Source organism: Helianthus annuus, chromosome 10, assembly GCF_002127325.2.
Source record: "Helianthus annuus cultivar XRQ/B chromosome 10, HanXRQr2.0-SUNRISE, whole genome shotgun sequence".
Lineage (NCBI taxonomy): Eukaryota > Viridiplantae > Streptophyta > Magnoliopsida > Asterales > Asteraceae > Helianthus > Helianthus annuus.
The window spans coordinates 143,369,437-143,513,615 of record NC_035442.2 but is presented as its reverse complement, the minus strand read 5'-3'; the positions used below and the strand labels follow the sequence as shown (position 1 = coordinate 143,513,615).

At 36.5% G+C, this 144,179-nt stretch overlaps 3 protein-coding genes, 3 long non-coding RNA genes and 1 other non-coding gene across 11 annotated transcripts; 3 read left to right on the top strand and 4 right to left on the bottom strand.

Moving 5' to 3' along the window:
- Positions 1-32,042: 32,042 nt before the first annotated feature.
- LOC118483110 lies at positions 32,043-33,199 on the bottom strand. The gene is made up of 2 exons (XR_004869595.1): positions 32,608-33,199; positions 32,043-32,279 (listed from the first exon to the last, which is right to left on the bottom strand). It is a non-coding gene; the product is annotated as an uncharacterized LOC118483110 (long non-coding RNA).
- Positions 33,200-35,300: 2,101 nt separating this feature from the next.
- On the bottom strand, positions 35,301-37,623 carry LOC110885855. The gene is made up of 4 exons (XR_002562469.2): positions 36,937-37,623; positions 36,716-36,849; positions 36,524-36,636; positions 35,301-35,646 (listed from the first exon to the last, which is right to left on the bottom strand). It is a non-coding gene; the product is annotated as an uncharacterized LOC110885855 (long non-coding RNA).
- A 19,668-nt stretch (positions 37,624-57,291) lies between these two features.
- Positions 57,292-62,965, top strand: LOC110882745. Its single transcript, XM_022130689.1, has 8 exons — positions 57,292-57,355; positions 57,765-58,016; positions 58,113-58,349; positions 58,467-58,890; positions 58,985-59,928; positions 59,998-61,218; positions 61,305-62,206; positions 62,309-62,965. Exons 1-8 carry the CDS (start codon positions 57,292-57,294, stop codon positions 62,963-62,965), a joined length of 4,701 nt encoding a protein of 1,566 aa, XP_021986381.1.
- A 5,688-nt stretch (positions 62,966-68,653) lies between these two features.
- LOC110885848 lies at positions 68,654-70,628 on the bottom strand. Of its 2 annotated transcripts, XR_002562466.2 has the most exons (3): positions 70,296-70,628; positions 70,073-70,207; positions 68,654-69,993 (listed from the first exon to the last, which is right to left on the bottom strand). It is a non-coding gene; the product is annotated as an uncharacterized LOC110885848 (long non-coding RNA). The 2 variants fall into 2 exon arrangements; XR_004869594.1 differs by having other exon boundaries at positions 68,654-70,207.
- Positions 70,629-82,193: 11,565 nt separating this feature from the next.
- On the bottom strand, positions 82,194-82,299 carry LOC118483439. Its single transcript, XR_004870727.1, has one exon. It is a non-coding gene; the product is annotated as a small nucleolar RNA R71 (small nucleolar RNA).
- Positions 82,300-94,844: 12,545 nt separating this feature from the next.
- On the top strand, positions 94,845-96,416 carry LOC118482712. The gene has a single exon (XM_035978339.1). The coding sequence runs from the start codon at positions 94,845-94,847 to the stop codon at positions 96,414-96,416; it is 1,572 nt and encodes a 523-aa protein (XP_035834232.1).
- A 14,550-nt stretch (positions 96,417-110,966) lies between these two features.
- LOC110882771 lies at positions 110,967-132,800 on the top strand. Of its 4 annotated transcripts, XR_002560210.2 has the most exons (4): positions 110,967-111,156; positions 111,674-111,741; positions 132,065-132,132; positions 132,706-132,800. XR_002560210.2 is itself a non-coding variant. In XM_022130709.2 (3 exons), exons 1-2 carry the CDS (start codon positions 113,447-113,449, stop codon positions 132,127-132,129), a joined length of 696 nt encoding a protein of 231 aa, XP_021986401.2. In that variant the 5' UTR covers positions 113,416-113,446; the 3' UTR covers positions 132,130-132,132; positions 132,706-132,800. The 4 variants fall into 4 exon arrangements, 1 of the variants encoding a protein (XP_021986401.2); XR_002560211.2 differs by lacking the exons at positions 132,065-132,132; positions 132,706-132,800 and adding an exon at positions 112,315-112,409 and having other exon boundaries at positions 110,971-111,156; XM_022130709.2 differs by lacking the exons at positions 110,967-111,156; positions 111,674-111,741 and adding an exon at positions 113,416-114,077.
- Positions 132,801-144,179: the final 11,379 nt, after the last annotated feature.

Here is a 144,179-nt window from a genome sequence, read left to right as displayed (position 1 = left end):
ACGAATACTCAGGATAAGGAAGTAGCAGGTATTCAGGATCCCGGAGCGGTGTATCCTGAAGAGGATCCTAAATCCTGAACAGCCCCAATCATGAGATATCTCAAGGAAGGACATATCCCCGGAGATGAAAATCCTAAGGCATTTAGGATGAAGGTATCACGATTCACTATTATAAATAACATTTTATACAAGAAATCTCTTGCAGGACCATATTTGAGATGCTTGGAGGATCCTGAAGCCAAAGAAGTACTTCAGGATATACATGAAGGGGATTGTGGTAACCATACTGGGGGCAGGTCATTATTCTCAAAAGTATTGAGGACAGGATACTATTGGCCAACAATGAGAAGAGATGCCGCAGAGTATGCTCGAAGATGTGATGCGTGTCAAAGACATAGTAACATACTGCATCAACCTGCTGAACCATTATATCTTGTTGTTTCCCCTTGGCCATTTATGAAGTGGGGTATGGATATAGTGGGAAAGCTGCCAAAAGCCCCGGGAGGAAAAGTCTTTATGCTGGCAATGACGGATTATTTCTCTAAGTGGGTTGAAGCTGAAGCGTTTGTCCAAGTTAGAGACCAAGAAGTGGTATCCTTCATAAAAAGGAATATCCTGACCAGGTTTGGGGTACCAGCTGAAATCATCTGTGATAATGGGTCCCAGTTTATAAGCAAGAGGACCACTGATTTCTGCAAGAGTTGGGGGATCAAAATGATAACATCTACTCCAGTACACCCTCAAGCGAATGGGCAAGCAGAATCCTCAAACAAGATAATTGTCAACAATTTGAAAAAGAGACTTGGGGCTAAGAAAGGAAGATGGGCGGAAGAATTACCATTTGTCCTATGGGCTGACAGGACAACTGTGAAGAATGCTACTGGACAAACTCCATTTTCCTTAGTATTTGGAGCAGAGGCAGTAATCCCGACAGAGATGGCGATACCTACAGCAAGATCCAACCTCAGGGATCCTGAGAAGAATCCTGAAGCCCTATGTCAAGAATTAGATACTATTGATGAGGCAAGGGATGCGGCAAAGATGAGAATGGCAGCATACCAGCAAAGAATATCCAGAGCATATAATAAGAATATCAGGACCAAAAGATTTAGGGTTGGAGATTGGGTGTTAAGAAAGGCTTTTCAGAATACTACGAATCCTGCTGATGGAAAGTTGGCCCCAAAATGGGAAGGACCATACGAAGTTGAATCAGAAGCGGGAAAAGGAGCATACAGACTCAAGAATATGGAGGGGGATATGCTACCGAGGTCTTGGAATGCTATACACCTCAAGCTCTATTTCAAGTGAGTTTCGAATTTAATTTCTAACTCAGGATGGTATGAATTCTACCTTTTTTAAATATGTTTGGTTTAATTTATTCTTTGTAACCCAATACTGACTTAAGCATCGGAGGGGTCTAAGCCAAGCTAACACCCACCTTAGTTTACAATTGTTTTGCAAGATATGTTTCAGGATGTAGCTCTAGGATATGTACTCAGGATAACTCTGAAGATTAGAGGATTGGCCCCCTCTCTCACGTTTAAGGGATACTGATCCCTTCACAGGTTTAAAGGTATTCACCTTTCTTCCGAATTGGGTTTAAACACCCCGCCTGTAGCGCAAGTTATTCAGGGATAGTTCAAGGTGGCGGGACCAGTCCATCTAAAAGTGGCTGACAATTTCGTTACTGTTGGCTATATCCTGAATCCTAAAGGTATATGAGGATTGATCACCCTCTCTCACGAAAGGGTATTTTCATACTCTCTAAGGTTTAAAGGTTTTCACCTTTCTAAGTCTTGGAGTTTATACACTCCCGCCTGTAGCGCATGAAAATTTGGGATTTTCCCCAGGATACAAGGGATTTATCTCCAGTACATCCTTGGGTTTTACCTTTGGGACGTAAAAATTGCCTATGCAATGGAAACTCACATTCAGAAGATATCTAAAGCATTTGAAGGCATTGTGCACAGGGGACATTCCCACTAAGGTGGTGCTACAAAGCTGAAAGGATGGGACTAATGCACTAAGTACCTGCTACAGGGGACATCTTTATGGGAAGAATTGCAAGGAGACTGAAGTCTGGTAATAGGTTTATACCCTATTTCTGGTATGATCTTTCCTTTGTAAACATCGTTTAAGTTTTTTGCAATATTATAAAAGGACAAGTATCCTGATATATTCTCAAAGTCCTTTTCAGAATATCTGATTAGGATGTTTGACACTAGTGATGGTTTGGAACTTTGATCATTTAAATACTATTGAAAACTAGTTGTTTATCAAAAACTTTCTGCAAAGTTGAAGGGATGTTTGGAAGTTCTATCTAATAAAAAGTTTTTACAGTATATCGCTGGGCATACTGATCAGGATATTTTATAAGATAACAGTATAAAATATTTTGCAAAAGCTAAGAGTTACACTAAGTAATGCAAGGTAACAGACAATAAGTCAAAAGATAGTTATATTATTAACAGGTTAAAAGTTGTGCTTTTGGTTTCACCTCAAACCGAGGCCCATCCGCCAAAAGCACGATTAGTTTTTACCATACTAGTGTAACGGTTGCAGGGTATATCTCCAAACAAAACCTGTCCACCTACAACCGTTATCACATTCAAAACCAGTTATACTAATTGATGACCAAGGGCTTCGTCCTAAAACCTAGGACGCATCCACCTTTGGTCATCACATTGTTCTAGTGCAGGAAATGTAAATTGTTCGAAGACAGGAAAAGTAAATTGTTTATTGATGTGTGTAAAATGCAACATATAAAACACATCAATTAAGGCATAAAACTAACCCTTTTTAAGTACTAATGTTGGGAAAAGAGTGTTTTTGTCTTCCTTTTGTATTTTCAGGATGAAATGAGCTCAAAATCACAAAAGAAGCAAAAAGACCACTAATTCTACCATAAATACAAGAAAAGGAACAAAAGTGGACTGCCCGGACCCTCAACGGCACCTCCCAAGACAAAGAGAAGAAAACAGAGTCTGAACACGCCCCGTGTCCAGCGAACACGGGGGCGTGCCCAGGAAGCAGCAGATAAGACAAACCAGTAGAAGCTTCTATTGCTGGGCACGGGGCCGTGTCCAGCGAGCACGGGGGCGTGTTGAAAGTACAGCAGGCGCATTAATTGTAATTCGCAATTACAATTAATGAAGAGAGAGAGTGTCAGACGGGCACGGGGCCGTGTCCAGCGGACACGGGGCCGTGTCCAGCGTTCTGTCCAGCCTATAAATAGAGGAGCTTGGTTTCATTCTCTCTCATCCCTTGGCACACCACCTCTCTCACACTTCATCCACCACCCACCACCACCATAACACCATCATCCACCACCATCATCCATTGTCCATCGTAGAGTGTGTGAGTCGTCTCGGGATCCAAGATTGATCGTAAGAGTTCTTGACAATCAAGGCCATGTTTGCCTAAGGCTCTTACATCACTTGGTGAAGACAAGTGTTTAGTATAATACTTTTTATTTTTAATCTTTTGCACTTTTTATTTGGTTTTGTATTAATGACTTTAATAACTAGTTACTTATGTTGAAGGTGATCTTTCCTTATCGTTTGTCCGTGGTGTCTTGGCATTATTTTACTGTCTATATAAAATAAAAGATTTTCACCATTCATATCTCCACGGTCTATATGGAGGTATGTTGGCTACCTGATCGGGGGTTAAGGGAACGGTTTGGTAAGGGTCTTGCCCTTGTTCAGCGTTTAGAGGTCCTGCTTGGGACCTGGGTCAAATTTAGTAGGATCTCCTTCGATGCCCATAGGTATTGGATGGCGGGGATCCAAACTCTTTGACCCCCTCATAAGCTAACTACTATTAATACTATAACCCGGCTATTTAGGACTGTATCCTTGCTGACTTAGACTACTTAGCCGAGGGTAACGTCACCGCCAAAAGCGGGGCCTACCATAATTTGCATTAATAACTTAATTCATTATCTTTCAATAATCCGACCCTTTAGGATTGTATCCTTGCTAACTCAAACTACTGGGTTGAGGGTAACGTCGCCTTCAAAAGAGGGGCCTACTACAATAACTAAGATAATCTCTTAAACAAGTGCAAAAGTGCGAAAATAATCAAAGGTTATACTAATACACGTGTCGGATCCAAGTGATTCATCTTGTCTATCTGTTTTTATTTTTATTTTATTTTTCAGCATTTAGTTAGTTTTTATTTTTCTTAGTTTAAAACATTTTTCTAACTTTTTGATTTGGTTAGACGTTGAGGATAAACCGGTATTAAAAGCTCTTGTGTCCTTGGACGACCTCGGTATCTTACCAACACTATACTACGTCCACGATGGGTGCACTTGCCCATATGTGTGTTTAGTGTTACTGAATATCGTGTTTTATAAATTTAAAACTTGGTTAAAAGTGTAAAAAGGGCTTAATTATTTATTAAAAACATATACACACTGACACGCATCAAGTTTTTGGCGCCGTTGCCGGGGACACAAGGATTTTAAGAAAGTTAGGAATCAACGGCCTAATCATCTTTTTATTTTTCTTTAATTTTTAGGATTTTTTTTTAGATTTTTCAGCTTCTGCAGAGCTCAGCACGGGGCCGTGCCTGGTCGGACACGGGCCGTGCTCAGCAACGTTACTGGCAGTTTTTGTTTTTCAAGTTACAGAAGGCTGACCACGGGGCCGTGTCGGTGCAACACGGGGCCGTGTCCAACTTCCAGTAACTGGGATCTGAAAAACAACCACTGTAACTCCGACCACGGGGCCGTGTTCGCTAGACACGGGGCCGTGGTGAACCTTCTGACCAACATTCTTTTCTGTTTTTATTGCAGGACTTGGAACCCGACACCAACTTCACGTAGTGTATGAGCTCCAGTTCCAATAAAGACATAAAGGAACCATTAGAAGAACCCGAACGCTTTCTCAGAAAAAGGTTAAAAGCCAAAAACCAAGAGAAGGTTTCGGTTGATCCACCCCCAATGGCGGACCAACGTACCCTCATGGATTACTTACGGCCCACCGTAGGTAATCTCGGCGCCGCTATCAATGCCCCGAATGTCGAAGCCAATAACTTCGAACTTCGACCACACTTGATACAAATGCTCCAAAACTCCGCGACCTTTCACGGGCTCGCGGACGAGGATCCTCATCTACATATAACTAATTTCTTAGAAATATGTGATACCTTTCGGATCAATGGAGCATCAAACGACGCCATCCGCCTTCGTATGTTTCCATTCTCACTAAAAGACCGAGCGAAAGCTTGGCTCAACACCCTCCCAGCTGGATCGGTAAACACCTGGGATGAACTAGCCCAAAAATTTCTATATAAGTATTTCCCTCCTTCTAAAACTGCTAAATTAATGGCTGAAATTAACACATACTCACAAGAAGACGGGGAATCCTTATATGAAACTTGGGAAAGGTTCAAGGAGCTATTACGCAAGTGTCCCCATCACGGCCTCGCAATATGGCAACAAGTATCCACTTTCTACAATGGGTTGTTGCCACATACTAGGCAGACACTTGATTCTAGCTCCGGGGGACTTTTAGGTAATCGTCGCCCACACGAAATATATAATCAGATTGAGGAAATTGCTCAAACCAATTTTCAGTGGCACACTCCCCGGGGAAATAAATCTATCGCCCCGGGCGCCCATAAGGTAGACGAAAGCACCTCTTTACAAGCCCAAATCGAGGCCCTTTCTTCAAAAATAAAAAAATTAGAAATGACCAAAACAGTCTCGGTCATGGCTTGTGAAGGGTGTGGTGGGTCACATGAAAATTGGAGTTGCATAAAAGAAACGGACGATCAACAAGAAATGGTAAACTACATTGATAATAGACCTAGGCCGTCGGGTCCTCCAACGGGGACCTACAACCAAGGATGGCGAAACCACCCAAACCTTGGTTGGAGGGAGCCCGGCAATAGTAGTAACCAACAACCGCAACGAACAAACTTTCAGCAATCAAGAAATGAGTCGCAAAATTTCACTCAACAAAGTGGAAGAGAGAGGCTCGAAGATACCATATCTCGCCTTGTCTCCGACACTGATAAGAAAAATTCGGAAAGATTCCTACAATTAGAATCAAATTTTAGGAACCAACAAGCTAGCATTCAAAACATAGAAAAACAAATAAATCAACTAGCTCAAAATTTTTCCGAAAGACCACAAGGCGCATTACCTAGCAATACCGAAACCAACCCAAAGGCGCAAGTTCACCTCATCACACTACGAAACCGCACCGTAGGGCCTGCAGAAGTACCTCCAGCAACGGAAGAATCAACGTCAACACATCTGCAGGAGAAGGACACTCCCCCATCAACAGAGCCTACCAAGGCCCCTCGAGTTCCGTACCCCGGTAGGTTAATTCGTCAGAAAACCAATGAGCAATTCGCAAAATTCGAAAGTTTGCTAAAACAATTGCATGTCAATATTCCTTTTATCGAAGTCCTAACCCAAATGCCCAAATACTCTAAATTTATGAGGGACTTCCTTACAGATAAAAAGAAAATTGAAAATTTGCAATTAGTTAACTTAGGCGAAGAATGCTCTACCCTCGTACTCAATAAACTACCCCAAAAGAAGATCGATCCCGGAAGTTTCACGATTCCATGCTCAATAGGGGAATCTCCCGTCCGCAATGCCTTGGCCGACTTAGGGGCTAGCATTAACCTCATGCCCTCTTCAATGTTCAAAAGGCTTGGCTTGGGAACCACAAGCCCCACAAAAATAAGCATACAACTCGCTGATCGATCGGTCAAGTTCCCGCAAGGTGTCATCGAGAATGTCTTGGTAAGGGTAAGCAGATTCGTTTATCCTGTTGACTTTGTCATACTCGACATGGAGGAAGACACCGAGGTCCCCCTTATTCTAGGGAGGCCTTTCCTTGCCACCGCACAAGCAGTAGTGGACATGAATGACGGGACACTAACTTTGAGATATGGGGACGATGAGGTAAAGTTTGGAGTTGGGAAGAGAATAGAGGATGACGACCCGGTCCACTACATGAAGGTTATTGATTCAAGCTTGGATGCCGCTCTCCGACGGTGTAACTTGGGAGGCAAGGCACTCCAATCAAAAGACGTGTGACCGGGAATCGGGTCTAGCCAAGGACCCTTATAAACGTGGCGCACCACGGAGGCATTCCGCGGACCTATCCTTAGTTTAGTCTAATCTTTTAGTTTTTGCAGAATAAATCACACTCATGGTGGTAATGGATGAAAAAGGGAACGAGAAAGATGGAACCATGCAGAAGAACAGAACAAACCGACAAAAATCTCCATAACAGAAGGCTCCACACGGGCCGTGCCCAACCAACACGGCCCCGTGCTGAGCCCCCTGCAGGAAATCACCCAGTTCAGGTAACTGGACACGGGCCGTGTTCAGCGGACACGCCCCCGTGTCCAGGCTTCTGTTTCAATTCTATATTTTTTGTTACTGGCACTTGACCACGGGGCCGTGCCCGGTCAACACGGGGCCGTGTCCAGAGCGCCAGTAACACAAAACTTTGTTTTTAAACACACTTTTACATATTCTAATCAACCAAAAACTTTATTTTTGGACACATTGAGGACAATGTGTAATTTAAGTGTGGGGGGGAATGCTAAAACCTTGAAATTTTGCAAAATCCTAAAACAAGCCTTACACAAAACTCTATTGGAACCGCTAAACACCCCAAATTTTTTCAAAAACTTTTTCATTTTTTTTATTTACTTGTCTTAGTTTAAGTTGGGAATAACAAGTTATAAAAGGGTTATATTTTTTTTTAATTTTACAACCGATAGCGTCGTGATAAAAAGAACTAACATAAGAAAATTATGAAACGGTATAACAAGTCTAGTTAAAAATTCGATTATATATGCTTGGTCACATTAAAAACCCATTCCCACAAAAGTGAGTTTTGAGCCTTTATTGAGCATAAAAATATACATATTTAGATTAAATGCTCATTTTTCGTTTCTTGTGTGAATAGCCGCTCGGTCTTTACAAATCTAGAACTTGCCACGACGATACATTCCCAGTCCTTACCAACTTAAACCCAAGTAAGTAAATGATGGAGGCATTAGGACTAACTATTTTTCTTTCAAAACCATTATTTTTCATTTTTTTTACCTACCCAAAATCCCCCTAGAAAAACCCCTTTGAGCCTAAACCTTTCATTTCATTACCCCCAAAACAATTTTTTTTACCCACCAAAAACCTTTTTCATTTTTTTCACCCTTATTTTAGTAACAAGCTCGGTTTTTCATAAACATACCCTTTACGTGACGAAAAAAAAATATGAATAATGAAGTCAAAAACAAACAAAAGCTACAAAAGCTTGTTTGGAGAAATACTTCAAAAATAAATGTCACTAAAAATAAGGTATTTTATGAAAACCGACACTTGTTACGATTTTCGCCCTTTTTACTAACCACTAACCAACTACCCACCTTTAAACCCAAGCCTTCACCCCAAAAGTCCTCTTGATATCTACAAAGGTAAAAAGTTAAAAAGGAGGAGGATTGATCGCTTGGCAAGCCTATGGAAAACGTAAGTCCGTGCCGCTCTCGAGCGATTCACTTAAATATACACCTTCGGCCGAGTGATTGAGTGATCTCCCGTGAGGTATGTGAACTTGTATATAAATGGAATTTTGATAAGGCATGTTATGCCCAAATAAGTAGTTTATCTTATGAAAAGTTCAAAATAAATCATGACGAATAGGATTGTAAATAAAATAAAAATAAAACCTATACAAACCTTGGATTCCCGACACTCTAGGACAAGCTAAAAAAAAAAAACTTCTCTTCTACCTATTCCATTTGGGAGTGTAAGCCACATTAAAAGAGTTTTGCTTGAGGACAAGCAAAAGTTCAAGTGTGGGGGTATTTGATGTGTGTAAAATGCAACATATAAAACACATCAATTAAGGCATAAAACTAACCCTTTTTAAGTACTAATGTTGGGAAAGAGTGTTTTTGTCTTCCTTTTGTATTTTCAGGATGAAATGAGCTCATAATCACAAAAGAAGCAAAAAGACCACTAATTCTACCATAAATACAAGAAAAGGAACAAAAGTGGACTGCCCGGACCCTCAACGGCACCTCCCAAGACAAAGAGAAGAAAACAGAGTCTGAACACGCCCCGTGTCCTACGAACACGGGGGCGTGCCCAGGAAGCAGCAGATAAGACAAACCAGTAGAAGCTTCTATTGCTGGGCACGGGGCCGTGTCCAGCGAGCACGGGGGCGTGTTGAAAGTACAGCAGGCGCATTAATTGTAATTCGCAATTACAATTAATGAAGAGAGAGAGTGTCAGACGGGCACGGGGCCGTGTCCAGCGGACACGGGGCCGTGTCCAGCGTTCTGTCCAGCCTATAAATAGAGGAGCTTGGTTTCATTCTCTCTCATCCCTTGGCACACCACCTCTCTCACACTTCATCCACCACCCACCACCACCATAACACCATCATCCACCACCATCATCCATTGTCCATCGTAGAGTGTGTGAGTCGTCTCGGGATCCAAGATTGATCGTAAGAGTTCTTGACAATCAAGGCCATGTTTGCCTAAGGCTCTTACATCACTTGGTGAAGACAAGTGTTTAGTATAATACTTTTTATTTTTAATCTTTTGCACTTTTTATTTGGTTTTGTATTAATGACTTTAATAACTAGTTACTTATGTTGAAGGTGATCTTTCCTTATCGTTTGTCCGTGGTGTCTTGGCATTATTTTACTGTCTATATAAAATAAAAGATTTTCACCATTCATATCTCCACGGTCTATATGGAGGTATGTTGGCTACCTGGTCGGGGGTTAAGGGAACGGTTTGGTAAGGGTCTTGCCCTTGTTCAGCGTTTAGAGGTCCTGCTTGGGACCTGGGTCAAATTTAGTAGGATCTCCTTCGATGCCCATAGGTATTGGATGGCGGGGATCCAAACTCTTTGACCCCCTCATAAGCTAACTACTATTAATACTATAACCCGGCTATTTAGGACTGTATCCTTGCTGACTCAGACTACTTAGCCGAGGGTAACGTCACCGCCAAAAGCGGGGCCTACCATAATTTGCATTAATAACTTAATTCATTATCTTTCAATAATCCGACCCTTTAGGATTGTATCCTTGCTGACTCAAACTACTGGGTTGAGGGTAACGTCGCCTTCAAAAGAGGGGCCTACTACAATAACTAAGATAATCTCTTAAACAAGTGCAAAAGTGCGAAAATAATCAAAGGTTATACTAATACACGTGTCGGATCCAAGTGATTCATCTTGTCTATCTGTTTTTATTTTTATTTTATTTTTCAGCATTTAGTTAGTTTTTATTTTTCTTAGTTTAAAACATTTTTCTAACTTTTTGATTTGGTTAGACGTTGAGGATAAACCGGTATTAAAAGCTCTTGTGTCCTTGGACGACCTCGGTATCTTACCAACACTATACTACGTCCACGATGGGTGCACTTGCCCATATGTGTGTTTAGTGTTAGTGAATATCGTGTTTTATAAATTTAAAACTTGGTTAAAAGTGTAAAAAGGGCTTAATTATTTATTAAAAACATATACACACTGACACGCATCATTTATGCAACCACAACCATGAAATTAAAAAGTGGGCTCCGGCCTCGGCACATACATCCATCATCGCCCACATTGCTGCGCTTAGGGGGCAGCTCCCTCTTCCATCGTATCCTCTCCAGCAGCATCCTCTCCAGCATTCATCCCAGCCTCATCAGCAGCATCTTCACCAGCATCCTTTATAGCACCAGCATCATCTACCTTCTCGGTCACCTTGGCGGGTTCCTTTGCAGCAGGTTTGGAGGGGGGCTCCACAGGATTGCCACCAAGATCCTTCAGTTTCATCTCCCAGGCTTTGATATTCCATGAAGGGCATTCAAAGCCCAAAGCCCTGGCCTCATATGCCATTTTTAGCCTGGCCTGGAGGAGGGAGATGACAACTGAATTCTTAAGGCTCTCCCGGTACGAAGCCATATCTTGCTCGTGTTGAACCTGGGCCGTGTCGGACTTAGCTTGAGCCTCTTGGGTGATCTTCTGGATGGTAGACTGGTGGTCTTGAGTCATGGCCTTGTACTTGGCTTCATAATGTTCCGATTTGGAGGTGGCGATTGCTGCTTGATCAGCGATGGTAGCCTCAGCCTTCTTCAGCATGCTCTCTAACATGACATTCGAGCCACATGCGTCCTCGTAGAGGAATACCAGGCGTTCAAGGCCCTGTAAGGTAGGTAAACAGGTATCAGCCTAAACTAACATTTGTAATTAGCATATGGTGCAGGATATAGGCCGGAATACTAACCTGGTTAAGGAAACCTGTCATGAATTTGCTGGAGTCCATGAACCCGTGATTCTCAAATGGGAATACATGGGGAGTACTAGGATGATCTGCTTCCTTCCTCTTCTGGGAGCTGGAGGCCCGGGTCCTGGACGCTGGCTTTGGATTAATTTCTTGTTTGATGGGTGCAAGGCTGGAATAACTATCCAACTCATCAAGTTGGAAGCCTTCGAGGTTGATGACCGGCACTGTGTCAAGGGAGAAGTGTTTAATTTATGTCATTTATATCCTATAGTCAATTTGCTCACCTATACTTACCAGACATTTCTGAACTAGATTTCTGACTTGAATTTGTGAGAGACAGGGAGAAAGTTCTTTCGGCAGCAGGAAGTCGGTAAATCTCTCTGATCCTGGGTTGTGATTCTGCACTTGGGGGTGCTAGATCTCTGAAATTCGCTGCAAGAAAATTAGGATATCGGTCAGAATACAGTTAAGAATATACTTGGGGATGCTCCTAAAACCCTAGATCCTACCCTTGGTTAGCCATCTAACTGGCAGGTCGAGACCCCTGTCAATGGAGTCCCTCTTTATGAAAAAGAACTTTCGTTGCCACTGATCTTCGTTCTTGGTGGCTTTAAGGATTAGGGGATTTTTGGAAGTGGAAAACAAGAGAAAACGGCTATTTCCATGAGATCTCAATCGATATGCTATGGGAAGGTCTTCAATACACAAGTCAGGGCAATGACGAGATTTGATTTGGTCGAGCACCATTAAAACCCGCCAGACCATGGGCATGGTTTGAGCATAACTAAGGCCGGTAAGCTCGAAGAAACGAGAGATGAAGGGTGGAAATGGGTACCGGAGTCCTAAAGAAAAGGGGTAGGCAAAGAAGCAAACCCACTCATCTGATGACGCGTCTGATCGGACCTCCCGATCAAAAGGGCGAATGACTATTCCGATGGGAAAAGCGCCGGAATCCTTCAGAGCGGCGATATCGGCATTGTTAAAAGAGCAGATCTCTTTTTCTGGTTCTCGTATGAGGTTTTGGCTCACGAGGGTTGGGATCGGTTCGTTCGAATGAGATCTTGTTCGTGATGCCATGGAAAATATCGAGCAAATTACAAGAAATTCAAAGAAAGAGGACGAGAGAGAGGACGAGTACCTGAAAATTGCTTGGAGAGAAGTGATGATAATGTGAGATATCTCAGTCAATTATAGGCTGGGTATAGGGGGTGAAGAGTAAAAGAAGCGTGGGAAGTTGCACAAAGTCATCTCAAACGTCATTTCATCTTAATTGCCTCGGTTTGCGAGATAAGGTCTTTGAAATATATCCGTTGGATTGGTACACCAACAGATATATTTGGGGACAATTGTTATGGGTCAATTTTGAAGCATACATATCCTGACCAATATCCTGCCTTTGTTTGTTCGCTTGTGACCAGGATGCTGGAAGAGGATATTGCTGACATCTTGGGTAATATCCTGAGATTTATTAATTAACCACGTGCAGGTTGAAGGTCAAGATTTACTAACGGTCGAAAGGACTTCTTCTCCTCAAGACTCGGACGAATTTGTTGAAGAAGAGACGTTGAGCCCGAAAGACCAGGTCTACAACGTTCAATGAAGGAATATTCGGTGGATCCCGCAAGTTTAGGATAGTTAGTTAATTTATCTTTACTATAAATAGATGTGGCGGATCAGTTTAAGGCACACACTCTTTCACCAACACTTTCGTACACTCTTGCTCTCTAGATCACTGTTGTCACCACACTTGTATCCAACTCACGTTGTAACACTTAGTCGATCCGCACCACATCCTGCACTGTATCCTGATATTTGAAGCAATAGAAGAACAAGGCAGCTGCGATTGTCAGCTCCCAAGGTTTTATGCCGGCGATCTAGATTGATCAAGGGCTTTCCTCGTACATCTCGTGTCATTTACTTTACTTTCTGTTTATTGTTTGATCATTGATACAGCTCAATATCCTGAGTCGTATCCTGAATACTGATTTTATAAACAACTTAACAAGCACATTTCCAATAACACTTTCTAGCACAGTACCTCACTTAACTAATTTGATCACTAAATTGCTTAGGTAATTTTTGACCAAAACAACATATATATATATATATATACATATATATATATATATATATATATATATATATATATATGTGTGTGTGTGTTTGTGTGTGTGTGTGTGTGTGTGTGACAACCAGCAAAATTTCATGATAATTTCGTACAACGTAATCACTGTTTATACAATTTAATTGCATTCTTTTGACTTAATTTATGAATGTTTGAGTCGTACTTTTTAATTAATTTTATGATTAAGGTTTTTAAATCACTTTTTAATCCAATAAATCCTTACTTAATTACACCTTAATCATAATTCATTTTTAGAAAATTTTGCCATAGTTTCCCTTAAACTATGGACTTTCCCATGTTTAGTAAACACGTTTATAATCATTTTTCAACTCAAACAACATTCAAATATCAATGACTAATCTTTTAAATCATTAATATTTAACAAGAATGTTATGAACTTATAGTAATTTTAAACCTTCCAAAAATGGAAACTTTATTGATACTTTTTCAACAAAATTTTTAGCTCATGTGTTTTATATAAAAATCTATACTTTACACAATACATAAAATCATTTTTAATTGTGAAAAACATGTTCATAACATTTTTGTTAATGAATCTTGCTAGATCTAAACATGCATGTGTTTAGATCATACTTTTTAAACATTAAGATGCAAGATCAAGTTTACCGCATAATCACAACTTTAAAAATTATCAAGGATCGTCAAATATAACATGTAATCATATTACTTTGTTTAGTTTTTGTTAATGATTCATGTGATTTTTAAATAAACTTCAAAATGATTACTTTTACATTTGTGTTTAAACATAAAATGAGAAATGTAAATACAAGATTTGAAGCTTACTACTAGCTACAGTGCCGGCTGATGGGCCATTTAACTCAAGCAGTCGCTTAGGGCCTCAAGTTTTAAGGGCCTCTTACCATGAACTTTTTATATACTACACATTTGGGCTGGGTTGTTAACTTTGATTCTAGAATCTAACTTTAATTCTAGAATCTAGGGTCAAAAGTCTAGGTAATTTGTTTAAATTTCCAAAGCTTAAGCAGCATTTCTTGAACAATGAAACGACATCATCACCAATAATATATGTCATAGCTTCGAATGTTTAGTTTGTAGTGATGAAATTCGAAAGCATAGGTAATCGCTTTGATTATTCGTTATTATTTACTATTTAGTTGCTTACTATTTTTTATTATTGATTAGACTAGAAGGTATGGGGGTCGGCTGAAGTCCGGCTAGGACCGGTGCCGCTCCCCCACACCGCCCCCCTGGGGCTCGGCTCGGCACAACCGGCACCCCACAGCCGGGGTAGCCGGTCCTCCCTTCTCCTTCCTTCTCTCACATATACCTATACATACATACATATATATACATAAAGGGGTTCATCCCCCACCCCACTAGGTCCATCCCCTCCAAACCGAGCCTACGTGGCGCTGACGTGGCGGCCCATCCCCTTGGGGATGAGGCTCTCCATACCCACTAGTCTTATTGTTCTTAATTAATGATGATTATTTTTGTTAGATCATTAAGTTGAGCATTTTTTTTGATTGGTTTATTATTTTCTGGTAGAGATAGACTGTTAGGACTTAGCTTTTACCACAACGGTTGAACACTAGTTTGCTTAATCATTGAGACTATTGATTTTGCGTGATTATTTATGCCCCGAATTTGCTAATCTTTTATACCACAATGGTTGAACACTTGGTTGTTGTTTTTTTTGTTGAGCAATGATCCGAAAAAGGACCCCAAAATTTTATTTTACTTTAGGCCACTAAAAACATTGAGCCGGCCCTGACTAGCTAGAATATGAACAAGATGAAGATGATGAAAAGATGAAGAAAAAGATGAAGATCCAAAGCTACAAGTCTTGAGAAAATGCTTCAAGTGTGCTTCCAAGTCTTGCAAATGCCTTGAATCATCTTTGAACCTCCATGTATGATTGAATTTCTAGTGTTTGGGTTTTAAAAAGATGAAGATGGTGTACGACATGGGTCACAATTTTATTATAAAAATTATATAAATAAATATAAAATATTGTAAAGATACTCTCTTTACATAATTTTGGGAAATTGTAGCACATGAACCGTGTACAAATTCAAACGAAAATAAATATGAACTACAACATATTTAATAAAACAATCGATTCAAACCAATATCTTCAAAAGATAAAGTCTTCAACTTGATCTTTAACCGCGTATATTTGTATGGTTTGTTGTGTTTTCAGTCCGTTGTGTAGGCTTCAACGAGGTCTTGAACCACGTCTTCTTGTACAATAATTTCCTACAAAAAGAACAAACAAATGTTGACGGTTGTGGCTGAGGCACGTGTTCAACATGCTTCTCTTAAAATAGATTTCGCGCCTCTACTAAAGACGACGCGTTTGTCTCCCAGGGTACAACACCCGAAGCTGTTTGTACTGCCGGAGAAGGCCACGCGCCCGAGGTTACACTAGGTAAAAACATAGTGTTAGACCTTTTGGAAATTCAGAATAGAATTGTAGTTGAATCATCTAGAGAAACTTATCTCTATATGTTCCCAACATATGGGTCATCAAGTACTTCTTCTTCAAGGACTCTTCATGCATAACTTTATGTCACCTTCTTGTATTCTTACTCTTGTAGTTTTATATATGAAAACCCATCAAGTTAGGCACATAACCTACTTTTAATACAAAAGACATGGGGTAGAGAAAAGTCTAAGAGATTTATTAGAGACATAAAGTCTAATAAAAAACTAATAAATTGACAAAAAAAACTCTACTTAAGAGTTTATGTTCCATGTGAAGAGTCTAGTACTTAATTATAGATTTATTAGAGACATAAACTCTCATAAAAACTAATACATTGACATAAACTCTTAAGTAGAGTTTTTATGTGAATTTATTAGTTTTTATTAGAGCTTATGTAGGTTTCCTTCACACACCCTTTTTCCATGGGCTTTAGTCGCGTTCCACAACTTGATCTCTAAAAAACCCTTATATTGTTGGATCCATAACATTATCTTTGTCTTTGACAAGTCACTAAAGATAACTTTGCAATTGAGATCAATTGTCATGACGTGTTTGTAACTCGAAAGTTAACATTGCCTATTGTCAACTTCTAAGACTACAACCTCAGTGGCAACCTGAATCTGGTTATAGTATTTGTCTTAGAATGATACATTTATCATTTATGGCAAACACATCTCCATTATGCACTACGACATTTGTGTCCTCCACTTAGTCGTCTATTTGCAATGTTAGATTGGATTACAAAATCCTTATTGCCAAAAACAAATGCAAGACACCCCCACATTGAAGTGTTATTGGATAATATCTAGATGGGTTAATGAGAACCATTTCTACATACCCTTATAGGGTGTTTCTTAAATGGATCCTCCCCCACATTTCTTGCCATTTGATCAACATTTCCGTAACACCACTTATGGCAACATTTATACACATATGATTGAACAAGATCAACCTCATTGTATCAGTGAATTCAACTCATATTGCATTAGCTTACATAAGCTTCTGAGCTGACCAAAGCAACACATGCCATTGTCATAAGTTTGTCATCAACTTAGAATAATTCTAATTTAACATCTAGAATAAGCTTAGACAATGAGTTCTCCTCATTAGCTTTTCGAACAAACTCTTAGTTACATGTCTTTTCCTTATAGTGAATGAAAATTCTCCCTCAACTTTGTCTATACACAAATTCTTTTTGTGTTCATACACATTTGAATTTTTAAAGTTAATTAGTCTTCGTCAAGACCCATAATTAACCAAGTACTAGTCTAGCATGCTTTAGACTACAATACTTTAGCATGTGAACGAAAGATGCATTATTCTGATTCTTCACAGCCCTAAGGATATCATAATATCACTTTGCAACATTCATCCCTTGTTAAGACAAAATATATCACTTTGCAACATTCATCCCTTGTTAAGACAAAATAATGAGACTTATTCATAATCCTAAAACATCAATATTTAGGAAGGTCTCACAAATTATTGTATATAGCACATAGCTAAATTTTATCATTCATTTAAGGAACATAACTTGTTTACCTTTGATCTCCAACACTTTACCATTGACTCATAAGGACTTAAACATAAGTCTTAATCCAAGTCACTTGGTGAACACATTCATCACCAACAAGATGAATGTTCCTCGTCTACAATCACTATTATGTGTGACATGGAGTCAACTAGATTGACACTCAACAACATGGCATTCATAAATTTGCCATAAGTGATTTGCACACAATTATTGTTATTCATTAAGAGATATGTATATTTAGGATGCTCTCCCAAACGAAGGTAAAATCTCCATATATTTCTAACAATAATCAAGTGGTAGACGCATCTACGTGTAGATCAGTTGGAACAAATCTCGCAAGATTTACTATTCACACTTGTGAATTTTCCAATGACTTCTAACGAAGTATGTCGACATGAATCTCGTTTGTGTATTTCATCTCAATACACTCAGCACGTTCTTTAATTATTCTCTCATGATGTGGTTACACATTTGATGTCTCGTCTTTGACATTTAGTCAATGCAACAACTTTTAAGTTGTTTATGTCCAAGAATTTTCATGTACTATCCGTTTAAAACCATATTCTGTTAAACAATGTATAATTGGCGTTATAATTATTTTCACAAAAATAATTTATACGTCACAAACATTAGTGATTTATTTCTTTGTAAAAAATTGCATGTGTTATCCGAAGATATTGAATACAAAACAATAAAATACATTGGAAATTAAATCATAAGTGCTGAACACTTTTGAAATTTAAACGGAAGTATAGACGATATGTAGACATCAAATATCAAAGTTCTTTGATCTTCAACACTTTATAATCTGACCAAAAACTTCTCAACGATATCGTCCTATGGCATATCTTTAGGTACTCCCTCAATAAGATTCCACGCACTTTTAAGTACAAGTTCCCTATTTCATCTTGAAACTTTAATCTTGGACAATTATGCTCAAAAGAACACCAAGTTGTTACAAAGACTACATTTAAGTAGTAAACTTGAATAATTAAATTTGTTCATAATAACACCAAGTTGTTTTTTTTCACCAAATAAATGACTAATTAAGTGTCATCAAGAAGCTCTACTCAAGAGTTTCTCTTTTATTCACCACATGCTACTTCTAGTAAGAGTAGCGAACAATTGAATTATCAATGTTATGCAAAACTTTGTTTTAAAAATTATTCAAAACAATTTTGCAATATACAATATTAATAATATCAATTAGAGTTATGAAAACATAGATCAAAACCCAAAATATCAAATGGTTTTATATTGTTTAGTCTTGCTACACATGTACTAAACATTTTCTAACACACATGTTAGAAAAAAAATGTTATAACGAGCACATTATAGAATCGAACGTTTACATAAAACGTTTTCCAAAGATATAGTTTATAAAATAAACCATTTCTCATCATTTTTAATGCACACATAGGCAATTAAATGTTTACATAAAACATTTTTGTTCATTATGAACAATCTCTAACCTTGTATTCGTGATACACATTTTCTGACACACGTGTTAGAAAATTTAAGTCATTTTATGTATACAAAACATGACCAAATTAAAGAATTAAATGTCATCATTAAAACTCATCAAATGTCATCAATAAAACTCTACTCAAGAGTTTCACCATATGAAGAGTTAAGAGTCTCAATAATAATAGACTTAAACTCTAATAAAACTCATCAAATGTCATCAATAAAACTCTACTCAAGAGTTTCACCATATGAAGAGTTTAATTAGTAATTATAATTTCACTTAAATAGATTTAGAAATCACAAATTAAAGTTGGTGATAAATCCCACACAACTATACCATCATTTTATGGTGATTTAATTTCTAAAGCCAGTCGGCTTCAATGTATGACCTTTTATTTCTAAATCATACAAAGTATTAAAAACAATGCTACAACAAATTACTTATATAAAATGTTTACATAAAACATTTCAAAGCATTTGTATTTTAACCATTTTTAACAATCATGTTAAAATGAAAGAAATTCTAACCCGCACGTTAGAAATATTAACATTTCCACAAAATGTTAATTCGAATTGCTAAAAACACATATATGGTTCAAATAAATAAGTCATTTCTAATACACACGTTAGAAACTATACAATTAAAAAAATTGCTTCCAAACTAACGATTTTCATGAACGTTTCTTACACACATGTTAGAAGACAAATGATTACAAAAATCATTATAAGACTTATTTGTTCATATCAATCCATGGGTGGATGAAAAGTCTACTTTAAATAGAGACTTAATTAAAGACATAAAACTCTAATCAAGTAACATAAAACTCTAATTTAAAGACATAAAAAACTCTACTAAAGAGAATTTAACGTTTACAAAAAATGTATTGTTTACATCAATAATTCTGGTCAAACACATATGTTAGAGAATTTAACGTTTACAAAAAACGTATGGTTTACACTGATAAACCCGGTCTAATACAAAAGTTAGAAAAATTAACGATTCCCAAAATCGTTTCAAAACCAAACGTTTGAACCAAAACTATTCATTTTGTACCACGGTATAGAATTTAAGATTGTATCTTAATCTCAAGAAATCCAAACACAACAAGTTGTGCTACATACATATTTCCCAAAAAAAAATTTATAAGATCATAATCTCTAAAAATATTTTTTTTATTATAAACTTTTCGTGAACCCAAAATCCTTATAAATAAGGTTTTAAGATTGTAGCAACAATCTCACGAAATCTGTTTTAAGTTTGTAGGACGTGGGTCACAATTTTATTATAAAAATTATATAAATAAATATAAAATATTGTAAAGATACTCTCTTTACATAATTTTGGGAAATTGTAGTACATGAACCGTGTACAAATTCAAAAGAAAATAAATATGAACTACAACATATTTAATAAAACAATCGATTCAAACCAATATCTTCAAAAGATAAAGTATTCAAATTGATCTTTAAGCGCGTCCACTTGTATGGTTAGTTGTGTTTTCAGTCCGTTGTGTCGGCTTCAACGAGGTCTTGAACCACGTCTTCTTGTACAATAATTTCCTACAAAAAGAACAAACAAATGTTAACGGTTGTGGCTGAGGCACGTGTTCAACATACTTCCCTTAAAACAGATTTCGCGCTTCTACTAAAGACGACGCGTCTGTCTCCCACGGTACAACAGCCGAAGTAGTTTGTACTGCTAGAGAAGGACACGCGCCCGAGGTTACACCGGATAAATTATAGTGTTAGACCTTTTGGAAATTAAGAATAGAATTGTAGTTGAATCATGTAGAGAAACTTATCTCTATATGTTTCCAACATATGGGTCATCAAGTACTTCTTCTTCAATAACTCTTCATGCATAACTTTATGTCACCTTCTTGTATTCTTACTCTTGTAGTTTTATATATGAAAACCCATCATTATATATGAAAACCCATCAAGTTAGGCACATAGCCTACTTTTAATACAAAAGACATGAGGTAGAGAAATGTCTCACATAAATAGAGATTTATTAGAGACATAAACTCTAATAAAAAACTAATAAATTGACATAAAAACTCTACATAAGCCTTTATGTTCCATATGAAGAGTCTAATACTTAATTAGAGATTTATTAGAGACATAAACTCTAATAAAAACTAATAAATTGACATAAAAACTCTACTTAAGAGTTTATGTTTCATATGAATAGTCTAGTAAATAATTATAATTTCAATAAATTATAATATCACTAAATTAATATCCATTCATAATATCTAAATTTCCAACAGATGATAATGGTTGTTCTTGGCCGATTCCAAGAGGAGAGAAGAGAGAGATGAAGTTTGTTGGTGATTCTTGAAAATGGAAATGGTAAGTGGAGATGGGGTGTTGTTATGGTAAACCTTCTTATACATCATTACAACACTAATCACCCTTTCAATCTTACAACACATCAAAGGAAGATGAGTGGGTGGGGGACCCACCAAAACCGTGGACATGGGGGGGTTTAGGTTTTATTTTTTTTTTATAAATTTGTTATATTTTTTATAACTTTTATAAATTTGGATGATTTAACTTGTTAGTTTTTATGAAAAAAAAAACAATCCAACACATTGTTGTGATGTTAAAATTTGTTTAACTAGTTCACTAGACTAGTCGTTTTGTTGTTCGGACAATGGATTCGGCTCATGTTTCGTATCGGGTCAATTACTAGAAATTTATACTACTTACCTGGAATTGTTTACATATCCATCTTTGTGATATTTTTGATGTCTAAAATTCTTTAACTAGTTCGCTAGACTAGTAAATTTGCTATTTTGGTCATAGTTTTTGTACCGGTTTTGTTATCGAGTAGTTACCGAACGAGTTGTGTAACTTTAAACAATAAAGTTTATATAAGGATTTTTGTGTTGTTTTCAATATCTTATATATGGTTTATGATAAATAATATTTATTTTTGGATTTCAGATGTTTCTGATTCGTTCTTCGGAGTGTTGTACACTTCTACAGAATTGTTGAATTTGTCTACGGACAAGACAATTAAGTGTTTATATAATTTTTCCTGAAAGTATTATTTATAAGTTATTCATAACTAATGTTTTTATGTAATATTTGTTGCGGACATAATTCCAAGTCTTGTTTTCGTCACGTCAGGCTGTACCGCGACTAGTCCTGACAGGAATAGTGTGTTCGCATTTCTACTAGTTTTGTCTAGGAAATAGTTTATATTGTTTTGCAATGCAGCGAACTCGATATCCTTTCACGGTATAATTTTGTATAATCTTAGACTTTTATAACTCAATTAAATAAAATCAAGTCAAATATGCGAAAATAAATAATGTAATACCTGTTTAAGTTGTACGTAATTACCGGTATTTTGCCGAGTGTCACAATTCGTGGCTAAGCTACTTATATTGCTTGGGTTGTAGATGAAGCTTGGTACGAAGTAAATGTTTAATTCTGGAAAAGTAACGTGTTATGTCTTTGACGAGTCTTTCTAATCTTTTTTGTTAATGAGGCTTATGATTCAATTTTGATCTTTGATCTTGTGAGTATTCTAGATAAAGTTACTGGTGTGAAGCCTATTAGTACACTCATGGTGTATGACAACCTATATACTAGTAATGGGGTCACATTTTGGTAGTGGTTGACCCATTTGTGGTAAAACAAATCTTGTGGTCAACTCTCACTTATCAAGAATTTCATAGTAGCCTGCACGGTTTATATGCTAAGCCTCAATGATAAGCCACAACTTGGTTGAGTGACTTTTCTAACACGGTCTAAATGTTAGGCTTGGCGTGGACTAAGAGTTGGTAAACTCATGTTAAAGTATCTACGTCTTTATATATATACATACACACATATTATCCTAACGCCACCACCCGTTAAATAAAGATCAATCCCCCCTAATTAATCACAAGTGTCATTAGCAACATTACACCAAGTACATACATATCCTTGATGGACCATAAGAGGGATCATGACTAGAAGGATCACAAGGTGTAGTGTTGTAGAAAAGGAAGAGTAGTTGGATGTCTTTACCCAAACTTGATGGGTGGCTTTTTAAAGAGTCTTCTTTTTGGATAAGGCATTTAATTAACTTTAACCAGATCTAATTATATTTTAACTTAAAAACATAATTTGTAAATATAATGAAAAGCCTTTAATCGGGTCTCTTTACTTAAAGTCACCACACCACATGCCAATAAACTAACTATAACTTAGCCGAATTGGAGTAAAAAACCCAAAACAATACTCTTCTAATTTTTATTACTTGCATTTATTTTCTGGTTTTAAATATAATTAAACAAACGATAATTAAAATTCATTGGTCAGTAATTAAAAGTTGAGTAATACAAACTGTGTCCTTTGGGTTTGTTAATTGGTTCTTATCAGGGCCGGCTCAAGGGGGGAGTGAAATAAAGCAAGAGCTTTAGGCCTCCACTTTCCTAGGGCCTCAAGTTCTAAGAAAATATATTATATTTTGATAATTTTGGCTTTGAAATTGTTAACATTGAGGTTTATGATCTATAATTATGCGTATACAAAGATGACATATGAATAATAGATTCATAGCAATTTTTTTCGTTTACAAAAAGGGCCCCAATTTTGCTATCCGCTTTGGGCCTAGAAAAAATTAAAAATTTTTGAGCCGGCCCTGGTTCTTATATAAGCTTTACTACAAATGATAGGTACATTTATTTATTGTGTGTGTTTTATGTAAGCCATAATCATTTCTTATAAATTTAAACCAGATAATCGTGTTTAAAAGTTATTAAGTTAACTCACCTATTCATGCTAAAGTTACTAAAGCTAACACACCTAAAATCCGCACATCAATGTTCTTGTGTTTGGATGGGGGGGGGGGGTATGGTTATCTAGATGTTACACTCCCCCCTTGTCGGACTTAGGGATAACAGGTTCGTTGCTGGCCAAGACTTGTTGAAGGAAAAATACATGAAAGTTGCTAAGTATGAGAAAGCATGTGTTAGGAATCCACACGTTTTTATTCCCTTTTCCTTTGTATATGTGAGTCCCTTGTCCCCGAAGCTCTTGGGTTCCTAAAAAGAGATCAGTGGATCATGCACTAGTAAATTATTGACGCAGAACCGTAACTTTGTTTTCAGTAGTAAACCATATAACCCCCACAAAACCCCTAATCGTCATCTATCCCATCTCTTCACTTAAAACAAACAAACCTAGCTTTATGCTAGACCATTCTGATTGGGCTTAACCTAAGCAATATAATAAACTATTAATCATTTTACGCCATGTATATTTTGCTAACAACCTAATGTGGAATATGATTACCAAAGGCCTAGTTTATGTATTTTCCTTTTGGGTCAGGAAGAAAAATTTCCCATACTTCAAAACTTTAAAGTGGGATACACAATCCAATCATCCTTTGAGATTACATATAACTTGTTATCTTCCAGAAATGATTATCTAACGAAACTTGATGGGGAAACACAAGCAATTAATGACTCAATAAGGAACTGATAACCACACATCTCAAAAGAAACCAAAAGATTCCATAAACAAAATTCACAAAAAAGAAAATAAATAAATAAATAAATCGACCTTGACAACCTTAAAGATAGATGAATAACGAATTAAAGAAAACCCCAACATAAAAATAAACTAAATAAGACACATAAAATAATTAAATAAACTGGTAGATAAATCTGTTTCTGCATCATAACTCATGACAACAAACAAAATATCAATATCGACTAGACCTACCAATTTTGCTGATGACCCCACGAATTGACTTCCTCGCAAAATGTCAATATCATTCAAGAAATACAAACTTAGCTTACAACCTTACAATAACCAACTTTGGGGATAATGTTGGGCCCATAAGAGATATCCTTCTACAGGATCTTAATTTATGGCAGTTATTTTAGTGACCCAAATAGTTAAACCCACTAACCCAAACCATTTTTATCAGCTCGGCTGTTTAGTGAACAGATTGTCATATCTAACTAGTTTGGTAAGATGAATGTGTTTGGGTTGTCCTGTTAACTAGTTTATTAAAAGAGTTGTGTTTAGGTTAACATGTTTAACCCGTTTGATTAAACAAGCAACTCGCCAAACCGTTTAAAGTTAGAACAAAATAAATAAATAAATAAATACATTGTATAAGGTTTACCCGCCAACCCATTTATACCCTTTTTAACTTTGTTACAACTGGTATATAACCTGTCACCCTGTTAAACCCCGTCAACATGTTTGGCTTGTTTAGATAAATTGTTTACATGTGTGGTATTCAAGTCAGACGATTTTAAATATGTGCAAGCTATACCTGATGTCTTTAGCACACGAATAAATATATTAATCATGTCCAGGCTCATGACTTTAACCCAAAAACCTTAATCCGCCAACCTTGACGTGATCGTCACTCCTAAATTTACTGCAGTATAAATCAATTAAACTGTTGATACGACTAAAATCAGTTGTTTCGAGGTTTTATAATATCCTAAACTGTTACAGTATAAAACCATTTGGGATGATTAGCCAGATCCTGGTGACCTAATGCAAGTTGACATTTGATTTGGGATGGTTAAAGCTTGTTAAGTCAGAACTTGCATTGGCTTGCTCTCTAGAATACCATATATTATTCCTCATATCTATTCTATATGAAATAAATAGAGATGATAAGTGTGAAAGCACCAGATCGATGACGAACATCAACATTGCACTTGATTCAAGACATAAAGGAAAATCATAAACATAAAAGATATAGAAAGATGTAGAAGATGAATCTCTTTATTAACGAATCAGTCGTCACAGATTACATACCAAAAGAGTATACATCATCTACAAGCTGGTTTAGATCACAAAGATCTAAACCAAGCTTTCTCTCACTAACACATAGTCACTCTCTCTCTAGAAATGTGCACACACTATTGAGGAATAGCTAGGGTTTGTGAGAGGTTGCACAAAGTTGATCATCACCCAGATCTATTCTCACTAAGAGGAATGTATGTCATGGATTGATTCCCAATTCTAACCTATACACCCATATATATAGGCTAGGTCAAAACCCTAAGTTCTGTCAAAAACCGACTCACAAATTCGGACCCTTTAACATATAACTGTCCGAATTTGTTAGTGTATAACAACATGTATGTCCGAACTTGTTGGATCTTGACTTTTCTTGACATTGGACTTGACCAGAACTGATAAAGCACAGTTACCCGACGAGAGCTGCACTTACAGACTCCCCCTTAACTGTTGCTATCAGTTCTGTGTTGGCATCGATAATCTTCAATCACCAGATACTGCGCATACAATAAGATGATATCATTCTTACGAATAGTGTTGTGACACAAGCGTCCCCATATAACAGGTCCACAATCACAACTGAAGGGAATTTCTTGGGAAATACTTTTCAACCAAAGTGTGATATGATATGGACTGACTTTTAGCTACAAAAGATCCTTATAAATTCATATGCTACATATGAAAAAACAGAATATATATTAGCTTTTGAGATACATGGGAATCCACCAAAAGATTAAAGTAGAATCTCAAAAAGATGCATACTGTTTTAGGTTACTTGATTCTTTCCTTGGTTGCCTTCTCATTAACATGTTTTCTTCTTATGCAAGAAACCATAGCAACCAGCGGCTTGATAGCCGTGTCAAAAGCTAGCAATCAGACGGGTATTGGTGTCATCCTTGACCAAACGTCTAGGCCTGGCAAAGAAGCCAAAATGGCAATCAAGTTAGCAATTCAAGACTTCAACATCATAACACAGCAACCTTTGGTGTTATACCTTAAAAACTCTCGAAACAAGCCTGTTATTGCGGTTCTTGCAGGTAAACAATTCACTCCTGTTGCTAACTTTTCAGCATAGAAAGCTGGCAAATTTGTAGTAAAGAACTTTAAGTTGGTCATTTAGAATCAAAAGATTTTAACCATATGTTAGTTAATAATATATAACGTCCAAATTTCCTATTCCGAAAAGGTAATATTATCATACTATTAATTAACAAAATTCGGGCATGACCCGTTCGTAATAAGAACAATTCCCTGTAAGACCAACTTGTAAGAACTTAAAGACGACACAGCGGAAAATATGAGCCCAAAATTTCGTTCTTTATTAGACATAAAACTTACATGATGGTTCAAATACAAAATTTCATACATTCATTAAAAGGATTTACCACGTTCCATTATATTAATGCTTCAAGACCTATATTCGTCAAACTATGTGACCGATCCTTCCCGTACAACCCTTGCTCTTGACTCGATCTTAATCCTTCTATCCTCCATAATGTCGTTAAGTCCATGCAACCTGCATTCACCACATACATATGCATCGGTTAGATTTAATGACATCATTTTTAAACTTAAAAGCTCGCATGATATTAATACTATGACACTTTTACATTAACCGGATATATATATATATATATATATATATATATATATATATATATATATATATATATATATATATATTACCATCATCATTACTTGTACTAACGTTACATAATAAAACATACTCTTATTTTGACCCGTTCGGTCTTCTTAGCAAACACCATCACTCAATAACCAAATCCTAAACAGACTTAGTTTACCGTACTTAAGTGACTCGCATATAACCTTCCTAAAATGGTCTAGGAAGTGATTCGGAAATCATTTCCTTAGTACTCCCTTCTTGTTACCAATGACAATAAAGCATTTCACATATTTCCTAACATTTATCATACATATAACTTCTTTAAATACTAAAGAGAGAGTCGGGGAGTTTATTTACCTCGTGCGTCCGAATTTACACTTAGCTTCCGTGTTTACCTTCTACCCGTGGCGCTTCCATATTCGTACCCCTATTGACATGACTCCTATCCATACATGTCATTATAATTGTAACACGGTTAGCTTACAAACACTCGTTCATTCGGCTTTTGAATCATGCAATATTTGACTTTCGTTAGTTTATTAGTGCATATAAGGAATATGCATCATCATACTTTATTACTACCGTACAGAATCATATCAACTAGCAAGTTCATAACGCAATAGTTTCTTGCACACGTATTTACCTTTTTAACTTCAATTCTATAAGTAATCCGCTCTCGTTTATAAACTATACCATTCACTTACATAATTATTGCATTCACATATAGTTTGCATTCCATAATACTTTTCACAAAAGATCAATTCCATAATTTCCACATACAACGCAAGACTTCCTAATTCATTCAAAATTACATAAATCAACCACTCAAGCATTTAATCGAACACTTGGTGTGCGTATACCATTGTAAGCACTATGTACAAGTATTCAACGCACAATTTCAATAGTAATCTTCATAACTTACTAAATCAACTAAATTCACATAGCTCATTCGTTCTACAACATACTAATCTATTGATATTTTTGCACATAAACATTCACCCATCCAAATCTCTTGATTTATTCAATACAAGTTCACCATGCAACTAACAAATGGGTTTTTACCTAAACTTTCAATCTAATCAGTATCATGCATAAAACATCTTCTATTTAATGATTCTAAACCATAGACAAGTTCAATTTCATACTTTTTCATAGACTAAATAAAACCCTTTTTATTAACTATCAACAAATCGCATAATTCGACTTACCCCATGTTGGAAAACCCTTAGATGAACGAGGAATTGATCACATGCATTCGATTAGCCCCTAATTTCCTTCTCAATTTGCTGATTTTAGGATGTTAGGGTTTTGGCTCTTCCTTGCCACCTGCTCTCGATCGCACGCCCCAAACACAAAATACTGACTTATTTTTTGTCAAGTGTTTTATTTAAAACACTTTTCCCTTTTAACTCCTCCATGTGCATATAAGTTTAGAATTTCCATAACTTGCAAAACTTAGAGAATGGTAAAGTAAATCTATATTTACCATGTCTTATTGTTAAAATTTTAATATTATGTTGCGACGTACGAAATTCGGGGTTTTACAAATCTACCCTCCTTATAGAAGGTTTCGTCCTCGAAACCTCGTTCATTCCTACTAGATAATACCACCTTCACCTTCCGGTTGTTATATGAAAAACCCTTCAATTTTAGAAAACCTTGCAAACCCAATGCATGGTCCACATTTATCCACGTGTCCCAGCCATCTTCATTTCTTTTTTGCTTTTGAGGGCACATTGGTCTTTTTATATTTTCACTTCTCTCCTCTTGTCAGATCACTAACTCTCTATTTGTCATTTGTAGAGCATCAAAAAGATCAAACTCTCTCTTTCTTATTTCACTTTCTTATCCATGTTTTATGTATCATTTTTCTTGATGAAGAAATCCAACATTTTACCAATCAAATTTAGACCGAAATGAAGAACAAAAATCAGATCGATCAATCCCTGACGAAGAACGTGGTTTTGTGATGAAGATGTTAATATATGAAGCCAGATCCACGTGAAAACCCCTTCCAGATCTTGTTCCATTCCCGTTTAGATCTCGTTTGTCCACATGTTTCATAATGTTGTTACAGATCTGGATATTTGTGAGTTTTTTACACTTTTTTAGTTTATATAAAATATGATTTGTATATGTTGTTTCAAATCTTGATATTTGTGAGTTTTTACACTCTTTTAGTTTTATGCAACATATGTTTTCATATATGTTTGATTCTGGGTATTTCGTATGGATTTTTCTGATTTTGTGGAGTTTATGTTAGTTGATAACTTGAGCATGTAGGTATGAACTTTTGAAAGATGATTATATATTAAAAATATTCATAAAACCTGGTTGTTAATAGGTTTTTGTGTAATGGTTGTTTTAGAGATGAAACATGATTTTTTTTTTGTTAAAATGGTTCTTAAAAGGGGTAAATGTTTATGTAATTTGCAGGTTTTTATTTTTGTGTTAAAAAGTTATGCTTGGTTTGGTTGCTTGTTTGGGCTTTTGATCTGAATAGTAACTGTTTTTTGTTGGTTTGGTTGCTTTATTTGGGGCTTTTGATATGAAAAGTAACTGTTTTTGTGATGTTGTTTAGGGCTATGAATGTGTTAATATTTCTGTCTGGTTAACGACTTAACGGTTATCTTATCCTTTTGTTATTAGACAGTGATGGATACAAGGGAAATAAGATCCAATCTCGGGACCGTTGGTTTCGTTGAACGTGGATCAGATGCTCAAGGATCATGACCATGTTTATGTTACAGCACAACACAACTAACACGTGTTATAGTTTGAACTTCTCGGACATGCATGTGTTACATGTGACATGAAACCCATGTACAACGTAACACGTGTTACGTGTGACATGAAAACACATTTTTTTAACTTCCCTGGCATACGCACACCCACATGTTTACAAACCGTTTCAAGACCGACCCAAACAATAAAGCAAGGGTAGCCGCTGAAAAGCTAAGGCAACAAAGGTAGCCGCTGAAAAGCTAAGGCAGACTGTCAAAGGAAGCTCCACCATTTTCTTAGTGCTATGTATTTTCGTTTACTAGTAATATGTAATGTGAGACTCTTATTGTTTTATCTAGTACATGATGTTAAAACGGTATGGACTTAACACATTCTGGAAGTCTTAACACACGTTATTTCAGGTATACTATGTTGTTATTAAGTTACTATTGGAGTTTATGCATCCATTATGGAAGTCTTAACACACGTTATAATAGAGGCTTAACACACGTTATACATGTCAGGCGCGTAACACATGTTACAGTATGTATATACAAAATGGGTGTGCATACAAATCATTTGAGTTTATGCATCCATTCTTAGTACTATGTATTTTCGTTTACTAGTAATATGTAATGTGAGACTCTTATTGTTTTCTCTAGTACACGATGTTAAAACGGTCTAGACTTAACACATTTTCTGTTGGAGGCACCCGTATTTGTATCTCTGCTGTTACAGTTACTATTGAAGTAGGCGCTAGTCGGGCGGTGGAGTACCGACTAGCGATTAATCGGGATTAGTCGGATTGAGATATTTACATGTAATTTTTAATTATATATATGCACACCCATTTTTATACGTGGGTTTTAAAGTAGACATGCTTTAACACCTTATTAACCAATTGTTTATAAGTAATTGGCATAAATTTATAAGGTTTGGTCAAAAAATAGCCGACGTATGCCAAAATTTGGCCAGAATAGGATCGTCATTGACCGCCTAGCAATTAATCGGTCGTTAATCGGTGAACCACCGATTAGTGATTAATCGGGGACTATTCGGAGACTAGTCGGGATTTTTACAACAATGGTGCTATGTATTTTCGTTTACTAGTAATATGTAATGTGAGACTCTTATTGTTTTCTCTAGTACACGATGTTAAAACGGTCTAGACTTAACACATTTTCTGTTGGAGGCGCCCGTATTTGTACCTCTGCTGTTACAGTTACTATTGAAGTCTATGCATCCACTCTGGAAGTCTTAACACATGTTATAATAGAGTCTTAACACACGTTATATCAGGTTTACTCTGTTGTTATTAAGTTACTATTGGAGTTTATGCATCCATTATGGAAGTCTTAACACATGTTATAATAGATGCTTAACACACGTTATATATTTCAGTCGCTTAATACATGTTACAGTATGTATATACACATCATGGTGTTTTGGAAACCACTAGCTTATACATGACACCATGTTAAGTTAAACCAAGATTATAACAGAGTCTTAACACATTTTATCCAAGGTATACGGTGTTACGATATTAACTTGTATGTTCCATATTAACTTGTATGCTCCATATTAACTTGTACACGTGTTACGATCAGTATATGCACATCATAGTGTTTTGCAAACCACTTTCATATACATGAATACAAGTCGGGTTACAACAAGATTATAATGGATGCTTAACACATGTTATCATATGTATACAAGTGGGGTTACAACAATACTACGATATTAACTAAGCTCACCACTAACACATGAATACAAGTCGGGTTACCACTTTTGATATACATGAATATAAGTCGGGTTATAATGGATGCTTACATGTTATCATATGTATACAAGTGGGGTTACAACAAGATTACGATATTAACTAAGCTCACCATTAAATTCATCGCCCCCGTCGACTGTTTTCACCCTTGTCACAAGTTAATCAATTACATGTTCCGAACAGACACATTGTAACACATATTAGATCAGTATATACACATCATGGTGTTTTGTAAACCACTAGCTTATACATGAATACATGTCAGGTTACAAAAAGATTATAACAGAGGCTTAACACATGTTATACATTCCAAAATGTGCAAAGCATGTTAGAAACGAACGAAAACTTGTTACAGCATGAAAACTTCTTTATGGATCTGTTACAGCATGAACCACTAACACATGTTATAAACGAACGAAAACTTCTTTCCCAAAAGAGTTGACTTATTCAATGTCCCCGCATTAACGTCGCCTACATCCATCCAGCTTGTCAATTGAATATCTTTATGGATCTGTTTCTATAAATCAACACACGTTATATATCATTCTAACAGGTGCTTAACACATGTTATGGGTCTGTTTCTGTAAATAAAACAACCCAACAAAAAAAAACACTAACTGTTCAGATCAAAAGCCCAAACCAGCGGCCAAACCAACAAAAAAAAAAACAATTATTGTTAAGATCAAAATCCCCAAACAAGCAACCAAACCAACAAAAAATCCTGTTCAAAATCTCATCCTAAACTTTTCGATTTATTTAAAATACATGAACATTAACCATTACTAGATCTTGACTGAAGACAGAGGAGAGAGAGAGAGAGAGAGAGAGAGAGAGAGAACATTAACCATTACTAGATCTTGACTCCGACGACGTTCCGAACTCCGGCGCCACCAACCACCCACCCTCCACCACCTTCTACAACCACCCACTGTCGCCGCTATCAACCACCAACACCCCAGAATGAACCAGTCACCACCTTCCACCAACCACCAGATCTGCAACCACCATCGTCTTCTGCAACTGAATCATGCTTTGATCTGCAACCACCATCGTCTTCTGCAACTGAATCTGGATTAGTATTTCTTGAAATCTTGAAGGTAGATGTTTTAATTCTGAAATGAGACCATCTTCTTCTTGTTCTTCTTCACGTTTGTGGGGTGAGGGAGGAAAGAGATGTGATAATTGTGAGTAGAGAGTGGGAGAGAGAAAAAGGGATATGATTTTGAAATCTCTTATTTGATTTGACATTACAACATGGCAGATGAGTTTGTGATTTCCAATGCTCAAAAAGTCTTTTTTACTACCCAAAATGCCCTTTATGCATTAATTTAAATCTAATATATACACCAAAAAAGGAGAGCCATTGATCTATTAAAGTGAAACCAAATCAAGGGTGAATCTAGGGTTTCCAAGGTTTCTTAAAAAAGATGGGGTTTCTTATAGAACCCACCCCTATATATATATATATATATATATATATATATATATATATATATATATATATTAACTCTTCTGCTACATGGAACTACATACACCCTAAGGTTAAACTTCCGATTCATTTCGTTCATATACTCTCAGCTTATCCATCCATTTGGACTGAACTAACTTCGCCCATACATGAGATGAACTTCCGCTCGTGCACATACTTTTCAAAATCCACCAGTTTTACTCACCAAGAGTTCTACTGTATTATTGTATTATTGTCTTCTCTCTAGAACACCATGCATTCACTTCCCGTATTATACATATTAGTTATTATTATTATTATTATTATTATTAATAGAAAGTATTCATGAATATTAAGAGTTTCGTACGTATTCCTCCACGTAGAACCACTTTGCTTTCATTTTTTATTTAATGATTCAAAATTCAATTTTATTATTTGTCCATTTAAACATCAAGTAAACAAATAAATTTTTATATTTGCACTATTAGCTACACTTTTAAAATAACTATTTGATATGATCAATTGTTTTTAAGTAATTTACCAATCACATAAACTTTTGATTTACAAAATAAATATGTGATATTTTTTGTTGTAAACTAACCTATTTTTATAAATTTTTCTACGTACGTCTTATACAATTTGAACTTTCTATCTCTAGAATAGAAAGAATGCATCTTACCACAATATCATTTCCCTTATGGACAACTTTAAAAGTTGTTTAGTTCTACTAAACAAAGACCTGTGAGTCATTCATAATTCTAGATATTCATAATTCTAGATATATGAAATATAAGAGTTAACACATAAGCATAACTTTTCATCATCATTTGCATTTATTATTTTAATTCCTTTTATATCACCCATAAAAACTAAATAAAAAACGTGTATGTGAATCATGTGATCAACAAGGGATGAAATTCAAATAGTTGAATTCTGTTGAGTCTTGATATAAGTTGATATGATAATGAAAAGACATCGTATACATCATTAAATTGTTTTGAACAATATTTTGAAAATGAAATTGGTTGGTTGCTGACAAAAATGAACACATGAAGGACTTTTCACAAATTTTAACAAGTCCTCCTTTGATTTTGTCTAGTTTGCTAAAAATTGACGGATGCGTTTCTTGCTGATCCATTAACTTGCTAAAAATGAACACATGAAGGACTTTGATTTTGTCTAGTTTGCTAAATTGTCATGTTCCTAGGTTTAACGATTCGGATTAGCCTTCCCATTCAAATTTTCAAAAAAAAAAAAAAAAAAAAAAAAAAATAATAATAATAATAATAATAATAATAATAATAATAATAATAATAATAATAATGTTTTAGTCGCGTTAAGGATTTTTGTTCTTGTCATCTTACTTTCACCACCAGAAATTTGTCAATAAACCACTATGGATGTTTGTATTCCATGCTTGCTTAACTATTTGAGCTCATGTAACAATTTTACAAAATTTTTAAAAGTTTTAACCAAATAATCAAAAGCGCATGAGACCTGCACCCCTGCACCAGTGCATGTCTTATACATTGCGTATTAAACATAATCCATTTTAACCAACGCAAGACTCATGTGTAGCGCATGAGTCATGCGTTATCCCGTCATGCACTAAACGAACTTGGATTTTCAAATGAATTGTGGTTTTGAGATACACCATGTAACGACCGGATTTCTTGCACCTATGATAAATTTAGACTTTATTTATTCCCATAAATTTCGCATAGGTTCTTGGCCTATTCAAATGCGAATTGACCCATTAAAGTTTTCCCTCAAATCAAGCTCTTTCCTTTTCTTCAACTCTGACCGAATTGGATATTTTAAAACCACCACACAGACCCCTGTGAATCTTTAGTGCCCGTTTGGTTCATAAAATTTATTTAAAGGAATTGGAATTCATAATCTGAATTAGAATTTGATGGAATTGGAATTGATTCCAATAGAATTTTTTATTGTGTTTGGTTTATAAATTGGTAAATGAAGTTGTAATGGTTAAAAACTAAGAAGACAAATTTATCCTCATTTCTTTTATTTGAAGTAGTGAAGAATATAGAAATATGAGGATACTAGGCTAATGTCCGCGTTAAACGCGACTTCAACGAACCTATTATTTTTATTCAAATTTAAATTATATGTAAAGACATATATTGGATAAATTTCATGTGTGTTACACGGGTGATCTTACAATAAATTGTTTAAAAAAACATATTGTTTTAACTTTTAAAACCGTCATATGCCAATGAGCACGGAATAATAGGCTTCTTCCAGATAGAACTTTCAAGCATGATTTGTACAAAAGAAATGTCTTTGGCATTTCTAGATGTAGGATGCCATTCCACGGATACTTGTTCTTTTAGGTGGACAAAAGGGTTGTCTTCAACGGTTCATCTTTTAGTCGGACATTCACCTTCACCCGGCCTTTTTGGTGGTGGCTGTGAATCTGCAGTTGAATACATTTCTGATGTCAATTCTTATATAGTGCATATTAGTTTTTTTTGCTTACCAGAGAACTGCAGCTGCCTCTCGTTCCCAAATATAATGTGTATGGGGCTCGTCAAGTTAACAGGAAATATAAAAATATAGATGTGACTTCTATATAGAAAAACACATCTTTTTATGAGATCGACTTTTTTAGATGGAACCAACACTACATGGTGTCCTTTATAGTAGGGGTCGTTTATAATAATTTCATATGTGTCACGTAATGTTGCTGGCCACGCAGCCTTTGTGAAGGTTATGTACAACTGTTCTTTCCAAAAACTGGTTGAGCTTTTAAGTTCTAGTCAAAACTGGCAATTTTTTCATGAACCACTCAATTATAATTTAATAATCAAATCTAGTAAATAAGGCAAAACCTATTATTGCCACATAAAAGATTATAACTAAATAATGCAAATGTATGAAATATAAATGCTTCGACGGGATTTTTAATACAATTTTCAGAGCTTGAAGGCTAATAACATGCTTAGGTGAGCACTACAGCATTAGCTCTCCTTAGTTCACCAGCAAGCTAGCCTCCATCCTCCAGACCGACAAAAAAGAAAACTAAAAACAAAAAACAAAAGAAAAAAAACCTAGGGTCTTATAAGTTATGAATCATTTACAACAATACAAAGACTTCTATTTTGTATGTCTAGTATGAGCCCTAACAAACTACTTCTATTTGATGATGACAAAACATAAATTTAACTAAAACGGTAACACAAAGACCACAAACTCCCCTGCCAAGATCACTAACTTTGAAAACTTCATTTTTTTTCTTTTATATTAAATCAAACATAGATTTGTGAGTCTTAAAGGTAATCAGACAACATTACCAGTGTTCATATCTACCTCCTATCAGTTACACTCAATGGTTCCGGAACAGTCGCCGGAACCCTAGTCGTCATCATCGAAGTGCGCCGTTGGGGTTCGCGTTCGTCACCATGGCCTAAACCACATACAAAACATATACCAAAAATAATAATAACCCATATGCAAATTGACCAAAAGAAGATGAAATTAAATACCTTTTTTTAAGTTGGGTCGACTTTAAACTTGAAGACCGCAAGGAGACGGTGGTCGTCGACGAATCATCAAAGAAATGGCCCTCATCATCTTTGCCTTCTATGAGTAAAAGATGGCATCTTTCGCCTTTTCTTTACTGTAAATTTACGAATTTAAACACATTCAACAACAACAAAAAAAAAAATTCAAAATTGTTATTGAATTATTAAAGGATTATATTTACCTTCCCAAACAACAGATAGTGACCATCTTTAACTTGATCTAAATCAATGAGTGAAGCTTCAAAATTATGTGAATGAGCTCCAAGGTACACAACATATGGACTAAAAGAAGAGCAAAAAGTGAGAAAAAAATGCAATGAAAATTTTAAATTTCAAATAAGCATGATCAGTATTTCAAAAACAATAATGGATGCTTTCCCTTTTAGCAGCAAAGGTGGGTCTATGCAACAATGCAGAAAAAAGAAAAAAATGAAAGGAGAATCCTCTGATTCACATCCATGGTATACTTTCTAAATGGACCCCCTCTCCGCCCACGGTCATATGAATCCTCTCATTCACATCCATGGTATAGTTTTTTGTAATCATATTTAATACATGAGTTATTTATATATTTAAAAAAGGACATAACGGTGTTTACGGGTCAGCCCAATCCGTTACCCAACTTGCTGATTTTGTCATATATCTAATGATAGACAACCTTTACATGCAACAATCACTTAACCTCTTCAATACGCAGTTTTGCACGTCAACTCTTGCAACCATTGGCTGAGTAAAAGCAAAACACGTAATAATAAACAGATGTCTATTGATGATAAGAACCCATGTTATAGTTTTCTAGCAACACAAGCTTCAAAAATTGGTATTAAATATCCAATTTGTTAATTTTTTAATTTTCAATTGTTGTTATTCTTTGTTATGGCCTTTTCTATATGCAAACATTGGCTTACATACATGATGTTCACATACTTGTTGCTGCTCTTGGCATCTGACCCCCGTTGTTGTTTGCTAAATTTGTTGCTGAACAACTTTTTGAACCCAGGCAATTCTGCTTGACACTAACTAAAATCTGAAATGGGAGGCCCATTTGCAAAGATTTTTGTAGCCTATGGAATAACAGTAGGAGAGATTTCCGTAGCAGTAGTAAAAGTGTATCCGATAAAAATAACTAAGAAAAGTTAATAGAAACACGTCACCAATAATTTTTTTAAATGTCCACTTTGATTTTAGCAACAAACACTCCCTTAAACAAAAGAACTAATTTACAAATCAAAAACTAAAACACCAATTTCTAGATATTAAACCTTACTAACCCTAGAAAACACTAAAAGTTCACTAATTACATTAACATATCAACTGAATTTAGCAACAAACACTACCTTTAACAAAAGACTTAACCAAATCAAAAGTTGAAACACCAATTTTAACATATTAAGACATACAAACCCTAGAAAACATGAAAAGATCACCAATATCCGACCAACCAATGTGAGTAGGCTTCTGTTTATATGGCTGCCTTCCTTCAATCCGGCACCTACAGCATACGTTTGAGATGCACGCTCACTGCCAGCAAGATCCACAAGACTCTGCAAGAGTCCAATTAGGTTATGTTAGGATAGGAGGCTGTCATGATTGTGCTTGTTTGTAAGACTTTGACAAAACAATGGATATAAAACAATGTAAAGTGCAGCGGAAATGGATACAAACTTTGTAAACACAATCAAAGAAGAGAATAGTTTGATAAACACATGCTTTCTCATTAAGTTGAATGATTACAATGAAAATCAAAATATTACAAGCATGCTTACATAACTAAACTCCCCCTCAGCCTGATACCCCAAGGTTGGTTGCACAAGATGAAAGGATTGAATTGAGGAGAAGAACTCACTCAAAACGATCAAGTGTAACAGTACAGAGTACTGTTACATTTATAGACAAACCAAACCACTGAAGCATCTCAGCTGACGTCACCATGAAAGTGACATCTAACAACCTAACAAACACTATCTACTGATCTACACAACTACTGCTTTGCTAACTACTGATATTGCGTTCCATTTCGTGAGATGAATAAAACTGCTGCTGCATCGTTCTACTGCTGTGAACCCAGCAGTACTTGTCATGATCGGCAATGCTTGACTCAAGGCAGCAGATTGAACAGCAGGGCTTTTGGTCTTCATCAGTCCTTGAATGGAACAGCAGTTGTAGGTCAGCAGATGTTGATAGAAGCAGTACTTTGTAGTATAGCAGATGTTGGAGCCACAGTCAAGGGGAAAACTTATAGTAAACAGTTGCTTATTGTGAGTCCGCTGTTGTGATCCGGTTTTGGCTTTCATTATCTGTTCCGCTGGTAGGGTTCAATCCCAACAGGTTAAAATCAACTTACTGAAAATAATCAATAACAAAGAGAATATTAAATTACGTACCAAACTTGCCAGGAGAGATTTTACACATCCTGATTAATCATGAATACTGCTCTCAAAAGGCTGAAAAGGAAAACCCTTAAACGATGAGATGAAGTATGCACAAATAGAATGATAGATTATTCTAATGTGAAAGACATGAAACTTGTCATTTACTTCACATGAACCGTTTATACACAAAAGAAAAGCCAAAAGCTGGTAAACTGTTAAGATCACCAGTCTGATTATCTGATGTGATCGAACGAAATCATACAAAATCGAACACTAAATCATACGAAAATCCTAATTGAAACCCTAAAACTCACCTTGAACACCCTTAAACTCAAAGGATTATCCGTCAATTTCGATAGAATGATGATTGAAAGATCCTATTGAAGGTTGTTGTCGATGGTACTAAGAGAGATAGCAGAGGATTCTTGTTCGCCAGAGAGAGTTAGAGTTAGGGTTTCGGAGCAATGGTTTGAACGATTTTGAGAGAATGAGAGAGAGAGAGAATAGACCAAGTTTATGTGAGAAGCCAAAATCAATCCGCCCCTAAGAGCTATGTCACGTGTCTGATGATGTATCTGCTGATTTGGCTTAAACCAATGGGTGACATGTGTCCCCCATGGTTTCTTTTATTAGAGATATAGATTTTGGTAATAAAAAAACATTCCAATGAAAAGTTTATAATTCTTTCTCAAATAGGAATGATTTTTAAATTCCTTTGATTAATGGAATTTGGTGGAATGTTTTCCAATTCCTTTTTTTATTAGAAACAACGAAACATGATGCTTGATGAAATGTTTTTTTAATTGCAATTTCAATTCCTTTGAAATCCATGAACCAAAAGACCCCTTACACTCTCTAATTTCATTCCAAATTCCCGGATTCATCTTTGGATCAAATTGGGCTTTTCTTCTTTCTAGTATTAATCTCCACAACTAGTAAGGTCTCTTTTGTGCATTTTGTTTGTCTAGGTTATAGGGTCAAATGCCCTCTTTTAATTTCTGTTTTCATTCCTCTATTCATGCTTGATTTGAGACATGGATAAATTAGGGTTCATGGTTGTTTAATTTGGGAATAACTAATTAATTATGTATTTTCTTAATTTGAATTACCTAATACACAATTGATTTTGAAACTAAATGGTTATGTTATCTAAATAATCATTTTTATGCATGAAATAAAACTAACACATGTTTATACAACTTTGTTCGAATACTTAATTTTAGGGCATATACCATAAAAACCAACTTTTTGTTTTTTTCTCATAAAAGTCCTATTTTTTTTTTTTTTGCACTTTAAAAACCAACATACCTTTTTTTCTTTCATAAAAGTCCCTCCACTATTTTTGCATATAAAAAACCAACATACTTTTTTTTATCTTAAAAAATTCCCCTAATCACTTTTTATACATAAAAAAAATATACTTTCTGCACTTGTATCATACACGTCCTTTGAAATACTAAACTTTAACAAAAATCTCTTAATTATAACCGAATGAAATTAAGAAAACATTATTTGACAAATTATGTTATACTTTTAACGATTTTAGATTCACACATACCATTTTATATGTTTGTTATTTTATTTTATTCTATTTTGAGTTATGTCATCCACGCTCGTGAATTTTATTATATTGTTTTTCGAATATTGTTTATTGTTATCAATTTATTGAATTAAAAATGGAAAAGAAAAGACAAACATTGAGCATACTCTTGTTTGCCATATATCAAATTTAAAACATTAATTCATCTCAATTCTTTTCTAACGTGATATTAATAAGTAAAAAAATATATTCACAATTTTGTTTAAATATAACATATGGGGGGACTTTTATATACAAAATGTTACTTATGGACTTCTATGAGACAAAAAAGAAACTATGTTAATTTTTAATGTACAAAAAAAGTGGAAGGACTTTTATGAAACAAAAAAGAAAAAATATTTTGGTTTTTTAAGTGCAAAAAAAAGTGAAAAAACCTTTATTAGAGAAAATAGAAAGTATTTTGGTTTTTTATGGCATTTGCCCTAAATTTTAAAAACTCAATTAACTATTTTGGAATGATTAAAATTGAACCATTTTGGATAAATAGCATTTTTACAAAAACTATTATTTCCTTTTATGCATAAGCATACTAGGCCCAAACAGGCCTAGCATGCCGACCAAACACTTGCAACACACTTTGACTATGGGGTATGGGACGGGGGTTGGGACGTGGGTTGGGTACAAACGCCCAAGTCACCACCCCAGGTGGGTTTGGGTTTCGGCGTGGCCCCATTGGCGGGGGTTTCAGCCCGGGCGTGGGGCAGGGCTACGAGCTTGACATGGCGGTATGTCATTGGCCAACAAAACTAGCCGTTTGGGCTAGCCGTAGGGCATTAATTAAAAAAAAAACTTTTTTTTCCTATATAAACATTTTTACCATATTTAACATTTTTCTCACACAATATCAAACACATAAAACACAATGCCATGAGTTCTTCAAGTTCAAGTGAATCGACATCATCATCTGACGATGGTGCGGAAATATTTCTACAAACGATCGCGACGGTGGTGAAAGCTATCGTGGAAGACGATGAGGAAGAGACTTCGAAACCTAAACGGAGGAGGTACATCGCTCGTGAACGACACACCGCTAACAATTTGTTGGTAAATGATTATTTATCACTGAACCTAAGTATAATGAAAAATATATTTAGGCGTCGTTTTCGTATGAGTAGAAACTTATTTTTAAGTATATCTAGAGATCTTGAGGAGAAGTATGTTTATTTCCAACAAAAACCGGATGTAACCGGGCAATTAGGATTTAATACGTGGCAAAAGGTCACGGCCGCACTTAGACAGTTAGCGTACGACAATAGTTCGGACATTATGGATGACTGTTTAAAAATGTCTACACATGTAGCTAGAGAAAGTCTTCACAACTTTTGTTCGTGTATTTTAGAACTTTATAAGAAAAGATATTTGAGAAAGCCCTCGTTCAATGACATGCAACAAATATTGGACCATCACGCCGATTATCATGGGCTACCCGGGATGCTAGGTAGTTTAGATTGTATGAAAATGGCCTTGGGAACTTTGTCCAACCGCATGGCAAGGCACTCACACGCGTGGATTTCACGGGATGCCAGCTGTCATGCTTGAAGCGGTTGCGTCCCAAGATCTTTGGATATGGCATGCGTTCTTCGGTATGCCAGGTTCTCATAACGATATTATCATCATAAACCACTCGCCCCTTTTGAATGATCGGGTAAATGGTATAGGACCCAAAGGAAGTTTCTTTGTAAACGGGGTTGAGTACGTGTATGGGTACTACCTAGTTGATGGGATTTACCCGGAGTGGGGGGTTTTCGTAAAATCGTTCACAAGACACGGTACCGTAGATCCAAAGAGATTAAAGTTTAACAGGGTCCAAATGGCTGCACGTAAAGACGTCGAGCAAGCGTTTGGTGTTTTGAAGAAAAGGTGGCGAATATTGGCAATGCCTTGTCGACTATGGGACAAGGATCAGATTGGAAACGTGATGTACGCATGTATCATTCTTCACAACATGATTTTGGAGGATGAAGGTAGAGCGGTCGTTACCTACTATGATGACGATAACCCCCAACCAGATAACGTAATAGTTACAGACGAAGATAAATCGTCAAATGAATTTTTGATTAAGTCAAGGGATATACATCACAACCTTCGATCTGATTTGGTGGATCATGTTTCAACGATTCCTTGGTTCGAAACCGACGAAGACGACGAAGAATGATTGTTTTTATTTTGATACTATGTTTTTTTGTAATTATTATGTATGTTTATGTAGTTTTTAATGGTTTATATATATATATATATATATATATATATATATATATATATATATATATATATATATATTAAGAAAAATGATGTGGCTTGGCCACGCCAGCCCAGCCACGCCCACCATACCCCTATGAACTTGGGTTTGTGTATTGAGTGCCCCATAATCCACGTGTCAACCCATGCCCCAAACCCCCGCCCCAAACCCCCGCCCCACCATACCCCACGGTCTTATGTCATGTTTTGACATTTATACATGCTTTTAAAATCACGTAAAACACTACAGTACAAAATTTTATGTGCAAACATAATAGCGCATGACTCATGCGCAGGTTAAACTGCAACATTGACTCATACACTACGCATGGCACCAACATTGAGACATACGTTGCGCATGACTCATACCATAGTATACGTACAAGTTGAGTCATATGCTACGCATGTCTCATGTGCAACATAATAGCGCATGACTTGGCGAATCAATTACTTCGTGCTAAATTTTACTAATACCTGCTTAGCAACTATCACTTACTTTATTTAACTTCTTCGGAAATCCAATTGTAAAATACATTCCGACCACATGTCTACCAACTACTCATTTCTTGCACATTCCTCTCTAGTCGAGCTATAAGCCCCTGCTTAAAGGAAAACATAACTTTGTACATACCTTGTGCGAATCAAAACCCTTGACTCGTTATCCATAACTTACGATGGTTATTCCTTTCCAATTGTGACAATGCGTGCCCATTCATTACGCTTACCTATAAGCATAAAGCTTGTCAAAACAAAATATTAATTACAAGTTTTAAATGGCGATTACCATTTGACCCGCATGACTAATTCGTCCCTTTAACCATTCTTGCATACAAACATATTTGTATGTATATATATTCACATATACATATGTTTAAGACATAACTTGGATAATATCCGCTTTTTAAAGAATATTTACTTGTTTAATCTGTAATTACTTACACATTCGAACTTTTATTCTTATCATTCATTCCTTTCTATGCTTCGAATCCGTCGTGCGGTTTCTTGCATATCATTGATTCTTTCATTCCTTTAATATTTCGAATCCGTCTCGCGGATTCTAACATATCATTCATGCTTTCATTCCTTTCATGTTTCGAATCCGTCTCGCGAATTCTAACATATCCTTCATACTTTCATTCCTTTCATGTTTCGAATCCGTCTCGCGGTTTGACCACGACGTACCGTTCGTTGTGCGTCAACGATTGACGTCACTAGCGCTAGCTCCTCCACCTCGGTCTAATGAACCATTTTCGGTTTTTGAGTTGGTTTTGGATGAAGATTTGTGTTTGAAGAACATAGATGTAAAAAATATTGATGTTTGGGGTGGGTATTTATAGGTAAAAAATAGTAAAAAAAATTTAAAATTTGATCTACATGGCAGTAACCGCCATGGCCAACGCTAGCCCAAACGGCTATGGGTAACGGTCATATTTTGCTAGCCAACCCCAGCCATCCACATTATCTCCCCAACCCGCCCAACGCCAGGATTCATATCCACGTTAGAGGGGTAACTCCACTACCCAAGCTGGCCCGGTATAGCTAAAACGACGTTGGTTTGGTTCCCACACCCCAAACCCAAGCACACACCGTGAGGTCTAAGAACCAGTTAGACATTAGCCGTTTCCTTCACGTTTATTTCTTCTGCACAACCCCGTTTCGCAATTTCCAATGTTTATTTTCGCTTTTGAACACGGTCAAACTATATTTTTATGATTTTTCCTTGTATTATTGTCTTCTCTCTAGAACACCATGCATTCACTTCCCGTATTATACATATTAGTTATTATTATTATTATTATTATCTATCTACTATACTAAAGCAAAATAAAGGTTGACCATTTGACCATGATGTGGCAGCTCTCTTTGGCCAGATAATTGTGACTTTGGGCGCCATTCTTCTTTTCTTCCATATTCCTTCATTTTCTTCAATGCTAATAAATATCAGTTACCTTCACCGCTCTCTCTCTTCAATTATATTTGTTACCACCGCCTTCTCTTCAATCGATCCTTTTCAAGTTCATCTTCTTCAATCGATTCCTGATAGTTTTCTTTGATCCATATCGAAAGTTTGTAAGTGTAGATTGTTGATTTCTTAGTTTAATCCTTTTTTTTTTTGTCTGAATTTTATTTTGGTTCTGAAAAAGTGTTATTCTGTACAACAAACCCTAGATCCGGTTGTCATTATAGATTTGTTCTTTATGATTATTTGCTTTTTGTTTTTGTTATGCATTTTTGTGTTTAATCATATCACTAAATCGGTTTATCTCTTCTTTTTTTTGTTACTTTTTTTGAATAAATTTCGTATTCTTATGTGTATGAAACCCTAAGTCCGATTCTAAGTCCAGATATGTTTATAATGTTTAGTAACATTATTATGTTGTTATTAAATTTTATGTTTACTCATATTCCAGATCTGTATGTTATTGTTATTGAACTTGATGTTAGATTTGTTAAAATCCCTAAAATGTTTAGCTGATATCAAAATTTCATTGTAAAAAAATGTTTAATTTTTTATTGAAATTTGTTGTTTATTCATATTCCAGATATTAATTTTATTGTTATTGAAATTGAATCTATGTTTACTCAAATCCCTAAAATGATAAGCTGATATAACATTTTCATGGTCAAAAATTTGTTGTTTATTCATATTCCAGATCTTTATGTTATTGTTATTGAATTTGATGCTAGATTTATTCAAATCCCTAAAATGATAAGCTGATATCTCAGTTTCTTGGTAAAAAAACGTTTAATTTTGATTGATTCTGTATTGTATGCACCATAAAGTCTTTGAATATATTGTTTTTAATATAAGATCTATTTGATTTGTTGTTTTTTTGTTATTTTTTCTTTTAATTTTAGCCTGTATCTGATTTTCTATGAAGATCTGATGCTTTATGATGATTAACATTACTGTTGAAATTCAATATAAAATCTGATTTTTATTCGCATTCAAACCTGTTTTTGCAGGTTTATAGTATGCCTGTCCCTTCTTCATTAAGGTATATGCTTTTTTACTAACGTATTGTATTATAATATCCATGTGACTTATCCAGTAAGTTATATTTCGCGTTTAAACCTGTTTTGTTAAGAAGAAACTTTCTGTTGAATAAAAAATCAGTGAAAGTTTTTTGCTTGGAACATTGAGGCGTCGTTGATGTTGCCAAGGAGTCTCAGGAAATGTTAAGCTATATAATTTTCTTACACTCCTCGGCAATGTCAACGACTCCTCAAAATAGTTTCTTCGAATCTCTCTGACTGATTGCTTCGTCGACAGATTGTTTCTTTTTCTCATCACAGATTTCCTGTATATTCCTTAACCGCCCTAACTTCATTATATATGGAAACTTGCCTTTTTGAATAAATAATCTTTATTTTTTTTAGGTAATTTTGGAACCGTTTCCATTTGTACTCCATATATATACAAAATTGTTTTTAGTATAATGTTGCAATCCTTCACTTGAGAAGCGTTTTCTTTTTTTTGTTCATCATCATACCTCCAAATACAAGCATCGGTAAGTATATTGCACCTCTGTTTTAACATTTGTATAGTTTATTATATATAACCACAAATAGAGTTTTTTGTATTATTTATGTTCTATTTATCTGTGTAACTGATATTTCAAGTGGTATCGACATCCAAATACAATCATCGGTAAGTATATTATATTGCACCTCTGTTTGACATTTGTATTTTTTATTATATATAACTAAAATTATAGTTATTTGTTTTTTATGTTCTATGTAACTGTGTTATTGATATTTCAAGTGGTATCGATATCATAAACAATAATCACTATTTAGAATTTTCATTATATATAACCACAATTATAGTTATTTGGTTTTTATGTTCTATTTAACCGTGTAATTAATATTTCAAGTGGTATCGATAGCATAAAACCTAATCACCATTTAGAATTTGGCTATATACATTTGTTATACAAATACTGATTCAACTGATTGAAGCAAAAATTATATTATATATTGTTATGAGATTTATATTTTTATTAATTAACTATTTATATAATTTTTTTAATTTTCTTATTATGTTTATTTTGATGTTATACAACTCATTCTTCAACTTATTCATTAATCCTTTTTTTGTTAATTATTTTTATTGAAATATATTAGATCTGATTTTTTTTTGTATCCTGTTTTTTTGCAGGTATTTAGTATGGGTGAACGTTCATCAAGGTATTATGTGTATATTTTTTATAGTTTCTAACAATCCCCTTTTCGTGTTATATTTTCTTAACATTCTATTATGTAATTCAGTTACAGAGGACCCTGTTTCTGTAGGGTAATGAATCGAGCAGACCAACTTATTCTGGTATACGAAAAAATATTACTTTAGTTATTTGTTTTATCTGTTTTTTCATATTTTTAAAAACATATCATTATTATTATGTCGTTTAAATCAATTGAAAATATTTATAATTCATTTTCCATTTCATTATATTATTAGTCCATTCCGGATGATGCGGCCTCCAAACTATGGGGTGTTGACAAAGGCCCTACTAATGTTATGATACACATTGAAGATGGTCGTGACTTTAATGTTTTTTTAAGCGCGTCTAAAGGGAAGTTATTTTTTTTTCATGGATGGTCCAATGTTGTTGAACACTTGGGTCTAACTCAGGGATGTTTGGTAGTATTTAATCCTTTAGATCATGCTACCTTTAAGTTAACAACTTATCAGAATGGTGTTAGTCGTGGGTCTTTCTGGACATATATGCTACCTCCATCATCCAATTTTTATGTAAGACAAATGTGATTTTATTTTTCCTTAAGTATTTAATTATAATTTATAAATCTATAGATACTAACCTTTTTTTTCATCCTACAGGTCATCCCTGAATGTATTTTCCCCAAGATTTACGATTTTTCGTCAAATGATGTAACCTCTACTGTGATGATCGACAACCAAACGTTTAACGTTTCCATTGTAACTATTGACGGCAAAGTCGGTTTTTCCGCTGGTATGGATGTAATTATTAGTATGTTTCAGTTGGATGTTGGTTGTTATTTCTTATTCACCAAAGGTTTTGGACACTTTTTCTATTTGAAAGTCTTTGGAAAAAACGGTGTTGAAATCACATATCCTAACCTAGATTTTCATGAGGTAAATTAAATATATGTACTTACTTCTATGTATTATAGATATCAGGATGTAATTCATTTTTTATATATTAATTTGCAGATTGAGGTTGCACCTATAGATGTTGATAATGAAGTTGAAGAACAAATACATGGTGGTGTTACTCGGTTTGTTCGTACGGCTGGTGAAGATTATTTTGTAAGTTTTGATATCATTTTCAAAACTGATATAACACATAAGTTTTATGTTATTTTATTTTATTTAATCGAGTTTTAATATTTTTTATTAATTTTATTTAAACACAGAGAATTCCTGATCACGTTTCACGCATGGCTAAGCTTCATGAAGAGTTAAAAGATTTGACCATAAATTTTTTGCATCTGGACCCGCCAATGCAGATTACTAATGGTACCAGACGTGAAAGAAGAACCAATGGTCGTGGTTATCGATACGCTTTAACCTCTTGGAAGAAGTTCATGAAAGCCGCTCAAATTAAGGTCCGTGACGAGGTTCACTTTTCTTTTGATGAAAATGAGCAGGTCTTGACTATTGACAGGGTTGTACCTTACGTTAACCGTAGTAATTAGATATATGACAATTAGGGCATGTTTTTGGCCTTTCAAGTTTCTTTGGTTATAACATTGGTTTTTGGACTTTAATTTCAAGTTTTTATGTATCTTCAATCTATTTCTTATTTTAACCACTGTAAGAAAATACTTAAAAGTATAATATATAATTTTAGTAATTTATATTCCCACTAAAACATTTTATCATAGATAAAACCACGATATTGAAACTACTTTTATGTAAAAAATTAATCTTATATATTCAGTATAACATTGCTGATTATTGTTTACAGCTAAATATGTAAAAAAAACAATATATAAACTAATAAACTAACTTTGCATATATGAAAAAAGTATTATGAACTTAGTATTATATCTTCAGCATATTACACTAATTTGTTACATTATAAACATTTTATAAACCTTCCAGAATAGTTTTCTTTATTATATATAATAATTGCAGAAAGACAGGTACTACATAGTAGGTTGCATATTTATAAATGTTTTCATTATTTCGAAATTTACTAATCATCAAATTTCCCTCCGTTCCTTGCAATTTCAAATTAATAACTATTGAAATTGTTAATATGCCCCATGTGTTTTTTATTCAGTGTAATCGTTTACAAATCTATAATAAGCCAAAAAAATATACAAATTTAGTATACGTAGTTATGGCCATTATATGGATATGTTCTTCAATGTGTGATATGTCATAGTTCAATGCTGTGTCTAAAACTGCTAAAGTTGTAGAATGTTCCATAGTTTCAAATTCAAATAAAGGTTATGAAGGAATTTAATATTGACAATCCGTATACTAAGTTGGTTAGTTACATTTCATTTTCTAATTTTTAAGACATATACCATATTTTTGGACATTTAGATTGATTGACTATATTTTTAGAAAATACCTTCATATTACATATTTCCATTTTCATCGTATATTATAATTGATTGTGTTCGATATTTTAAATTTTTATACTTTACAATGTTTACTTAATTAACTTTGCCTACCTATTATAAATATTCTTTAAACATTTCACATTTTAAGCAGTCTTATGTATTCATCATTTTTTCTATCATTTTTCATAATCTTTGGTAAGAATACCATTGACAGTTCTATACGATATTGATTTATAATTTATTACAATGTGTTAGTATATAGTGTTTTTTTTCTAAGCTTTACTTTGAATTTTATGCAGAAATGGAAGAAGGTGCAATCACATTGTTGAATAATTTGGACCTCAATGTTGATAACTATACCATAAAAATACGCATTGTTCGTTTGTGGACAAGAGCTGATTTCAATAACGCTAGAAAAGTGTATTGTTATGATATGATAGTCATGGACAGTGAGGTAAGTGTTCATATACGTATGTTATAATTTAGGTTTATATACTGTTAATTGTCAAAGTACGTATTATTTGTCTAACATAATGTTGTTGTTTGTCAGGGAACAAAAATGCAAGCTTTTGTCTTAGCTAAAAACGCTTCTGGATATCAACATCTTTTGGAAGAAAAGCGTTGTTTGACGATTAGAAATCCTTCATTGGGTGAGAATCGTCAGAAGGTCAAGTACGCTAAAGGTGGTTTGAAGATTAACCTTAATAACAACACCTTTGTTGAGGAATGCCACGAGGCTATTGGTTCTGAATGGGGTTTTGATTTTACTCCGTTTGATTCGGTTGTGGAGGATCCAACAGTTGACAACAAGTTTTTTAAAAGTCCAATTGGTATGATATACAATTAAAACTATATAACTAAACATAACACATTTTTACTTTGTTGACACTATTTAATTTTTATCCACAGATGTAATTGGTTTTGTGGTCAAAAGTTTTCCCTTCGAGATAGACACGGAAACTAATAATGGACAAAACTAGAAGAAAGTCACCTTTATGCTTGAAGACTTGAAGTATTTATTTATTTTTTCTTCACTTTTATTCTTTAATATATTTTTTTTATATTATGTATTCTGAACAGCTACTTTGTTTGTATTGATTTCAATAATGTTCAGCAATAAGCAGATCTTTGTGACACTTTGGGACGGTTATGCGGATCAAATAATGGAGTATGTGAGCAGCAATCGAGGTGAAAAAAATGTCGTCGTAATCATTCAGTTTGGGAAATACAGATTCTGGGGAGGTATCGTATTACTTCAAATATATTGTGTTTTTTTCTTTATGGTTACATTTTGCATAATTGTTTACATTTATTAAAATAAATGTATACATCTGTTCGGGTCATTTGTCTGTTTCAAATTTGTATACTGTCACCCGAGTCTTAATTAACAGTGATATTGATGAGGTTGCTGACTTTAAACAAAGGTTCACTATCCTAATAATTTTTTTTAAATTTCCTATGCATTTCTGTGAGTCTAAATTATTAAATTTTATTTTTTTACTAGATTTATCGAGAAACTTTCTCCCGAAATGTCTTCCAGTTATTCTGGCCTAAGTTCTTCTGTTGCGAAGTCTGCCACTGAAGAGTTCCTTTCTGACCTCACCTTTTTTCCCATTGGGTCGTTAACCTCAATAGATACGGTAACACGGATAACAGATAGTTTTTATATGTTTTACACTATCAATTTTTTTAATACATTATATATATCTTAAACACAGACGAGGTTTGTTGTCATTGTTGGCACTATCAAGAGTTTTGCATCGAACAATGAGTGGTTTTACAACGCGTGCACAAACTGCAACAAAAAGGTTTCAACCGTTACTGTTGTTAAAGAAAAGCAGGATGGTACTGATGGTTCTGAAGAGGTTACTGTCTTAGAATGCAAGACTGATATTTGTAATACAAGGACCGTTACATCAATTCCACGGTAAATATATACCATTTTTTGTTTTTTTTTGTCAAAATAAGTTAATCTCATTTATATTTTTTTGCAGAATTAGGCTTTATATACGTGTCCAAGATTGCACTGGTATTGTGAGTCTAACATTGTTTGAGCGTGAGGTGACAAAGCTTTTGAAGGTTAATGCTAATCAGCTTTTAGACAACAACATTGAAGTATGTAGTAAATAATTCATTTTATCATATTTATTTTTATTTTAAAAATATTAATTATATTTTATTTTTCAACAGTTAGCAAACGAAGGAAGCTTTCCAAAGGAGCTAAATTCATTACTCAATATGAAGTTTGCCTTCAAGATTGCTGTTTCTTCTTTTAACATCAGCAAGAAGTCTGATGGATACTCAGTCTCCAAGATGACTGATAACCCGGTTGTTTTGTCCGAGCTGGATAAACATTTTGACACTATTCAGGTATATTTATTCCAATTCACCCTTATACTATTATTACACTCTTCCAACAATGTTTAACTACTAATTAATATCATATATTGTTTTAACTTAAAAAAATTTACAAAATCAGCCTATTGATGAGGAAGCCGTCGATGTCGAACCATCAGATTCAAATCGTAATGATGATTTGCCTGTTAAGGTTTAGTATCGTTTACCTTATCTATTATTCAACTTTAACTCATTATATGTTAATTGTATGATTATAACTCATACCTATTTATTTATTTTATTTAACTAGGATTCTATATCCCAAACGGGAGACAATGTAACCCCTTGCTCAAATGTGTTTAAAGTTGGCTTTACAACATCGTTGGATCAGAAGGATGCTGACTTTGATACGAGCAGCGAGCGTGACTTGAAGCGCAATTTGGAAACCGTGTATGACGTGGATGATGTATCTTCGCAGTCTTCTTCGAAGTCGCGTAAAGATGGTGGTGTGGATGCAGTTCTTCTAATTCCAAAGAAAGAAAAGTAGTCACCTATATTTCGAACATTTGATTAAATCGGCTGTTTTTTTCTTAAGTATTTGGATATTTATGTTTATTTTGACAATGGTTATAACTGTGTGGTTGATTTTTATGAACATGGTTGTTTTATTGTTTAGTTGTTTGTTATGTATATCAATTGTTATTTTGCTAATTTATTTTTCTAATCCCGTTTTTTGTTTCTTATACATATGACATCATTATTCTTTTTTGGTGTATAACATTTTAATAATATGTCGTTTGAGTATTGATATTATTATTTAAAATATAAGAGCTAATATGATTTTGTGTAACATAACTTAATTTAATAACCTATGATTTAATACTTACGTATGTATTAATTGGTATTTAGAAAAAATTACATAGTAATAAGATAACAACTTTTTACGTTATTTAAATATTAAAAAAAAATAATCCCTTCTTTAAATAATGAATCTTACTTAAAATATAGTACCCAATATGATATTTCGTTAATTTGGCAAACTTAGATATATTTTTTTATTATATAAAATTTTAATATTATTTGTTATTTTATTTAAATATAACGTAAAATTTTATTATTGGTTGATATTTGAATTAAATTTTATTATACATGTAATGTAATGTATTTAAGGAATTTATTTAATACATTATAAATTTTTTAATATACACTTACCATAAATTATTTCTAATACTTTACTTATTTGTGTTATCTTCCTTTTTCATATCTTTAAAAACATATAATTATTATTCTATTCTATTATGTAATGTAAAAGGTTGTTGTGGTAATTATAGATTAAATCAATTTTATTTTTGTCAGAAATCAAACTATAGGGGATGTATATGTAAATTTCAATATGGCGGTTCTAAATAAGGACTTTGTCCTTACCATACTCTACCATCAAATCATCCTTCATATCACTCTTATCATCCCTAGGAGAACTCAAATTGGCACCGGATTTTATCATCGGATTATCACCGGAATCATCATTCATTTAGGTTTCCGGCAACCGAAACTAGGGTTTCTAATCTTCACTTAAAGGTAACAACATTTATGTTCCTGTGATCGGTCATAAACTTTACTTTTAATCTTTTATATCTTTGATTTTATACCACTTCATTGATGTACTTCTAAGGTTAACCATTAATATTGTTGTTTTTTGTAAGATTGAGTCTTTAATTGTTTAATATATACTGTTGTAGTTTAGTTTTGTTATGCTATGTTCAAAAGTTGTTTATATATCGGATTATCGCCGGAATCATCAGACATAATGGTTTCCGGCAACCGAAACTAGGGTTTCTAATCTTCACTTAAAGGTAACAACATTTATGTTCCTGTGATCGGTCATAAACTTTACTTTAAATCTTTTCCATCTTTGATTTTATACCACTTCATTGATGTATTTCTAAAGTTAACCATTAATATTGTTGTTTTTTGTAAGATTGAGTCTTTATTTGTTTGAAATATACTGTTGTAGTTTAGTTTTCTTTATGCTATCTTCAAAAGGTGTTTATATACCCATCCAATAGTTTTCATAAACGTTTGTTCATGAAGAAGTATGTAATCATTTACTTAAATTTTGATAGATACTGGTATTAAAAATTTAAATTGCTGATGCACTAAATTTATTTATAATATTGTATCTATATTCATATAAAATTATAATTTGTTAATCATATAAATTTGAGTTTTTAATTATTTTAGTCGTCATTTTTTGTAGTCCAAGCAGTGTTATGTATATATTGTTTTTTTGTTGTATACTGTATATATTAGTGTTTGCTAAACTACGAGAATTTGAAAATAAATTATTGTTGCAGGTATCAAAATGTATACTTCATTTGTAAAGTATCTTCTAAACCCATCCTCATTGAGTATAGTAAGTAATCTTTATGTAATCTATAATTCCGCTGTTATACTAATATATTTTTTAAGTTATTTTTTAAACTTATAATACTAAATATAGTTAATATTAATATTAATATATATACAGGATGTCCCTATCAGCTTTGTTAATCAATTCTACGGAGAGGATTGGGCCGATAGGAAGATGCGTATATATCACTCAAGTGGGAAAATTTGGGTCTTAATGTTGAAACGATTAAAACGTATGCCAGTCTTAACTGACGGCTGGGGAGAAGTTGTTTCAGATCTCAAACTTCAGAAAGATTGTCTTCTGTCATTTCGTCCCATGAACCATTTTGGTCTCTATCTTTCATCTTATGTTAATGGCGTATGTGAGCAATCTTATTTCACAATTAATCGTCATCTAACATTGGGTTATATGGTACGTAATTTCATTAAGTTTTCCTTAAACTTTATATTTAGCATGTATTTCTTTTTTAATAATATAACCTACATAGTCAACATTCAATTTGTTATGCTTCATATTAAGTAGATGATTGAAGAATCTTTTGTCCAACAATGTTTTGGAGATGATGGAATGGCTGGCTCATATGAGGTTAATTATAAGGGTTCTCCGTGGACGGTGTCAACAAGTAAGGTTAATTCAAACTATGTATTCTCAGAAGGTTGGACTCAACTTTGCAACGATCTTGGCGTTCAAGAAGATGATTTATTGGTTTTTGAAAAACTTAATGATGTTATGTTTGATTTAACGGTGTATCGAGAAGAGGTTGAGATAAGGTTGAGCAAGAAGGTTGAATCTGATGATGATGATGATGATGTAATTCAGATATCTAGGGCTGATTACGATAAAGCGCTTTTGGAGGTTCGAATCTGTTAGGTATTATACTTTGTATCCATTTTTACTCTTCTATTAATTTTTTTTTAATATGATTTTTTCAGGACATAGAGGTAGATGATAACCAGCCCACATCTGTTAAAAGTACATCAGTAACAGTCCCGACAAGTACACCGAAGAAGGTTCATGTTAAAGAGACGTTGAAAGTAGGTGATGGCTTACATTTCACGACAAGACAAGATGTAAGTTTACAGACTCTATTATATTGTTATATTAATTTATTTATGACAATTGCCTATTATAACTCAATTATTTGAATTCAACCTACAATTAACCCATACGAACATTATTACTGATACTAAACCAATGGTTGCATTTATATTATTACTTTTATACTTTTTTTGTTTGTTTATTTGTACAAATACATAGTTTAATCAATTTGCCTTATCAGTAACACCATGGAATAGTTTCAAATATCATAATAGTTGTATTCGAGTTTTTTGGAACTTCATTGTTTATTTCTTTGGTTTACAAGTCAAATATTTATTAAATAAACATGACAATGTACAATTAATTTAACATCTTTATTACGTCTGAAAAATAACCTCCAACTTTATTAGATCAATTAGAAGGTGAGTCTTGGATGTATATTTTCCTTTTTTTTTTAAGATTAGTACATTTTTTATATGTAATTTGCTGCTGACAGATTTTTGCTTTAAATTTTAAAAACATAAATGAATGAAAAAAATTTCATGTTCTAACTCTATTATTTCATAACAGGTCAAAGGAAAGGGAAAAGGTAAGCTTTCTGTCAACCGATCCGTCAAAGTTGATAATTTCAACCAACAATGCAAAGGCCGAAAACGTTATACAACATCTGATCAAACTGTCAAGGTATTAAATAATTTATGTATTTTATATTAAGTGTACTAATATCCGTTTGTATTGTACATTATTTTCCTTATAAAAGGCAAAGAAATGCTTAACTGTTGATAAAAATGTGTAGCATCCAAAGAAGGGTTCAACGAAGGCAAACAAAGTTTCCCGTATCGGCATTCATCCAGAATATTTCGACTTTAGCCGTAAAGCTGAATATAGGCTGGTACTTTTTCTTTTATACCTGATCAACCATTAAAACTTTTATTATTGTTTATATTTGCTTATAGTTTTTATTCTTTCAACGCATTAAGCGGCTTCCGGTGGAGGTTGTTAATAGAGCCGGCCTGTCTGATAGATTGCAACCTATATCTGTCCAGAACTTGAATGGTGATGTTGAAGTTTATGACACAAAGACAGAGTTAAACCGTTGTACGTTACGTTACGTTGTGGATGGATGGAGGAAATTTATGGATGATAACCAGTTGCAGTTTGGACACATGTTGCATTTCACATTTGTAACTTCACAGAGGAAGATTGTGTTGAACGGTGTAACTTCAATCTAATGAAGACTGCTATAAAGTGTGTTTAAAACAGCTATGGTTTGGTTAGTTGTTTGTTAGTCTTTTGAATGGATTTTTTTTGTTGGTTGTGGTTATGAACATGAAAAATTTGCGTCGTTTCCCATGGTTCACTTTATTTAGATCTTTTGTAATGATACTAATATGACTTATTTTGTAATAGTTTTTAGATTTTGTTAGTGTTTTATATGTCTATTATAGTAAGTAATTACAATCTTCATATTTACACAGTTCATATCTTTTATTTATTTTGAAAGATGTTATAAATCTCAATTTCCTAAAAAAATTTTTAATATATGGCAATCAATTTCATTTATGGAAACATAATCATAACAATTTAAAAACTTCTAAAATTAACGTATTACATGAATATATTTCCAATTTTTTATATTCTATCTCTATCTCTATATATTATTAAAGACTTCTTCCAATTTGTGATTTCTATATCCCCCTTTCATTTCGTATTGGATGATTCAATAAGAATTGATCAAAACACTCATTTTCCCTTGATTATTTCAACCTCGGTATTCAACATTTCAACTTGGTTAGTTTGTTCAGTTTGTATTTTTGTCTATTGTTATTTAATCATTTAGCATATTATTTGTATATGTAAGTATTTTTGTTAAATTGTTTATATGAATCTTTATTTACGATTGATTGATTAAATATTACTTAACATGTGTTTCAACATACCAACTATGTAATTTAACAATTCTTTTTCTAAATTCATAGCAATGCCTAAACGACCAAAAATTGTCTCCGTATACAATAACGTTGATAAAGAAAACACTCAGCATGGTAAGTTATTTAAAGTTTTACAGTTTTTTTACCTTCTTAGTTCTTTGAGTATATAGATAGAGATGTATATTTTTTTTATACGCAGTTCACCGGAATGAAAACACATCCTCCGACATTGTTAACGGTATAGCACTAATTATTTTATTGTCCATTTATATTATTTTAGACCTTCTTACTTAGTTCACTATTACGCTAGAATTTTTTATTAATTCTTCAATTTTTTTTTTGTGTCTCTTAAAAGTTCGACGAGGCAGAAGACCTTTATCAAGCATAACGAATGGTATTATTTTATGTATATATTTTTTTTAACAAAATGAGACTTATTTTTTCCTTATCTACAACTAACTATTTTGATTTGTTATTGTTTGTTCATTATAATTTTTTCAATTTGTCTACGATTTTATAATAGTTGTCCTCCCAATTGTTACTCGAGACGAGGCATCTCATAGAAGAAAATTAAGAAAATTAATCTTGGATAATAAGAAATCAAATGTGGGAACTACATCGTCATCCCTCAATATTGATTCCACTAATATTAATTCCACTTCCACTCCGTGTGTTACATCTGATAACATAGTCAACAAAATTGGTTTTCACAATTTTGAATCCACTCCTGAGGTGACTAATAATGTTAATTCAAGTCTTTCAAGTATTGTAACAAGTAAGTATTTCTTTTTCTTAATGTTTATATATTTGGGAATATGTTCTTATTGTTTTGCATCGATATTTTTAATATGTTTTTTGTCAATTGTAGCAGGTAACAATATTTGTAGTACCAGCAATCGTACAACGACAAAAAACAATATTGGGAATAATATTTCAACTGGCATCACATCAACCACCTGCACATCATCATTGAACCGTAATTTGCAAAGGCTATCATCTGGCAAACGTAAGTTGGTATCCAAAGCACGTATTTCGTCTCCTATACCAATGATCGACTTGACCACAGATGAAACCGTAGTACGAGATCCTTATAAAGGTGTTTCTACAGGTTAGGTTTGTTCATAAGTACTGCTACATATTGTAAAAATAATAAGTCTTAAATATGTATATCTTATTATTGTAATGAATGTTGTATATATAACTATAATGTTGTATGTTTTAACAGATTATTTAGATCACGGTGATCAAGTTATTACTTGTGAAGTTTGTTATGCAAAGTTATGGGACGCAGAGAAAGGAAGCGGAAGAAAAGAGGGTGGCAAAATATGTCATATGTTATGTTGTGGTTATGCCAAAGTTGTGTTACCGGATTACAAAACCGCGACACCTTATTATAAAAGTCTATTCATGTCAAATGACAATGAAAGCAAGCACTTTTTGAAGAACATTCGACGATACAATTCTATGTTCGCGTTTACCTCAATGGGTGGTAAGGTTGACCAAACCGTGAATACTGGTAATGCTCCTTTTTGCTACAGAATTAGTGGTGAAAATTACCATTCTATTGGTAGTCTTGTGCCACCAAACGGAGTGAAGCCTAAATTTTGTCAGTTATACATATACGATACTGAAAATGAGTTGGCAAACAGGCAATCAGTTTTTAGGTACCATTCATGAACTTATTTTATTAATAACATTTATTTTAAGTGTATATTTACTTAATATTTCAATTTCATGAAACAGGACTTCAGACAATGCTTCCTCATCATCCACTTCAGATGAAACCGATAATAAGCTGATACAACAAATCAAAGCAATGTTTGATGCCGAAAATGTGCTTGTGAAAATTTATAGGATGGTTAGAGATTGCTTCCAACAAAATCCTTATACCACTTTAAAGCTTCGCCTTATTGGCAAAAGAGAACAAGATGGTCGGACTTATAACTTACCTACTTCCTCAGAGGTTGCTGCTCTTATTGTTGGAGATATCGATAACGCACTTGAGAAAAGAGATATCGTTGTCGAGACACAAACAGGTTCATTAAAAAGAATAAGTGAATTGCATTCATCCTATCTTGCACTTCAGTATCCTATTTTGTTCCCATATGGAGACGACGGTTACAGAATTGACATACCACATAGGGGTGTCATTGATGTTACTAACAAGAAACGTCCGAATTGTACAATGAGAGAGTTTTTTGCGTATCGTGTACAAGATCGTAGTAACCAGTTTTCATTGATTCTAAATTCTCGACGCTTATTCCAACAGTTTTTGGTTGATGCTTATACGATGATTGAGAGCGAGCGACTTAACTTTATAAGATTTCAGCAACAAGATCTCAGGTCTGATACATATGAGAATATCCGGAAACTAAGATATAATGGCCAACAAGATTTGTCTAAGGTTGGAAAACGTATTTTCCTTCCATCTTCCTTTACAGGCGGGTCACGATATATGATGCAAAACTATCTTGACGCAATGGCAATTTGTAAATGGTATGGTTATCCAGACTTTTTTATAACCATTACCTGCAATCCCAAATGGCCGGAGGTTCAAAGGTTTCTTAAGGACACAAATCTTAATCCGGAGGATAGGCCTGATATTTTATCTCGAATTTTTAAAATAAAGCTGGATGCCATTTGTAAAGATTTGAAAGACCGTGATTTGTTTGGAAAAGCTTCTGCTGGTATGTTTATAAATTTACTTTTTAAAAATAACCTTAATTATATTTACAAGGTTTTTTTTTTTTTTGTAGTTGTTTACACTATTGAGTTTCAGAAGCGAGGATTGCCTCATGCACATATGTGCTTATTCATGGAGAATGATTACAAACTTCCAACTGTAGACCATGTTGATCAGTTTATTTCTGCAGAAATCCCTGATTTAAACCAAGACCCGGAACTATATACGCTTGTGAAAGACCATATGATTCACGGTCCATGTGGTAATGCTAGAATGAGCTCTCCATGTATGGTTGATAGAAAATGTTCAAAAGGTTTTCCCAAGAAATTTCAAGATCACTCAACCTTGGATTCTAACGGATTTCCCTTATACAGAAGAAGAGATGACGGTTCCTTCGTTTTAAAAAATAAAATTCAGTTAGACAATAGAAGTGTTGTACCTTATAACAAAAAGCTTTTGAAAAGATATCAGGCGCATATAAACGTTGAATGGTGCAACCAAGCGGCGTCAATAAAGTATTTGTTCAAGTATATTAATAAAGGTCCTGATAGAGCAACAGTTGCTGTGGTTCCGAGCAACAATGTAAACGAACAAGCAGAAAATGATGAAATTAAAGAGTATTATGACTGTAGGTATATATCTGCGTGTGAAGCGTCTTGGAGGATTTTTTCTAATGAAGTTAATTATAGGAGTCCTTCTGTTATGCGTCTTCCTTTCCATCTTCCTGGACAACAAACAGTTTGTTTCGGTCCTGATGAAGATATTAATCAAGTGCTAAACAAACCATCTGTGAACTCATCAATGTTTTTAGCTTGGATGCAACGTAATCAAGATCCTAACGACCATGTTGCACGTACACTAACATACGTACAGTTTCCGCGTTTTTATGTTTGGAAGCTTGACAAGCGTATATGGGTTCCGAGAATAAAAGGAAAAACAATTGGAAGAATTCATTCCGTTTCTCCTTCTACCGGTGAAGCGTACTATTTAAGAATTCTTCTTAACAAAGTTAAAGGACCAACATCGTTTGATGATATTAAAACAGTTAATGGTCGAGTGTACGATACTTTTAGAGATGCTTGCTATGCGCTTGGTTTGTTGGATGACGACTCTGAGTATATTGAGGCCATCAAAGAAGCAAATATATCAGGTAGTGCAGGTTATATTCGCAATTTATTCGCCACCATGTTACTGTCAAGCACATTATCTAGACCTGAAGTTGTCTGGGAAAGCACATGGAAGTATATGACAGATGATTTTCTGTACAGATTCTCAAAGTATCATCGTGTTTCAGGTAAAATTATAAATTTCATATTATTGTTTTTTGACAGTTACAAAAAATTTACCATTAAATTTATATGTGGTTTTGATTTTTCACAGGTTTATCAATTCCTGATGAGCAACTAAAGAACTACGTTTTATGCGAAATAGAGAAGTTTTTAACTCGGAATAATTCATCGCTTCGGAGATTTTTATCAATGCCTTACCCGGATACTTCATCTTTAGATAACTTTCGCTGCCGATTGATTAACGAAGAGCTTGCTTATGACAGAACAGAGTTACAAAATGTTTATCAAGGTCAGGTGAATTTGTTAACGGATGAACAACGTGCAGTATATGAAGAAATTATGAACGCAGTTCATGGAGACAATGGAGGAGTATTTTTTGTTTACGGTTATGGCGGGACCGGTAAAACGTTTTTATGGAAAACATTATCTGCTGCAATTAGGTCAAAAGGTCAGATTGTATTAAACGTTGCATCTAGCGGAATTGCATCATTGCTGTTGGAGGGAGGAAGAACGGCTCATTCTAGGTTTCATATACCTTTGAATCTTAATGAGGATTCCGTTTGTCATATAAAACCAGACGATGATGTAGCTAAATTACTACAGCAGACCAAACTCATTATATGGGATGAAGCTCCTATGGTTCATAAACATGCATTTGAGGCTTTGGATAGAACTATGCATGACATTTTCAATATATCTAATCCATCCAGGTCTGATGTTTTATTTGGAGGGAAGGTGATTGTATTTGGTGGTGATTTTAGGCAAATACTACCTGTTGTTCCAAACGGTGGACGTCAAGAAATTGTGAATGCCTCATTATGTTCTTCTTATCTGTGGAGTAAGTGTAAGTTGTTGACGTTATCTAGAAACATGAGGTTAACTGTTGGAAGACCATCATCTGAAGTTGAAGAGATTAGTAATTTTGCAAAATGGTTGTTGGACGTTGGCGAGGGAAATGTTGGTGGTTCCAATGATGGAGAAGCAATAATTGAAATACCACCTGAGCTTTTAATTGATAGCATATCTGATCCAATTTCTAGCCTGATTGATTTTGTTTATCCGTCAATCTTGGATAATTACAATGATCCTAATTACTTTAGTACAAGAGCTATACTTGCACCTAAGAATGAGGTTGTTCACGAGATTAACGACAGATTGTTGGCAGTTTTCCCTGGTGAAGAAAAAGAGTATCTTAGTTCTGACAGTCTATGCCCTACTGAAGATGGCAATGTTGATCAGCAAAATATATATTCTCCTGACGTGCTCAATGGTCTCAAAGTGTCTGGTTTACCAAATCATAGGTTAGTGCTTAAAGTTGGCGTTCCAGTAATGTTGTTGCGAAATATTGACCAACGAAATGGTTTGTGTAACGGTACAAGGTTAAAGGTCACAAAACTTTACAGCCGTGTTATTGAAGCTGAGATAATTTCTGGTGGTAATATTGGTTCTCGGACATTCATACCTAGAATCAATTTGGTACCTTCGGACCGAAAGATTCCTTTTGCATTTCAAAGGAGGCAATTTCCAATAACTGTATGTTTTGCAATGACGATTAACAAAAGCCAGGGACAGTCGCTATCTAAGGTTGGGTTGTACCTAAGACAACCAGTTTTCACACATGGTCAATTGTACGTAGCTTTATCCAGGGTTACAAGACGAGATGGAATCAAGTTACTAATACTTGACAATGATGGCAGGCCTACAAATAAAACAACCAATGTCGTATATAAAGAGATATTCAATGGATTGTGACTTTTATATTTTTGTCCTTTTTTTTCTTTACGTTATTTGTATCATTTTTTATTATATGCGAAGAAACTTATAACGAAGTATTTACGCATTAAAGTATAGTCACATTCTTATGTAGTATTGAATCAACAGTTATTTCTGGTAATAATATTGGTACATGATCTTTTATTCCAAGGATCCATATTTCTCCGTCCGACAAACTAATTACTTTCAAATTATATAATGTAACCGATTCAGATATAAACAACAATAACTTATTATGTTAATATATATACATACACATACTAATCAACAACCTTTTATAGATGATACCAACATTACTTACATTCCAAAATATGGTTTTTTTCAAGATATATAACTAATTGTCTTTAAGGTTAACCACTAGCTGCATGTCCATAATAAAAGTAAACATACCATCATAACCACTCATTACATGTCCAAAACAAAAGTAAACATAACATAAGTAGCATAATATAGTCCTGAATTCGAGTACACAAAATACCTTCTTCATTAGCTTAAACATTTACCTTTCAACCTGCTTTAACTTGATCCACGTCTGATAAGATCAGCAGATTTCCTGTGCTTATGAATTTGAAATGCATTTTGTCACCCAGACGAAGCCCATTCTCTTTCATGAACATTGGCCAACCTTCGATTGCATACCTCACATCATCTCCGTTCTTTTGGCGCCTAACATTCATATCCACTGTTTTTCCCTTCATGTTCCTCACTTTTAACACGTGCACTTTGTTTTTTAATCCGCCAACTCTTACAACATTAGCAGGCAATCTCTGCATGAATATGATAATTAACAATTAAACCAGCCTTATGAATGTAATAGTATTACCGTTTATCAATTATTGTTGAAAAAACATACCATTCTGTTACCTCCCTTTTGTGTAAATTCACAGTAACCATCTTTATCAACAGAATTCTTCCTTGCAACACGTTTTGGTGCAACATCTAATATCTTCAATTTACTGCCTGATATCTTTCTAATATCTTTTTCCTAATTATTACAGACACACATAATGTTTATAATAAAATATGTAATATATATTTTAATCTCTTTGAGTTCATCATAAATAAATGTTGTTATACGTACCAACCGACTGCGTTTTCTTTTTCCAACTGTTGAAACGGATTGCATTTCCACTTCTGTTCCGCATCTCAGCGCCTTACCTTCGTCTGCCTTACAATATCCCTCAATATGTTTTCCTTTTTTCTTAACCTGTTTACACAATTTCTTATTTTAGACATCAATAACCAAGAAGTAAAAAATAAAATTCTTACATTTTTTTTTGGCAGTTTGTTTATCTCTTCTCTTATCACACTGGACGTTTCCCCCTTCGAGACTTCTTCTCCACCAACGTTCTTACTCCCCTCATCTTTGTAACCACTTTCATTCATCTATTTATCATACAATTATACTTAGTAAAATCCCAAAAGCTAATTACAATTTATATTTATCTACATAAATGGATGCTTATTACCTCACACCTAAACAGATCAACTGAATCATCGTCTTCACATAATGTCTGTCATACAATAACATACGTAAGTAAGTCGGATTTTTTACTAAACTCTTATAATTTAGTTTAAAATACTTACAAAGTCAACGTTTTTGTAGTATGTGTCTTTAGGTATCTCCAGCACAGATTCATCAACACTTTCTTCTTTGACGTTCACATCTAACTCAACTCCTCTACGATATATCTTTATCTCAAATGTTGCGTTGTCAGTTTTCGTGAACAACAGTAAATCATCCTCTTCTATTCCAAGATCATGAAATAACTTTGGACAACCTTTTGTAAGAACATAGTTATCATTTATTTTTTCCGTCTCAACTTTCCAACTATGACCTGCTGCATTTATGTGGTAACAGTCTTTCACTGGTTCGTACGAGAAACATTTTGTGACATAAGCTTCTGGAAGCACCTGAAAAGTAATGTAACAGTTTATTGATATATATTTATGTAAATCATCTATATTTCAAGTATGACAATATAAAAAATCATTAAGAAATAATAGTATACTTACTATTATCTTTAAAACGTTGTAATGATTGAATGTTACAAAAGATTCACCACTTATGTTTTCAACGAAGCAACTGATTTCCATACTTTTGTCATCCATTATCCTTAATCGCAATATCGTCCTCTTTGTCAATTCAAGATCCCTTACTAAATTACTCCATCCGTCGGTTATAACAGATTCCCCACTTACACTTCTTAAGGAAACTGGCCAACTTCTACGACTTTCATGATTTATGATTATTTTTTTCCTTTGCCAATATACTCCGTATACATTCTTAACAAAATCAATTGGCAGCACCTGCGGATAAAGTTAGTCATTACATAATTTGTAATACAGGTTATATATAATATTTTGTAATCTTTATACATACAAGTTTTAATGACGATGGCTCTTCTAAGATTGCAATGCATGAGGGACTCATTTTTTAAACCTGCATTATACCAACATATGGTATAAACATTTAGTGTTGAACTTCAATGGATACATATATGTTCATATCAATAAGAAAATTATATTTTAAACAGATGTTCACAAACATTTTCCTGATACAATTAATATATACAATATACCTATAAACAACACTAAAGCAAATTTTCTTCATCATTACATTTATATAGATTATTAGAAATAAATAAATGAGTCAATTATTTTTTTCCAAAAATTATCATTTTACAGTGTTCAAGATGAGTTAAATATAATCTTACTTTTAATACAATTCAACAAAAAAAATCTGGATCATAAACTTTAGATTATAATCATATCTATTCAATCATCCAAATCCCACTCTTAATAAACATTTTGTCTTCATAACAATATCATCAAAATCTATCAACCAAATCAAAGTATTAACCGAAATTACATACACTCAAGCACATGCAATACATATACTCCTTCTTAAACACAGATATCATACAGAACTTTTGAATTAATAAAAACCTAACTCTGATTTCACGTATAATTCTTAAATAATCGTTGGAAATAAACACAATTCGTGAGTTGTTTGTAATACTGATGATAATTTTAGTTTGTAAATGAAATTAACAACGTTCTTACAACTGATCGGAGATGAAGTCGGAAGTTACCTTTACTAATTTTTGAACCTCCGGTGATGTTTCTTGAAGATTGTGAAGAAGGTAAGCATATTTGCAGAAGTTGATATGATATCTTTGTAATGATGATTTTTTACTTAAATGTTATTCTTATTTGTATTTTTCATTAAATCTTTAATAATATAACATTCAATTGGACGGTAATTTATGGTAACAAATATTTACTTTTATAAATTTTACTCAAACTTTTTAAATAGACATTGTTTTGTTTATTTTAGGATATAATTTTGTATTAGTTGTTTAATATTTTTACAAGTAATTGTAAATCTGTTTATAAATATAGTAATGTACAACTGATTGTTTTTTTAATTGGTCTAAAACGTACAACTGATTGTTTTTTTAATTGGTCTAAAACGTATTCGAAGTTATTTGTTACGAAACTCCAGCAACCATAAGTGTTAGAGTAACAGGTTTTAAATTTATATTGACCATCCGAAAATCATATCTCATACATACACATCATCGATCCACTTTTTTTACATTTGTTGTACGAATAAATTTTTTAATATATTTTAAATTCAAATTGATATGATAACAACGTTCATTGTTTTGAAAATGTAAGAAACATATCATTGTTCAACACCGCAACATTCGCGTGTATTATCAATAGGCATCATTGATCTTAATATTCTCTGGTACTAACTTTACGTTTATTTAAATTAAAATACATCATAATATTCGAACGAAGCTGTAACAAAGTATTTACGTGTGAAAATTTAATTTATTTTTTTTTAGCCACCCGTGTATTACACGGGTACTTAGACTAGTTATTATTAATAGAAAGTATTCATGAATATTAAGAGTTTCGTATGTATTCCTCCACGTAGAACCACTTTGCTTTCATTTTTTATTTAATGATTCAAAATTCAATTTTATTATTTGTCCATTTAAACATCAAGTAAACAAATAAATTTTTATATTTGCACTATTAGCTACACTTTTAAAATAACTATTTGATATGATCAATTGTTTTTAAGTAATTTACCAATCACATAAACTTTTGATTTACAAAATAAATATGTGATATTTTTTGTTGTAAACTAACCTATTTTTATAAATTTTTCTACGTACGTCTTATACAATTTGAACTTTCTATCTCTAGAATAGAAAGAATGCATCTTACCACAATATCATTTCCCTTATGGACAACTTTAAAAGTTGTTTAGTTCTACTAAACAAAGACCTGTGAGTCATTCATAATTCTAGATATTCATAATTCTAGATATATGAAATATAAGAGTTAACACATAAGCATAACTTTTCATCATCATTTGCATTTATTATTTTAATTCCTTTTATATCACCCATAAAAACTAAATAAAAAACGTGTATGTGAATCATGTGATCAACAAGGGATGAAATTCAAATAGTTGAATTCTGTTGAGTCTTGATATAAGTTGATATGATAATGAAAAGACATCGTATACATCATTAAATTGTTTTGAACAATATTTTGAAAATGAAATTGGTTGCTGACAAAAATGAACACATGAAGGACTTTTCACAAATTTTAACAAGTCCTCCTTTGATTTTGTCTAGTTTGCTAAAAGTTGACGGATGCATTTCTTGCTGATCCATTAACTTGCTAAAAATGAACACATGAAGGACTTTGATTTTGTCTAGTTTGCTAAATTGTCATGTTCCTAGGTTTAACGATTCGGATTAGCCTTCCCATTCAATTTTTTAAAAAAAAAATTAATAATAATAATAATAATAATAATAATAATAATAATAATAATAATAATAATAATAATAATAATAATAATAATAATAATAATGTTTTAGTCGCGTTAAGGATTTTTGTTCTTGTCATCTTACTTTCACCACCAGAAATTTGTCAATAAACCACTATGGATGTTTGTATTCCATGCTTGCTTAACTATTTGAGCTCATGTAACAATTTTACAAAATTTTCAAAAGTTTTAACCAAATAATCAAAAGCGCATGAGACCTGCACCCCTGCACCAGTGCATGTCTTATACATTGCGTATTAAACATAATCCATTTTAACCAACGCAAGACTCATGTGTAGCGCATGAGTCATGCGTTATCCCGTCATGCACTAAACGAACTTGGATTTTCAAATGAATTGTGGTTTTGAGATACACCATGTAACGACCGGATTTCTTGCACCTATGATAAATTTAGACTTTATTTATTCCCATAAATTTCGCATAAGTTCTTGGCCTATTCAAATGCGAATTGACCCATTAAAGTTTTCCCTCAAATCAAGCTCTTTCCTTTTCTTCGACTCTGACCGAATTGGATATTTTAAAACCACCACACAGACCCCTGTGAATCTTTAGTGCCCGTTTGGTTCATAAAATTTATTTAAAGGAATTGGAATTCATAATCTGAATTGGAATTTGATGGAATTGGAATTGATTCCAATAGCATTTTTTATTGTGTTTGGTTTATAAATTGGTAAATGAAGTTGTAATGGTTAAAAACTAAGAAGACAAATTTATCCTCATTTCTTTTATTTGAAGTAGTGAAGAATATAGAAATATGAGGATACTAGGCTAATGTCCGCGTTAAACGCGACTTCAACGAACCTATTATTTTTATTCAAATTTAAATTATATGTAAAGACATATATTGGATAAATTTCATGTGTGTTACACGGGTGATCTTACAATAAATTGTTTAAAAAAACATATTGTTTTAACTTTTAAAACCGTCATATGCCAATGAGCACGGAATAATAGGCTTCTTCCAGATAGAACTTTCAAGCATGATTTGTACAAAAGAAATGTCTTTGGCATTTCTAGATGTAGGATGCCATTCCACGGATACTTGTTCTTTTAGGTGGACAAAAGGGTTGTCTTCAACGGTTCATCTTTTAGTCGGACATTCGCCTTCACCCGGCCTTTTTGGTGGTGGCTGTGAATCTGCAGTTGAATACATTTCTGATGTCAATTCTTATATAGTGCATATTAGTTTTTTTTTGCTTACCAGAGAACTGCAGCTGCCTCTCGTTCCCAAATATAATGTGTATGGGGCTCGTCAAGTTAACAGGAAATATAAAAATATAGATGTGACTTCTATATAGAAAAACACATCTTTTTATGAGATCGACTTTTTTAGATGGAACCAACACTACATGGTGTCCTTTATAGTAGGGGTCCTTTATAATAATTTCATATGTGTCACGTAATGTTGCTGGCCACGCAGCCTTTGTGAAGGTTATGTATAACTGTTCTTTCCAAAATCTGGTTGAGCTTTTAAGTTCTAGTCAAAACGGGCAATTTTTTCATGAACCACTCAATTATAATTTAATAATCAAATCTAGTAAATAATGCAAAACCTATTATTGCCACATAAAAGATTATAACTAAATAATGCAAATGTATGAAATAAAAATGCTTCGACGGGATTTTTAATACAATTTTCAAAGCTTGAAGGCTAATAACATGCTTAGGTGAGCACTACAGCATTAACTCTCCTTAGTTCACCAGCAAGCTAGCCTCCATCCTCCTGATCGAAAAAAAAGAAAACTAAAAACAAAAAACAAAAGAAAAAAAACCCTACGGTCTTATAAGTTATGAACCATTTACAACAATACAAAGACTTCTATTTTGTATGTCTAGTATGAGCCCTAACAAACTACTTCTATTTGATGATGATAAAACATAAATTTAACTAAAACGGTAACACAAAGACCACAAACTCCCCTGCCAAGATCACTAACTTTGAAAACTTCATTTTTTTTTTCTTTTATATTAAATCAAACATAGATTTGGGAGTCTTAAAGGTAATCAGACAACATTACCAGTGTTCATATCTACCTCCTATCAGTTACACTTAATGGTTCCGGAACAGTCGCCGGAACCCTAGTCGTCATCATCGAAGGGCGCCGTTGGGGTTTGCGTTCGTCACCATGGCCTAAACCACATACAAAACATATACCAAAAATAATAATAACCCATATGCAAATTGACCAAAAGAAGATGAAATTAAATACCTTTTTTTTAAGTTGGGTCGACTTTAAACTTGAAGACCGCAAGGAGACGGTGGTCGTCGACGAATCATCAAAGAAATGGCCCTCATCATCTTCGCCTTTTATGAGTAAAAGATGGCATCTTTCGCCTTTTCTTTACTGTAAATTTACGAATTTAAACACATTCAACAACAACAAAAAAAGAAAATTCAAAATTGTTATTGAATTATTAAAGGATTATATTTACCTTCCCAAACAACAGATAGTGACCATCTTTAACTTGATCTAAATCAATGAGTGAAGCTTCAAAATTATGTGAATGAGCTCCAAGGTACACAACATATGGACTAAAAGAAGAGCAAAAAGTGAGAAAAAAATGCAATGAAAATTTTAAATTTCAAATAAGCATGATCAGTATTTCAAAAACAATAATGGATGCTTTCCCTTTTAGCAGCAAAGGTGGGTCTATGCAACAATGTAGAAAAAAGAAAAAATAAAAGGAGAATCCTCTGATTCACATCCATGGTATACTTTCTAAATGGACCCCCTCTCCGCCAAAGCCACGGTCGTATGAATCCTCTCATTCACATCCATTGTATAGTTTTTTGTAATCATATTTAATACATGAGTTATTTATATATTTAAAAAAGGACATAACGGTGTTTACGGGTCAGCCCAATCCGTTACCCAACTTGCTGATTTTGTCATATATCTAATGATAGACAACCTTTACATGCAACAATCACTTAACCTCTTCAATACGCAGTTTTGCACGTCAACTCTTGCAACCATTGGCTGAGTAAAAGCAAAACACGTAATAATAAACAGATGTCTATTGAAGATAAGAACCCATGTCATAGTGTTCTAGCAACACAAGCTTCAAAAAATGGTATTAAATATCCAATTTCTTAATTTTTTAATTTACAATTGTTGTTATTCTTTGTTATGGCCTTTTCTATATGCAAACATTGGCTTACATACATGATGTTCACATACTTGTTGCTGCTCTTGGCATCTGACCCCCGTTGCTGTTTGCTAAATTTGTTGCTGAACAACTTTTTGAACCCAGGCAATTCTGCTTGACACTAACTAAAATCTGAAATGGGAGGCCCATTTGCAAAGATTTTTGTAGCCTACGGAATGACAGTAGGAGAGATTTCCGTAGCAGTAGTAAAAGTGTATCCGATAAAAATAACTAAGAAAAGTTAATAGAAACACGTCACCAATAATTTTTTTAAATGTCCACTTTGATTTTAGCAACAAACACTCCCTTAAATAAAAGAACTAATAAACAAATCAAAAACTAAAACACCAATTTCTAGATATTAAACCTTACTAACCCTAGAAAACACTAAAAGTTCACTAATTACATTAACATATCAACTGAATTTAGCAACAAACACTACCTTTAACAAAAGACTTAACCAAATCAAAAGTTGAAACACCAATTTTAACATATTAAGACATACAAACCCTAGAAAACATGAAAAACTCACCAATATCCGACCAACCAATGTGAGTAGGCTTCTGTTTATATGGCTGCCTTCCTTCAATCGGGCACCTACAACATACGTTTGAGATGCACGCTCACTGCCAGCAAGATCCACAAGACTCTGCAAGAGTCCAATTAGGTTATGTTAGGATCGGAGGCTGTCATGATTGTGCTTGTTTGCAAGACTTTGACAAAACAATGGATATAAAACAATGTAAAGTGCAGCGGAAATGGATACAAACTTTGTAAACACAATCAAAGAAGAGAATAGTTTGATAAACACATGCTTTCTCATTAAGTTGAATGATTACAATGAAAATCAAAATATTACAAGCATGCTTACATAACTAAACTCCCCCTCAGCCTGATACCCCAAGGTTGCTTGCACAAGATGAAAGGATTGAATTGAGGAGAAGAACTCACTCAAAACGATCAAGTGTAACAGTACAGAGTACTGTTACATTTATAGACAAACCAAACCACTGAAGCATCTCAGCTGACGTCACCATGAAAGTGACATCTAACAACCTAACAAACACTATCTACTGATCTACACAACTACTGCTTTGCTAACTACTGATATTGCATTACATTTCGTGAGATGAATAAAACTGCTGCTGCATCGTTCTACTGCTGTGAACCCAGCAGTACTTGTCATGATCGGCAGTGCTTGACTCAAGGCAGCAGATTGAACAGCAGGGCTTTTGGTCTTCATCAGTCCTTGAATGGAATAGCAGTTGTAGGTCAGCCGATGTTGATAGAAGCAGTACTTTGGAGTATAGCAGATGTTGGAGCCACAGTCAAGGGGAAAGCTTATAGTAAACAGTTGCTTATTGTGAGTCCGCTGTTGTGATCCGGTTTTGGCTTTCATTATCTGTTCCTCTGGTAGGGTTCAATCCCAACAGGTTAAAATCAACTTACCGAAAATAATCAATAACAAAGAGAATATTAAATTACGTACCAAACTTGCCAGGAGAGATTTTACACATCCTGATTAATCGTGAATACTGCTCTCAAAAGGCTGAAAAGGAAAACCCTTAAACGATGAGATGAAGTATGCACAAATAGAATGATAGATTATTCTAATGTGAAAGACATGAAACTTGTCATTTACTTCACATGAACCGTTTATACACAAAAGAAAAGCCAAAAGCTGGTAAACTGTTAAGATCACCAGTCTGATTATCTGATGTGATCATACGAAATCATACAAAATCGAATACTAAATCATACGAAAATCCTAATAGAAACCCTAAAACTCACCTTGAACACCCTTAAACTCAAAGGATTATCCGTCAATTTCGATAGAATGATGATTGAAAGATCCTATTGAAGGTTGTTGTTGATGGTACTAAGAGAGAGAGAGCAGAGGATTCTTGTTCGCCAGAGAGAGTTAGAGTTAGGGTTTCGGAGCAATGGTTTGAACGATTTTGAGAGAATGAGAGAGAGAGAGAGAGAGAGAGAGAATAGACCAAGCGTATGTGAGAAGCCAAAATCAATCCACCCCTAAGAGCTATGTCACGTGTCTGATGATGTGTCTGCTGATTTGGCTTAAACCAATGGGTGACATGTGTCCCCCATGGTTTCTTTTATTAGAGATTTAGATTTTGGTAATAAAAAAACATTCCAATGAAAAGTTTATAATTCTTTCTCAAATAGGAATGATTTTTAAATTCCTTTGATTAATGGAATTTGGTGGAATGTTTTCCAATTCCTTTTTTTATTAGAAACAACGAAACATGATGCTTGATGAAATGTTTTTTTAGTTGCAATTTCAATTCCTTTGAAATCCATGAACCAAAAGACCCCTTACACTCTCTAATTTCATTCCAAATTCCCGGATTCATCTTTGGATCAAATTGGGCTTTTCTTCTTTCTAGTATTAATCTCCACAACTAGTAAGGTCTCTTTTGTGCATTTTGTTTGTCTAGGTTATAGGGTCAAAAGCCCTCTTTTAATTTCTGTTTTCATTCCTCTATTCATGCTTGATTTGAGACCTGGATAAATTAGGGTTCATGGTTGTTTAATTTGGGAATAACTAATTAATTATGTATTTTCTTAATTTGAATTACCTAATACACAATTGATTTTGAGACTAAATGGTTATGTTATCTAAATAATCATTTTTATGCATGAAATAAAACTAACACATGTTTATACAACTTTGTTCGAATACTTAATTTTAGGGCATATACCATAAAAATCAACTTTTTGTTTTTTTCTCATAAAAGTCCTTCTATTTTTTTTTTACACTTAAAAAACCAACATACTTTTTTTTTATTTCATAAAAGTCCCTCCACTATTTTTGCATATAAAAAACCAACATACTTTTTTTTATCTTAAAAAATTCCCCTAATCACTTTTTATACATAAAAAACAATTTACTTTCTGCTCTTGTATCATACACGTCCTTTGAAATACTAAACTTTAACAAAAATCTCTTAATTATAACCGAATGAAATTAAGAAAACATTATTTGACAAATTATGTTATACTTTTAACGATTTTAGATTCACGCGTACCATTTTATATGTTTGTTATTTTATTTTATTCTATTTTGAGTTATGTCATCCACGCTCGTGAATTTTATTATATTGTTTTTCGAATATTGTTTATTGTTATCAACTTATTGAATTAAAAATGGAAAAGAAAAGACAAACATTGAGCATACTCTTGTTTGCCATATATCAAATTTAAAACATTAATTCATCTGAATTCTTTTCTAACGTGATATTAATAAGTAAAAAAAAAATTCACAATTTTGTTTAAATATAACATATGGGGGGACTTTTATATACAAAATGTTACTTATGGACTACTATGAGACAAAAAAGAAAGTATGTTAATTTTTAATGTGCAAAAAAAGTGGAAGGACTTTTATGAAACAAAAAAGAAAAAATATTTTGGTTTTTTAAGTGCAAAAAAAAGTGGAAGAACCTTTATTAGAGAAAATAGAAAGTATTTTGGTTTTTTATGGCATTTGCCCTAAATTTTAAAAACTCAATTAACTATTTTGGAATGATTAAAATTGAACCATTTTGGATAAATAGCATTTTTACAAAAACTATTATTTCCTTTTATGCATAAGCATACTAGGCCCAAACAGGCCTAGCATGCCGACCAAACACTTGCAACACACTTTGACTATGGGGTATGGGACGGGGGTTGGGACGTGGGTTGGGTACAAACGCCCAAGTCACCACCCCGAGTGGGTTTGGGTTGCGGCGTGGCCCCATTGGCGGGGGTTTCAGCCCGGGCGTGGGGCGGGGTGTAACATTCCTATTTTTATCATGTAAATTATAGGTTTGGTTAAATTTATTAAACCACTAGTAACTAGTAACTAGTTATTTTTATTCAACCCAAATAGTTTTAAACACTATTTTATATAGTTGGTTGAAATATTATATTCATTAATTGGCCTGTATATGGGTTGACTTTTCTATTAAAATAAAAGTATATAAAAACTTATATTATTAGACAGGTAACTTAAGGATAGGATGACCGTAAGAAATATGAAGTTCCTAGATGGGCCTAGGAACCGTATAATAATTAAATTATAAAATACATTGTATTTTGAACCTACTCTATTTTTAATGAAACTTAGACCCAAATGTAGACAAAAATATTCTCGTTCTAAAGACATATTTATTATTTTCTAGAACGTTATATTTTACAAGTTATACGCGCCAAATAAGTGAAGCAGTTAAATTAATTATAATATATATAATTAATAAAATAATAATTAAATTAAAATTAAAAAGATTGCACGTGTCTTCTAGTGCAACTCAAAAGAATATTAAAATTCAAAGTGTATACGTGTAGGCATATTATGAAAGATGGAATTTAAAGAAACTATATGCGTGTCATAATTTCGTGGCCTCCAAGATACAATTCAACTATAAAAGGAAGCAAGTAGCACAACATTTCATAGTTGCTCAGTTCGCCATCTCTCTCTCAAATATGTATTTTCTTTTATTATTTACCTCATAGTAATAATAATAAAGCCCTGCCTCGTTTTAAGTATTGCAACTCCCGATCACCGCTACCCTTTCCGATTGATCTGAGTCCCATAACGCATGTCAAGGCTCTGCCCGACTAAGTTCGTTTGGATTCTATCTCGGGACTTCGGGACAAGGTTGAATTAGGGGTACTATACTTAACACGAGTGCATTATATTTTTTTAGCCCAAAAGTTATACCCAAAATTTATACCAGGAAATTTTCTAGTTGAACCCTAAAGTTACAAAGTGGGTCCATTCTCTTTTCTCACTATTTTATTCTCTTCTTAACTTACCCAAAACTATTATTTATTATTCTATTCTCACCAAAAGTCATATCTACTATTTTTATTTACTCAATAGGAAACCCTAGTTGAAACACCCAAGTAATTCTACACAATCTCTAAAATTTTCATAACAAACAGAATCAGGATCAGGGCCCCTAAAACTCAGGGGGGGGGTAAACCCTAGTTGATGATTATCAATAGAAACTCGTTGTCTAAATCTGATTGGACAAAACTATAAAGTCAGCAGGCCTAGTCCCAAACGTGGCTACCCTATAGTCGGTTCGTACCCCTTACGGACCGTAAGGGATAAGGCTTACGGTCCGTAAGCATGTCCAAATTCGTGTATAAATAGCAGACTTTGGGACTGGAAATTGGGCGATAGAACGACTTTCAAATTCATTTTCTACGTCGAGTTATTTGCTGTTCACTTCACAACACACACAAAATCAATAATTAGTAGAGGGGGGTGCTGCTACGATACAGGGTATTAACTCGATCGCTATTACGATTCATTTTCCGATCGATCAATATATCCAATGGATGTTTAAGTGCCGCCCACATTAGGGTTATACTTTGTCGTTCGTCGTTAATTCGATGGATGTTTAAGTATCGTACTTTGTCGTTCGTCGTTAATTCGATGGATGTTTAAGTATCGCACTTTGTCGTTCGTTGTGAGAATTTGATCTCGTGAGTTATCGTAATTGTTGTATTAAGTTACCTACCTAGTTCGTATGCACTAGGTTACAAGGCTAGATCAATAGGCTAAGCTCTGCTTGTATAAATCTGCAATATATCAAGGCTTATCTGTAGACTAAACTTTGGCCGTATGAATCTGCATGATTATAATGTGAGTCATTCTCTTTTTATCAAATGTTTTACAATACTCCAAATTATTTTCAGAATTATAATTACAGTGATTAAGTTGATGTAATCACCAAATTACAGCCAGTATGTGGGGTATTGTGCACATTACTACTGTTTTTATCACGATTAGGTGGGCGAACCTAAAATTAAGTGATACGTCATTCATTGGGGCAGCCAATGGTGATATGACCACTGTCACAGATCCGGTCGAGTGACAAATACTGTGGGTAGTTGGTTGATATCAAAAACATGTGTAAAAGATCTTAACACTGTGAATTATAACAAATGTGTCGTTTTCAGTAAAATGAATGATTCACTCAGTATTTTCCGCTGACAAAACCTTTTTAAAACGCGTTTCAGGTAATTACAGTACGTTGGAATAAGAATTGGATCCGGCACCGAAGGCATCAAGAAGTGGCTTATTTTATTAATTAAATCAAATTAAGAAATATTGTTTTTATTAAAAGCTACCTTTGTAAAACATGGAATTTATTCCATCTATTTAAATAAAATCCGGTGTTTCTAAAACTCTGATATTTTTCCTAACTCACGGTCCTGATGAAATTTCCGCTGCAATGTTTTTCAAAATAATCACCGGTACCACTGGACTGCTCACGGCACCGATTCCGGGTAGATGGGGTCGGGGGTCGTGACACGGGGCTACGAGCTTGACATGGCGGTATGTCATTGGCAAACAAAACTAGCCGTTTGGGCTAGCCGTAGGGCATTAATTAAAAAAACAACTTTTTTTCCTATATAAACATCTTACCATATTTAACATTTTTCTCACACAATATCAAACACATAAAACACAATGCCATGAGTTCTTCAAGTTCAAGTGAATCGACATCATCATCTGACGATGGTGCGGAAATATTTCTACAAACGATCACGACGGTGGTGAAAGCTATCGTGGAAGACGATGAGGAAGAGACTTCGAAACCTAAACGGAGGAGGTACATCGCTCGTGAATGGCACACCGCTAACAATTTGTTGGTAAATGATTATTTATCACTGAACCTAAGTATAATGAAAAAAATGTTTAGGCGTCGTTTTCATATGAGTAGAAACTTATTTTTAAGTATATCTAGAGATCTTGAGGAGAAGTATGTTTATTTCCAACAAAAACCGGATGTAACCAGGCAATTAGGATTTAATACGTGGCAAAAGGTCACGGCCGCACTTAGACAGTTAGCGTACGACAATAGTTCGGACATTATGGATGACTGTTTAAAAATGTCTACACATGTAGCTAGAGAAAGTCTTCACAACTTTTGTTCGTGTATTTTAGAACTTTATAAGAAAAGATATTTGAGAAAGCCCTCGTTCAATGACATGCAACAAATATTGGACCATCACGCCGATTATCATGGGCTACCCGGGATGCTAGGTAGTTTAGATTGTATGAAAATGGCCTTGGGAACTTTGTCCAACCGCATGGCAAGGCACTCACACGAGTGGATTTCACGGGATGCCAGCTATCATGCTTGAAGCGGTTGCGTCCTAAGATCTTTGGATATGGCATGCGTTCTTCGGTATGCCAGGTTCTCATAATGATATTATCATCATAAACCACTCGCCCCTTTTGAATGATCGGGTAAATGGTATAGGACCCAAAGGAAGTTTCTTTGTACGGGGTTGAGTACGTGTATGGGTACTACCTAGTTGATGGGATTTACCCGGAGTGGGGGGTTTTCGTAAAATCGTTCACAAGACACGGTACCATAGATCCAAAGAGATTAAAGTTTAACAGGGTCCAAATGGCTGCACGTAAAGACGTCGAGCAAGCGTTCGGTGTTTTGAAGAAAAGGTGGCGAATATTGGCACTGCCTTGTCGACTATGGGACAAGGATCAGATTGGAAACGTGATGTACGCATGTATCATTCTTCACAACATGATTTTGGAGGATGAAGGTAGAGTGGTCGTTACCTACTATGATGACGATAACCCCCAACCAGATAACGTAACAGTTACAGATGAAGATAAATCGTCAAATGAATTTTTGATTAAGTCAAGGGATATACATCACAACCTTCGATCTGATTTGGTGGATCATGTTTCAACGATTCCTGGGTTCGAACCCGACGAAGACGACGAAGAATGATTGTTTTTATTTTGATACTATGTTTTTTTGTAATTATTATGTATGTTTATGTAGTTTTTAATGGTTTATATATATATATATATATATATATATATATATATATATATATATATATATATATATATATATATATATATATATATATATTAAGAAAAATGATGTGGCTTGGCCACGCCAGCCTAGCCACGCCCACCATACCCCTATGAACTTGGGTTTGTGTATTGAGTGCCCCATAATCCACGTGTCAACCCATGCCCCAAACCCCCGCCCCACCATACCCCATGGTCTTATGTCATGTTTTGACATTTATACATGCTTTTAAAATCACGTAAAACACTACAGTACAAAATTTTATGTGCAAACATAATAGCGCATGACTCATGCGCAGGTTAAACTGCAACATTGACTCATACACTACGCATGGCACCAACATTGAGACATACGTTGCGCATGACTCATACCATAGTATACGTACAAGTTGAGTCATATGCTACGCATGTCTCATGTGCAACATAATTTACAAGTTATGACATGCGCTGAACATGACTCATGCATTGTACAGGACTGATTTGGTTACCTTTTATTAAAATGATCATATTAAATGTTACACCCTAACTAATAGTGTTCCCAAATTATAAACAATAGATCCGTAATTCCTGTAAGTCTTAGCATGCTTTAATGTAACACCTCGAAATTTTGCGTCCTATAATGTAATGACACGTGTCATAAGTTTGCATGTGGTAATAAATACTTCAGAGGGACTAAAGTTGACAAACATAGAAAGTATGTGAATTCAGCAATTCAAAATGTCAACAAGGGATAAATATAGTTTACAGTAACCCTACATGATGCTTGACGGGTGGTCCATTGGACAACCCTTTATGATGTTAAAAGACAAGTTTATCCCTCATTTAAGTGTGTAATTATCTCGAATTAGATAACTACTGTTGCTTATGTCTCAGGAGCGGTTTGGTGGCTTAAAGTGAAGAAAAACGCAGCTTTGGAAGGTTTGAAGTTGAACGGGTCGAGTGTGGAGCAAAAGATGAAACAAAGAAGAACATTCAGCTTTCCACCGTAAATTACGGTCCTACCGTAATTTACGGTGGACCTGAATTCCACCTGGATGCTGCCGTAAATCAGAAGACTTGCACCGTAACACTTTTATGTGCACCGTAACTTACGGTAGAGCCGTAAGTTACGGTAGAAGCGACGCACAAATCGTAACTGCCATCATTAAGTTGGTTTTATGGTGTTTTTTCACCTATTCTCAGGATTGGTCGGTTATTGGAGACACTAGGGGTGATTTTGGGTGATTTGGCTTGGCTTGGAACAATTTCTAACATTCGGTTTGTGATTTTGATTTGTATGAACATTGAACTACTTGTTACGATGATTCACCAAGCTATGCGTGGCTAAAACTCTCGGTGATCATCTTAGGTGAAGGTTTATCTTGAACTTTTGTGTGTTTATTTCTGAATTTCTAGAATGATAACTTGCGTTGCTTGAATATCATGGTTTATGCATAATTGTTTGTAGCTTGTTAATCGATAGTGCAATTGCTAGTCTCGATCGTACGTTCTTGGTGCCGTTGGCAATCGAGATATCACGGGAAGGGTTAGGGTTGGTTATTGATTGATTGATCATCGGGAAACAACCTCGCATTAGAATCCGAGTACTTTGTTCCCTTTTATCACTTCGATTATATATGTACGAGTTATGTCTATGTAACTCTTTCTAGTTGAAATTTCACACAATTGTTAAAGGAAACTGAATCCTAAGATGGTCATTGCTCTCCTAATCTGTTAAACAACCAATCTTTATTTGCACTTAGTTATTAATTTAGTTTTCTAAAACAACAATCCAACTCATTGATCTTTATTTTCTGCAAATTAGGTTAATTGTAATTTAATCGCAAAGCTATAAAATCAACACACTTTCCACATACTCCCTGAGTTCGATACCCACTTACCGCTAACTATTAGTTGTATTTGGATTAAATTTGATTGTGACCACGACATCACGTCAAATTTTGGCGCCGTTGCCGGGGAGTAGTGCGCAACGTGTATCAGTTTGTTAGTTTTGCTTTGTTATTTTCGGGTTTACACTGGTGTGTTTAGTGTGCAGGTTCTACAGGTGCATGCATACTAGAGGCTCTCACAAAGCGTCACCATTGTCATTTGATCCGGAAATCGAAAGAACGTTACAGCAAAACAAGGTTTTATTGCGAGAAATAGAATTATTGGTTCACCCACTTCACCAATTACACCAAGAAACATCATGGCTAATTCACAAATTCCACCTACAACGGGTAAAACGACCTCATCATTTATACCTACTTCAACACAACCGTCACCAAACACAACCATACCAAATTCCACTACAATTCCTACTCCACCTCATGACACTACACCAACCAACACCACACAACCCATTACTACCCAAGAAGAACCAACCATTACCTTTAACCCTTCCACTACTATACCACCATTATCCTATTTCTTCCCGGGTGCGGGTCCGTCATATTCAAGCCATACCATAGCACCAATTTCGACCATTGTCCATGCTACTTCAACATTCAGACCATCGAACCAAGCGGGTTTTCAATATTCAACCCTTCCATTTGGGCAATCGTCGGGAATTCAAGGAGATGGGTATGATGAAGGATTTGAGGAATTTGAGGGGTATGATGAAGATGGGTATGCTTACGGGGGTTATGGTGATCAAGGAGAATTTGGATATGTGCAAAGTCAATCTCAAGGGATGGCAAGTGTCGGTGGAATGCCACAACAACAACAACTCATACCACAACACATTCGGCCAAGACCACAAGGGCCACCAATGCAACATCCTATCCCATTGCAACAAGTCCGGCCACAAAATGTACAACCGCAATTTCAAAGACCACCTCAACGCCCACCGATGCGACAACAATAGTTTCAACAACCAATTGCACCACAAGGGCCAGTACCAAGGCCAATGGGTCCTATTCCTCCAAGAGGTAGGTTCGGTGTACCAAGGAGACATCTTAGAGAAAATGTGAGGGGCATCGAAGCACATTTTAGGCCGGTAATCACTCAAAACCCTTCACTGGTAGTCATTCCTCACAATGATCAAGGGAGAACATTTGAAGTGAGGACCAACTCTTTGCAAAGTCTACCAAAATATAAGGGGTTAGCAACGGAGGAGCCTTACTTTCATTTGGAGGCTTATGACTCGATTTGTAACACTCTTGGGAGTCAAGGGTTCTCGGCTGACGATATTAAATTGGTATTGTTCCAATTTTCTTTGGAAGATAAGGCGAAGAAATGGTTCTACACATTACCTTCGGCATCCATATATACATGGGGGGAGATGCAACAAACTTTCTTGGATGAGTTTTACACTGCCCAAAAGACCAACGATGCAAGAAAGGGGTTGAGAAGCTTCCAACAACAACATGGTGAAATGTTCCATGAAGCATTTGAACGATTCAATATGATGATAAAGAATTGCCCTCACCATGGAATTGAATTATGGGAGTTGATGAATGCCTTCCACGAGGGGTTGAGTGCCGAAGATGCTCGTGATCTAATGTCCATCACCGGTGGGACTTTTGGTACAAATTATGAGAATGATGATTGGGAGTTTTTGGAAAGCATGGCAACTACATCAAAGAGGAAAGCTCAAGCACCAAGGAGAGCATGACCGGCCATTGCCCGACCTCAAGTGCACGCCATAGATGATGGTAATGTTCAAACTACTAACCAAATTTATGATGTTTGTGCTTTGTGTAATGAAATAGGTCATGCGGCTGAAAATTGCCAAGGAATGGTGGAAGGGCAATATGAAGAAGTCCATGCGGTTCAAGGTCAAGGAGGGGGTGGTAGAAACTACAACAACATGAACTCTAATACCTACCACCCCGGGTTGAGGAACCACCCAAACTTTCGGTATGGGAACCCTTCAAATCAAGCTAACCCAAACTTTCAAGGTAGCCAAGGTAACTTTGGTTCACGCCAACCCTACAATAACCAAGGTGGATACCGAGGTGGGAACAACCAAGGCTATTAAAAACAATATCAAACGGGTCAAGAACAAGGGGGCTCTTCGGGTGGAAACGAGATGATGGAGATGCTAAAAAGCATGCAAATGGAGATGCAAAAACGGAACCAACTTGATGAAGTTCGAATGCCAAAGGATGAGGTTCGTGACAAAAGCATCCAATCACTAACAACCCAAATGGGTCAATTAGCAACCGACGTGGCTGAATTGAAGAAAAACAAGGGTCAACTTCCTAGCGACACTAAGTAAACCCTTCACATGGTACGTCACGAGGTAATGTTAATGTTCATCATGTTAGTGTTTTAAGAAGTGGAAAAGAGTTTAAAGCCAATTTGTCACCCGAATTGGTTGAGGGGGTAGTTGAGGACATCACGGGTAATGATAGTGATGATGATGTGTCACTGGTAAAACCAAAAGAATTAAATGTTAACAAACCGGGTTTGGGTGAAAATGAAAAGAGTGACAAAGTTGAGGGTGAACCGAGTCAAGTCCCTTTTCCGTCGGCTTTACTTGACCCGGGAAAGAAAAATTTTATTGCATCGAGAGGTCCCCAAAAAGAAGAAATATGGGACATGTTTAAACAAGTTAAAATTAACCTCCCACTTCTTGATGCAATAAAACAAGTACCCGCCTATGCCAAATTTTTAAAAGAGTTATGTACACAAAAAAGGCAAAACAAGAAGAAAGTGCCTAAGCGGGTCGATTTAACCGGGCAAGTAAGTGCAGTTTTAAATGGGGAGCTTCCTCCTAAGCTCCAAGATCCGGGCACGCCATTGATTAACATACAAGTTGGTAATTTTCAAATGGCTAAGGCGTTGCTAGATCTTGGAGCCGGGGTGAGCATTTTACCGGGGGGGCTTATATGACCAATATGATTTTGGTCCGTTAGCAAGGGTGGAGACAACGGTTGTTTTGGCCGATTTGTCTCACAAGCTACCTCGGGGTATGGTTCAAAATGTAATCGTAAAAATTGATGAGTTTTATTACCCGGTCGACTTTCTAGTCATGGACTACTCGTCCGCGGACCCAAAACAACAACAAAACGTAATTTTGGGTCGGCCATTTTTGAGCACCGCTCATGCCGTGATCGATTGTAGATTTGGTACGGTCGACATGACTTTTGGGAATTGAAAAATGCGTTTGAATGTTTTTACTAACAATTCTAATGCTAATGGTGTTGATGAGTGTTTCATGGCAGATATAGTTGACGGATACAACCCGCATGAGTATGAGGAGGATGGTTTGGATGTTTGCCTGTGTGATTTTTCTGAACAGGTACATGCTTATGCACTCCGGGTTTAAGAAGAAAAGCAAGATGCAATGGCGTTGAAAGAAGGTAGACCACCATGGACTCATCAATTTGAAGGTCTACCGGCGGAGATAGATTCGGGTACTAAACCGTCGTTAGTGGAACCACCAAAGTTGGAACTTAAAGACTTGCCGAGCCACTTGAAGTATGCATTTTTAGGGGATAATGACACTTTACCGGTCATTATTGCCTCTATTTGGAGTTGGCACAAGAGCAAGCGTTGTTGGGAGTTTTGAAAGAGAACAAGGGAGCTATCGGATGGACGATTGCCGATCTCAAAGGAATTAGTCCATCCATTGTCATGCATAAGATCATTACCACCGAAGATGCGAAGCCGACACGAGAAGCTCAAAGGAGATTGAATCCGAACCTACGGGAGGTAGTTAAAAAAGAGGTAATTAAATGGTTAGATGCGGGAATTATTTATCCGATTTCGGATAGTGCTTGGGTGAGTCCCACCCAAGTTGTACCTAAGAAGGCCGGCATTCAAGTAGTCAAGGATGAAAGTGGTGAACAAATTGCCACCCGACCGGTTACCGGGTGGCGTGTATGTATTGACTACCGGAAACTGAATGCCGCCACTTCTAAGGACCATTTCCCGCTACCTTTCATTGACCAAATTATTGAAAAATTATCGGGTCAAAAATATTACTGTTTTTTGGATGGGTATTCGGGTTACAATCAAATCGCAATACACCCGGATGACCAACACAAGACCACCTTCACTTGTCCATATGGCACCTTTGCCTTTCGGCGGATGCCATTTGGCTTGTGCAATGCTCCGGCAACTTTCCAACGATGTATGATGAGTATATTCTTGGACATGGTTGGAGAGTCGCTTGTAGTATTTATGGATGACTTCTCCATTTTTGGCACTAGTTTTGATGCTTGTCTCAACGAATTACAAAAAGTGTTAAAAAGATGCGTTGAGAAAAACTTAATGCTAAGTTAGGAGAAAAGTCATTTCATGGTGCAAGAGGGCATTGTGTTAGGTCATGTAATTTCTGAAAGGGGGATGGAGGTGGATAAGGCAAAAATACGGGTAATATCATCTTTGCCACCTCCGAAAAATGTTAAGGGTGTAAGGTCATTTTTGGGACACGCGGGTTTTTATAGACGTTTCATTAAGGGTTTTAGTGTTATCACCAAACCCTTATGCAACTTGTTATTAAAAGATGTCCCATTTGATTTTACTAACGAGTGTATGCAAGCGTTCACTGTTTTGAAGGAACATTTGGTCAAAGCTCCTGTCTTGCAACCATCGGATTGGCCGAAGCCGTTCGAAATAATGTGTGATGCAAGCGACACCACTATTGATGCAGCTTTTGGTCAACGGGTCGATAGAAAGCCGGTGGTGATTTACTACGCGAGCAAGACTTTATCCGAAGCACAACTGAATTACACCACAACCGAGAAGGAACTATCAGCGGTGGTGTATGCTTTGGATAAGTTTCGCTCGTATATTTGGGGGAGCAAGGTGGTGGTTTATTCGGATCATAGTGCGGTCCGATATTTGATGGAGAAAAAGGACGCGAAGCCTCGTTTGATTCGGTAGGTATTATTGCTACAAGAGTTTGATCTAGAAATCCGAGACAAAAAAGGGAAGTGAGAATGTAGTGGCGGATCATTTGTCTCGGATTCCGGTGGAAGGGATCAATGATGTTAGTGAAATCAATGAAAATTTTCCCGATGAGCAACTTCTAGCCGTTTCCACCTTTGTCGCACCGTGGTATGCTCACTATGTTAACTATTTAGCCACGGGTGTCATCCCAAATCATTGGACCAAGAAGCGACGACAACAGTTTATGGTTCAAGTGAAACAATATATTTGGGATGAACCGGATCTCTTCAAGATTGGACCGGATCAAGTTATACGAAGGTGTGTGCCCGAGACAGAAGTGTTGGAAATTTTGACCCATGCTCATTCATCTGCATGTGGGGGTCATTTTAGTGGACACAAAACAGGCTATCGGGTTCTTTCATGTGGGTTTTATTGGCCCACAATTTTCAAGGATGCATGTGAGTTCGCTAGAAATTGCATAAATTGTCAAAAAATGGGAAGTATATCGAAGAGGGATGAGATGCCATTACAACCAATCTTGGTTGTAGAGATATTTGATGTATGGGGTATAGATTTTATGGGTCCGTTCCCGAATTCAAATGGCTTCCTATACATTTTGGTAGCGATGGATTATGTCTCGAAGTGGATTGAAGCTATCGCAACACGAACAAACGACCATTCGGTAGTTTGTAAATATGTTCAATCCAACATTTTCTCTCGTTTTGGCATCCCGCGGGTTATTATAAGTGATGGTGGTTCGCATTTCAAGAACTTCAACTTTGGGAAATTATTGAAGAGATATAGCGTGAATCACCGAATTGCCACACCTTACCATCCGCAAACGAGTGGACAAGTCGAAGTGTCCAACCGTCAAATCAAAGAAATTCTCATGAAGACGGTTAGAACGGATAGGAAGGATTGGTTGAGTAAGTTAGACGATGCATTGTGGGCATACCGAACGGCCTACAAGACTCTTATTGGCACAACGCCTTACCGGATGGTGTATGGAAAGGGTTGTCACTTGCCAATGGAGCTAGCGCATCGGGCACATTGGGCAATTAAAACGGTAAACGTGGATTATGATGAGGCGGGGAAGTTAAGAAAGTTGCAATTAAGCGCGATAGAAGAGATTCGAGACGAGGCGTATGAATGTGCATCCGCTTATAAAGATAAACTCAAGAAGGTGCATGATGCAAAATTGCGAAAGAAAACGTTCGAAGTGGGTCAAAAAGTTTGGTTGTATAACTCAAGACTCAAGATATTTGCGGGCAAGCTTAAAAGCAAATGGATGGGCCCGTATATTGTTCGGAGAGTTGGAAGGTTTGGTGACATAGACATCCAAGATGAGCAAACATTGAAACAACAAACGGTGAACGGTCACCGGTTGAAGCCATACTTGGAAGGGGACGACATCAACAACTTGGAGCTTGATAAAGCGGGCTACATCTTGCGCCCGGTCGATGAGGAACAACCATGAGAGGCCCAGGTTTGGTAGTGTAAATAGTAGTGTTTTGTTTTGTTTTGTTTTGTATAGTTTGCACAATTACCGTATTTCCTTGAAATCCGTGTTTGAAACAAATGTGGGGATATTCGGGTCACGAATTGTTCTAACATTGTGTTGAGGACAACACGGGACTTTTGAGGGGGTAGGGTGATTTTTACATATTTTTGAAAAATTTAAAAACATAAAAAAAATTGAAAAACAACTTGAAAAATATAAATATATGCATAAAAAAAGCAGCATTTTGCAGCAAATCAGACATGCCCAGCGACCACCGTACTTTACGGTTTCACCGTAATTTACGGTGGATGTGGAACATGTTTGATCTTTACGGTGCATCGCTACTGTTTTACGGTAGAATTTTGTGTTCAGGTCTCACCGTAACTTACGGTCTGACCGTAAGTTACGGTACACAGTTTAAGCTGATGCGTCGTTCCGATGTTGCATGTATATAAAAAAATAAAAATAAATAAATAATAATAACATATGGTCACGTGAAGTCATCCCCAACCACACAATTTCATTCTATCTATCACCATCCATCTCTTTCACAAAGACCCACAAAATCCATCTTCTTCTCCAACCTTCAATTCTCCATAACTTTCTCAATTCTTGTCCAAACTAAGTGAAATTGGAGTCTATCTTGACTAATTTTTCACGTAGTTTCTAATTTTGTCAAGAGATTTACAAGAAAACGCAGTTTTTGGGTCCGAACTTCAAACCCTAGTCCGAAAATTTTTGGGGTTTTTGGAGTTTTTGTTTCAAAAGCATTCTTGCATCTTAAATCAAAGGTATGGAAGTTTATTTGTTGTATTTTGATGATGCATTGTGAAGATTGAGGTTATTGTTGATATTCGTTCATACCCACTTGCTTGTTCATAGTTGTGACTTGTTACTTGCTATTTGAACATGGTTAAGGTGTGTAGATGTAGGATTGTTAGTAAAGTAGTGAACTTTTGGGAATCTCTACATTGTAGAGACACCATGCCCAATTTTTTGAAAAATTTATAAACTTGTAGTTCACTAACATCTACAACCATAGTAACAAGAAAGTGTGGGGATATTTTGGAGAAAAGAGTCTAATTGTGTTTCGTTTGGTTGTGTTGTTTGCTCTAATGTGTGTAGGAAAATGGTTAAGACGAAAGAAAAAGCAGGATCGAGTTCGTCCTCATCATCAAAGGGAAAGGGTAAACAGCCGGAACAACAACCGAAAAAGAGACAATATTTGGGCCGAGTGGATGAAAGTGAAAGTGAGAGCGAGGAAGAAATGGAGTTGGACCCGGCGGAAAAGCCGATATGGAACTCGGGTCCTTTGGATGAGCGTGGCAACCAACACTCTATCATAACCGCATGAATAAGTTGAAGAATAAGGCAGCGGCCTTTATATGTGAGAGGGAAGTCCGGGAAGTTGAGCTTGGTCAGTTTGGGGTGTTTGACAAGTTCCGGGCTTTAGGTTGGGAGTCGGCACTTAAATGTTTTGACAAAGATAAAAACAATTTGTTTATCACCGAGATACAAGAGTGGATGGCGACTCTTAAATGCAACACATATGAAAGACCATCGCAAATGAAGTTGATTGGTGAAGTTCACGGGGTTCCAGTGGAGATGTCCTTTGATACATTGAAGAAGCTCGGGAAATACGATAGCCTTCCGGCCCGTGATTATATGGTTCCCACCCTTGATGACCTTTTGGTGAATCCGGAGAAGCACCCCCGTTGGAACGATATGTTGGCAGCACTGTTTTTACCCGGTAAATACAGTGGTATTCTATACCGGAAGAACTTAAAAATAGAAGCTAAATTGTTGCTAGCAATCTGTGTTCTCAATGTTATACCGCAAAGGGGGGACAAAGAGCAGGTGAGGTTCCCGGAGGTACCTGTTCTATATTCACTAATGCATGGGTCTCCGCGTTTTCCGATACGCTATCTGATCATGAACCACTTATGGATTTTCCGGAATAAGTATGGAAGGGACATTGTACCATATTGTCGAATCATAACGGGGTTGATGAAGCAACAAAAGGCTCTTACGTCCGAAGATCGAGGGGCAACGAAACGGCATCAATCGTTTACGTTAGACAAGTTGGGAATTGGTTGGACGTATACACAATCGGAGCGGTATCACAAGCTTAAATCCGAGGGGAAAAGATGGAGGGCGCTTAAGGCGGGTGCTAGAGATTTGTTACCGGGTGAAGAGGATGAACCCGAGAGTGAGGCGGAGATCCCGAACGGGGATGAAGATTATGAAGAGCAACCACAAGGTGGTGTGAATTTGAATGTGGGCCAAGGGAGCCCGGGTGGAGGTTATGGTGGTGCTTTCTATGACTATACGGAGCAATCTTATGTGCCCGGGTGGGCTTATGAAGGTACCATGCAAGAGGTGATAGCAAACCAACGTCCTCCGGCTTCCGTTTTTGAAACTTGGTCGGGTCCGGAGCGGACGTTGTATGATCAAAATACCATGATGAGTGCAAGCATAGAGCGGTCCTTGAAACAAAACTTTGATCGTAGTGAGGCGTGGAACCGCACTTTTGCGTATTCCCACGAGGTGGAAATGAATAATCGGTATTACGACGATCAAGAGAGAAGGATGCACGCAGATTGGCATGCCGGGAGACCGGTAGTTGTGGATCCACAACATGTGGATTATGCCTCGCTACCACCTTATGATGGGAGTGTGTCATATCCGACTCCACAACTTCACCACTCACAATGGATTGATCCGAGACAACAAGAGGGAGCCCAACAACAACAAGGAGGAAGTAGTAGGCTCATTTGCATTCGGAGAATGGAACGACATGATGTCTTCCATCTTTGGACCTCCGGGACCGCGCTACTATTAGTCAGATTGTGTTCCTCCTTTATGTATTTTGTGCATATGTGTTAGCTTGTTTTGTTTTGTTTACGGTTGGGCGGTTGGCTGGTGTATGATTGTTATGTTGAGTGCGGGATGGTGCTTGTTGGTGGTGTCATGTGTTTAAAAAAAAGAGAAAAAGAAAAAAAATCATAAAATGAAAAATCCAAAAAGAAATTTGGGGTTTGAGTAGAAGAGCTTTTTGTTGGGGTTAAATGAATTCGAGTGATTAAAGCCTCCTAAAACCATACATTAGGGTCAATGTGTCCCAAGTGTGGGGATGGGGGGAAATTTTTGGAGATTTTGAAAAATTTTAAATCAAGCGAAATATTGTGAGAATTTGAACACCCTAGAGTAACCCCAAATGGTGCACCGGCAACCCTTGATTCCCTTTCATTCTTGGTGAGAGTTGAAGCCACATTTGTATATAAATAATGCTTATCTTTGATGAGAGTGGCTACAGGTGGGGGTACATTAGAACTTATGCTTGTATGCGGTTTGAGTCCTTAGTTAGACATGAATGCAAAAAGGATAAGGGCATCTAGGTAGCCTCGTCTTTAGTGTGTGCGAGTGTGGGATTTGGGGGGTTAGACCTCATAAGTTATATATATGAGCATGGTTGCGATAGGGGCGGGTGTTTGGACATTTAGTTGCCAATTTTGTGCCTAAAAGCCTATTATTTGTTACCCCTAGCTACTTACTTAAAAATTTACCCAAATTTGACCCGGTCTTTAGTGTTAGTAGTAGTAGTTGTAGTAATATGATGTAGATATGTTGATGCTTTATTGCATGGTTGTTTTGAAAAGAAAAAAAATGAAAAATGAAAAGAAAGGATGTTTAGTTGTCTTGTACTTAGTAGTTTAGTTTGGTAGTTGTTAGTTTGCTTATTCGTGTAATAAAAAGACCGGGTTAAATTTTCGCTACTTTATATATATTCCATTTCCTACCCATACACCTAGCCATGTTACAACCTTGAAAGTCCCTTTGATTTGCATTCATGTTTGGCACTTGTTAGGAGAAGGATCGATTTAGGTACAAGCTTATAATTTTGCAACCGCCCGTTAGCTTTTGTGTGTCTAGCTCATATTGCTAGTGCTTACTTGTAACCGAGAGGAGAGACATAGTGAGGGGTGCATTAGTTGGGTGTTACAAAGGGGTTAGTAAAAGGATTGCTTGTTTTTGCTTGGTTTACATTGATCACTTGTTGAGAAATTGATTTGATGAGTTGCTTGGGACAAGCAACGGTTAAGTGTGGGGATGTGACGGGTGGTCCATTGGACAACCCTTTATGATGTTAAAAGACAAGTTTATCCCTCATTTAAGTGTGTAATTATCTCGAATTAGATAACTAATGTTGCTTATGTCTCAGGTGCGGTTTGGCGGCTTAAAGTGAAGAAAAACGCAGCTTTTGAAGGTTTGGAGTTGAACGGGTCGAGTGTGGAGCAAAAGATGAAACAAAGAAGAACATTCAGCTTTCCACCGTAAATTACGGTCCTACCGTAATTTACGGTGGACCTGAATTCCACCTGGATGCTGCCGTAAATCAGAAGACTTGCACCGTAACACTTTTATGTGCACCGTAACTTACGGTAGAGCCGTAAGTTACGGTAGAGGCGACACACAAATCGTAACTGCCATCATTAAGTTGGTTTTATGGTGTCTTTTCACCTATTCTCAAGATTGGTCGGTTATTGGAGACACTAGGGGCGATTTTGGGTGATTTGGCTTGGCTTGGAACAATTTCTAACATTCGGTTTGTGATTTTGATTTGTATGAACATTGAACTACTTGTTACGATGATTCACCAAGCTATGCGTGGCTAAAACTCTCGGTGATCATCTTAGGTGAAGGTTTATCTTGAACTTTTGTGTGTTTATTTCTGAATTTCTAGAATGATAACTGATAGAAGGGTAAATAACCGTGTTTTAACATGTGTAAATATAAGGTTTTAAGTGTTTATCATCATAAAACATGGTTACTTTGAGTGTGTTTCTATTTGTAGGTACCCAAAGCTTAACGAATGGATATTGAAGCTAAACGGGAGGTTTTCGGGAAGATTTATGAAGGTTAGAAGCTTACACACAAGTTGGGAGTTGAAAAATGTGAAAAATGGTGAGAAACCAGTACTTGGCGCACGAAGAAACCAGTTTGGCGCAACCTGGTGTCAGTTTGGGCGCAATACAGATGCTAGTCAGTCAGGGGCGCAACCTTGTGCCAGGGGGGGCGCAACCTTGCGCTGACAACAGATAGTCACGCGAAAATTCAGGATTTCACTTTATTTTAAGATATCTTCAACCCCAAAACGAGATATTCACTAACCCTAGCCGTTTTCTACTTCCCAAGGACGAATTTTGGAGTTCCCAACCTCAATTTTCATCAATCTTTCATGCAATCAAATATCCAAGACAACCAAGAAGATCAAATCATGACTATGAGTGGCTAGATTCTTTTGTGACCACCTCCGGGTGGATGGTTCATGTATATGAAACTCAAACCTTGTTTATTTAGTTCTTTGGATTGTTTTTCATAACTTGAAGAATACTTGTGGTTTAGTTTTGTTTAAAAGAATTGTGAGTGTTGCAATTATTCATCTTTTACCATTCGCATTCGGTTTTCTTGCATCGTGAGTAGTTTGGTTATTGGGTGGGTTCTTGGCACTTATGATTTGGTAATTAAATTGCATAGGTTATTATTAAAAACTTGTCGTTGGTTATCAATCAAACTAAACCGTTAACAAGACCTTTTGGTATCTATCTAATTAAACAGGTTTGGGTGAATCATTGAACCAGAAATCCGGAGGGGGTTGCTTTTCTTTAAAATTGATAACTTTCTTAATTCTTCTCAATCAAAAATCTCAAAACGCAATCAAAGCAATAGTTTTTCTTAGTTCTAGTTAATCTGGGTTTCTACAATCAACACTAACCACATATTCCCTGTGGAGACGACCCTACTTACCCTTGCTAGTAAAGGTACTTAGGACCAAATTTTTAAACTTGTTTTTGACCGACCTTTCGACATCGATTAAAATGGCGCCGTTGCCGGGGAATCGGTGCGCTTAGTGTTAGTAGTTGTTTTTATTAAAAAAAAACCTAAAAATTAGAAAAACTAAAAATATTTCTTTTTGGGTGTCTTTTATTTATTTGTTCCGTATTACGCTTGGTTTCTTGTTTGTCTGTGTGCAGGTGATTCTCGTGTTGCATGCATACGAGGTTTTCAAAGAAATCCTCACTGCTCTTATTTGATCCAGAAATTGAGAAGACTGCTCGACAGAATCTTGTTCTTCTCCGTTCAGCAGTGAAAACTAAAGCTCAGTCATCAACAGTTGCTCAAGATCTTGAACAAGCAGCTCACGAAATGGCTGATCAAGAGCCACAAAACCAAGCCCAAAACGATCCAATCCCTCCCATTCCAGATCCACCAATCCCTCAAAACCAAAATCAAAACCAGCCTAATAACCAAAACCAGAATCAACCACCACCACAACCATTTCCACAATTCAACCCAGGCCCACAAAACCAACCTGGAAATCTAAATCTCCGACATGGGGAAATTATTCGTCTTAACCAACCACAACATCAACACGGGTATGATGTGGATCCCAACCAAAGAGAAGGCAGTGCTCACACGTGGGAATCCGGTTGGGAAGATGATGATTATCAAAACCAATATGATGGGAGATACGGGGATTACAGATACGACGAAGGGTATAACGTGAATCATGGACATCCAGTACAACAACAGGTCAACCGAAGAAGTCACATCCAGAGGCCGATTCCACAAAATCAAGTTCATAATGGAGTCCCGCAGTTTAATGCGGGAAGAGCTAATAATCGGTTTAGGGGTGAGCAGATACAGTTTATGGATGGTGTCCCACAAGTCATTCAAGGGGCACCAATTCAAGGCGTTGAAGGCCACTGTCGACCTGTTGTAGTACCCAACTCATCAGCTATAGTTACACCGGTGGGGATTAATAATCGACCCTTCGAGGTGAGGCCTCAATACTTAGGCCATTTGCCTGAATTCTATGGAAAAAGAACCGAAGAATCATACTTGCACATTGCAAGTTTTGATTCAATTTGCCAGACTATTGGAGGGTCAGGGTTCACAAAAGATGAGGTGAAGCTAATGTTGTTTCAATTTACCCTGAAAGACAAGGCACGCCAATGGTTCGCAACATTACCTCCGGGGAGTATTTACATTTGGCAAGAGATGCAGCAAGTGTTTTTGGAGGAGTACTACACAATGAACAGAACCAGTGAAGCTCGGGATGCAATCAGAGCTTTCCAACAGCATTCAGGGGAACCGTTCCATGAGGCGTTCACAAGGTTTAAGGAGTTGCTGAGGAAATGCCCGCATCATGAAATTCAGACATGGGAATTGATCAAGGCATTCTATGATGGGCTACTTCCAGATGATGTAAGAGATCTTATCGCCATCAGCAATGGTACGTTTCTCACGAACACCGAGGCTGCAGATTGGGCATACTTAGAGAGACAAAGTGCCACTTCGAAAAGACAGGCACAATCTAGCAGGAAGGCAAGATCGAGTTCAGCGAAATCGGTTGATTATGAAGCTGAGGAACGGGTCGAGAAGTTGAGGCATCAAAACTTGTTGCTTGAGCGTCAGCTAGCTCAAATGAACCTTGGAAAAGGGGGTGAAGTTAAAACCGCCAATACGTTTACGGTGTGTACTGAGTGTGGAGAGTTAGGGCATCAAGTCGGAGAATGTGCTGTGTTGGGTGGTCAAACCGATGAAGTGAATCAAATCTATGGTGACCCAATATGATATGAAATCGAATACATATCATCCAGGTTTGCGAAACCACCCCAATTTTAGTTATGGTAATTCTGCTAATCAGTTGAACCCCAATTTTCAGGTACCTAACCAAGGAGGTCAACAGTATCAGAATCGGCAAGGAAATTACTCGCAAGGAGGTTACCAGAATCGGGGTCAATACAATCAACGGCCTCAAGCCAACAACCAACAGCAAAATCAAAGCAATTATCAAGGGAGTTGGAGGAATCCAGGCAACCAGCAAGGTAATTCTTCAGGTGGTGGAGGCGACTCGAATGATTCGAAGCTAGATGCAATCATGTCATTTATGAAGGATATTCAGAAGGATAATGAGGTTAGAGACAAAACTTCGGAAGCAATGCAGAAACAGTTGGGGCAGCTAGCAGAAGATCTAGCTCAGCTGAGAAGAGACCCAGGTAAGTTGCCAAGCACTACCACAGTTAATCCAACACATCAGTCATCTAGCTTAAAGAATGGAAGAAATGTGCACATCAATGCGGTAAGTGTTCGTCCAACTTTTGACACTGGTAGCGTTGAGGTAGCTCCACCATCACAAGTAGTTGAGGAGGTGGTGGAGTATGTTAATACTGAATCGGTTTCTCAACATGATCGGGACCCACCAAGGGATGAAAGGTGGGAAAGCTTTAAACAAGCTAAAATTAATCTACCCTTACTTGATGTGATTAAAGAGAGTCCCGATCATGTTGAGTGTTTGAAAGAGTTAAGTACCCAAAAACGACTTCACAAGTTTCCTAAAAAACTTGATTTGACTACAAACGTGAATGCCGTTTTATTGGGTACTCTTCCCCCCAAACTCCAAGATCCAGGAGCACCCATTATTTCCGTACAAGTGGGTGAATTTAAAATAAAAAGGGCACTGTTGGATCTTGGAGCGTGTGTTAGTATTCTACCAGGGAGTCTGTATGACCAATATGATTTTGGTCCGCTACATAAAGTCAACACCACCATGGTGTTGGCTGATCAGACTCCCATGTGTCCGAGGGGGATTGTAAGGGACGTAATTGTGAAAATAGAAGAGTGTTACTACCCAGGTGACTTCTTAGTTCTTGATTGTGCCACAAGTTCAAAGAACACGCACCCTCCAGTCATTCTGGGTAGACCGTTCTTAGCGACTGCTCATGCAATTATAAACTGCGTTGATGGAAGGGTAAGTATGAAGTTTGGTGATCGCGAATTACGGTTAAATGTGTTTTCAAATGCTACTGATCCTTTTATTTCAGGTGAACGCTCAAAAGTTGAAAATGGTGATGAGAATGTCTCTCCTGCAAAGGAGATTCAAACAAAATATGAATGCTTTTTGGTTGACAGGTTTGAAGTGGCAGGGAGTGAAGCAGTAAGGAAAAAGGAAAGTGTGGCGCATGAGGAGTTTAAAACAGACAAAGGGGAGCGACGAGGGAAGAAGAAGAAAAAGAAACCGCCGGAAGTTGATAATGCAAAAAGGAGGTTAAAGTCAATGTGGAAGACAGTGGACGACTTACTAGAGCATTGGCGGGGTACCTACGTAGAGGCCACGGGACGCAAGCATCCCACTCGACCACCATAAGGGCATATCAGGTACGGTCTGGCTGAAGACCTATAAACTTAGCGCTCTCAGGAGGCAGCCCGAGGATGTAGAGTAGTGTATATATGTTTGGTTTTTGCGTGAGAACTTTTGCAGGTAATCAGGTTATTAATCTCTACGGATGTAATGGTCCAAGTGTGGGGATGTTCGGTGAAATCCCAATACATTCTAGTTGAAATTGCGGAAATTGCACGAATTAGAGTTCAGTCAAAACTGTCCATACTCAATCTCCATTTGGACGGGGATGATCTGCACACTAATTGTAGAGATTGACCCGAGGACTTGTGGACACGGCCGCGAATGAAATGCTATACGGTCGTGGTGGAACATGAAGCATGAGTATTCTACGCTTTAAACCAGGGGAGTCTGTTCCACTTTTATTATTGCATTTTTATTCGTGTTTTTTTGTGGTGTTAAACTTTATGTGTTAGGGAATGTGTTAATTTATTTGTTTTAGGAATGGTCGCTCATGATGTTTGTTAGTTCGTATTACCGGGTTCTGTTTTTAAAACACTATACATTGGGGACAATGTCGCCCAAGTGTGGGGATATTATGGCAACCCGAGAAGGCAAAGGCTTGGGATATAGTTTAAAAGAGGTTGAAAGTGATTGAAAACGATGAAAACTGAAAAATTTGAAAATTTTGAAAATTTTAAAGAATTTCATCGCCTTAGGTAAACTAAATGGATATGAAAACCGAATGTTACAATCACTAATGGGTTCCTTGCCGGTAGTAAACTAACATAGTCCCTTGTCATGGTCGTTCCTTTAAGTTTCATGAGAGTAGGTCCGACAAGTGTTTTTTGGATAAAAGAATTGAAAAGAGATGTCTATTTAAGGGTAACATGTTTTAGATTGCATATGCTACGTGTTGGCAACATTTTTACCCTTCTTTGGTGAGAATTTTGAGCCTGTAGAATGATAGAATGATTTACATAATGACTTTATTTGTTGAGAGCAGGCCATATGTTATTCTGTGTTAGAACTTGTATGATTTGATGCATGCTGAGATTGTGGTTTGACATGTGCACTTAAATGATAAAGGCATTAGGATATCGCTTACACCGTTATGTTTGTTTTGTGTTTACCTAACCATTACCCTTAGTAGCCCTGTTGAGCCTATACACCGTTCATTTGTCCACCTAATATGAATTGTTTGATACCGATCGTGAACGACAAGTTATGAATAACTGAAAAAAGAAAAAAAAAGAAAACAAAAAAAAAGAAAGTTTTGTGAATATTGTGTATGTTTTTGGGTAGAAACCAACCCAAAAGTTTGTTATGTGCAAATAAAGTTGTCACGATTTGGTCGTTTATTGTTCGCCACATAAAAATCTATAAATATAAGCCAAATATCTTCCTACCCTTAGCCTAAGCCCAAAACCGAAAGTCCTTTTGATATGTGCCGTGTTATATGATACAGTGGAGGTATGATTGTTATACAAGCCTATGATTACAGGATTTCATATTTGGTTTTGAGTGATATAAATGCTAGCACATTACACGCTAGTTCAGATATTAAACCGAGAGGAGAGTTTATTGTGAGAGGCGTGTAGCATGTGTTGTAATCCTAAGCATGTTAGTTTTGAATAGACAAGTCTTAAGTTTTATAAATTGCATCACTTGCTTGTCGGACTGTCAATCTCGATTGTGTTAGTCTATGGGACGGGTAAGTGTTGGGACTTAAACGGTTACATCGGTATAGGAGTTTAGAGGTATTGTTACGATGGTGAGTAATTCCGTAACGGTTTGCTTGAGGGCAAGCAAAGGTGAAGTGTGGGGATGTGATAGAAGGGTAAATAACCGTGTTTTAACATGTGTAAATATAAGGTTTTAAGTGTTTATCATCATAAAACATGGTTACTTTGAGTGTGTTTCTATTTGTAGGTACCCAAAGCTTAACGGATGGATATTGAAGCTAAACGGGAGGTTTTCGGGAAGATTTATGAAGGTTAGAAGCTTACACACAAGTTGGGAGTTGAAAAATGCGAAAAATGGTGAGAAACCAGTACTTGGCGCAAGAAGAAACCAGTTTGGCGCAACCTGGTGTCAGTTTGGGCGCAATACAGATGCTAGTCAGTCAGGGGCGCAACCTTGTGCCAGGGGGGGCGCAACCTTGCGCTGACAACAGATAGTCACGCGAAAATTCAGGATTTCACTTTATTTTAAGGTATCTTCAACCCCAAAACGAGATATTCACTAACCCTAGCCGTTTTCTACTTCCCAAGGACGAATTTTGGAGTTCCCAACCTCAATTTTCATCAATCTTTCATGCAATCAAACATCTAAGACAACCAAGAAGATCAAATCATGACTATGAGTGGCTAGATTCTTTTGTGACCACCTCCGGGTGGATGGTTCATGTATGTGAAACTCAAACCTTGTTTATTTAGTTCTTTGGATTGTTTTTCATAACTTGAAGAATACTTGTGGTTTAGTTTTGTTTAAAAGAATTGTGAGTGTTGCAATTATTCATCTTTTACCATTCGCATTCGGTTTTCTTGCATCATGAGTAGTTTGGTTATTGGGTGGGTTCTTAGCACTTATGATTTGGTAATTAAATTGCATAGGTTATTATTAAAAACTTGTCTTTGGTTATCAATCAAACTAAACCGTTAACAAGACCTTTTGGTATCTATCTAATTAAACAGGTTTGGGTGAATCATTGAACCAGAAATCCGGAGGGGGTTGCTTTTCTTTTAAATTGATAACTTTCTTAATTCTTCTCAATCAAAAATCTCAAAAAGCAATCAAAGCAATAGTTTTTCTTAGTTCTAGGTAATCTAGGTTTCTACAATCAACACTAACCACATATTCCCTGTGGAGACGACCCTAATTACCCTTGCTAGTAAAGGTACTTAGGACCAAATTTTTAAACTTGTTTTTGACCGACCTTTCGACATCGATCAATAACTTGCGTTGCTTGAATATCATGGTTTATGCATAATTGTTTGTAGCTTGTTAATCGATAGTGCAATTGCTAGTCTCGATCGTACGTTCTTGGTGCCGTTGGCAATCGAGATATCACGGGAAGGGTTAGGGTTCGTTATTGATTGATTGATCATCGGGAAACAACCTCGCATTAGAATCTGAGTACTTTGTTCCCATTTATCACTTCGATTATGTATGTACGAGTTATGTCTATGTAACTCTTTCTAGTTGAAATTTCACACAATTGTTAAAGGAAACTGAATCCTAAGATGGTCATTGCTCTCCTAATCTGTTAAACAACCAATCTTTATTTGCACTTAGTTATTAATTTAGTTTTCTAAAACAACAATCCAACTCATTGATCTTTATTTTCTGCAAATTAGGTTAATTGTAATTTAATCGCAAAGCTATAAAATCAACACACTTTCCACAAATGGTCTAGTGATTAGTCGAATCAAAGGTAGTTATATGTTGGTAATTATGTGGGCATTAAACCCTTAAAAGGGCACCCTCTGATTCCCACTCTAACTAGTCCAAATGTCGGGTCAAAGTTGCTTAGAAAAAGTCAACAGAATGCTAATTTTCGATTTAATGCATAATTAACAATGTAGATGGCATGTAACCTGTTTTATCACTCACATAACTTGATAATAAGTATTATAACTGGTCTAAGCTTGTTTGATCTGACCATTTACTGTTTTCACCCGATTCGGAACCGAAAGTCGCAAAACTTTGACTTTTGCCTTGACTTCAGTTCTGACCCGATTTGGTATGATTTAGATATGCCTTAGGACACTCTTAGGACCAGGTTACATGATGGTATAATCCTCTGTGGCTGGTTCGTTGTTTGTCCAAGTCGTTTACACATTTCCGTTATATGCTTAAAGTTGACCATAATGCCCTTTTTACCTTAAAACGAGAATTTTGGATATGTGAAAGGACAATAACCTTAGTTACTGATTTCTAAACATGTCCCTAAAATTTCATGTCAATCCGAGGTCTAGAATAGGAGTTATGCTAAATAGCGCAATTAAGAAAACTTTAGTAATTAAACGGCGCAATTAGCATAAAGCCTATCTAAACCCAGATTTCGACACCAAACCTTTTACACACTGATGTAAAATAATATTTTGAGATTTTTAAAGATTTTTAAAGATTTTTAATTATTTTTAACCTGCTCATAACCTGCGGTTATGGCGTTGATTCGGTGAATACCGAATATACCCTTTTCGGACCTAAAATGAGTTCTACATGGTATTTTGACCCGAATCCAATTGCTACTGATTTCATATAATAAATAAAGTATTTTGAACTTTATAACCTGATCAGAAAACTCAGATTTCCTGTATAACCCGGAAATCTCTTTTACAATCTTTAAAATGACCAAAATACCCCTACGTGGCGTATATTGGGATTAAACTCGTTATGGGCATAATGGAAGGTATTCCACTGATATCACAACCTCTTTAGAGCATATTAACTTAGGAAACCTGTTTAGGACTCTTACAGTTACCCGTTACGCCATTTACACGTTCGGTTCGGTTTATGTAACTAGTTTACATAAATTAGCCGAAACGGGTCAAACCTTGTCGTTTTTATCTCAAAATCCAGAATGTGATTGGATTACCCATATTAAACAAGTCTTCAAACTTGTCGGGTCTAAATCACATTTTACTCCGGTCTTCGCTTAATCGTGCGTTCGAACCGTATCTTTTCGTTAAAAACTAACCGGTCTAAGCTTAAGCTCAATCAAAGACCCGTTAGGATTCTAATAGGTTATTATAAACCTTCGTTCCAGAATAGGAGACCCGGTAAAAGCTACTTGCATTAGCTGTTTGAGAATTATACTTGCAAAGGTAAATACTTTTAACTTTTTTTCCCTATACGGGCTTGGGGTACGATATATAGAATACCGCTTGGTCGGGCATTTGACCTTAACCGATTAGTGGTTAAGTATTATCAAGATGACCCGTTAAAAATTTGATTTGTTTGCTTAAAGCCTTTGGGGGGTTAATGACCATGTCCCGGATATCCCTAGCATCATCTTACGAGATGGCCACGACCTAAGCACGGGGTGTAGGCGTACACCTGACAGCTGCATATGAAAAATGGTAACCCACTTAAGGATTAACCTTGTGGGTATTATACATGTGGTGTGTCTATTAGTCTTTAACCCGGTCTACGGAACGGGCTACTGAACGCAAAGAAACATGTAATTCGTTTACAAGTATTATATTAAAATAATTATTTCAAGTTATAAAAGTTTGTGCCACGTGCATTTAAATCAATTTTATTAAACATTTTACAAACGTGTCGGTTGAATGTATTTACCAGTGTAAACTGACTTATTTTCCTAAAAGGTTAACTGCAGGTACTAAACGAACTAGGCTGGCTTCCTCCTAGAGTCCACAATAAGTCTCGCAAGCTTGGACGTGAAACTGTTGAACAATATTCCTATTTATTTTTGGATACCCTGTGGATTATTTTCAACTATTTGTGATACATGATATTACAATTATATTCAGTTGAAATATATCTATCTTTTGCTTCCGCTGTGCATTTATATATTGAGTTGTTTGACTGTATTGTTGCCAACTACGTCACGGTAATCCCCCACCGGGCCCACCGGTGAAACGTGAGGAAATCGGGGTGTGACAGGTTGGTATCAGAGCCAACGTTGAGTGAATTAAACACTATCCTTATGTGTTTAATCTCAATGACACAATTACACATACTCGAGTCTAGACAAGAACATAGGACGAATTCGAATGGTTGTTCTAGTTTGTCCTTTATTGTTTGTTGTTGATTTAAAATTGTTTAAGCAGGAATATGCCACCAGCAATCAGAAGAGGAGGAAGAGGCAAGGGCCCAATCACTACCCACAATGATCACGAGGCCGGACCTTCACACATGCGAGCTCCTTCCAGCACAAGGAGTGACGAACCTCGGATGAACAGGAGGAACCTCTTTGAGCCCGCTAGACGGTCTACCTCACACAGTTAGACACCTTCATACCGTCACTCTTTTAGGCCGAACTCAGAAAACGAACCCGATAACCCTCAACCTTCATTTATACCTCTCCAGCGTTCTGCTTCGCACCGTTCTTTTGGCGACCCTACTCCTGTCTTTCAGGGCCGATTCAACCCGGCAAACTTTATCCAAGACAGTTATCAGGCGAGGTTCAACCAGTGTGAGTGGTACTTTACACCCTCTCACCATTTATCACCTCATGAGCAGCAACAACAGCAGCAGCAGGATCCTTCCGAGGATTCGCGTTTCGTGGCAGTTACGCCACCGCCTCCACCGCCACCAGTTCATCAAACACCTCCAGATCCGCCAAGGCGTAGGAGATCAGGCGCGCGGATGTCCACCCGAGGAGGGGATTTTCACTTTAGCACCCCTCGCCACTCAAGTGGAAGTCATTTTCCGCCACTGCCTGAAGACCCACAAATGGGTGGACCTTCTAACCACCCTGCAGAGGTGAATTCTGCACCAGTTGCACCACCTCCTCCACCATTTGGTTATGATAACCCAATACCTACGTACGCCGGTTCCACAGCGTATAACCCGTTTGAGCAGCCAGCTCACACTCACTACAACTATATGGGTGGCGACCCATACATGGAAGCGGCGGCAAACTACCACGCCCTTCATCCTGAAGTACCTTATGAAACACCTTGGGGAATGGGATACTCAACTCATGGGTACCTAATACCTGCTAGACCTCTGGCTCAGCACTTATCGCAGCAGCCGCGTTTTTCCCCACCGGAACAGGAAGAAATCCTCCACCGCTTAAATAGGGTGGAACGAGACTTTGAGCAAGAGTGTAAGAACAATCGTGGATTCCTCAAAGGCCTAGCAAACCTGTTAAAAGGGAAGAAGAAGAAGAAGCGAGATCATTAGTCTCTATACGTACTATTGTATTTCCTACTTTAATCAAGTCCCTGTGTGGACATTTATTTGTTTTAGTCCCTGCGTGGACAATTATTGTGTGTTTAGTCCCTGCGTGGGCTTATCTTTCAGTCCCTGTGACGACATCTATCCTAGTATTTGGTCCCTGCGAGGACTTGTTTTCTGTATAACCTCTGCGTAGGCATTTCGTCTTTTAAAATTCCCGTTTAGGGCAGTGTGTAACTTTTTATATGTATTGGAATGTTAAGTTTATAATTTTTGTCTTTGTCATTATATGCATAATTATATGAAATAAATAAATCAAAATCATTCCTTTTAAATTAATCTGCCTACCAATTATTAAATAAAGAATCTTAATAGTGTAACCTAGCCTGATGTCATTATAAGACCCGGCCAAGATGGTAAGACCTGATTAAAAGATTCTGATTCTGGTTAACCTCTGTAAACATGTTAACACTCCTGACTGCTTGATTCGTTAAAATCACCCGTGTCATTTTACGCAAGGATCCTTCTAAGGATTCCAAAACCTAATTTAACGATTTATAAATCATGGGTATCATCAAATAAGATGATCATTTATCAAACGTCCATTAGTGATGTAGTACCTACGGGCCATACTCATTGTCATATAAGACAAAAGACAGTTGTAGTCTATGACTCCCTGTCAGAAAGGTAAAGAACTAGGTTCAAACCTGCGTGCCTTGATTCTCTGAAATCCTGGCTTATAATATAAATTGTCCCTGTGACTAGGCTTTTGTGCCACTAACAACATTGTTTGTAATTAGGATAAGTTACATTAAAATCCTAAATAAATGTGAGTAACAAATCAACCAAATATGGTCTATGTTAACCATGGTTAATGAATTGCCATAAAAGACAATTCCATAATAAACTCCCGAATAAAACTGTTGTCATTATCTTATGTGGCAGCTCAAGATTTCAATGGCTGACTCGGACGAGATTAATAGTCATCCAAAGGAGAATGAGAATGATAACGCCCGAATTAATATAACGGGTGCTGAATTGAAAGCATTAGTAGACAACGCTGTTACAACGGCCTTAGAACGGCAGTATGAGGAATATAGCGGGTCTCGAAGTAGGACGCTATCCGCACCGCATTCTAAGTCCAAGACTCATTCCGAGGCACATAGCAAGCCTCCCTCCAAGAAGGAAGAACCAAAGAAAGATGATGATCGTCACTCTTCGAACCACCATAGTGTTCCGTCTCAAAGGGTCGTGCTGAACCACGGATCCCGTGATAAGGGTTGCTCCTACAAGTACTTCGTTTCATGCAAGCCCCGGGATTTTACAGGGGAGAAAGGAGCGGTAGACTGCATGACATGGTTAGATGAGATGGATATGGTGGTTGATATCAGCGGGTGTGCTGAAAAGGATGTTGTGAAGTTCGTGTCACAATCATTCAAGGGTGAGGCCTTGGCCTGGTGGAGGTCATTGATCCAAGCCTCTGGAAAAGTTGCTTTATACAACATGTCTTGGGAGCAATTTGTTGCTCTTATCAAAGAAAATTACTGCCCTCAGCACGAGGTTGAAAAGATAGAGTCTGATTTTCTATCTCTGGTCATGAAGAACCTGGATTGCCAGGCGTACCTCACAAGTTTCAACACCCTGTCCAGATTGGTTCCATACCTAGTGACCCCGGAACCCAAGAGGATCGCACTTTTCATTGGGGGTTTGGCCCCAGAAATCAAGGCTAGTGTGAAAGCCTCCCGGCCAGCTACATTCAGGTCAGTAGCTTATATATCCTTATCCCTCACACTGGATGCGATCAGGCTGAGATCGCTGAGGAACAAGGATACCGAGAAGAGAAAGCATGATGATGACGACAACTCTTGTCGATCAAACAAGAAGCACCGTGGAAGCAATGACCACAAGAAAGGATCTGGATCAAGGAAAGATGGGCATCAGTCTGGGGATAAGCCCAAGTGTAAGACTTGCCAGAAATACCATTATGGGAAATGCAGACTTGACTCCAAATCCCAGTCTCAGGCGGGTCGTTGTGGGATTTGCAAATCCACGGAGCATAAGACCCTCGAGTGTAAGAAACTGAAAGACGCAACGTGTTACAATTGCAATGAGAAGGGGCACATTAAGATAAACTGCCCAAAGTATGCAAAGAAAGCGGGCGAAGGAAAGAAGACTAACGCTAGAGTCTTCAGAATGGACGCCAAGGAGGCTATGCAGGATGACAACATGATCACAGGTACCTTTCTTATAAATGATGTCTATGCAAGAATACTATTTGATTCAGGAGCTGATAAATCATTTGTAGACAATAAGTTTTGTAAATTGCTGAATTTACCTGTTAAGACCTTAAGTGTGAAATATGAGGTGGAACTAGCTGATGGCACCTTAGAAACCGCCTCAACCATTTTAGAGGGGTGTTTCATATCCATTAAGGACCACTCTTTTCCGTTGTCCCTACTTCCTTTGAAGTTAGCCGAATTCGACATAGTTTTGGGTATGGACTGGTTATCTCGTAACCAGGCACAGATTGTCTGTAATAAGAAGCAAGTAGTGCTCAAGAATCCGTCTGGTGAGTCACTTACCGTTCAGGGAGATACCTGGTATGGACTACCGGAGCAAGTATCTATGCTCAAGGCCTCTCAGTGTCTGAAGAAAGGTTGTGTCATCTACATGGCACAAGTAACTATCGATGAGCTGAAACCCAAAATTGAAGATATCCCTGTTATTTCGGAATATCCTGAAGTCTTTCCGGAGGAACTACCTGGTTTACCACCAGATAGGCAAGTGGAGTTCAGGATTGACATTATTCCAGGGGCAGCACCGGTTGCTAGAGCACCCTACAGATTAGCGCCAACAGAGATGAAGGAATTGAGAACACAACTGGATGAGTTGCTAGCCAAAGGTTTTATTAGGCCTAGTTCGTCTCCTTGGGGAGCACCAATCTTATTTGTTAAGAAGAAGGATGGATCGATGCGTCTGTGCATCGATTACCGCGAGCTGAACAAGGTTACCATCAAGAATAGGTATCCATTACCCAGGATCGACGATCTGTTCGACCAACTCCAAGGGGCAAGCTACTTCTAAGATCGATCTGAGGTCAGGTTATCACCGATTGAAGGTTAGAGATGAAGATGTGCACAAGACCGCATTTAGGACTGGTTATGGTCACTACGAGTTCCTAGTGATGCCTTTCGGGCTCACTAATGCACCGGCGGCATTCATGGATCTCATGAACCGTGTCTGCAAGCCATACTTGGACAAATTTGTCATCATCTTCATAGACGACATTCTCATCTATTCGAAGAACCAAACTAATCATGAAAAGCACCTACGATGTATTCTTTCACTACTTCAACAGGAGAAGCTTTACGCCAAATTGTCTAAGTGTGAATTCTGGCTTCGAGAAGTCCAATTTCTTGGACATATGGTTAGTAAGCGTGGTATTCAAGTGGATCCCGCCAAGGTGGAAGCTGTCATGAATTGGCAAGAACCGAAGACGCCTACAGAAATTCGCAGTTTCTTAGGATTAGCAGGTTATTACAGACGCTTTATTGAGAACTTTTCAAGGATTGCTGCACCCCTAACTTCTTTGACTAGAAAGAATGTTAAGTTTAACTGGGGTCCCAAGCAGCAACAGTCCTTCGATATCCTTAAACAGAAACTAAGCAATGCACCTGTGTTGACATTGCCGGACGGAATGGAAGAGTTTGTAGTATACTGTGATGCATCACACACCAGGATGGGATGTGTGCTTATGCAGAAAGGCAAGGTTATTGCCTATGCTTCACGTCAGTTGAAAGTGCATGAAAAGAATTACACCACCCATGACTTGGAGTTGGCTGCCGTTGTATTTGCACTAAAGCTATGGAGGCACTATTTTTATGGCATTAAATTCGTGATCTATTCTGATCACAAGAGCCTCCAGCACCTGTTCAATCAAAAGGATTTGAACATGAGGCAGCGGCGATGGATGGAGACTTTGAATGATTATGATTGTGAGATAAGATACCAACCTGGCAAGGCGAATGTAGTCGCCGATGCCTTAAGTCGGAAGGAAAGAGTAAAGCCAATTAGAATCAATGCCAAGAGCATTGAGATAAAGAATAGTTTGAACGAAAGGTTGTTAGCTGCACAGAAAGAAGCCGTGCCAGAAGCTAACTATCCTAATGAAAAGCTAGGGGTAACTGAAGAACAGTTATCCTATGGCAAGGACAGAATTTTAAGGTTAAATGGACGAATATGGGTTCCAGTTTATGGGGGACTACGAGATGTTATCCTCCAGGAGGCCCACAGCTCCAAATACTCCGTTCATCCTGTAGCTGACAAGATGTACCAGGATTTGAAAGCAAACTTTTGGTGGATAGGCTTGAAGAAATCTATAGCCACCTATGTAGCAAAATGTTTGACTTGTGCGCAAGTCAAGGCTGAACATCAAAAACCGTCAGGTTTGCTGCAACAACTTGAACTTCCCGAGTGGAAGTGGGAAATGGTGACGATGGATTTTATCACCAAGTTGCCAAAGACAAGGAAAGGAAAGGATACGATATGGGTGATAGCTGATAGGTTGACTAAGTCAGCACATTTCTTACCCATTAAGGAGACTTATAGCTCCGACATGTTAGCCCAATTGTACGTAGATAAGATTGTATCTCTACATGGAGTGCCTGTGTCTATTATCTCCGACAGAGATACCAGATACACGTCACATATTTGGAAAAGTTTCCAACAATCTTTGGGTTCGCGCTTAAACTTCAGTACGGCTTACCATCCTCAGACGGACGGACAGAGTGAGCGTACAATCCAGACTTTGGAAGACATGCTTCGTGCATGTGTGATTGACTTAGGTGGTAGTTGGGACAACCACCTACCATTAGTCGAGTTCTCATATAACAATAGCTACCATACGAGCATTAAAGCTGCTCCTTTTGAAGCCTTGTATGGTAGAAAGTGTAGAACGCCCGTTTGTTGGGCGGAAGTAGGAGATGTCCAGATGACAGGACCTGAAATAATATTTGAAACGACGGACAAGATTGTCCAGATTCGCGACCGTTTGAAAGCTGCCCGAGATAGGCAGAAAAGCTACGCAGATTTTAAGCGTAAACCTTTTAACTTCGAAGTAGGTGACAAGGTATTGCTTAAAGTATCACCCTGAAAGGGAGTAATGTGATTTGGTAAGAAAGGCAAGTTAAGCCCGAGATACATTGGACCCTTCGAGATAATCGAACGTGTCGGATCAGTTGCCTATAAGTTAAACTTACCTGAAGAGCTCAGTAGTATTCATAATGTTTTCCACATCTGCAATCTGAAGAAGTGTTTCGCTGATGAATCACTAGTTATACCGCATACAGATGTGCACATCGATGAGAGCTTGAAGTTTGTTGAAAAACATGTGTCGATCGAGGATCGACAGGTTAAGAAACTTCGAAGGAAGTATATACCGACTGTAAAGGTTAAATGGGATGCCCGTAGAGGTCCCGAGTACACGTGGGAGGTAGAGTCCACGATGAAAGAAAAGTACCCTCATTTGTGTCAGTAAATCTCGAGGTCGAGATTTCTTAAGGGGGTGAGGATGTAACACCTCGAAATTTTGCGTCCTATAATGTAATGACACGTGTCATAAGTTTGCACGTGGTAATAAATACTTCAGATGGACTAAAGTTGACAAACATAGAAAGTATGTGAATTCAGGAGTTCAAAATGTCAACAAGGGATAAATATACTTTACAGTAACCCTACATGATGCTCATACCTTCAAACGAATGAATCATGGATCATACGGAACGAAATGTGGAAGAAAGTGAGAAATTACAAACTACAGGGGTTAAATGTGTCAACATGTTTAAGTTATACCTCTGAGTGACCCTTTAACAAACCCGAGGCTTTGTATCGGTAAAAATATGCTCACTAGAATGCACGATATAAATTTCATCAAGTTCCGTTATAAAATGAGAAAGTTATGATCGAATTCGTATACGAGGGGTTAAAAGCGTCAACAATGAAGTTTATGACTTTTCGGGTGACATTACAGTTAACCGAGGACTTAACAAGGTGGGTATATATCTTGAAGCCCTTATAAATCAAATTGGAGGGTTCAAAATGCAAGAAATAATATCAAAACAATGTTGTGAAAGGGCAAGGACCAAAGCTTAATAAATCAAAAGTTGAGATTTGATCAGAAGGGGCATCGCGCGACGCGACGGTCCCTGGGGGGGGGGGGGGCTACGCGTGGCGCGAGGGCCTATCTGATCCGAAAACTTTGCTTCATGTCTGCCTTTTTCATTCAAACTGACTTAGAACCATAAATGATGCAGCATGGGCGCCCCCTACATGCTTTAGAGCCCTTAGGGACACTTGTTGATGATCAATGACAGTTGTAGCCTTGGTTGTCAACAATCTAGTGATTTATAAGCACTATAAAAGGCCCTCATGTGCAACATTGTGATCACAACTTCAATCTGCATTTGTGAAGACTTCTGGAGCTCCAAAGCAGAACCAAGTCATCCCTAGTCATGCATAGGACTTTGGTAAGCACCCTTAACCTTTCTTAGTTAAGTTTTTGCTTAGTTTTAGCTTAAAAGTCAATCCGTCGTAATTAACGGTTGACTTAACGATTAATCACAAATGGTCCAGTGATTAGTCGAATCAAAGGTAGTTATATGTTGGTAATTATGTGGGCATTAAACCCTTAAAAGGTCACCCTCTGATTCCCACTCTAACTAGTCCAAATGTCGGGTCAAAGTTGCTTAGAAAAAGTCAACAGAATGCTAATTTTCGATTTAATGCATAATTAACAATGTAGATGGCATATAACCTGTTTTATCACTCATATAACTTGATAATAAGTATTATAACTGGTCTAAGCTTGTTTGATCCGACCATTTACTGTTTTGACCCGGTTCGGAACCGAAAGTCGCAAAACTTTGACTTTTGCCGTGACTTCAGTTCTGACCCGATTTGGTATGATTTAGATATGCCTTAGGACACTCTTAGGACCAGGTTACATGATGGTATAATCCTCTGTGGCTGGTTCGTTGTTTGTCCAAGTCGTTTACACATTTCCGTTATATGCTTAAAGTTGACCATAATGCCCTTTTTACCTTAAAACGAGAATTTTGGATATGTGAAAGGACAATAACCTTAGTTACTGATTTCTAAACATGTCCCTAAAATTTCATGTCAATCCAAGGTCTAGAATAAGAGTTATGCTAAATAGCGCAATTAAGAAAACTTTAGTAATTAAACGGCGCAATTAGCATAAAGCCTATCTAAACCCAGATTTCGACACCAAACCTTTTACACACTGATGTAAAATAATATTTTAGGATTTTTAAAGATTTTTAATTATTTTTAACCTGCTCATAACCTGCGGTTATGGCGTTGATTCGGTGAATACCGAATATACCCTTTTCAGACCTAAAATGAGTTCTACATGGTATTTTGACCCGAATCCAATTGCTACTGATTTCATATAATAAATAAAGTATTTTGAACTTTATAACCTGATCAGAAAACTCAGATTTCCTGTATAATGTAACACCCCAAAAATATAAAACTTTATGTTAAAGCTATAAATTATTAATAAACGGGAATTTACTAACTAGGAACCTTTAACCTAGTTAGTTGATAGACTAGAAATAACTCATAAAGGTTAAAACCCATTAAATAAAGTATGGAACAAAGTTGAGGGGCTGAAATTGTCAAAAACTAAAATCTAATTACCATTAGTAACCAAACACTCCAAATTTTGGAGTGTTGGTCGATCAGAGCAGAAGAAGGGGGCGACACCCCATTCCAAAACCCTAAACTCTCAAAAACCTCAAATTGAAAGCCCAAATCTGCTCTAAAACGAAATCTAAACATAGATTAGTGATCCTCATCACGAAAGGATTCTAAGGTATGTAAAAACTTGTGTTAATTTCTTGTTTGAATTTCTCATGATGTTATGAAATCTGGAAAATTGTTGATGCATGAGTGTTATTTGGTTAATTTAGAATCAACTTGGTGTTTAGAAGTTAAATTCAACCAATTACATGTGAAATCATGACTAAATTCAGAAAACTCCATGAACACCTTGAAGGTGGGTTGTGGGTTTTACAAGGTGATGATGATTTCTAGGGTTCTTAGAGGTTAATCTAGTAAAATTGACCTTAGAAGATAGTTTCAGGAAAGAGGTGATGTTTACATGATATGTGATAGCTTAATTGAAGTTAAGTTGGCTAATTAGCAACTTATAAACATGAAAACAAATGAAATAGAAATTCTGCCTCCATAATGTTCGATGAAATGCCTCAAAGAAGGTTTTAAAAGAAAACTGAATTGTAAAGTTTAAACGCATAAATACGAAGTATCACAAACGTGCGTTATGTGAGTAAAACATGGAGTTCTAAACATAAAGTGCTTGAACTCTTTAGGAAAAGAAGCCGGGGCATCTAGTGGACAAACCGGTGTGGACGCTCGTTTGAAGGGCTCGCTTTGAAAGGTATGTAACATGCCTCGTTACATTATGTAAATTTAGATCGTTGTAGTTGTTTATCAAGTTTCTAGTTAAATTGAATATTAGCATGAATGACGAATTTTAGCTCGTTGGTAGTTGCCATGAAGGAAGGAAATTCCGTAGGCAAGCCAAACGGGTCAAACAATCAAGTAAACATGATCTATATTCCGAACATGATAATTGATGTATGTAGTGGCTATAGTATGGTGTACTAGAAACATTAGACCTTTACTACATTGATAATGCAGGATGTTGAAATCCGAAAGTTGAAATTTTGGTTGAAATGCTCAAACCAAACAAGACCATGAATTCCCAGGTGCTACCGTAAATTACGGTGTCACCGTAATTTACGGTAGAGGGTTTTGATTTACGGAGGTTCTCTCCTGTGTTACGGTGCAACCAGAAATTTCCAGCACTCACCGTAATTTACGGTGGTACCGTAAATTACGGTGGAGCCTGGAACACTTTTATTTTCCTATTCTTTTAATGGGGAGTTTAGTCTTTAAACCTTATCATTCTTAAATATCAAGAGCTAACGATCTAATTGTTGATTCTTAGGTGATTAGAAGTCAAGGATGGCGATCAAGCGACAAGATGAATGAACCGAACACTCCATTTCGAAGCTTCCGCTATGTTAAACTTGTTAAACAGTGTTTCTTTTGTTGTAATCAAAGTCTTAAACAACAAAATATTATGTTCTACTTTTGTTCTTAGTAGGCTAACTAGTAAAGTTTTGAAACTTATGTAAATTTTAATGGCTTTTGGTATAAAATAGATATTAAATCCTAGTATAAAAATAAGGGTGTAATAAGTTGGTATCAGAGCCTCGGTTGTCAATAAGTGTTCGGTTCAAGCTTGATCGACCATCCGGTAAGAACTAATTTCAGTTAATAAACTTTATGTTATGTAAAGAATGAGAAATGAACTCACATGCATGAAATGAGCAAGTAAGCTCAATTAACAGCAAGAACAATCAAGTCAAGTCGTGAACTTGATTGAATTAACAGCAAGAACAATCAAGTCAAGTTGTGAACTTGATTGAATCAACAGCAACAACGATCAAATCAAGTTGTGAACTTGATTGAATCAACAGCAAGAATGACTAAATCAAGTTATGAACTTGATAGAATCAAACAAGAACAGCATGTGTTATAAATGGAATGTTTTAACAACTTGTGTAAACATTTCAGAAACGAAGATGGCTGATAAAGGTAACGATGATGCGGTGCCAAGAGTCACCGAACAAGTCAGGGAGGCGATTGCCGAAGAGGTTGGAAAGGCAATCGAAAACAGTCTGGCAGGCTTCATTGATAGAATTCAAAACACAGTTCTATCAATGGTAGAAGATAGAATCAAGAAATTAGAAGACGACTCAAAACTTGAAAAGGAAAAACATGGAGGGAGAAAACCTTGCTCATACAAGGAATTCATGGCTTGCAAACCACCGGTATACAATGGGGAGGTTGACCCAATAGTGTGCCAAAGATGGCTAAGTGATATCGAAGGGGTATTCGAGAGAACCCATTGTGATGTAAATGACTATGTGGCCTATGGTACGGGTCAACTAAGAAATCAAGCAAAAGATTGGTGGGATAACAAGAAGAGAGAGATCGGTGCTGAGTCTGTTAAGATCATGACTTGGGATGAATTCAAGACGCCATTTCTGAAGCATCATAGCCCCAAAGCGGTTATGAATAAAATCAAGCAAGAATTCATGCAGCTCAGGCACAAAAACGAGACCATAGACAAGATCACGGCAACGTTTATGGATAAAATGAAGTTTTGTGATGATCTTGTAACAAACGAAGAACAAAGGATATATTATTATCATAACATGTTGAGTGCCGAGTATAGAGAGTTTATCACCCCTTCCAAATACGAGACCCTTACCGAGATTATAAATGCTGCTCGGGAAAGGGAAATAGAGCTGAAAAAGAGTATCGAAAGGGGTGAACGGAGGGCACCTGATGTAAATCCCAGCCCTACCAAAAAGGCACGAACAAGTGAGAGCTCAAAGAAGTCTGATACGAAAGGCGGGTCACCGGGTTGCAAAATTTGCGGGAAGGGCCATAAAGGCGAATGTCATTACAAGGATAAGCCTTGTCCTATATGCAAGAAAACGGGACATATAGCCTTATCATGCCCGGAGAAGGTAACGGTTTGTTACAATTGTTACCGAACGGGTCATAAGAAAGCAGAGTGCCCGGAGTTGGTTGAAAATAAGGGTGGGCAGGAACAGAAAGGTGAAGCCCCCAAAGCAAAGGCGAGGTCTTTTCAACTAACAGCCGCTGAAGCAAAGATTGAACCTGACGTGGTCTCAGGTATATTTACTGTAAACTCGATTCCTGCACGTGTGTTATTTGATACGGGTGCGAATAAATCCTTTGTTTCATATGGATTTATTCGACATCCTTCATTTATTCTAACTAAATTACCTGTGCCCTTAGAAGTAGAGATAGGTAATAATAAAAGTTTTATTGTTTGCGATGTATGTGAAAATTGCAAACTGAGCATTGACGATGAAGAATATTTGATAAATCTAATCCCGATGTCAATGGGAGAATTTCAAGTCGTCGTTGGGATGGATTGGCTATCTCGACACCACGCAAAAGTCGTGTGTTTCCGTAAAGAGATAAAACTGACATCTCCGAGCGGGAAACACGTCACCATCTATGGTGAAAAAGGAGGCAATCCCATTGTATGCTCAATGTTGAAAGCTCACAAGCTAATGAAGCAAGGATGCAAAGCATTTATGATATACGCAAATGAACCCGAAAAAGAATCACGAAAGATTGGAGATGTACCGGTAGTACGAGATTATGAAGATGTTTTTCCGGAAGATTTGCCGGGAATACCGCCCGAACGGGAAGTAGAGTTCGGGATCGAATTGATTCCGGGCGCGAAACCCGTAGCAAAAGCCCCGTATCGACTTGCGCCGTCAGAATTGCAAGAATTGATGTCCCAAATCCAAGACCTGCTTGACAAGGGATTCATAAGGCCGAGTGTGTCTCCTTGGGGCGCACCGGTATTGTTCGTGAGAAAGAAAGACGGGAGTATGCGCATGTGTATCGATTACCGGGAGTTAAACAAACTCACGGTAAAGAATCGATACCCGCTCCCGAGAATAGACGATTTATTCGACCAACTACAAGGTGCGAATTGGTTTTCCAAAATTGACCTTAGATCGGGGTATCACCAATTAAGGGTCAAAGAAGAAGATGTGCCGAAGACGGCTTTCCGCACGAGATACGGACATTACGAATTCCTTGTGATGTCATTCGGACTAACAAACGCGCCCGCGGCTTTCATGGACCTCATGAACCGGGTTTGCAAACCGATGCTGGATAAGTCGGTCATCGTGTTTATCGATGACATATTGGTATATTCGAAAAGTGAAGCTGAACACGCACATCACCTACAAGAAGTGTTAGAGGCCCTTAGACGAGAGAAGCTATACGCAAAATTCTCTAAATGTGCCTTTTGTTTACGAGAGGTACAATTTCTTGGCCACATTATAAGTGCTGACGGAGTACTGGTGGATCCGTCAAAGATTGAGGCGGTGTCAAAATGGAATTCCCCAAAGAACCCTTCTGAAATTAGAAGCTTTTTGGGACTTGCGGGATACTATAGGAGATTTATTCAAGACTTCTCCAAGATCGCGTCGCCACTAACCAAGCTGACCCGAAAGACAGAAAGATTCATCTGGGGTGTTGAACAAGAGAAAGCGTTTCAAACGTTAAAAGAAAAGTTAACTCAAGCTCCGGTACTAACACTACCGGACGGGGTTGAAGACATGGAGGTTTATTCGGATGCTTCACTATCGGGACTCGGATGTGTATTGATGCAACGGGGCAAGGTTATAGCCTATGCCTCGAGGCAATTAAAGGTACACGAACAGAAATATCCTACGCACGACCTCGAGTTGGCGGCGGTAGTGTTTGCATTAAAAATATGGAGGCACTACTTGTACGGAGTAAAGTGCACCATATTCACAGACCACAAGAGTTTGAAATACTTCTTCGATCAGAAGGAGTTGAATATGCGACAAAGGAGGTGGCTAGAAACGGTGAAGGATTACGATTGTGAAATACGATATCACCCGGGAAAGGCTAATGTAGTGGCCGATGCGCTGAGCCGTAAATCGGATTATACCCCAATACGGGTACGATCAATGCAACTGGTTGTGACTTCGAGCTTGCTTGAACAAATTCGAGAAGCACAAGATGAAGCTGTAAAGACAGAAAACTGGAAAAAGGAAAGAATTATCGGCCAAGTTAAGGACCTAGAGGTGGGCAGTCACGGCCTGAAGACTCGCTTTAATAGAATCTGGGTCCCTAACACATGTGGGGTTAAAAAGCTTCTACTCGATGAAGCTCATAAATCCCGTTATTCCATTCACCCGGGAGCGACCAAGATGTATCACGACTTGAAGCAAAACTATTGGTGGCCCGGAATGAAGCGGGATACGGTGAAGTACGTGGAGAAGTGTTTGACGTGCCTACAAGTCAAGGCTGAACACCAAAAACCATATGGTAAACTTCAACCGTTAGAAATTCCGGTTTGGAAATGGGAGCAAATTACGATGGACCTATTGACTAAACTGCCTAAAACAAGTCGTGGTTTTGATGCTATTTGGGTAGTAGTGGATAGGTTAACCAAAAGCGCTCACTTTATTCCCATTCGTGAGACTTATACTTCGGAGAAAATGTCGGAGGTTTACACCAACGAGATCATAGCAAGACATGGAGTACCGATATCCATTGTGTCAGACAGAGATTGTGACAACCCTCACTAAACCAGGTATCCGTACGACTTAATTAACTATTAATTATTGCTTAATTACTGTGCTTGACTGAGATTACTGATGAACTGCTACTTAACTGTTGATACTTGTACATATCTGCATCATACTTTGATTTCCGTCACTACATTATTTACTTACTGAACTTTAGTGACAAACATGATTCACAAAAGCACAGTAGCACTTGAACGGATAACCTATTTGACATGCTGATATAGCCAGCATCAGGCAGACACTGCCTCTAAAGGCCTGAATGAGCCAGAATTGTTTTACTACACCCATAGTGTGTGTAGGGATACAAGGGTTGTATAATTGCGTCTCTAGGAATAAGATACAGAGATTGGATGTGCCTAAAACGTACTCTAAGCACAAAACACAGCACTTTTATCAACACACTAGCTTCTAGCTAATAAATAAGTGCCAAAACATGGGGAAATATTCCTGACACTTTGCAGAATAAATTGTGTCGCTAAAAATATTAATTACGACGCTTAAAGGATTACTTAAGCACTTTAACGGATTACCATCCGACCGAACAACCGGACTATACCCGGAACATAAAAATATTGCCAGAAATATTATTGGTATTTTTCTGGGCCAGTTAAGGTCCCTGATTACCCTAACACCCACCTTATAACGCAATAAACAACTAACGAGGTTAGACCCTAAAGTAACCAACTTAACTTAACTGAACCGTAACTGAACGATTGAAAACGAACCGGGTGGCCCCACCACCCTAACTTTTCGGCCAACTAGAGAGTACATGAGGGTACAATTTTTATTATATTTAATTAGATTACGCGAAGAACGAGGCACTTTTCTCTATAAATACCCTCCACTCTCTCTCTCACACATAACACACACACACAAGAAAATCTCTCTCTCTCCCTTGCTCCTCCCTCACGGCCGAACATAGCACCCCCCATCCATCCATTTTTCGGTTCAAGTCTTGCCATTCCAAGCTTGTACAAGTGTCGGTGATCGCATACCACGAAGCTCGGAACAAACGGAAGTTGAAGGACCTCTACCGTTAGCTTTTATCCACGCAGTTTTCGACTAGAATCTTCCCTAGCCCCGAGCTAGAGGTATAATGTTTAAAACTCGTTTTTAGTCATGTCTAAAGTGGTTAAAAGAATTTTTGTCGGTTGAATGTCGGTAACCCGCTTAATGAAACTTTAAAGTCTACTAAAATGCGTATATCGTTGGATAAAAGCTCATAACGCGTGTAAATGTCGTAGTATTTGAATATGTTGATTAATATGGCCCGATCTATGATGTGGTGGCTCTCATCATCGTTTAACCCGACTTTGTTAAGATCCCAAATCTTGACATACACTTGTTTCTAGCAGTACAAGGGTTAAAAGGTGAAACTCCACCACACGGGAAACATGAACTTGTGTAAAAGTGTTCTAACATGAAAAATAGTATTTAAAACGAGCCGATCTACGTATGTACAAGTGGTATATTCGTAGGACCGGGTATTGAGAAAATCATGTTTTATAAAAGTTGGTTAACATGTTAACAAATATGATTTTCAAAGTCTACAAGTGTAGAAACACTTATAAAATGAAAGATCCGGCAAAATAACCATTTTTACAAAAATTGTCGGGAAGTTGTAAGAAGTGATTTGTTCCAAAAACGGGGTTTTTGCAAGACTAAGTTATTTTATGTATAGATCCACTAAATATAAAGTGATCTACAAAACGACTTTCGGAAAAATTACAAGTTCGTGTGATAATGCGATTTCACATTTTAATCTACAAATTTGAAGTGTTGAAACTTGTTGATTGTATTGGAAATTGATTGGTTGATTTAAAGGAAGTATTGAAATGATTTTGTAAAAGAAAATGATACGCTTGAAAGCGTGGCCACCTCCAGTTACAGGGGAAACTCTGGCGAAATTTTCCTAAAATCTAACACTTAGAATTATATACAAGTGTTAGACTACTTTGACATGTTTTCAAATATATTTCGCCACAACTTTATTTATAAATAATCGGAGGTGGGATTTTCACAAAGCTAAACGTGATAAATATTTATTCGATAAATATATTATTCACCACACTGTTTATGATTATTTTGTGAAAATATATAAATATTATTTTTAGAGTAAAAATAATATTTACAAACGTTGATGAACCCAAAATAATACAAACGCTTACACGACGAATATATAAGTTACAACGGTAATTATCATTACCACTTAATCGCCAAAACGTAACGTACGCTTTATTCGGAAATATTCAATAAGTGCATGTGTTGTCAAAATATTAATTTGGGAAAGTATTATATGGAAAAGGAAATATATTGTTTTTGAGAAAAATAAATATATTTTGGAAGTAGGAATAAAATATATTAAGTGGGACTTAATAAAATGATATAATTACACATGTATTAATTCCCCCATCCTTGGGAAGGAGAATACGTTATCAAGTAGACACACGGAGCGGTTGTCTAACCGTTTCCCAAAAATATAAACTAAGAAGCTAAAGCACGGCCATCCGTCTAATAGAATTAGCACATGTAGGTCGTTGCGCAGCTTTCGGACATTTGGATTACCTGATATTGTGACGCACTCACTGTGAGTTCATGTCCCCCTTTTCTCTTAACTGTTTTCAGTTTTCTAAACTGCGGGGGTGAAATACATGTTACTATGATTACGAATATTTCTTACATGGTATGGTCAGCTACGGAAGGAACTGTTAGGTTATGTGATTTGGGTAGGCGAAACCTTATGAACATTAGTCCTCGTAGTACGATCGAGGGATAGAAGTGATAGGCCTATTTGAGCATAACAAACCCCACCCATGCGCCCTAAGGTTGGACCATGCGGTGACCTCGTCTTAACACCACCCATGCGCCCGCAGGTTGGACCATGTGGTGACCTTATCGTAACACCACCCATGCGCCCGCAGGTTGGACCATGTGGTGACCTTGTCGTAATACCACCCATGCGCCCGCAGGTTGGACCATGTGGTGACTTTGTCCTATCCCCACCCATGCGCCCGCAGGTTGGACCATGTGGTACACATTAACTGATAGGCTTCCTCATTTGCTTTCATACCAGAGTTTACAAAAATATTCACACTTACAATGATTGTAAAGGTTTATTCGCGCGCACATACTAAACGCATGAACTCGCTCAACATTATTGTTGATTTTTCAACTTACATGTATTTCAGGGAATTAAAAGATCTGGCACGGTATGGCACGTTTTCCCGCTGCACTAGTTTCCGAGGTCATCCGGGGTTTAGGGAATGTGACTCTTTCCTGGACAAGTCACAGTCCTTAAACTGTGTTTATGTTTGTTTGGTTGTTGAACAAGATTATGGTTGTAGGGTGTATTCCCGTTAAAACAATGGTATTGTATTTGGTTTTCAAAACTTAATGGATGATCCTGCATGTTTTTAATTCATATAGCTTTGTTATGATTAAGCTACGGTATTAAGAAGTCACACCAAATTAACCACGCTTCCGCAAAGCCAGGGTGTGACAGCTTGGTATCAGAGCTCTGATCATAGCGAACTAGGATTCTTTCTCGAGTCTAGACTATGATCACTAGGGCTCTCACGAAAACATTTTTACTGCATACCACTTAAGTCCAGATCCAAAACCTTTTTATAAACACATGTTGAGCACATTTTATTTATTTATTATTAGGCTCAGTCTTGGAGACTGAGGCTCGGTCTTGGAGGCCGAGGCTCGATCTTAGAGATCGAGGTAGATGGCTAGTGAGACTAGGAAGAGTAGGCTCAGTCATGAAGGCTGAGGCTCGGTCATGGAGGCCGAGGCTCGATCTAGGAGGTCGAGGTGGATGATAGAACAGTCTTAGAGACTGGGAGGAATTTGGCTAGTGGGACTAGGAATATCAGTCTGGGAGGCTGGGAGGCTAGTGGGACTAGGAGAATTATTTGATTGCTTATTGCTGGCTAACATGTTTATATGTGGATGTGATTAATTGTTATACGTATATGTGTTTATGTTACAAATGTCATGCTTTCATCATACACAAGAAAGATGGACGCTACGAATCCCATGGCCATAGCATCAGACGACATAGTACATCGAAGCACGAGGTGCACATTTCCGATACTACCGGCACAGATAATGACGACTTTCAGCCCTTTTGCGCTGCCTGAAGTCGTAGCAGAGCCTACTGATGGCCATCTTGTTGGGAATTTGCCACTCGCGGTGATCCCTACTCCTGTGCCCCTTGCCGCTTATTCTGTTGTTGATATGCCCCCCGACGTGGCCTCTGATGACGATAACGAGCTACTAGTGGAGGACCCATTCGAGGGCGAGGCCCTATTGCTGCTGGTATCAACCTACTGCTTGCGGACGCTCCTGCAGGGGAGACTTATGCCCATTTCCCTGTCCCGGACTCATTTGAGTTCCTGACATCCGCATTTTCGCATATACAGGGAGTGCAGCACCATTCACACGACGCCGACCCTGATACGGCATCATCAGCTGCACCGTTTCCCGCACACAGCTTTGAGTTTGATCACAGTTTTGAGGGTGATCCTGTTCTTCTATCTGGTTCTGATCCAGACCATGACCTTAAGTTCATACGCTTAGGCCAGTCCTTGGAGGATCCTGTAACCCCCGGTGATGGTTGATCCAGCTGATTTTGAGATGGGGTTTGTTGATCCGGAGCCAGCCGTGGCCCCTGAGCCAGGCATCGCTCCTAACACCGCATTAGAGCATGACCCTGTTCATGCCAATGCACCTGCTGTTGCTTCTTGATTGATCATCTGCTTGGACGAGAGAAAATTTGGGGTAACTATGCAAGACAATTTATTATTACGGGGGCCCACGTAATAACGACTTGTAGTGCACAGAAATCCTGGTGGACTCTGCGGGTCAAGCTAATGAAAACTAATGTGGCAGGAAATAACTCGAACACGAATGACCAAGGCGATGAAGCCTTGAGTTCATCCTATTTCAAGCAACAAGCCAAATTGGCAAGCCTATGTGAAGGCTCAGTAATTTATTTCCCCACCCATACATTGAGTATATTTATGTGTAAAATTGGGTGAGTACATGATGGCTTACGGTGCTATGTATCTTATAAGACAATTGGAAAGTTGTCTAACCCACTTCATACCACTTCGGCAAAAGAGGATGCCACCCAGGCGTGACACAAACACCAGTACGTTGCAAAGGATGGAAGCCGAGCTGCAAAAACGCATCTCCCAGGCAATTGCACGACATAAAGCCCTTCGCTTTTAGCACAGCAATGGCACTAGTGGAAGTAACCTTCCAATTAGCTGCACCTATGAGCAACTCCTGAACTGCAGGCCTTGAACTACGATGGAACAGGAGGCGCCATTGCTTTTGATCGTTGGTCTGAAAAGATTGACTCCATTCTGAGAAAGACAAACTATTCGCCCCAAATGGAGTGATACCTTTACCTCAAGGTCATTACTAGACGGCACACTCTCATGGTGGGACCATCATATTCAGACCCTTGGTACAAATGCTGCCTATGCACGAGCTGGGACGAGCTCAAGGAAATGATTGAGAAGAAATGTTGTTCTAGGACTGGAATCCAGAAGCTTAAGGTGAAGTTCTGGAATTTGAATGGACGAACCAGAGATTTCTAAACATGTCCAGCGATCGCACGACTTGCCTAGGGTCGTCACCTACTAAGTCATTGAGGTTGTATGATACAGTTGGATACCTGTAAACCTTACATTCTGGTCTCAAGTTGTGGCAATGCAATCAAAGTGATCTATTGTTTATGTTCTATAACATGAGATGTTATTGATTTATTGATAACATGAGATGTTATGTGTTGATATTGCTGTATACCTACGCACATTTTACTTACTATGACCTGACCCGTACAATCATCATAGGAAGATGCCTCCAAGACAGGATGTACGCATACCCACCAATAAGGCGGAACTCCAGGGAATCATTGCTGCAGTCATCGCACAATACGAGGCCCATCACTCCGAGCGCAACGGAGGTACCTCAGGAAATAACCCACCCAACGGCTGCACCTACAAGCAGTTCTTAGGCTGCCAGCCTCTACATTTCGACGGCACTGGGGGTGCCGTAGCCTTCGTCCGCTGGATTGAGAAGACGGACACTGTTTTGCGTGCAAGCAAATGCGCCCCAAGAGACCAGGTCACGTACATTACCGGGCTGTTCCGAGATGAGGCTCTGTCATGGTGGAAGCTTCAGGTTCAGACAATGGGCGAGGCTGCTGCGTATGCTCTATCGTGGGACGAGCTGAAAGAGCTAATGCATAAAAAGTACTGTTCAAGAACAGAAAGCCAGAAGGTAGAAACTGAGTTCTGGAATTTGAAGATGGATGGTCCAAAAATAGCTGAGTATGTGGAGAAGTTCCAACTTCTATCGCGTATCGTTCCCTACATGGTAGATCCAGAGTTTAAAAGGATTGAGCGTTTCATTTGGGGATTGGCACCCCAAATCATGAGCATGGTAACGGCATCAAAGCCTGCAACAATCTCTGAGGCCATCAACCTAAGTGTAGCCCTGACAGAAGAAGCAATCAGGATGAACAAATTTTCAGCCTCTGAGGAGAGAAAGGAGACTCATGTAGAGTCATCTGGGGACAACAAGAGGAAGTTGGCGAATTTCAAACAGGGTACCCAGTCGAGTAGCGACGACAAAGCCAAAAAGAGAAAAGAGTACACGGGTATCCTACCAAAGTGCGACAACTGTCGACGTCCCCATAACGGGCGGTGTAGATATGGAAAGTGTGGTAACTGTGGTAAGGTGGGACATGTCAAGGAAACATGTCGGCAAGGAACTGAACATGGAAATAAAGGTCAAGATGGTAACGGAAATCGCGGAGGAAATAACAACGACGACAACTATCAAGGCAGGGATGGTAACGATCAAGGCTGTGGCCAAGCATGTTTTAATTGCGGTGATGTGGGGCATTTCAGGAAGTATTGCCCTAAGAACACTCAGGCACGTGGATGAAAGCTCAACAGCAGGGATAGAATCCAAGCGTGGATATCGGTACGTCTCATAATAGTCAAAGTTACGCTCTATTCTACAGTATTGTCAAATTTTAGCTTCAGAAAATATAGTTGTTTTAGTAGTAATTAACCTAGATACCCAGTTCTCGATAGAACAAGTCTATCGGAAGCTTCGACGTGATAATTGGGATGGACTGGTTGTCAAGCAACCCGGCGGAAAGTGTCACCCGCACCCCGACGACGAACGGAGAAATGATTGTGATTCATGGAGCAGGATACGCTCCTACGGATTATCAGGCAGAGAAGACAGGAAAATTTTCGCGCAAAGGATGTGTTGCATTCTTGGCTCATGTCGTGGAAAGAGAAGCCGAAGAACCAAAACCCGAAGACATCCCTGTGGTTGGAGAATACCCCGAAGTCTTCCTCGAAGATTTGCCGGAATCGTCCCCTCCACAATAAATTCCAAGCACTGCACCCATAGTCAATGCATCGTAGCAACTTACGTTTTCGGAGATGCAAGGAATGGCAGAGAAGTTTTAGCAATGGGTAGAGAAGTAAGATAACAGACCAAAATTTTCTTTTTGGGTAACCCCATTACCACTCGTCAAAAAGAGGGATGATGGTTTTCAGATAAACATCATCTACCGGGAGCTGAACAAGTCGGCGATCAAGAATAGATACCCTCTGCCAAGAATTGATGATCTGTTTGATCAACTGCAAGGTTCAAGCTTTTACTCAAAGATCGACTTGCGATCTAGATGCCATCAGTTAAGGATACAAGAGGAAAGTATCCCGAAGACAGCCTTCAGAACTCGTTATGGACACTACGAGTTTCTCGTTATGCCGCTTGGTCTGACAAACGCACCTGCAGTGTTCATGGATTTAATGAACCGAGTTTGTAAGCCGTACTTGGATAAGTTCGTGATTGTATTCATCGACGACATTTTGATTTATTCGAAGACGAAGGCCGAGCACGAGCAACACCTTAGAGCTATTCTGGAGTTGTTGAAAAAGGAACAGCTGTATGCCAAGTTCTCTAAGTGTGAGTTTTGGTTGCGAGTCGTGCAATTCCTTGGGCACGTGGTAAATGAAAGTGGGATTCATGTGGATCCAACCAAGATCGAGGCGATCAAGGATTGGGAAACGCCAAGGACGCCGACCGAGATTCGGCAATTCTTGGGTTTGGCTGGCTATTACCGAAGATTCATCGAGAACTTTTCAAAGATCGCTCAACCATTGACGCTCCGCACTCAGAAGGACAAGAAGTTTGATTGGGGAATCAAACAGGAAGAAGCGTTTCAGGTATTGAAAGATAAGCTTTGCAACGCGCCAATCTTAGCCCTACCAGAGGGTACAGATGAATTTGTGGTATACTGCGACGCATCGCGTCAAGGATTGGGTTGTATGTTGATGCAACGCCAAAAGGTTATTGCCTACGCGTCACGCCAACTGAAGGTACATGAAAAGAACTATACCACACACGATTTGGAACCCGGCGCAGTGGTTTTTGCTTTAAAGATCTGGAGACACTACCTTTATGGTACGGAGTGCACAATCTTCACAGATCACAAGAGCCTCCAGCACATATTCAACCAGAAGGAGTTGAATATGAGGCAAAGACGATGGGTAGAGCTGTTGAATGATTACGACTGTGAGATAAAGTATCATCCAGAGAAGGCGAATGTGGTCGCCGATGCCCTAAGTCGAGAAGAGAGAATCAAGCCCATAAGGGTTAGGGCTTTGGAGATGGTTATACAAACCGATCTTCCTTTACGCATTCGTGCCGCGCAGGAGGAAGCTCTCAAGAAAGGAAACCTTGAGAAGGAATATCTCCGGGGGATGGAGAAGCAATTGGTGCCAAACGAGGAAGGAACGTTGTGTTTTGAGAAAAGGATTTGGGTTCCTCTGTTTGGTGGTTTAAGGAAGGTTATTTTCGATGAAGCTCACAATTCGCGGTACTCTATCCAATCCTGGAGCGGATAAGATGTACCAGGACCTTAAGGATTATTATTGGTGGCCTAGGATGAAAGGCGATGTTGCTGTTTATGTGAGCAAATGTTTAACATGCGCCAAGGTTAAGGCGGAATACCAGAAGCCTTCGGGACTTCTGCAACAACCAGAGGTTCCCAAGTGGAAGTGGGAACAAATCTCCATGGATTTTATTACAAAGTTGCCAAGAACGCCTAGAGGCCATGACACTATCTGGGTGGTAGTGGACCGATTAACGAAGTCAGCACACTTCTTACCTATCCGAGAAAAGCATAATACGAGCAATTGGCCGAAATATACGTGCGAGAGATGGTTACACGCTATGGAGTACCTCTCTCGATTATCTCCGATAGAGATGGGAGATTCGTATCAAGGATATGGCAATCCTTCCAAGAAGCCTTTGGCTCAAGGATGAATATGAGCCCCGCTTTTCACCCGCAGACCGACGGTCAAAGCAAGCGGACGATTCAGACGTTAGAGGACATGCTGGGAGCATGTGTTATGGATTTGGGCGGTAGCTGGGATAAGCATTTGCCTCTGGTTGAGTTTTCAAACAACAACAGCTACCACACCAGTATTGGTGCCGCGCCTTTCGAAGCTTATATGGGCGCAAATGCAGATCACCGCTCTGTTGGTCTGACGCCGGTGATAGACAGTTGGTTGGTCCTGATGTAATCTAGGAAACCACAGAGAAGATTGCACAGATCCGAGATCGCATCAGTGCGGCTCGTGACCGTCAGAAAGCCTACGCGGATCGAAGCAGGAAACCTCTGGAGTTTGAGGTAGGAGATATAGTTCTGTTGAAGGTATCACCCTGGAAGGGTGTGGCACGCTTTGGGAAGCGTGGGAAGTTGAATCCGCGGTATAATGGTCCTTTCAGAGTTTTGGAAAGAATTGGGACCGTAGCATGCAAGCTGGACTTACCTGCTGAACTCTATTTGGTTCACGAAACATTTCATGTATCCAATCTGAAGAAAAGTCTAACTCAAGATACCATTGTCATTCCTACTGACGAAATTCATGTTGACGACACGCTCCACTTCGTTGAAGAACCTGTTGAGGTCACGGATTGTAAAGAGAATAAGACCTGCCGGAGCAGTGTCAAACTCGTCAAGGTTCGTTGGAATGCCAGACATGGTCCTGAATTCACCTGGGGGCGTGAGGACCGAATGAAAGAGAAATACCCCCACTTATTTCGTAAGAACCCTGCTTCTACAAGCAGAACTTAAATTTCGGGACGAAATTTCTTTAACGGGGGGAGAATGTGACAACCCTCACTAAACCAGGTATCCGTACGACTTAATTAACTATTAATTATTGCTTAATTACTGTGCTTGACTGAGATTACTGATGAACTGCTACTTGACTGTTGATACTTGTACATATCTGCATCATACTTTGATTTCCGTCACTACATTATTTACTTACTGAACTTTAGTGACAAACATGATGCACAAAAGCACAGTAGCACTTGAACGGATAACCTATTTGACATGCTGATATAGCCAGCATCAGGCAGACACTGCCTCTAAAGGCCTGAATGAGCCAGAATTGTTTTACTACACCCATAGTGTGTGTAGGGATACAAGGGTTGTATAATTGCGTCTCTAGGAATAAGATACAGAGATTGGATGTGCCTAAAACGTACTCTAAGCACAAAACACAGCACTTTTATCAACACACTAGCTTCTAGCTAATTAATAAGTGCCAAAACATGGGGAAATATTCCTGACACTTTGCAGAATAAATTGTGTCGCTAAAAATATTAATTACGACGCTTAAAGGATTACTTAAGCACTTTAACGGATTACCATCCGACCGAACAACCGGACTATACCCGGAACATAAAAATATTGCCAGAAATATTATTGGTATTTTTCTGGGCCAGTTAGGGTCCCTGATTACCCTAACACCCACCTTATAACGCAATAAACAACTAACGAGGTTAGACCCTAAAGTAACCAACTTAACTTAACTGAACCGTAACTGAACGATTGAAAACGAACCGGGTGGCCCCACCACCCTAACTTTTCGGCCAACTAGAGAGTACATGAGGGTACAATTTTTATTATATTTAATTAGATTACGCGAAGAACGAGGCACTTTTCTCTATAAATACCCTCCACTCTCTCTCTCACACATAACACACACACACAAGAAAATCTCTCTCTCTCCCTTGCTCCTCCCTCACGGCCGAACATAGCACCCCCCATCCATCCATTTTTCGGTTCAAGTCTTGCCATTCCAAGCTTGTACAAGTGTCGGTGATCGCATACCACGAAGCTCGGAACAAACGGAAGTTGAAGGACCTCTACCGTTAGCTTTTATCCACGCAGTTTTCGACTAGAATCTTCCCTAGCCCCGAGCTAGAGGTATAATGTTTAAAACTCGTTTTTAGTCATGTCTAAAGTGGTTAAAAGAATTTTTGTCGGTTGAATGTCGGTAACCCGCTTAATGAAACTTTAAAGTCTACTAAAATGCGTATATCGTTGGATAAAAGCTCATAACGCGTGTAAATGTCGTAGTATTTGAATATGTTGATTAATATGGCCCGATCTATGATGTGGTGGCTCTCATCATCGTTTAACCCGACTTTGTTAAGATCCCAAATCTTGACATACACTTGTTTCTAGCAGTACAAGGGTTAAAAGGTGAAACTCCACCACACGGGAAACATGAACTTGTGTAAAAGTGTTCTAACATGAAAAATAGTATTTAAAACGAGCCGATCTACGTATGTACAAGTGGTATATTCGTAGGACCGGGTATTGAGAAAATCATGTTTTATAAAAGTTGGTTAACATGTTAACAAATATGATTTTCAAAGTCTACAAGTGTAGAAACACTTATAAAATGAAAGATCCGGCAAAATAACCATTTTTACAAAAATTGTCGGGAAGTTGTAAGAAGTGATTTGTTCCAAAAACGGGGTTTTTGCAAGACTAAGTTATTTTATGTATAGATCCACTAAATATAAAGTGATCTACAAAACGACTTTCGGAAAAATTACAAGTTCGTGTGATAATGCGATTTCACATTTTAATCTACAAATTTGAAGTGTTGAAACTTGTTGATTGTATTGGAAATTGATTGGTTGATTTAAAGGAAGTATTGAAATGATTTTGTAAAAGAAAATGATACGCTTGAAAGCGTGGCCACCTCCAGTTACAGGGGAAACTCTGGCGAAATTTTCCTAAAATCTAACACTTAGAATTATATACAAGTGTTAGACTACTTTGACATGTTTTCAAATATATTTCGCCACAACTTTATTTATAAATAATCGGAGGTGGGATTTTCACAAAGCTAAACGTGATAAATATTTATTCGATAAATATATTATTCACCACACTGTTTATGATTATTTTGTGAAAATATATAAATATTATTTTTAGAGTAAAAATAATATTTACAAACGTTGATGAACCCAAAATAATACAAACGCTTACACGACGAATATATAAGTTACAACGGTAATTATCATTACCACTTAATCGCCAAAACGTAACGTACGCTTTATTCGGAAATATTCAATAAGTGCATGTGTTGTCAAAATATTAATTTGGGAAAGTATTATATGGAAAAGGAAATATATTGTTTTTGAGAAAAATAAATATATTTTGGAAGTAGGAATAAAATATATTAAGTGGGACTTAATAAAATGATATAATTACACATGTATTAATTCCCCCATCCTTGGGAAGGAGAATACGTTATCAAGTAGACACACGGAGCGGTTGTCTAACCGTTTCCCAAAAATATAAACTAAGAAGCTAAAGCACGGCCATCCGTCTAATAGAATTAGCACATGTAGGTCGTTGCGCAGCTTTCGGACATTTGGATTACCTGATATTGTGACGCACTCACTGTGAGTTCATGTCCCCCTTTTCTCTTAACTGTTTTCAGTTTTCTAAACTGCGGGGGTGAAATACATGTTACTATGATTACGAATATTTCTTACATGGTATGGTCAGCTACGGAAGGAACTGTTAGGTTATGTGATTTGGGTAGGCGAAACCTTATGAACATTAGTCCTCGTAGTACGATCGAGGGATAGAAGTGATAGGCCTATTTGAGCATAACAAACCCCACCCATGCGCCCTAAGGTTGGACCATGCGGTGACCTCGTCTTAACACCACCCATGCGCCCGCAGGTTGGACCATGTGGTGACCTTATCGTAACACCACCCATGCGCCCGCAGGTTGGACCATGTGGTGACCTTGTCGTAATACCACCCATGCGCCCGCAGGTTGGACCATGTGGTGACTTTGTCCTATCCCCACCCATGCGCCCGCAGGTTGGACCATGTGGTACACATTAACTGATAGGCTTCCTCATTTGCTTTCATACCAGAGTTTACAAAAATATTCACACTTACAATGATTGTAAAGGTTTATTCGCGCGCACATACTAAACGCATGAACTCGCTCAACATTATTGTTGATTTTTCAACTTACATGTATTTCAGGGAATTAAAGGATCTGGCACGGTATGGCACGTTTTCCCGCTGCACTAGTTTCCGAGGTCATCCGGGGTTTAGGGAATGTGACTCTTTCCTGGACAAGTCACAGTCCTTAAACTGTGTTTATGTTTGTTTGGTTGTTGAACAAGATTATGGTTGTAGGGTGTATTCCCGTTAAAACAATGGTATTGTATTTGGTTTTCAAAACTTAATGGATGATCCTGCATGTTTTTAATTCATATAGCTTTGTTATGATTAAGCTACGGTATTAAGAAGTCACACCAAATTAACCACGCTTCCGCAAAGCCAGGGTGTGACAGAGATACCCGGTTTACTTCAAAATTCTGGCGTGAATTCCAAGAACAGATGGGAACTAAATTGTTCCTTAGCACTGCTTACCATCCACAAACGGATGGGCAGAGCGAAAGAACGATACAGACATTGGGTGATATGCTACGGGCTTGCATTATCGACTTTGGGGGTAGTTGGGATGTTCATTTACCTTTGGTCGAATTCGCATATAACAATAGCTATCACGCGAGCATTAAAATGGCCCCGTATGAGCTATTATATGGCAGAAAGTGTCGGACCCCGGTTTGTTGGGGAGAAGTGGGTCCGCGGGGGCTAGCGCCAACCGATATAATCCGAGCTACAAACGCTAAAATTGATATAGTTCGGGCACACTTGAAAGCGGCTCAAGACCGGCAAAAGGCATACGCAGATAAAAGAAAAAGGCCAATTGAGTTTCAGGTTGGCGATATGGTCATGCTAAAGGTTTCCCCATGGAAGGGTATCATCAGATTCAGAAAAAGGGGGAAGTTAAGCCCGAGATTTATTGGGCCATTTAGAATCACTGAACGGGTCGGTAAAGTGGCTTATCGACTTGAATTACCTGAAGAGTTGAGTGGAATTCATAGCACATTCCACGTATCACATCTTCGAAAATGTTTGGCCGACGAAACTGCTCGTGTCCACTACGATGACATCGAGGTGGATAACAGCCTCAACTATGCGGTAAAACCAATTGCGATTTTAGATCGTAAGGAGAAAAGTTTGAGGAACAAGATAATAAGTCAAGTCAAAGTCAAATGGGAGCACAGAAAAGGGTCAGACACTACATGGAAGTCCGAGGAAGAAATGCGGCGACTCCACCCTACATTATTTGGTATGTAATTCGGTTTCGGGGACGAAACCCTTTTTAAGGGGGGTGGACTTGTAACACCCCAAAAATATAAAACTTTATGTTAAAGCTATAAATTATTAATAAACGGGAATTTACTAACTAGGAACCTTTAACCTAGTTAGTTGATAGACTAGAAATAACTCATAAAGGTTAAAACCCATTAAATAAAGTATGGAACAAAGTTGAGGGGCTGAAATTGTCAAAAACTAAAATCTAATTACCATTAGTAACCAAACACTCCAAATTTTGGAGTGTTGGTCGATCAGAGCAGAAGAAGGGGGCGACACCCCATTCCAAAACCCTAAACTCTCAAAAACCTCAAATTAAAAGCCCAAATCTGCTCTAAAACGAAATCTAAACATAGATTAGTGATCCTCATCACGAAAGGATTCTAAGGTATGTAAAAACTTGTGTTAATTTCTTGTTTGAATTTCTCATGATGTTATGAAATCTGGAAAATTGTTGATGCATGAGTGTTATTTGGTTAATTTAGAATCAACTTGGTGTTTAGAAGTTAAATTCAACCAATTACATGTGAAATCATGACTAAATTCAGAAAACTCCATGAACACCTTGAAGGTGGGTTGTGGGTTTTACAAGGTGATGATGATTTCTAGGGTTCTTAGAGGTTAATCTAGTAAAATTGACCTTAGAAGATAGTTTCAGGAAAGAGGTGATGTTTACATGATATGTGATAGCTTAATTGAAGTTAAGTTGGCTAATTAGCAACTTATAAACATGAAAACAAATGAAATAGAAATTCTGCCTCCATAATGTTCGATGAAATGCCTCAAAGAAGGTTTTAAAAGAAAACTGAATTGTAAAGTTTAAACGCATAAATACGAAGTATCACGAACGTGCGTTATGTGAGTAAAACATGGAGTTCTAAACATAAAGTGCTTGAACTCTTTAGGAAAAGAAGCCGGGGCATCTAGTGGACAAACCGGTGTGGACGCTCGTTTGAAGGGCTCGCTTTGAAAGGTATGTAACATGCCTCGTTACATTATGTAAATTTAGATCGTTGTAGTTGTTTATCAAGTTTCTAGTTAAATTGAATATTAGCATGAATGACGAATTTTAGCTCGTTGGTAGTTGCCATGAAGGAAGGAAATTCCGTAGGCAAGCCAAACGGGTCAAACAATCAAGTAAACATGATCTATATTCCGAACATGATAATTGATGTATGTAGTGGCTATAGTATGGTGTACTAGAAACATTAGACCTTTACTACATTGATAATGCAGGATGTTGAAATCCGAAAGTTGAAATTTTGGTTGAAATGCTCAAACCAAACAAAACCATGAATTCCCAGGTGCTACCGTAAATTACGGTGTCACCGTAATTTACGGTAGAGGGTTTTGATTTACGGAGGTTCTCTCCTGTGTTACGGTGCAACCAGAAATTTCCAGCACTCACCGTAATTTACGGTGGTACCGTAAATTACGGTGGAGCCTGGAACACTTTTATTTTCCTATTCTTTTAATGGGGAGTTTAGTCTTTAAACCTTATCATTCTTAAATATCAAGAGCTAACGATCTAATTGTTGATTCTTAGGTGATTAGAAGTCAAGGATGGCGATCAAGCGACAAGATGAATGAACCGAACACTCCATTTCGAAGCTTCCGCTATGTTAAACTTGTTAAACAGTGTTTCTTTTGTTGTAATCAAAGTCTTAAACAACAAAATATTATGTTCTACTTTTGTTCTTAGTAGGCTAACTAGTAAAGTTTTGAAACTTATGTAAATTTTAATGGCTTTTGGTATAAAATAGATATTAAATCCTAGTATAAAAATAAGGGTGTAATATATAACCCGGAAATCTCTTTTATAATCTTTAAAATGACCAAAATAACCCTACGGGGCGTATATTGGGATTAAACTCGTTATGGGCATAATGGAAGGTATCCTACTGATATCACAACCTCTTTAGAGCATATTAACTTAGGAAACCTGTGTAGGACTCTTACGGTTACCCGTTACGCCATTTACGCGTTCGGTTCGGTTTATGTAACTAGTTTACATAAATTAGCCGAAACGGGTCAAACCTTGTCGTTTTTATCTCAAAATCCAGAATGTGATTGGATTACCCATATTAAACAAGTCTTCAAACTTGTCGGGTCTAAATCACATTTTACTCCGGTCTTCGCTTAATCGTGCGTTCGAACCGTATCTTTTCGTTAAAACTAACCGGTCTAAGCTTAAGCTCAATCAAAGACCCGTTAGGATTCTAATAGGTTATTATAAACCTTCGTTCCAGAATAGGAGACCCGGTAAAAGCTACTTGCATTAGCTGTTTGTGAATTATACTTGCAAAGGTAAATACTTTTAACTTTTTTTCCCTATACGGGCTTGGGGTACGGTATATAGAATACCGGTTGGTCGGGCATTTGACCTTAACCGATTAGTGGTTAAGTATTATCAAGATGACCCGTTAAAAATTTGATTTGTTTGCTTAAAGCCTTTGGGGGGTTAATGACCATGTCCCGGATATCCCTGGCATCATCTTACGAGATGGCCACGACCTTAGCACGGGGTGTAGGCGTACACCTGACAGCTGCATATGAAAAATGGTAACCCACTTAAGGATTAACCTTGTGGGTGTTATACATGTGGTGTGTCTATTAGTCTTTAACCCGGTCTACGGAACGGGCTACTGAACATAAAGAAACATGTAATTCGTTTACAAGTATTATATTAAAATAATTATCCCAAGTTATAAAAGTTTGTGCCATGTGCATTTAAATCAATTTTATTAAACATTTTACAAAAGTTTCGGTTGAATGTATTTACCAGTGTAAACGGACGTATTTTCCCAAAAGGTTAACTGCAGGTACTAAACGAACTAGGCTGGCTTCCTCCTAGAGTCCACAATAAGTCTCGCAAGATTGGACGTCAAACTGTTGAACAATATTCCTATTTATTTTTTGATCCCCTGTGGATTATTTTCATCTATTTGTGATACACGATATTACAATTATATTCAGTTGAAATATATCTATCTTTTGCTTCCGCTGTGCATTTATATATTGTGTTGTTTGACTGTATTGTTGCCAACTACGTCACGGTAATCCTCCACCGGGCCCACCGATGAAACGTGTAAAAATCGGGGTGTGACATTTAACCTTAGACCATACACTAAGACCTTATTTGTTGGACAATAGGGTGACACGTTTTGGGATTTTCATCTCAGTACAAATACCACCTACCAATTGTTTTGCCTTGCTATACGATGTGAGTACATAGTCTCCCTTTTCCTGTTTTATTCTTTTGGGGTATTGCATATATTATAACCATTTTTGTTTTTACTTCATGCAATTCAACTACGCTATGACTTATATGAAGACTATTTGCTTTTTGTGTGTGAAACTTGTTTGGTTGACTATTATCTATAACTAGTGCATTAATTAAATATGATGAAGCCGAATGGTAGTATATTATAACGCTATAGGTGTGACAACCTATTCCCGCTTCCTTTTTTTGTTGGTTTGTGAAAGTAACCACGTGGAATGATAGAAACCGAATATCTATAATGTCTAGGATATCTTTTTGAGTTCCTACTTGTCAACTAAGGTTTGAATGTACACCCAATGACAATATCTTGTTTATGCAAATTGCTTAGTTATATATATATATATATATATATATATAGGATAAGGATCATGTGAGAAGTGATAGGCTAGTTGAGAAACTTGAGAAGCATTCTGGACCACACATTTTTCTAAGCCTTTCGTAATATACACATATGTATAGTTTAAAATTGACTATATACATATGTGTATATTACGAAAGGCTTAGAAAAATGTGTGGTCCAGAATGATTCTCAAGTTTCTCAAATAGGGTGGACTTCTCTTAGGATCCCTACCCTATATATATATATATATATATATATATATATATATATATATATTTATATATATTGCCATATGAATTGTACTATAACTATTTTTTTATGTGTTGTTGCTATTAAATATATGTTGCTCACCAAACTCTTTGAAGTTGACAATTGATTTTACACATGTTTGAGAGTATTGTTTGATGACCCCGAGACTTGTGGTCACTTAGAATTCTCGGGACTTTTGCCTTAGATTTAATTCTTAAACAACACTATTGTATGTTATGTTACTTGAACAAGTTGTATTGGTTGGTTGTTTTGGTTGTTAGGGCAATGTAATTTGAATAAATGTTATATTTAAATTCCAAATAATTATCATATGCTATTGAACAATTTTGTTATATGACCTTCAAACGTTTTCATCGTTGGGGTGCCGGGGCGGACTTTATATACACTACTACAAAATAGAGCTTTAGACGGGGTGAAATGGGTTTTAAGACGGTTCAACACCGTCTTAAACTGCACTGGTTTAAAATCAAGTATTATTAGACGGTGTTCTATTAAACTCAAGTCTTATTAGACGGTGTTCAGTTTGAACACCGGCTTAAACTTTGTGAACCCCGTCTTTTAATATCAACACATTTATTAAATCAAATACTTTTAACACCGTCTTATAAACTTAGTGAATCCCGTCTTTTAATACAAACACCGTCTTATAAACTGAAAAAGAATACCGTCTAAAGGATGCAGAAATTAGTTTATAAGACGGTGTTTAAGCATTAGACGGGGTTCTCGGATATTTATAAGACGGTGTTCAGAGACAACACCGTCTAAAGGTTGAAGAAATTAGTATAAGACGGTGTTTAAGCATTAGACGGTGTTCTTCTGAATTTTATTAAATATTTTATTAAAAAGAGCTATTTTAAGACGGTGTTATTACTTTTACACCATCTAAAAAAATCCTTGACACCGTCTAATGCTACATTTTGTAGTAGTGATATACGGTGCCGTAGCATGGGCTATGGCTCAACTTTTTTATCGGTAGTGTAAAAAAAATTCTTTTTTTCGGTTTTTATACCAAGGATACCCCTGAACAACTACGAGGACACCCCTAAAAAAAGTCTGTAAGCCCAAATCAATTGAAATTAATAAAGCCCAAATCCCAATTGTCCAATATGTTAGTCCAAATCAATTGAAGATTGTAAATAATAAGCCCAATTGCCCAATATGTTAGCCCAAAATAATAAAAGATTGTAAATAATTGCCCAGTTGCCCTGAAGTGATCCAGCGCGTGTTATGGTTGAAACAGGAACGCATCGGGTAGTGAAGCTAGCTTTGCTTTTAACGGTTGCAACTGCAACCATTGAAAGATGTTTTTCGCAATTGAAGCTTGTCAAGATGGATTTACGCAATCGAATGGACCTGAAATTTTTGGACAACGCTATAGTTTGTGTGGTAGAAAAGGATTTTTTACGTGAAGTAAAAGACGACGGTGTGATGGAACGATTTCAAGCTATGAAAAAAAGAAGATGACAAATCTATTAGGTATTTGTTTTACTTTATTTATTTATTGTCGTTTTTTAATATTGTACGATTCCACAATGAAATTTTTTTTTGGAATACCCCTGAGTTAATGTTCTAGTTCCACCACTGTTTGGGTGTTACACTTACCTCACCGCCTGATGTACCATTTCATTAGAATACTATTTGTTGAAAAATATACAAGATACCTTTGAATAGAACTGAATAAAAATCAATACTTTGATAAAATGAAAACTATGGATTTTTCCCTCTGTGCTTTAGAAATCAGATTGTTTATTTTTTATTTGGTGCATCAAAAACTTAAGAACATCCTTAATGATTATTATGCAGTAACTAGCATTAAGACCCGTCCGCGTTGCGACGCGGGTACATTGTAAACATTGAATGGATTAGTTCAAAACGTTATGTGATGCATTAACCATATGAAAACACGCGTTTCGACGTTTCCAGTTGAACTCAATCTAACCTGTATAAGCAGTGTGATTGGATTAAAACATAAAGTAAATCGGATTCATATAATACAATCATAACGTATTATGTGTGACCCAACTCATACATAGAAAACGTAACAGGTATGAAGGAAAATATGACACGTGTAATCGAAAGTGATTAATTAGAGCTTTCGAAAAAAGGGGAAAAAAAATAAACCATAATTTGACTCCACTCGGTTCGAAATTTTTTTTACGAAACGTACATAAAATAAGCAGGAAAACATATTATATTTGACCTTAATCATTTCCCAAAAAAGTTTACGACGAAACGTAAAACAACTTGAATTTATATGGAAACGTACAAAAAAATATGCACGTAAAAATGGTTTCTTTAAACGAAAACATAGTATATGAGTGCCCGTAATAGATTGATACCATAATGAACCGAACCAAACCAATACCGAGTGAATTTCTGCCGCAACACACGGAGAATTACACGCTAGCTTATTATTATTATTATTATTATTATTATTATTATTATTATTATTATTATTATTATTATTATTATATTCATGAGTAAATTACATTTTTTTGTCCATGATTTGTTTTACATTACGAATTTAGTCTGGATCATGAATCTACATGTTCCTTCCTCGGCAGTATTTTTGTTTCCAAAGACATCCGTTAGTGGCAGTTGAAGTCGGATGAAATTATTATTTTACCCGTGAAAATTTACAGCCCGTTAAATATAAAATTATTTCTGGACTTAAAATCAGATTTTTTTAGCGGCAAATGGAATAATTAAATGTCCGGCTACCCGGATAACCCAATAGCAAAATGTGACTCTATGCGTCCGCGATCACAGACAATACTAGATAGTCAAAGGCCACCATGAATTTTAATTAAGAAAAGAAGAGTAAATCATGCTTACGAATAGGACGACACGAGCGTCCCCATCTAAATTAAGAAAATTTCTTCAATACTTTTCAACCAAACGTGTGATATGTCATGACTTTTAGGTCCAGAAAGATCATTATAAATTAATATGATTATTACGAACAAATAGAATATACAATAGCTTTTGAGATACGTAGGAATCCACGAAAAGATTAAAGTAGAATTTCAAAAAGATGCATAACTTATATAGTTGCATGATTCTTTCTTTGGTTGCTTTCTCATTAACATGTTTTCTTTCTCTGCAAGCAACCCTAGCAGCCGAAAGCTTGACTACCGCGCCAAAAGCTGGAAATGAGACGGGCATTGGTGTCATCCTTGACCAAACGTCTAGGCCCGGCAAAGAGGCCAAAGTGGTAATCGAGTTAGCAGTTCAAGACTTCAACATCAAAAACGATCAACCTTTGGTTTTATACCTTAAAAACTCTCGAAACAAGCATGTTCAAGCAGTCATTGCAGGTAATTAGAAATTATGTTACTACCTTTTCAGGGAAAAAAGTTGGCCAAATTGTAGTAGGAACTTGAAAGTGGTAATGAGACATTATGTTACTACCATATCCTTAAGTTGAGTCTTTTTTTTTTTTTTTTTTCAAAAATTGGTTATATTGACAACCCATTTTCAAAAAGATATTTTTTCATATTCCCCTTGATAATTATTTTTTGAAATAATTAGCGGTCAATTTTATTTTTCTTCTTCTCAAGGAAAATCCAAGCCAGAAATATGATCCTTCATCTTCATCCATGTTCTTCCTCTAGGTTTTTTTTTTTTTTTCTTTCTAAATAAATTGTAGATAATAGTTGTTTAATTCGTTTTGCTGAGCACAATCAATTAAATTTTTTTATAAGAGAGAATTGGAAACAACAATTTTTTAAATTCACGTTGAAATATTAAAAAAAGATCTATTTTGATAAGAAGATGAGCATCGGGTTATTCACTTTTGTAAGTGTCTTATAAGCTAAAACAAATCTCCTTTAGTAGTTTTCTTTTTTCAGAAATTTTTTGTTTGGGATATATAAGTTTCTTATAAGCTAAAACAAATGTATAACCATTTTTGGTTTTGGATATGTAAGTTTCTTATAAGTTAAAACATATCTACTTTAGTAGTTTTCTTTTTTCATAAATTATATTAGTTTTGGATATAAATGATTCGGTTAATTTGGTTAACCAATTCTGGGGGATATATAAACTAATAATAATAATAAAAACTTTTGTCATATTGCTTACTGCATTATTATTCGAATTTAATAATAATAATAATAATAATAATAATAATAATAATAATAATAATAATAATAATAATAATAATAATAATAATAACTAGGTTTGTTAATGGTCGCGCGTTGCGACGAAACGAAGCAAATGATAATGCAAAACAAATGTTATATATAAAAGAAGCATTTGGTTTAGAAAGCCAAATCGTCAGAATTGGTTTCGTTTATTATTGTACCGTTTACGACATCAAATAAATACTCTATTTTGAATATAATTTCCTTTTTAACAAAACTAATACCGGAATGTCGAGAGAAAAAATAAGCACAACTACGTACTTAAATTTTTAGAAAAAAAAGATTCACGAAAGTAAGTTACTAAAGAAATTTCAAATTAATTGATAATGGAAATATTATTTAAAAAATGATGTATTGAAAAAAAGAAGGAATATGGTATTTAAAATAGACATATTAAAATAATAAAATATGAAAAAAACTGTATATTATTATAAATTAACATCACTATTCATGTTCCTTCAATTCGTCAACTATGTATACTTGTTTTTTTTACATCGCGCGTTCCTGCGAAATGAGCAAATGATAATATAAAACAAACGTGATTTGAAAATAAAGCATGTTGTTTAGAAATCCAAACCATTCGAACGGATTACTTTATCATCGTACCGTTTTATGATACCAAATAAATACTTTATTTTCTGTACAACTTCGTTTTTAGTAAAACTTATAACAGAATGTCAGAGAAAAAATCAAGCACAAGTACATACTTAAGTTTTTAGAAAAAGTTATAAACGTAAAATATTATTAAGAAAGTATCAAATTAATCGATAAATTAATATATGTTCTAAAAAAAGAAAAAAGAATTATTAAAAAAATGATTAAGGAAATATATGGTTTAAAAACAGAAAAAAATTAAAAGTATGTTACTAAAAGTAAATATAATAATAAACTATTATAATATATTAAATAAAAAATAATAAAAAGCAATATATTATTATAAAAATATAGTTACTATTCATTGCACCTTTATATTAATAAGTAATAAAAGAAAATATGTAATGTAATGTAATGTAATATGTTATGATATGATATGATATGATATGATATGATATGATATGATATGATATGATATGATATGATATAATATCGTACCGGTATGTATTCATTTTTATGAGAAAAAAATATACGTTAACAATCAATTAAAGTAATAAGAAAATAATAAAAATTTAGAAAAAATAATATTAAATTAAAGCAATGTTCATGATCACCTTCTATTAATATGTATAATATATATAAAAACAATAAAATTTACTATTATAAAACACAACAAAAAAAACATAAAGAAGAATATTTACGACATCTTGTTTGTTTAAACTTTGGTTTTGATCTCTAACTTTAATAAGGTAAATTGTAGTTAAAACTTTTGTATGCTGATAAAACCTTTAGTCATCAACTTAGATAGAAGTAAATCTTTCTATTAGATGTATATAAAATAGCCAACATACCCTTAAAAAATTAATATTAAATTGCACGGATAATATTTGTAGTTTAGTAAAGTTTCACTTTTAGTCCACAAATTTTAAATTCACATGTACGTTTCTTATGATTTGATAAAATTTCACTTTTGTCCTCACTTTTTTAAAACATAATCTTTTGGTTAGTCTTTTTTTAGTAGGTCTCTTTTTATATAATATTATTTTAAATTTTACAACATTAATTTTGCTATTAATGTTTTTTAGTTTTCATACAATCAACAATTATTCTATAATTACGATGATATTAAAATCAACAATCAGAAAATAAATAAAATAAATTCTTTTCAATATATGGTTTTTTATTAATTTATATGTGGTTTTTGCCTCATTATCTGCAAGCCATATGCATCATCAGTAGTTTTTTTTTAAATGTATTCTCGATATTAACATGTTGTGTTAATGTTAAATATATATTCTTTCTTATGTTTATTTTTTAAAATATTATAGAAAAATGAGGTGTAAAAATAAATATTATAATTCTAAATGATCATGAACGTTAATAAGAAAACAAAAAACAATAGTGCTCTTTTAGAAAAATTAATTAAGTATTAGTTTTTTTGACGGCAAATTTGGATCACTGACGGACTAATGGAGTATCATCGTGCCACCAGCAGAGCCACTCGATCATATCCATCTCCACTAGACAATATATGCCTATACACCAATTCAGGAGGAAACCCAATAAATCTGGGAAAAACCCCCTTTGTGGGAATCGAACCCATGACCTAATGGTCATAAGCCTTATCCCATCACCAAGATACCATTAGGCTATAATGCCATAGGTTAATTAAGTATTAGTTAATAATTACATAATAATTTTATTGTTGTTGGGTAATAATTACACTAATAGAGTAGATTGGTGTGTCAAAAGCAATACCCTTATGTGCGTACTTTAGAGCATGTGTAGTGGTGATATATGTTGTTTGATATTTTTCGACACGTGTCGTTCAAGTTATCTTAACCAAACCACTTGGTGAAAAGGTGTAGTGGTGAGGTATATAAGGGGTGTGATAAATATACCCAAGATAAAGATTAATATATCCAAAAGACAAATTTAGTAATGATTAACTACTTTATTATATTAGTTTATTATAAAGTTAAAAGTAATAATTATGTTTTATTATAAAGTCAAAAGTAATAATTATGTTTTTTATCTTATTTTATTTTATAATACTTTTGTTACTTTTTTTATATTTTATTATATACTATTATTATTATTAATATCATTATTAATAAATAAATAATCAAGACACTTTTATTATAAACACGAAAGTGAAAAAATTCATCATAAATAAATAAATAACGAGTCAATAATAAATTTTTTAGTACTTTTGTTATTTTTTTTACTTTTTTATATTTTGTTATACTATTATTAGTATTAATATCAATATTTCTAAATAAATAATCAACACACTAAATATGTTATACTCTGCTAAGCAAACATCTCACACTTGTTTCAAACTCTCAAAAGTGATCCATTTTGCTTTTAAATATTATTCACTCGTCATCATTTTGGTATATCGGATAGATGGAAGTTTGTTTTTACGTCAATTAAAGAATACCTAATATTACTAGTAGTTTACGTTGAAGATTAATAAAATTTCATTTCATGACCATTGTAAGCATAAATATAGTCAAATGATACATTAAAAAAGTAATAAATTATTCATACTCGGCAAAAAAAAAAAAATAAACCATCAAAAAATTAATTACTCACCTCTTATATTTACGATAAAAAAGTATAACAAAATGTGCAGCTTAATAAATCACAACCTAAAAAATATACAGAGAGATGGACTTTATAGGCATATTTATATGGACTTTATATGCATATTTATATGAACTTCATTTTGTTGTACAAAAAAATTATATATGAAGAGAGATGGACTTTATAACAAGAAACCACAACAAAAAAAAATATATACGGAGAGAGAAAGAGAGCCAAGAGAGAGGTGAGAGAAACAAAATATAAAAAAGTAACAAAAGTATTATAGAATAAAATAATATAAAAAAAATAATGCATTAAAGTAGTCAGTCATTACCAAGTTGACTAATTTGATAGGATTTGTATAGATCTTGGAAATAGAAATATAGATTATTAAAAAAGTCAATTGACTTGTGGGAAGAAAAAGTAAATAAAAGTTGACTTTTGGGTGTATTTAACACAACCCATATATAAAACCACTTGGTTTAGAACTAAAAAAATGTTTGATTGGTCACGACAAAGTCCAACCAATCAACATATCTCCTTATCTTTTTTGAAAAGAGGCGATTTTATAAAGAGAAAAAGGAAAACAAACCCTTAGCAAGATGCTAAGGCATGAAGTACATATACAGCAAGACAGAAAGAAAAGAAAAAACAAACAGTAGGATTTTACAAACACTTCATTTGAAACAACTGAAGTCTCCCCAAGCTTTCCATTCTAAGTCCTTTATTCCAGCCCTTACACTAACCCATAGGAATAAGAGTGCTTTAATATCGCCAACAACCCTTGAAACCTGTGTTGTCTTGTAGTTGAAAATAGCGTTGTTTCTGATCCGCCATATTCTCCAGCATGTTGCCGCAATAATCAAGTAAACCGCCTTCTTTATATCTTTTGATGAACTTTGTGATTCAACGTGTTCCATTAGACCCACCAGACAACTGAGTAGATATCTCGGAAGAGGAACTTTAACCCACATCGAGATAGCCATCCAAATCAGTTGAGCATATTGACAGGAAATTAATAAATGATTAACCGATTCGATGCTTATATTACATAACACACACATAGCCGTAGGGATATGTTTGTTCCTGATCGCTAGTGCTTCTCTTGTCATAATTCGATCCAACACCACCCCCCATAAAAAGCAATTTATTTTCTTCGGAATCCAGCTAATCCATTTAAGTACCTGTGTTACTGGGATCAAAGTAATGCCATCGAGTTCGAGTTCTGATCTCAGGTTACTAACAGTGAATTCTTCTCATCCATCCTCCTGTTTCCAAAGCCACCTGTCCGATTTCTCATTTAGTACTACATGTTCTAACAGTTTTTTACATTCCTCCCATAGTCTCGCCGTATTCGGTGAAATAGCCGCTCCCTCGCCACCCCATATCCAAGAGACTTTACCGTTTATAAGACTGTAACTATGCTGAACCAGAATGGTTTTATCCGATTGTAAGGCAAAGAGATTAGGAAACCGATCCTTTAAGGAAAAGTCTCCAGCCTTGTCTAACCAAAAAAAGCTCTTATTCCCACAGCCTAACTGCACCTCCAACCTTTTTTCTACATCCGCCAGCTTGAGGTTTGATCCCTTTCCCAAATGTACAATGATTTTCAACACTCCTGTTATCGAATTCTTCATGGGAATAGTAGGGTATGTGCGTCTCTTACCATGTATTGCTGATATAACTTTCGTCAAAAGATGTGTTGTTTCGTTTCTAAATTTCACAATCCATTTTACCATCATGGCATTATTCATAGATGCCAGGCTACCAATACCCAAACCTCCCTGTTGCTTAGGAGC

What these genes read in the sequence shown, in the direction of transcription:
- LOC110882771 (XM_022130709.2), top strand. Translation starts at nt 113,447, where the DNA reads ATGAATAAAATCAAGCAAGAATTCATGCAGCTCAGGCACAAAAACGAG. An exon ending in TGAACCTGACGTGGTCTCAG is followed by an intron (nt 114,078 to 132,064) that starts GTATATTTACTG and finishes TGAACTCTTTAG; the next exon opens with GAAAAGAAGCCGGGGCATCT.
- LOC118482712 (XM_035978339.1), top strand. Translation starts at nt 94,845, where the DNA reads ATGAAATCGAATACATATCATCCAGGTTTGCGAAACCACCCCAATTTT.
- LOC110882745 (XM_022130689.1), top strand. Translation starts at nt 57,292, where the DNA reads ATGCCTAAACGACCAAAAATTGTCTCCGTATACAATAACGTTGATAAA. An exon ending in TCTTTCAAGTATTGTAACAA is followed by an intron (nt 58,017 to 58,112) that starts GTAAGTATTTCT and finishes CAATTGTAGCAG; the next exon opens with GTAACAATATTTGTAGTACC. An exon ending in AAAGTATCATCGTGTTTCAG is followed by an intron (nt 61,219 to 61,304) that starts GTAAAATTATAA and finishes GATTTTTCACAG; the next exon opens with GTTTATCAATTCCTGATGAG.